The sequence below is a fragment of the Idiotropiscis lumnitzeri genome, chromosome 1 (assembly GCF_059441095.1).
Source record: "Idiotropiscis lumnitzeri isolate Australia: NSW breed Sydney's pygmy pipehorse chromosome 1, RoL_Ilum_1.0, whole genome shotgun sequence".
Lineage (NCBI taxonomy): Eukaryota > Metazoa > Chordata > Actinopteri > Syngnathiformes > Syngnathidae > Idiotropiscis > Idiotropiscis lumnitzeri.
Window position 1 is genome coordinate 44,362,869 of NC_142391.1, and position 144,179 is coordinate 44,507,047.

General features: G+C 40.9%; 8 protein-coding genes and 1 non-coding gene across 10 annotated transcripts in view; 3 read left to right on the plus strand and 6 right to left on the minus strand.

Moving 5' to 3' along the window:
- Window positions 1-3,399: 3,399 nt before the first annotated feature.
- On the plus strand, window positions 3,400-30,784 carry LOC148344755 (erlin-2-like). Of its 2 annotated transcripts, none has more exons than XM_088302392.1 (12): window positions 3,400-3,494; window positions 4,355-4,462; window positions 5,701-5,782; window positions 7,910-7,956; window positions 9,343-9,404; window positions 9,487-9,612; window positions 9,884-9,957; window positions 17,164-17,222; window positions 27,428-27,519; window positions 27,597-27,686; window positions 28,094-28,173; window positions 28,449-30,784. In XM_088302392.1, exons 2-12 carry the CDS (start codon window positions 4,356-4,358, stop codon window positions 28,620-28,622), a joined length of 993 nt encoding a protein of 330 aa, XP_088158518.1. In that variant the 5' UTR covers window positions 3,400-3,494; window position 4,355; the 3' UTR covers window positions 28,623-30,784. The 2 variants fall into 2 exon arrangements, with proteins under 2 accessions (XP_088158518.1, XP_088158510.1); XM_088302384.1 differs by having other exon boundaries at window positions 3,486-3,540.
- An 8,933-nt stretch (window positions 30,785-39,717) lies between these two features.
- LOC148344756 (cholesterol 25-hydroxylase-like) lies at window positions 39,718-43,852 on the plus strand. The gene is made up of 2 exons (XM_088306981.1): window positions 39,718-40,285; window positions 42,490-43,852. The coding sequence occupies exons 1-2, from the start codon at window positions 39,846-39,848 to the stop codon at window positions 42,842-42,844; spliced, it is 795 nt and encodes a 264-aa protein (XP_088163107.1). The 5' UTR covers window positions 39,718-39,845; the 3' UTR covers window positions 42,845-43,852.
- Window positions 43,853-46,997: 3,145 nt separating this feature from the next.
- bmp10 (bone morphogenetic protein 10) lies at window positions 46,998-51,096 on the minus strand. Its single transcript, XM_088307003.1, has 2 exons — window positions 50,438-51,096; window positions 46,998-49,665 (listed from the first exon to the last, which is right to left on the minus strand). The coding sequence occupies exons 1-2, from the start codon at window positions 50,850-50,852 to the stop codon at window positions 48,596-48,598; spliced, it is 1,485 nt and encodes a 494-aa protein (XP_088163129.1). The 5' UTR covers window positions 50,853-51,096; the 3' UTR covers window positions 46,998-48,595.
- A 3,618-nt stretch (window positions 51,097-54,714) lies between these two features.
- arhgap25 (Rho GTPase activating protein 25) lies at window positions 54,715-68,724 on the minus strand. Its single transcript, XM_088302405.1, has 11 exons — window positions 68,596-68,724; window positions 62,077-62,285; window positions 61,103-61,190; window positions 60,492-60,602; window positions 59,821-60,025; window positions 58,516-58,648; window positions 58,319-58,392; window positions 58,060-58,181; window positions 57,240-57,394; window positions 56,186-56,706; window positions 54,715-55,167 (listed from the first exon to the last, which is right to left on the minus strand). Exons 1-11 carry the CDS (start codon window positions 68,657-68,659, stop codon window positions 54,966-54,968), a joined length of 1,884 nt encoding a protein of 627 aa, XP_088158531.1. The 5' UTR covers window positions 68,660-68,724; the 3' UTR covers window positions 54,715-54,965.
- Window positions 64,153-64,225, plus strand: trnaa-agc (transfer RNA alanine (anticodon AGC)). Its single transcript has one exon. It is a non-coding gene; the product is annotated as a tRNA-Ala (tRNA).
- A 3,759-nt stretch (window positions 68,725-72,483) lies between the features above and the next one.
- On the minus strand, window positions 72,484-91,524 carry cds2 (CDP-diacylglycerol synthase (phosphatidate cytidylyltransferase) 2). Its single transcript, XM_088302418.1, has 13 exons — window positions 91,330-91,524; window positions 83,094-83,245; window positions 81,706-81,802; window positions 80,402-80,499; window positions 78,372-78,511; window positions 77,753-77,811; window positions 76,729-76,811; window positions 76,503-76,590; window positions 76,330-76,398; window positions 75,430-75,582; window positions 73,228-73,347; window positions 72,974-73,077; window positions 72,484-72,889 (listed from the first exon to the last, which is right to left on the minus strand). The coding sequence occupies exons 1-13, from the start codon at window positions 91,399-91,401 to the stop codon at window positions 72,754-72,756; spliced, it is 1,371 nt and encodes a 456-aa protein (XP_088158544.1). The 5' UTR covers window positions 91,402-91,524; the 3' UTR covers window positions 72,484-72,753.
- Window positions 91,525-103,568: 12,044 nt separating this feature from the next.
- neff1 (neuronal intermediate filament family member 1) lies at window positions 103,569-108,501 on the minus strand. Its single transcript, XM_088302431.1, has 4 exons — window positions 107,568-108,501; window positions 105,940-106,257; window positions 105,662-105,786; window positions 103,569-105,324 (listed from the first exon to the last, which is right to left on the minus strand). The coding sequence occupies exons 1-4, from the start codon at window positions 108,408-108,410 to the stop codon at window positions 104,991-104,993; spliced, it is 1,620 nt and encodes a 539-aa protein (XP_088158557.1). The 5' UTR covers window positions 108,411-108,501; the 3' UTR covers window positions 103,569-104,990.
- A 10,950-nt stretch (window positions 108,502-119,451) lies between these two features.
- Window positions 119,452-138,911, minus strand: mxd1 (MAX dimerization protein 1). Its single transcript, XM_088302444.1, has 6 exons — window positions 137,894-138,911; window positions 137,184-137,283; window positions 125,757-125,786; window positions 123,767-123,881; window positions 123,344-123,503; window positions 119,452-122,739 (listed from the first exon to the last, which is right to left on the minus strand). Exons 1-6 carry the CDS (start codon window positions 137,958-137,960, stop codon window positions 122,543-122,545), a joined length of 669 nt encoding a protein of 222 aa, XP_088158570.1. The 5' UTR covers window positions 137,961-138,911; the 3' UTR covers window positions 119,452-122,542.
- Window positions 138,912-140,930: 2,019 nt separating this feature from the next.
- snrnp27 (small nuclear ribonucleoprotein 27 (U4/U6.U5)) overlaps window positions 140,931-144,179 on the minus strand; it is a 12,898-nt gene continuing 9,649 nt past the window's right edge. The window contains exons 3-6 of the mRNA XM_088302456.1: window positions 144,154-144,179; window positions 143,661-143,740; window positions 141,641-141,705; window positions 140,931-141,287 (exon numbers count right to left, since the gene is read on the minus strand). The exon at window positions 144,154-144,179 is cut by the window's right edge and continues 78 nt beyond it. Of these exons, the coding sequence (XP_088158582.1) occupies window positions 141,233-141,287; window positions 141,641-141,705; window positions 143,661-143,740; window positions 144,154-144,179 (226 nt within the window). The 3' untranslated portion in view covers window positions 140,931-141,232. The remainder of the gene's footprint in view (window positions 141,288-141,640; window positions 141,706-143,660; window positions 143,741-144,153) is intronic.

Below are 144,179 nucleotides of genomic sequence, written 5' to 3' on the forward strand. Positions count from 1 at the left end.
TATACCTACACGACCCTGGGACTGCGGCAATGCAAGAGGGCAGAGTACAAAATAAAAATGCTTCTCCGTCAACAACATGATGACTAATAATGCATCTTTTCATCATCATTGTGTGACACAACACTCACCAATATCACAACACTTATGTAACTGTACAACACTAACGTCAATGTATTTAGTAAGAATTTACCAATTGAGATGAGTGGTATAGTCATTTTCAAAATATACAAGTCTATCCTTAAATACAATAATAGCACATGTGAAATACATGCTGAAATATGCTAGATTTTTTTTTTTTTTTTTTTTATCTTAGCTACGATCTGCAGGGCTCCCACTAATTACGACTACATTTACCGTGATGGATTTTTTTTTTCATGGCCAAGCAGCATTCATTGAAGGTATAGGACCAGCTAAATATGGAGTCAGCAAGAGGCATTTTTTTTAAAGTAATATCCGTGAACCTTTACTGTTAGTCGGCTTGTGTGTACATAATATTATTGTACGCTGCCATGCTTTTTGCACCAGTAGCGCGGGTGTAGTTGCGCTTATTACGTGATTATTGTTTACAAAGTGGAAATGAGTCTATACAATACAGTACATCTTTAGTTGTATAGCACATTTCAGAACAGCTACTGTTGTAACAAAGCGCTAACATAGAGTATAACATAAAACGGCAATAATTCAGTGTCTGATAATGTAATAATCCATCGTATGTATAGACTTTACTATGTAACAGACATACATTATACACTATACATCCCTTTTATAAACAGTATATGGGACAGACAAAAAAAGCAACTTATGTGTGTTCAACAAAGCATCATCCAGAGCTTCCTGCTATCAATGATCAGAGTGAGCCTGAGAAAGAAAGACATAAAAAGCAAACATGGGCAGTGGTACCAACAAAGAAAGAGAAGGGAGTGGGAGGATAAATAGAGAGAGAAAAAGAGCGTGGTGAAAAAACAGGGAAGAAAAGAGAGCAGCAAAGAGCCAGAGCACAAGCAAGTCCTGCATGTGTGTAAGTTCCCAGCCCTGTCAGAGCCCTGTCAGCCTGTGATTTATGGCACCGAGACTGGGAGCAGTCTTCGCTGCCAGCTCAGTATTGTTACAACTGACAGCTAATGAGGCCAGACTGGCTTTCAAGCACAGCACTTAACAGAGGCCTCCATCTTCTCCACTCACCAGTGTTCTCTACACTCTTTTTCTCTCCTCGTTTATTTCTTCTTCCAGGGTGGCTGCAGCGTGCGGAGCTACAACAATGCTTCCAGGGGTCCAAGGAGAAACTTGTCAGGCAGACTTAGATATATGAGCGGCACTGTGTAATTGCCATATTCTCTCTCTATTCTGTGGCCTATTAACCAGAGGCTCAGCACAAAAATAAATGAGGATGAGATCATGATTTAAACAAAGGAACAGATGAACATATTTGTGAAAGACAAAGCTTTTCTACTCTTTGACCTCTCAACTGATTGTTGGGAGAATCATTTTGCAAGGATTTCCTGAACGTTCCATTATTCAGCAGTCCTGGTCTGGACTGCATGGGACCCCTTGCTATAATCACTTGCAGTCTCTGACAGAGCCACCCTCCCTCTCACCATCCTCCCTCAGCCCCTAGTTTCATGTCAGTCGTGATTAATGGCACTAGGGCCCCGGCGCGGCTTACGCTGCCAGTTCCTGCGATGTTCCCTTGATACTTAATGAACTCTGACAAACTTCTTTTCCCTTGCTCTGTTGTTCCCTTTCTCTCCCCCAATCTCTCCAACCTTTTTAAAATGCAAAGCACAGAGCCATGGACACACCTAGTAGTTAGCTGTGCTCCTCTGTGAATTTCTCAAGAGGCCACTGTCTAAAAATAAGGTGGCACTGCCATTTTAAGTCAAGACCCTAGGATTGCAGCTGATAAATACCCAAGATCCATATTCTTATGAAACAAAGAAAAACTACCTTTTCTTATTAGTAAGTCAGAACCTCCCCATTGTTGCAGAGCTGATTCGGGTGTTAGAGTAAACATAATGGCAATAAAAGTATTTAATTAATACATAGGCAAAGCACTGTGCTGTTAATTGTCATTGTTGTGACTCCTTTGGCTGTAGCCACATGACATAACGTTGTCTGGTCTTTGTCGCCATCTGTTGCTTCTAGTGGGTAAAGCATTTGATAAATTAGTAAATTAAGTTTAAACAGCTTCACCTTCAAGCTGGAAGGTTCTGAGAATCTCGGGCAGTTAAAATCTAAATAGAGTACAGATTTGTTATTATTATTATGACTGTGGGATGTTCTTATGGGCTGATATTTGTGCCACTAGAAACTGAATATTTGAATTGAAAGACTGAATATTTGAATTAAAAACTGAATATTTGAATTGAAAACTGAATATTTGAATTGAAAACTGAATTATTGAATTACAAACTGCATTATTGAATAACAACAATTGTATGTTTATTGTTTATTTTAATCAGAATTTTCCATTTACAATTCATGTAATTCAATAATTCGGTTTTCAATTCAATAATTCAGTTTTTAATTCAAATATTCAGTTTTTGATTCAAATATTCAGTCTTCAATTCAAATATTCAGTTTCTAGTTGCACAAATATCAGGCCACAGGCGTGCCTCTAGGATGAGCAATAATTCCAGATACATAGATCTTCTCGTCGGCCAATCTGGCACAAATATCAGCCCATAAAACAGCACCTTCAATTTTAAGACCACTAAGTTTTTCATTAGTATTGACAGCCGCCATTACATGGAATATAAGATGTAAAATACAAGCTACGCCAGGTAAATTTGCGGTGAACTAATCAGCAACCAGCTTTGCGAGTGTCCGATGCTTGGCGCCCTCTCGAGGTCTCTTTCGGTCCTGCAAAAGGACAATCAAAGTAACACATGGTTGTGGATGGCGGCTGGCAATACTCACGATCGTTTACGAACAACCGTCAAAACGAAGGTGCTGATTGGCCAACTAGGAGATCTATGTATCTGGAATCCAAAAACTGAAATATTGAATTGAAAACTGAATTATTGAATTACATGAATTTTAAATGGAAAATTCTGATTAAAATAAACAATAAATATACAATTGTTGTTATTCAATAATCCAGTTTGTAATTCAATAATTCCGTTTTCAATTTAAATATTCAGCTTTCAATTCAAATATTCAGTTTTCAATTCAAATATTCAGTTTTTAATTCAAATATTCAGTCTTCATTTCAAATATTCAGTTTCTAGTGGCACACATATCAGCCCATATGCTTCTCCGTTCTTAATAAGAATGTATATGTGCGAAAAGAAAAACGTATCTATCTATCTATCTATCTATCTATCTATCTATCTATCTATCTATCTATCTATCTATCTATCTATTTGTATTTTCGGGGGATTTGGCCGCTAGAGGTCGGTAGTGCTCCTTTTAGCCGGTTAAATTATGTGCCGAAGAAGTGAGCAGGTGTTTGAGAGCTCTTCTCGTGTTTAGCATTGTTTTCGACCAAATAGAAGGTAAGAACTTTACCGAGATGACACTTCCCCAAGAAATATGCACACCGTAAGAATAAGTGTACTAACTACGTTCTCAATGGCACATATCTTAAAAGCGTTAAATGGCGATGTTTTGCTCCTTCTTAGCGTTAGCAAAGCTCAAGGACCATTCGCTCTGATGGTGATGCAAAAGACAGACTGGCATTATAAGCTCAACAACGTCTTTTAGTGTTTAAAGACAACTTTAACCGTGCAACTCCCGCTGTAGCTCGGATACAAGAATTCTATCAATTGTTTTCTAGTTGTATGTTTGATCGCGAATGTGTAGCTTTTTTAATTGGGTATTTTTCCTGTCGGGGCAAATGTTTACAATTACTCCCTTAGCTAAAACTTTATTAAATGGAGGTTTATTTTAACTTTTTATTTGGACATACTCAAGCAGTCACGCGCAGCCACTAAATCCAGCTGTGGTGCGCTATATTTAGTAACGTTACACAGGTGGATGTAATTACGCCGTTTTTAAAACTACTGACCAATGGGACCTGTCATAATAATGTCCAGAAGGATTCCACATAGTTGTATTTTCAAATATATTTTATCACCAGGGATTTTCACAGTTGAGGCGCAATCCTCTTTGAGGGCGACAAGGTTATTGAGTCCCGGCTAATGGCAGGATAAGCTTTAGCTGAGCGCAGATAAACGGTGAGCATGGAGCCAGCATACGTGCATGCATTAGTTGCTACACGTGTGGCTAAGTGAATGCAGGTCACAAAGTCTACTTTTGGGGGGACAGTGCCTGATTATATTGTCTCTTTATTTTGAACTCCATGGTTGCACTCGCCATTCATTATTACATACTGTCTGTCTATTTTGCTCTGCAGGATGGCACAGTGGAGTGCCATATTCTCATTTATTGTAGCTCTTGCTGGAGCAGCACTTTTAGCTTCTATGCACAAGATTGACGAAGGTCACACTGGAGTGTACTACAGGTGAGTGTGCAGTGCGTTTGAATCTGTCTGTAAACCAGTTAACCTTCTTAGCTGTAAAACAGCCATCTGCTTCAAATAGATTTAACAGACATCTTAAACATATTGTAGGGGTGTCCCCATACAACAATTGTCACTTCCAATCTGATACCAATATATAAAAAATATAAACATGATCAGTAAAGGTGTTCATGTTAATGTTTTTGGGACACAGCTGTCCATGCGCTCTGAAAGAGGGGCAGTTGCGTTGCATGAAGCGGAAGCACCAAAAGGTCCTCCCTAAAGTCCTTTATTTTATTGTCTTGGCTACTCCGTCCCCAAAATGGGCATCCATCTATCCCTGGGACAGTATGACCATCTCTGATAATTACATTGAAATATTCCATTTGATCACATAAATGAAATGAAAATGTTTTGATGGTTCTACTCTGTCTTTTCTATACGACAAATATGTGCTCCGAGCACATTTGACTTTAAACCGACTCAAAATATTAAATATGAAGTGGATAGCGGAGATAGTAATAATTCATCCACTCAGGTTTCTATCACGCGTTTATAATGTTATGTGATCTTTATTTGCAGTCTCAATCAAATGTCGTCATTGAGGAACAGTTGTCCAGTTTCTCCAGTCCAAATATTAGTCCCTACTCCCTAGGGCTGTGTAATTATTTGAAACTCAATTACTATTCCGATTATCACACAATGATAACAAAATTCACATAATCATGAAAAAATTTGAAATAAATGTATTGCTATGAAAATTTTGATCACAAAAGGATTTGTCATGATAACAGTCAACTTGTACATTTATTTTCATGTTTAGGTCTGGCACCAACAAAATAGTTTTGTTTAATAGTCAAAATTCTTCGTTCATTTTGCATTTTTTGTAAAGTTACAAAAAGTTACTCATTGTAACACGGACAAAATGGAGATGTTAAAATAAACATATTTTTAGGATGTGTTATTCATTAAAAAAAGAAAAGATTAGGAAAAAAATCTAATTAAAACTGAAAATGGGAACTGAAAATCTAAAATCGAATCAGGTCCTGAGTCAATTGTTATATCCCTACTTTTGAGGCATATTTTTCCTTGTATATTTGCTTCAAATTCTAAAATTGTTCAGCCTCAAGGACACTGGATTTTGGTGGTTCCTCTGTCCCAATTCTTCACAATTGAAAAACATTAGTTTTGTTTTCTAATCCCTCGCTAGGATTCCTTAAATGATTGTGTTTGCAAAACAGGGGAGGAGCTCTCTTGACCACCACGAGTGGACCTGGTTTTCATCTTATGCTACCATTCATCACCTCCTACAAGTCTGTACAGGTGATCCAAGTATATGTGTGTTTAAAAAATAATCAACTGTATTTGTATTTCACCACACTCAAAGAACAACACTTAAAAAATTAAAACCTCTGACCCAGAGCAAAACTTAAAAATAACCCAATTACCATAGTTTTTTTGTAAGTCCCCCTTTTTCACAGTTTTCCTGGTACGGTAATTTATATTCAAGTGCGACTTCTACATATTTCTCTCTATCCATCTATCTATAGATATGTATCTATATAGATATATAGCTATCTCTCTCTCGATGGATGGATGGATAGAGATCGATCGACCAATCGTACTTGCCTGAGCCAATCAAGGAAGGGTGATTTAGAGTGCGAGTCCCAGCTCAACCTGTCCTTGGTCTTAATTTATGTAAAATAAATTTCCACAAAAATGCTACTTATCGTCCAGAGCAACTATTATGTATTTGTTCTTCTTCATGATGCATTTTTGATTGGTGTTACTTATAACACAAAGTGACTTATAGCCTGAAAAATACTCTGTTATTGTTATTTTAAACATTAGCAGGATTTAATTTTTTTTTGCCCATGTCGCTCCATCTACTTCAACCCCAGTGATAGGCGAGTCCACCACAGAATCTTCAGGCTCTGCTTCCTCAATGGAAGCCGTGTGGGTGGAATTGAGGTCTTTGAAGTATTGATGCAAAAACAAATTTGATGATCAAACTGCGGCCTGGGGTGACTTGGTACCAAATGCACAGATGGAGGGAGGCTCTTCTGTTTGATCGTAGTGTGCGTTATGGATAATCAATGATGAGCTCAGAAGTCCAGTAACAGAAGACAATTCAGGTTCAGATGGGGAGGGGCGTTCCTCTCCATCACGTCATTTGTTCACATCAAATGTATTTTCTATTGATATGTCTGTTGCGATACATACTGATATTGATTTATCGCCTGGCCATAGTGTTTAATTTGGCGGATAACCCTAAACACAATCATCAATGACTGAATGGACTAATAGCATTTTAAATATTTGATGACTATGTGAATCGTCCTATTTCTGTGTCACATGAAACTGTTTTCTCATTAGTGTACAGTTGACTGCTATGAAATATGATTTTTATTTTTTATTTTTAAGACTGAAAGTCTTGCAACAATGAAGACACTTTATTCTTCTTAGTAACAGCACAAAAATGATCAAAATCAGATGTAGTTAAGCAGTCGTGATATGCAATACCGAGTTGTAAACAGGGTGTTTAACCTCTTTGAGTTGCAGGTTCGTTACGTGTTACAAATATACGCAGTGTTGTCTCTTTTCCATTGGCAAAAGTGGATACTGTGAGGTCCTACTTGTTGTAACTGTTCAGTTGGTTGACTGGTCTAACGGATGTGTCATTGCTTATTAACGTATTAACAAATTTAGCAGTACAACAATAAAGGCTATATACATGGGTTGAAATTACACACATACAAGTGTCCGCTCCATATCGTGACATTGCTTTATTATACTCCACAGCTTTCACTTTGCAACCTCCCTTTGTTTTCTTGCTACAATCTATTTTCTCAAGATTTAGAATTGCATTTTTATTGTGGCCAACAGACATCTAATAAGAAGTGGAGCTGTGCTGTTGAAGGGAGGTCTTGAGATATCGCAGGCCATATGAGATTGAACTTGACTTACATTTTTTTGTGTTCTGCATGTTCCAACCTACTTACTCTGTTTTATTATGGTCATCTTGTGTTCAAGAAACACACAAACTTTATTTTCAGTCAGTTTTTTGTTGTTGTCACATTTATAATGCCAATAAAATGTGCATATATCTTCATGCCAGGCTGTGTCAAAACAGTGACTGTTGCTTTCAACACACTGCCTTACGCAGGTTTTAAACGTCGCTAAAAGTGGTGTTGGGCTGAGTATTAAATCTATGGGCGGGAATTAATCTTGTGAAAGAGCATGTTGGTGGATGTTGTATATCCACTCACAGGGAGGGAGGGGGGGTAATTCATTTTAAACCCAGATTAATGACATTCATGCCCATGATCAATTCACGTAAACTTCCATCCACAGCTGTCTGAAACATTGTTTCCCAAATGTGGTTAATAATTTAGTTAATTTGTGCAGATATGTCAGAAAATAACGCAATGTGTTGTTCTTGTCCTGTAGACGACACTGCAGACGGATGAGGTGAAAAATGTTCCCTGTGGCACTAGGTAGGGATGCTGTTTGGTTTTAAGTGTTATCCTTTGAGGCCCCTTCATGTGTTCCTCCAGTGTTGCACGACAACAATGTAGTCGAGATTATGGCTGTGCAATTAATCAAAATTCAGTTAGGATTTTTGCACTCAGTGATTACAAAATTGGTATGATCATAAAAAAAAGATTATATTAGAAATTGTTAAAATAGTACTCATTTTACAATGAGTATTACTATAGTGTGCATACCTGAGTTTGAAATGTGAGCGTTCTATTGAAGTTGTTTATTGCTACAGTTTTATGCCAATTTATGTCTAGCAAATAAACTCCAATGCACTGTTTCTTTCTACAAGGAAACCATACTCAAATGCCGGCTGCTGTCAGACTTTTTAGCAAGAACATTGGGTCTGGCCTACAAACGGGAGGGCATTAGTGCAATTGTGCAGTCCTAGGATGCAATATACACTACTACTGTACTTTCAGCCAATGGTGTACTTAAATATTGACCATTGATGTATTTTGTTTACCATTACAGTATTCTTATTACAGTACTTTTATCGCTGCAGTATTTCTACCATTGCAGGACGTTCACTATTACAGTACTTTTATAATTGCAGTACTTTTATCATTGCAGTATTTCCTATCATTGCAGTACTTTTACTATTACAGTACTTTTATCATTGCAGTATTTTTCTATCGTTGCAGTACTTTTACTATTATAGTACTTTTATCATTGCAGTATATTTTATCATTGCAGTACTTTTTACCATTACAGTACTTTTATCATTGCAGTATTTTCTATTATTGCAGTACTTTTCTATCATTGCCGTACTCTTACCATTACAGTACTTTTATCATTGCAATATTTTTATCATTACAGTATTTTCAGTCATTCAGTAGTTTTTATCATTACAGCGTTTCCCCCCTCTGTATAATGGACAGGCATTAGGAGTTTTCCTTACACTTATATACATTTATACTGTGTATATTTGCATGCTTTTTATGAATGTCTGCTGCTGTTATACATTAACGGCTACATAACGCCGCCGACTCTGTGTGATCTATATCTTTGCTGCTGTAACACCTCAAATTTCCCCATTGTGGGACTAATAAAGGACATCTTTATCTTTTACATTTGCATACCTTTTAAAATAAATATATACATTTTAAGATAAAATAAATTTGATTTGTTTGAACGTTGTTTCCATTTAGGAATTTTTTGTACCCCAAAACATAATCGTTTGACTAATCGTAATTTCAATTATTACTAAAATAATTGTGATTTATATTTTTGTCATACTCGAGCAGCCCTAGTTGCGATGCTTTAAAATATTTCATTAAAATGCACTGGCATCATTTTCAGAAGAAAGTTTCCCTCCGTAAAATCAATAAAAACTCTTTCAGTGGTGGAGTAATGATCTACTTTGATCGCATAGAGGTCGTCAACTATTTGGTTCCCTCAGCAGGTAAGCAAAAAAACAACAACAATTTGATCCTTCAGAACAGCAGCATGTTGTGTTAATGTTAAGTTTATCCCTCCCTCTACAGTGTTTGACATTGTGAAGAATTTCACCGCCGATTATGACAAAGCCTTAATATTCAACAAGGTTCACCATGAACTCAACCAGTTCTGCAGTGTTCATTCTCTGCAGGAGGTCTACATCGGCCTGTTTGGTAGGTACACTACGACTCCTATAACAACTAATGCTTTAATAGAACATGTCATTAGAACAAAAGTACCATGACTGCACCAAAATCTCATAATTGCTGGACAGTGTAAAACGACACATTTGTGCAAACGTCCTCTATCTCAAGATAAGCTGCAAAGGGGGACCAACTCCAAGCTGTTGTTGTTGTTGTTGTTGTAGTGGGGGTTGTGGTAGCGTGGTACTAGTTTGTCTGTGAAGTTGTATTCTCATCTGCAAACCCACATTCTCCCCTTCAGACCAAATCGACGAAAACCTGAAACTAACATTGCAAGATGATCTAACAAGCATGGCACCGGGTCTCATCATACAGGTACAGTGAAAATGGTCATCATAAAATCATGATGAACCAAACACACGTAATGTTTTAGTTTTTGTTTGTGATAATTCATTTAACTGTGCATTCTAACAATCTGCGCTGCAGATTGGAATATGTTGCTGAATTTACCTTACTGGGGATTTCAAATTTCAGGCAAATGCTTTGTTGGGATTATTGTTTTAATTTTCCATAATATGATCCTGAAAATGTTGATGGAAGTAAAGCCTTAACTGGATCCCCACAAATTATTTTTAAATGTGTCTATTGTGTAACACGTTGTTGGCTGCCAGGATGGCCGAGTGGTCTAAGGCGCCGCGTTCAGGACCCAGTCTCCCCAGGAGGCCTGGGTTTGAATCTCGAATTTCCCCATTGTGGGACTAATAAAGGGCATCTTATCTTAATGCAATAAAAGCTGCATCTCGCACAACTCATTGTAATGAAAGGTAAGGCCAATGTAATAACATCATTGTATCTTTTGGCGTTTGTACAAGTCCAGAGGCATTAGGAAGTGCAATTATTCTTTCCGCCGCTCTTCTTCATTATATAATACTGTGATTTTAAGACACGACAGCTTGATCAACACACTAGGCAGTGTCCGAACATGATGTTATAATCTTTCCCTTCGACAAGATGTACCAGGGCTACACAATGTCACCTTATTAAAACAATACAAATTGTTTTATAAAAAGACAAGAAAGTCATATTTAACCAAATTAGGTTGAATGGCCTATTCGCAAAATTAATATTCCACTTGTTGTATTTTGGGACGCTATGATCAACGAGCTTAGTTAGCACAGTTCTCTAGGACAGTGGTCCAGTGGCTATTTCTTTTTTTTTTTTGCACTATAGATCACTTTTGCGTCAGCACATATTTTGATGGACTGTCTTTGTGACGACCTTTCTATTTGTTTTTTCAGACCAATATTGCGATTGCGATTTAATTAGCAATTTTTAAGGCAATGAAATGCATTAAAATGCTACAATTGTGAGTCAGTTTAGTTTCAGTCCAGTAATTTGATCAAGAATTGTAACAATGCAATACACTAATGTCAATATTTGATAAAAGTTCAGGGTGCTCTTTTCCGGTGAATGTGCTAAGGGGTGAGCTTTATATTATGCTTCTGATCCAAATAACTTGCCAATAAAAAAAAACAATACATTGGTGTTCAGGGCATGGTGAGATTATTATATCCTGTAGTTGCATATCCAGAATAATATCACAGAATGGACAATAACATGTCTTTTTTTTTTTTTGGCAGCATCATTAAAATCAAACAAGACAATGCAAATCATAAATAACTGAATGTAAACAATTTGTTCAAGTATCAAGTGTAATTGTTTAACATTGCACACTGTTGTGCACTTAACAAACCTTTAAAACTCACAAATGAAAATAGTCATGACAAAACGATCACTCATGTGTAAACAGTACAAAACTTTGAAGCCTAAATATTGCCTACTTTTTGCCTTTACACACTAGATGAACTGGATCAAGTACTAATGTGATAATGAGAATTCTTCTCTTACACGCTTTTTAAAAACACTTTACTGTATTGCGCAAATTTTTGGGACAAGAAAAAAATTGCTTATGCAAGATTTGGGAAGTCAGAAAATAAAGTGTAAAAAGGAGTGCAATATGTAATAGTACAAAACGCTTAACTGTTTTTTGGGGTCCTAGAAAAAGCAGCATAGCCACCATTGCTGGTTTTAGACATGGACGTTCACTAGTTACAATGTTTCCCATTGCTGCTGAAAAGACGCTCTGAGGGGGAGCTTTAGCTGATACACACTAATATGAGTTTTTCGGTGCAAGCTTTTTTTAGAAGGCGTGATTAACGTGAATGCTGCTGTTAACGATGTTTACTTAGCACATGAATGGTCACTAGTTGATGCCCAAACTTCATCATTTTTTTTTTCGAACCTGTTTCACAGGCTTCATACTGAAGTTGGTGAAGTTGAAATAAGTTGGTCGTGTTGCCTCTGAATCTGGCGCTTTTCTTTTGATGCGGGTCATTTTTGTCGAATCCAACGTACGTCCAAATAATAGACACAAGCTTTTCCCGCTCCTCCTGCTTTTCTTAGCGCAGTGATTCTCAAATAGTGGGTGCGATGCTGAGGGGGGCGCGTGGGACCCTGGGGAACATGGTTTTTTTCCCGCCGTAGTATGGCTGAACGATGCATCGTTTTGGGTCAGTAAAAGGCGATCCCAGACAACACGAGTTTGAGCTCGTCAAAGCTGTTTGTGCCCCTACTTCACGCAGTACTGATTTAAAAAAAAAAAAAAAGCGTCGCCCTGTTGCTCGTTGTCCCGGAAGTAATTTCTTTCGCTGCTACTTAAATGCTCTGCGCCACGCTATCCTGTGCCGCAGCCGAACGGTCTTTGCTTGAACTATATGTAAGTCCGCGCACAGCAGCAGCAACAAGCTACGTGATGGCAAATAAACGACTCCACAAACAAGTCGCGTTCTAAACGAGGAGGCGAGCAAGGAGGCGCTAAGCGTGTTAATCGCTAAAATGAATTGCTTTGACGTACGCTCGGCAATTTTAACAGCTATGAACAGAACCATAACGTATCTAAACATAAAATAAGACAACGGCTATGTTAGCAATTTAGCAGACGCTCTCAGGCTGGAACACGGAAATGGCTGACGTCATCACAAGAGGTTTGACGTCAAACGTATTGTAAATATTAAAAAAAATGTAGAGTAAACATTAAAACTGTTGCTTTATGTTATATATATAGAATTTTTGTTTAAAATCCCCCTGGCTCGTTTTGTCTTTTCTATATTATGGACGTATTAATAACTGTTTGGTTTGTTCATGTTAATAAAGTTTAAAAAAACAAAACAAAAACGTATAGTCAATATTTATAATCTCATCAATATTTGCACAACCGTACTGAGTTTCGAGATCTCACATTAATCGTTCTCAAAATATTTTTTATCAATTTAGCTTTGGTAAGGGATATTTTATTGACAATCTAACATCAATATACAAAGAATAGGTACATTAGTATGAAACGTAAAAAAATTGGTGGTGGGGGGGTCACGAATTGTTTTGTTCTTGGTAGGGGGGGCGTGACAGGAAATAATTGAGATGCACTGCCCTAGTGGCAGGAGTTACTTCTTCCATTACATCCGCTTCGGTACACGGCAATCAGAGAAAAACCCGAGGTGTACGTGAGCGTGTTATTGTCATGCTGAGCTGACTGTAGGCACCGGAGCGCAGACTAATGTGTATACACCAACAATACTAATTGTCTAGCGCCAGTAAGAACTGAGCATTGACAATTCTGGTTGGCTAATTCATCTATCACTCAAATGCCAAAGGTGGGGGGAGATTAGATAATTGCCTTAGGTCAAACCTCGGTGTAGATTTCAATTTATCGTGCAGCCCTACTTGCCTGACCTATTCTTAGTGTGCAAAAGCGCTTTGACAGACTTGAGCAGGAGTGCAGTAATAAATATTACGTGTTTGTGTTTTAATCTGTGTTCTAATTTCCCGCTAACTTGTATTACACCTTATGGAATGTGCTTTGTTAAAGCTCCAGCTGTTGTGAAATGCACTATATGAATAAAGTTGTATTGTATTGTAACCAGTCCTCATGCGCATTGGCGCACCTCTGCCTGTAGAAGGGGGTATTAAAGTGTTAAGACACTAGGGCAAGGTAATTAACTCATTTACTCCCTTGAACGTATAAATACGTCTTTTAAAGCAATGGCGCCCTCTACCAAAGACGTATAAATACGTTTTTTGTTTTTTTTGCGTCATAGTGTACATAAGGGTCTGATGCAACCTCTGACTGAGAATCAGCCTTGTCCGCATTGTGAATCATGTAAAAATCACCCAGCAGGGGGCAGAGGTGCAGAAAATTCGCCTTGAATCTGCGCCAGAGGTACAAATGTGGGGGCGGGATCCTGGGGTAGACTTATAAGCGTGGAGAGCAGCGTGGGTAGCAGCAGCACTAGCAGCAGTCGCATTAGTAGCGTTAGCAATGAAATCCTCCAAGCAAATGACGATCGAGGAATGTTTTTTTGTAAAAAAAAAGCTTCCTAAATGCATCAAGGCTTTGGAGACGCTTTGGTTGAGAGGATGACGCTTCATCGTCGTCACAACAAAGAGGCGTCTAAAGAGGCTGCGCGTGCCTTGCGGCCTGCATCGCCTGCCTTCGGACAATAGCCAAAGCAGCCGAGAGTCCTCACCAGATCCCCCCCGAACGAGGAGGTAAGCGCTCACAAGTTACCATTGAACATGTGGTTTTAGCCCTAATGCTTTTATTGTACATATCATGCATCTTGCGGACAGAAAATGTCGCGTCAATGTGCAGTTAGACGCGAGCTTGCTCGCTGACTTCCTCGTCCGGCCGCCTCTATTGCACAATTACACGCGAGCATAACTCCTCCCGAACAGGGAAATAAACGCTCGCAAGTTACAATTGAACACGCGGTTAGCCCTTATATCCACTTATTTTACATATCATGCATCTTGCGGAAGAAAATGTCGCGTCAGTGTGCAGTTAGACGCGAGCTTGCTCGCTGACTTCCTCGTCCGGCCGCCTCTATTGCACAATTACACGCGAGCATAAGTCCTCGCCGACGAGGAAGTAAACGCTCGCAAGTTACAATTGAACATGTGTTTAGCCATCATGCATCTATTGTACATATCACGCATCTTGCGCGCAGAATATGTCGTGTAAATGTGTAGTTAGACGCGAGCATAGGAAGTGAGCGAGCGAATGTGCGCTTCCAAGCAAGCATAACTCCTCCCGAACAGGGAAATAAACGCTCGCAAGTTACAATTGAACATGTGGTTAGCCCTTATATCCACTTATTTTACATATCATGCATCTTGCGGGAAGAATATGTTGCGTGAATGTGTAGTTAGACGCGAGCATAGCTCAACTCCGACTAGGAAGTATGCGAGCGAATGTGCACTTCAAGCAAGCGTGACTCCTCCCCGACGAGGAAGCAATACTGAATGGTGTAGTAATCATACAAACTTTCTACAATTCACAGATTGTGCATCCCGCGGCAAGAAGGTTCCTCCTCGTCTTGTTGGTGCAAAGAAAGGTAAATTATAATATGAAACTTCACACGCCAGCAATAAAATGCAGCAATAAATATATATTTCCAATTGTTTATATTTACAGGTTGTGCATCAGGAAGCAGTGGTTCCGGATGGCGTCACACACACTGGATGGCAACCGAGGAAAATCGAAAAAATGTTGTGTGCCCTTGCATCAAGGCAACTGTTTTATTTTATATCACACAAAAAAAAAAGTATGTATGACACTGATGTATTTCATTTTTGTACATAGTTCAACAGTTCAGTCGTTTTCTGTTATGTGCAAATAAATTTATTTTGTTATCAAAAACATATTTTTTGTGCTTTTTTTTGGTATTTTATAGAAGGCATGCATTATTTAGATGTTAGAGGTGTCATAAAAGCCATAAATAATAGTGTCAAAGTTCAAATTATGGTCGAAATGCATCAAAAAGCTCATTTTCTCAGTTTTTTCCCCAGGGATTGGAGTTTTCATGAAATTTAGCTATTTTCAAATGGCGATTGCTCAAGAATGGAAAAAGATAGAAACAAACCTTTTTTTTCTGTTGAAAGAAGAGAGTCATCTTTCTTTTGGTGTGCTCCATGTCTATATAGCATTAGAATACAATATTCTGTGGGCCTTGCAATATTAGTCAAAACCCAGGAAAACGCTGGGATTGAGCGGGTTGCTCCAGTGAAAATGGCTGGTATTTAATGAGTTAATTGAAATTTAATCTGGGTTTTGGCTTCTCAGGAATCATGATCAATAAAATATTATCAAAAGAAAAACAACTGTGCAAAATGAGGCGGCGTGTTTGGAAGTTTCCCACTTTGTGAAAACCCTCTGAATGTACTCTCTAATCCTCGTTGCACACTTGAGTACAATGACAATAAAGGGATTTCTAATTCTAATTCTAATTCTACCGTGTTGCTTGTGCAGCAACCATTGGATGTTTATGTGACTCACGGTGGTGAGTGTGCGTTAAGCTGTTTTATGATACCCCAGTTGCGGATTACTGTCAAACTAAAAACACGGCTAAAGAATTAAATAAATTGAATAGGTTGTTTTAGATGCAGTACGTTGCCAATTAATGTTAAAGTCAGTGTAAAATCCCATTGACATGCTAATGGAAAATTACTATCCACGTCGAGGTAATATTTCAAATAATAATGGTCTATGCTGTATTAGGCTGAACCGGGCGAAAACGTTTTTGTTTTCCCTCAGAGATGTTCTGCTTTGAACGTTGTAACATTACGACAACAATATTGAGGCAATTTAATATTGACATTATCGTTTCATCCGCACACTAGCTGCAACAACACATAACTGGCAATGAATCAACCTCAACCTATAGAATTGTTATTGCATTGTTGTTGGGAAAGCCAACTCTTCTGTGGGAAATTTTGTTTTTGTGGTCCGAGGACATCGATGACAAGATAAAAACTAATGGTTCACAACTTCTGTTGTATACTATGTTGAGGAACCTTACTCGATGGCCTGGGGTTCTTGTTAGAATTTAAAAAAAAAAAAGCGAAAATTAAATGTTTCACCAGAATATTTTATGTCACTCATAATATTCAAGAGAACTAAGATGCCTACTGCAAACCCATTAATTTGACACAATAAGTGATGGAAAGTTGACCACAATTCTTTGATAAAATAATGTTTGACCATCTTTTGAACCCCTCACATGTTTCATATCAGCTTAGTACAACATTGTTTATGGTGTCACTGTCACTGAATGACCTGAAGGCATTTACGGTTGGCTTTCCCAATCTCTGCAAAGTCCTTCACTGTCCCCACAGGATCTGTCACCAGCAGTGTTATTTATTTATTTTATTTTGGGGGAAGAGAAGTAGGGGTTTAATAAAGAACCCCATAGATAAACACACATTTCATTGCTAAGTGTTCCACTTTCCCTTGGTTTTATTACTCTGGGCATGACGTTTCCTATATATAACCAGAACCGGTTGGAAAAACAATTTCTGCACTTTCTGGGAAACCAGTAATCTTGTCACTTTGAGGATGTTGAGCGTTTACATCTGGCCTGCTGGACACTTTGCTTATTATTCTTGTGGTAAACACTTTTTGGGCAACATTGTTGCTTCAAGAGCTAACCCATCTTTTCTGTCTGGTTTTATATCTGTGCCCCACAGTCAGTGCGTGTCACAAAGCCCAACATCCCAGAGAGCATCCGCAAAAACTACGAGCTCATGTAAGTTTTCTTTTTTTCCGTGTGTAAACAAGGAGCCTGGTTCCCCACATTTCTATTGTTTGTTCAAGTCAGTTTTCCGGATCTTAGTTTCACTTCAAGAATGCTCACCCTAATCCGCCGCGGTGAATGCAATGTCATTTTCAACTTTGTGACTTGCTATGGTTAGTGAGTGTTCGGGTCCCTCTCACTCCTCTTTGTCTAAAACTTGACAAGCAATAAATGTAATTAAATAGATTTTAGTTACTTCAATTTTAATTAATAACCATTGGTTTAATTGAGTAGATTCGAACAAAAATCTAAAGTTGAAATATTTTGGGTTAATTAATAATACACAATGAATCCAAATCAACTTCATGTGGAATAACTAAAATTTACTCCAAAAAAGGTAATTCAGATATACCAAATATTTGAGAGTTTTAGATTTTGATTTACTAATTAACCTGGTGGAATTAATTTATATATACAAATTATCTCTCTATCTCGTTGCACACTTGAGTACAATGACAATAAAGGGATTTCTGATTTTGGATGAAATTGATTTTATATTTACTCAATATCTGGATTATATTGATTTAGAATTACAAATTAATTGGGCAAAATTAATTTACAGAAACTAATTATCTTGAAGAATTTGATTGGATTTACTAACATATTTTCTGGACTAAGGTGCACCTGTACATAAGCCGCAGCCACTCTTTTTGGCAAAAAAAAAACCTTATACAAGACACACCAGACTATAAGCCGTAGTTTTCTATGTTGAAAAAAATTTGTTTACTCAATGTTCAGAACAAATTTGAACTGTTAATGCACATAAAGCTACATAAACAGATTGTTAAAACAGTGCTTTTTAACACAGCAACAACTTTGCTCATTAAAACAGAAAAGACCCCAAGAGAAAAAGAAAATCAAGATTGATTTAGTGTATTTTCCGAACTATAGGACGCACCTACCGACGAAAGAAAAATCCACAGACAAGCCGCTTCTTTGTATTGGCCGCATTGTTCAAAATCTAGGAAAAGTAGCGGCTTACAGTTGGAAAAATATGGTAATTATCTGTATAATGATTCTGATTTACTGATTAATTAGATTCAATTATGTATCCTCATCTTCATGAAAGTGAGTTCCATTTGCTAAATTATTGCTCTATTATTAAGGGATTTCACGATACTGGTGACTGTCCAGAGTATAAAACATAAACTTCAAATGAGTATGACTAATATTCTGAACAAGACTTGAATATTTAACTGTAGAACAGAATTTGTGCAATAGTGTGGAGCCACTATTTTGCTGTAGAGGTTGTTCACTTTTTGGGCAAAGCTTTGAACAGTTGAGGAGTTTCGAAAGCTTCCAATGTGTATTTGAGCTATTTGAGATAGGAAATGCTCAGTGCACATCTGAAAGCAATGAGCATGGCACAAGTTCTTGAAATTTTATCCAGACCAGGCAGGACTTTTGTTCCATTTACTGCGACGCCGATGTCCTCTGTACCTTATGACTGATTTTTCTGTTTGCTGAAGATTTTTAGCCTTTGTCGCTCAAGGTCCTTTGCCACAGTCGTCAACTGCACCCTAAAATCAGATCATTATATATTTTAGGCTTTACACACTACACAGTTAAAGATGGTCCAAAAAAGACAAATGGACAGATATTCATGTATTTCAACTTATATCATACTCTTTAAAGAGCTGATCAGCTCATTCCCAGAGGTACAAAATCAGACACCGGGTGACAATATCTTTGGGCATGATGACAGAAGGGTTAGAATTTGGAGAAAACATAAAAAGTAATAAATTAGGCCGTGCCACACAACCAAACAAAAAAATTCACGAACGTTTTGTCTCAGACGAAGCAAATGACTGGAAGCAATATGAGTCAGCTGTAGTGTACAATTACACGAAATATATAATTCTAACACACAACATACAAACAAAACATTTTTTCCCATTCCTGCTATAACTCTTGCAGTCCACCAGTTGGGCACTCCTGTATTCAAATGTTTTTACGACCGTGAAAATCCCACATCGTAATCATAATTAAATTTAGCCCGACTTTAATCGGCGTGAGTTGAAATCAAAACAATAGTTGCTTGTTGGGACACTCCTGCCATGCAAACATTCTCCAACTATATAGACACTCTGTAAGGTGAAAGTAACATAACCTATTACAGAGATTGGAGGTGCGTATATCAAATGCAGTACAACAATGTAGTGTACACTTTATATGTACAATAGATGCCTGTGGTCTTGCCTTTTGCACCTCGAAAATAAATTAATAAGGGTCAATAATTATTTGGATGGTGATCATGTTTTCTCAAACTCACATGGTCATCCCTGTTTCATATGCATGTGCTAATTTGCTAGTCTTAATTGTGACCAAAATTTTATATACAATCCATTAATTATCACTCAAACATATAACCCGAATAATTTGTTACAGTGCTCTGTTATCAACCAGCCCGAAGATAGTTGGGATAGGCTCCAGCACCCCCCGCCACCCTTGTGAGGAGAAGCAGTACAGATAATGGATGGATGGATGCTCTATTACATTGCTTAATTCCAAAATTTTTATTCTGGTTTTACCTATAGAAGGAATTGCCAATAACTTATCAAGCCTTTCCATTGACCTTAATTAGAGGAAAATAGTAAATAGCAAAAACTTAAACATTCTGGCACATGAGAATGCATGAAAAATATCAGTTGATTCATCATATGTTAGTGGGTGGTCCCAACAGAAAACAATAGACGCAATATCAAATCAGATCAGGGAATTTCACAATCAGAAATCCCTTTATTGTCATTGCACTTAAGTGTGCAACGAGATTAGAGAGCTCCTCTCTTCAGTGCAATACAACAATAATTTAATTAAATATACAAATTAGATAAATAAAAGAATAAATAATGAAATGCAAAATAATACGAAATTGGATAAATAAAAACACATTACGTTGCTGTTCTGCAAGGTAGGGGTGTGCGTGTGTGGGTGTGTGTGTGTGTGTGTGTGAGAGAGAGTTCAAAATGGAGATGGCTCTCGGGAAGAAACAGTTTTTTAGTCTATTAGTCTTTGATTTGATGCACCTGTAGTGCCTGCCAGAGGGCAAAAGGTCGAACAGGTGCGAGTTCGAGTGAGTATAGTCTTTGACGATATTGAGAGCTCTGCTGAGGCACCGGGTGGTGTAGATGTCCGACAGGGAGGGGAGAGGGCATCCAATAATCCTTTGCGCTGTTTTGACCGTCCTCTGGAGCCTCACTCTGTCCGCCTCAGTGCAGCCGCTGTACCAGGTGGAGACACAGTACGTCAGCAGGCTCTCGAATGACGAGTGGTAGAAGGCCAGCAGCAGCTTCCTGTCCAGGTTGAATTTCCTGAGGACTCTCAGGAAGTGCAGACGCTGGTGGACCTTCTTTACCACTGCTGTGGTGTTGTGTGTCCAAGAAAGGTCATCGGAGATCTGTACTGCCAGGAAGTTGAATGTGTGGTACCTCTTATCCATGCGAGGGTCGCGGCTATGTTGGATATTATAAGCTAAAACCTGAAGTGCCGTACATCGAAACTTTACTTAACTCTCAGAACAACGTTAGCTCCCTCATTCGCCTTAAAGTGTTAGCGTACTTGTTAAGGTGGTTGAGATGTGGAGGTTACTCGACTCGTGTTGTGTATATTAAACTTAATTTAATAATTTATGACCAGTAAATATGTATGTTGTAACACAAAACAATGTTCAACTGCTGGAGTAATGTTATGTAAGTGTTGGCCGTGAAAAGTCTTACCTGAGCAAAATCGTTGACGAAAACGTCAATGGCGGACGGTCACCGGACTGTGCACAGCACATCCAAAAACGTCTTCTGGTGGGCGCTGGACGGAAGTGGACAGCGATTAATACCAAAGATCCCATTGAGCAACATTTATTCATTTTTCAACAATGCTGATATTACTGAGAAACTATCATTACATTTTACTCATTGATTTTCATCTTGTTTTATTGAAACACAAATTAATTAAACCAAATTGATAAATGATTTAAATTTGATAACACCAAAATATGATACCAAACTACGCACAATCAATTTTTCCATGGTATGGGTTACTAGATTTTTGGGGGTAAATATTAATTCAGCCCAGTCATGCTTTTTACAGTGTAGGCCACCACACGAAATGAACAACACGGTTGCCATACATCCTAGAAAATAATTGGCTGGTTTTCCAGGCATGGAAAATGAGAGGAAAAATAGTAAAATGACCTTAAAAATTTTTTCTTCCCTGTGATTCTCTCTGCCTTGTGGGTGAATGCAAACGGCTTGTACACACTTGTCTGTTTTCAGGTGCCTTCAGTGGGCGACATAGAGCTGAAGTGCTTTTGGTCTCAGGGTGTGAGGGGATCCAGGAGAATTTTCTGTGCTCTTGTCTTGGTTCTTGAAGTGTGTTTGGAGAATACGGCTGACGTTGTCACATGTAGGACATTACTCGCCAAAGTGCCCTGCAGCTACTTAAAGGGTAATTCAACCAAAAAATTTATTTACAATAAAATGTTGTACGTGCCTTCACGAGTCTAAACATGGCATTCTGGTTGGTATTGCATTTCTGGAATATGAGTTAAGCAGAAAATTCTACCTGTGTTTATAGCCATCACAGGGCTGTCGACTGAAAATTACATCATAGTTGTTCAGGGCTCAGCTTCAGAAAACATGAGCTTAAGAAAGTGACGAAATGGCCATTCCCTGAGATGTCATTGATGTAAGAACCTAATTGATTTTGGTTACTATCAAGGAAACCTTGGAAAATGGTTACATATCAGCACTTAATATATACAATACAAGACAACTCTAAGTTGAAGCTTTTTCACCACCCACAACACAACCATGCTGTGCTGAAAGTTCACAGTGAGAAGCAAGGTTCGACAAGTGACAACAGCCCATTAACGGAGGCGACACCATACGAGAGAACGTCTCAGAGGTGGGCGCGATAGCCTAGCACATAGCTAAAGATAAAGCTCCTCTAGTTACAGTGGAGCGCACAGGATTTAAACGCTTCATGAAAGCCGTATTTCCCGATATGGACTACATCGGCCCGGGAGCTTAGATATGTCAAGCATTTTGCATCTACATCCGACTTGTGGTCGGGTCGCAACATGGATCCCTGATTGAGCCTGACTGTGCATTACATAGATGACAAGTGGCGAAGGGCACCAGAGTACTCGAGACGGCACATTTTCCCCGATGATGCACACCTATTTGTCTTGCATTGACATTTTCTTTCATTTTATTTAGCATTTTTTTATTTGCCATTATACATCATGAGAGCATCAATCTATTTGCAGAAAAAGATTTTGCAAGAGGTACCCTTTTTCTTTGTGACATTGTTCAAGTCATGCAAAGCAAGCTATTTGGAATGTTTATACAAATGATTTTTGTACTTTTATTTTTCATTGAAAGTAATGTGTACCAGTTGGTCACTAAAAAAAAAAACAGTCAGTATGCATTTCCTGCATTTATTTTGATTTTAGTCCACGGGGGGAATTTATCGTGCATTTATTGTTATCGAGGTAAAATTGCTCAATTTCTCGTGATATTGATTTGAGGTCATATCGCCCAGCCCTATACTGGGGATTTAAAATGAACAAGAAACTGAAGTTTTTCACAATTGACAATGACCATCTTCACTGTGTTCCACGCTATATTTAATGCTTTGTAAATTCTGTTGTACCTTTCTCCCGACATGATGACATGACATCATTCTACTTTATAATCCCTGGCTGACCATAGTTTATTCCGCCCTGTAATTATCTTTATGCTTACGTTCACCTCCATGGGGAAAACTGGCAAGTACTTTGGAAAATGAACAAGTCAAAACAAGTCAAGATTTTCCAACTAGATTTGAGTGGGCATGTTTTGTTAAACGCAATCACCGTAGGTGATCAGTTCGTTGCAGAAGGAAGACGTATGAGATGTCCATAAAGGTAAAATGTGGTTGGGTCATTTCCATCTCCTGTGTAACACACAGGGTTAGTCAGCTCATTGTTTTATTTGTACAATCATTAATGACTCCCAGGTCATTGAAGAAGGGTTTAGGAAGTTGAAAGCTGTTTGTACAGTTGCATGGGTATATAAAAAAAGATGTATTGTACCCATGTTAATCAGTGACCGCATAATAAGTGGAGTATTTTGGCTTTTGTCTCAACAATTGAATATAATTTTGGTGTGCTGTTATGGTGCCGCAAGTGTGCAGAGGTGTATGGCATCTTTGCGTCAGCCATATTCTCAGTGACAGTGTAATAAATCATTTATTATTATAATTATTACTTCATGTTAAATTAGTAAGTGTGCAACGATGTTTGATTGCTATTTAAAGACCAAGTGTGTAGTAAGTTTCGAAAATGCCAAATTCAATCTATTTGTGTCACAAGTAAAGTAATTACACATATTACAAATAGAAGGTGAAAGAAAAAAAATATTTGCTATGTTTGTGATTCTGCCGAGCCACAAACCTGGAAGTGTGACGTCATTCCAAGACTATGGCAGAGCTATTCTATTCGTTAGACCACGCATGTATGAGCCCAAATGCTCTTGAGACCGAAAATATTGTGTGGCTGTCAACTCAGCCTCCGATCGGACGATTCGCACAAGCAGGACATTTTCACGGAAGACCGGACATGGAGTGGAAACTAGACTCATAGAGACTAGAAGACGATATAGAGGCCGGGTTTATTTGTTTTCCGTTATTGTTTTAAATTCTATGCTCTGCTGTGCTGTAATTGACGCACGGTGAGATGAGGTCCCGGCACGGTTGATGATTGGTTAGCACGATGGCCTCACAGTGAGAGACAGCATCGGGCGTGGGTTCGATCCTGGCTCCGGCCATCCTGTGGGGCGTTTGCATGTTGTCCCCGTGCTTGCGTGGGTTTCCTCCAGGTACTCCAGTTTCCTCCCACATTCCAAGAACATGCATGGCAGGTCAATTGAACACTCTAATTTGCCCCTAGGTATGAGTGTGAGCGCGGATGGTTGTTCGTCTCTGTGTGCCCTGCAATTGGCTGGCAACCAGTTCAGAGTGTCCCCTGCCTACTGCCCGAAGATAGCTGGGATAGGCTCCAGCACCCCCCCGCGACCCTAGTGAGGAGAAGCGGTACAGAAGATGGATGGATGGAGATGAGGTCCATTTTTTCTGCTTGTACTGAGACCACACATTATGTAGTGGGTTGGTTTCCTACGTTGTCATTGGTAAGGTTTTTAAGATGTATATACAAACTTGCTGTTCAACTCTCTGCTGAACTCGCTCGTTCTCGGCGGCTCCTTGTTCTCACACACACACACACACACACAGGGTCCTCATTCAGCGCACGCCGCATACATGCATCACAGCCGTCAGTCAAACACAAGGTGTCACAATACAGGCAACACACCACATGTTTTTCAACCCTTCTACCTTTTTGCTAGCCCTTTATCATAACCAAGGCGGTTGAGAAAACTGAGATCTTGAATGCTCTTTTTCCCCGAACAGAATTGGTTCTATTTTTTTCTTTTGGCCACTCAAACAGATGCTTCCCAGAGTGCAAACATTGCATCGCCACACAGCACCGAGGCATCCATCCATCCATCCATTAGTTGTACCGCTTCTCCTCAAAAGGATCACGGTGGTCCTGGAGCCTATCCCAGCTATTTTCGGGCAGTAGGCGGGGTACACCCTGAACCGGTTGCCTGCCAATCGCAGGGCACACATAGACGAACAACCATCCGCGCTCACTCTCATACCGAGGGGCAATTTAGAGTGTCCAATCAACCTGCCATGCATGTTTTTGGAATGTGGGAGGAAATCGTAGTACCTGGAGGAAACCCACACAGGCACGGGAGAACATGCAAACTCCACACAGGAAGGCCGGAGCCGGGATCGAACACACGACCTCTGCACTGTGAAGCCATCGTGCTGACCAGTTCGCCAAATAACGCAACAGTGGCAGCTCACCGGACAATCAACAATGCAGTACAAAAGAGACTGGCGACTCGTTCTGTGAATGTCATATCCAAAGAATACTCGCGATTGCGGAACAAAAGCATTTTTATTGTTAGGGCTTTGCAATGGTTCGAACTATGAATCTAGGATGTTTGCGTAAAAAAAAAAAAAAAATGTTTTTTTCTTTTATTTTTTTTTATCTATTTTTTTTTTAACTAAAAAAGTTTTGTTTGTTTTTTCAAGGTGGAATTCTGCCTGACACTGATGTTTCAGATATGTGTAAATTTTGCCGTTTTGTTGTACTTCTCACTGGTTATGCAGCCAAGTGTTTGAATTATTTACATTTTTTAAATTGCCTGGCACTCAGATGTTGCTCTGTAATCCAGAAGTTGACGGGAGCTCACTTTTATATGAACATCAAGTTTAAAAGTTCAATAATAAAACGGCAAACCCAGACAAATGAAATGTAAAAATATTATTCTCTTGAAGGTAAAGAAAAAAATGCATTGCTCCTTCTGCCAGGTGTGTTTCATCGGACCTGTAATACAAGCCATAATAAAATTGTCAGCAACTGCAAGCAAGCACATGCAAAGCCTGCAAACTGTCATAAACCAGGAATTTAATTATTTGTTACATTATAATTTTGCAGTTATGTAGCAGTGACGTGTTTTAATGTATGATTGCATATGTCTATTTGTATGTGTTATAGGCATGAGTGGAGAAACACACAGTTCGAGAAGAACAGTGAGGGATTATTCAGGCCTTGTTCAGTATCAAATTGGGACAGCAGTTATACGCCCACTTAAAAGTATATGTCTAGCCGAGATAGCCCATTTTTCACAAACACTTTTATCCATTCATTCTGGAGAAATTGGGAAATAAGTGACGACTTAATATAATGCCTTCTTTTAATGAGGAATATTGCTACGGCCCCCTCTGCTCTCCCCGTGTTTCGGCAAGTCCGCAAAGGGACCGCAGTAAAGAGCCTGCTGGCTGCCCGCTGTTAGCCGCTGTCTGCCTCCTGAGAGTTGACACGACTTTAGCGTCTATAAATGTCCAAACTATAACCATTCGGGGTTTGTGTGCACATTCTTGCTCTTGTCCGCTTCAGCCTGTGTAAGTGGAGAAGTGATCGGCACAGTAATTTTGATTTTCTGGAGGTGATCACATGAGCTCACATTCAATGTCAATAAATCCAAACTATTGTGCCGAACGCTTTTATACTTTCACAGGTTGAAGTGGACAAGAATAGTAATGTGCATTTTTATTCTGGAGGTGATCGGTCGCCGTTTTAGACAATAGAACTGACAAAACAAGCAATACTACAATGCTTGCCTCCCGGCTGTGACGTAGACACTGAAACCGGGGAAAAAATATGTTGAGCTCCAAAAGGGCGTATGCCAATTTGTTGTAAATCTCATCACAATTAAAAACCCTTAAATCACTACAGAGTCTTTTTGGGGGTGATTTTACCACTGATGTCATTTTATATAAGTGATAATGCTCATCAAAGTGTCCCTTTTAATTTGCGCAGTTTTTCCTTTCCATTGTTAGATTTTTAGATGAAGATTTTTACGGTTGTCAATAGTGTCCGGAGTAGTCCTTGATGTGCACTACTTGTAAGAAGTTATGGATATACAATACAATACAATTTTATTCATATAGCTTGAATATAGGGTGAAATTTCAGGATATACCTGAAATGCGCCATAACCTTTACAGGTAAACTTAATTTGACCTTCTCTAAACTTTTGAATACGCTTGTCCAGCTCTCTAATATTTTGGGACTTTTAGCACAAATTGCTGTTCTCTAAAAATGACCCAAATAGCGAAAGTCTCAGCGAGTATTTGACCGGATTTGACTAATATATGTTTTGGTACAATTAGAATTGGTATCTTTATCATGCTGATCACATTTTGACCTTGCAAGACCCAAATGGAAACCTAACACTTGAGCAACAATGCCTCACCATCAGCATGTTCTCAGAGGGAAGTGGCCACTTATCTTAGAGTGTCACAGAGTCTCATCACCAGATCATAACAAAGAATGGAACAATCACAGAAAGGCCTAGAAGTAATGATTCTGGCTCAAACACCTGGAAATGTTTTGGTCCGACCTGTGGAAGCTGAACATTTATCATGATTATTATAGATAGTCATATTTAATGTGGGTGATGACAGCCTCAGCAGACACAATCTAGCATTGGCACTTGGGCTTGAGGAATTTGTAGCCTCAGTGTTTAAGCTTTGTGCGTTTCCACATAGGGAGAGCGAGAAGACAAAGCTGCTGATCTCCCAACAGACACAGAAGGTTGTGGAGAAAGAGGCAGAGACTGAAAGGATCAAAGCTGTGATTGGTAAAAAGGGGTTATTTCAAACACAAATAATGAATTAATCGTCATTTTAATTTTTTTTTCATGGTTTTATCTTTCAGAGGCTGAAAAAGTGGCCCAAGTGGCAGAAATCAAGTTTGGGCAAAAAGTCATGGAAAAGGAAACTGAGAAAAAGATCTCAAGAATTGAAGGTTTGTTCCCTGGGCTCAGATTTTGATTATGAATTATTTGTAATATATAGGGGTTTTTTTTGTTTGTTTTTTTCACAACTGTAGGAATTTGGCAAGTCCCAGCAGGAGCTGCTTACCTGAGATAAATGTAATGACTAATATCAGCCAAATGTATGAGGGAGAGCCATTGCTAGAGTCCGGGTACTGTTTCCCTGACAAAATTCTTTCCCTATCTTGGCAAGTGTACAATTTCTTTGAAAGATGTGATCTGTTTCGAATCCTCCTGAATAAAGAACAACAAACACTTAGGATGAGGAGGAACATGAACACAGTCCAAGCTTATGAATTCCTTGATGTCACTTAGCTGCAACGTAGCTCGGGCAACACAACTTTCTACTTTAACGACTTAATTTTGGTGTGGTTCTTAGATGAGGCCTTCCTGGCACGGCAGAAAACCAAAGCAGATGCCGAGTTTTACACTACACTGAAAGCAGCAGAGGCCAACAAGGTGAGAGAAAAAGACGCTAAGCCGCACAATAACGCATCTTGAGGTGAGCAAGTCTCTTGGCGAAGTGAGCGAGTTTGTCGCACCACCGCCAAGGGCTACAGAAAGGGTGGCTACTTGGAGCTGCGGAGGAAGGCGGTCCTCTTGTCCAACTGGTTGATTCAGTACACACCAGAGTTTAGTTTCGATATTCCCACCCAAGTAAACAAACCACATCAAGGGCAAAGGAAAACTTAAGTTAACAGGTTGAAATTTTCATTGCGTTTCCTCTCTTGCAGCTGAAGTTAACACCTGAATATCTGCAGCTAATGAAGTACAAGGCCATCGCCGCCAACAGCAAAATCTACTTTGGGAACGACATACCGCAGATGTTCATGGACTCTGCTGGCAGCTCACTCAAGGCCTCTGTAGCCATGGATCTTGTGGGAGAGCAGATTTTGGACATGGATTAGCAAAGGAGGGACCTAGATGACGGCCCACTGATGTGGACTCGATGCTGGGAGTCAATGACCATAAACTGTGGCAGTGTCACCCTCCAGCCTCGAGACACTCTGCTGATCAGAATTTCTCAGAATCATTGCTTTAAAAAAAAAAAAAACTGTCACTTTGGCTAGGTATGCAAAATATCAGGATAGGACACTTTCAGGGCGGTCTGAAATCTTCCATGTCATCATTGTTTCTGCAAAGGTTTAAGAGGTGGAGAAAACAAAAGTTCATTTATAAACATGAAGTGCAGACAGTTGATTTAGCAAGCAAAGAACACAGCGTGTGTGGCTCTGCTGCAAGTAATTATGAATACTTGCAATATATTCCACTTCATGTAACCCCGTCCAAACGTATGTTACTTATTCCTGGCAGTTTTTAAATGGCAAGTCAACCCAAAACCTTTCTTTACAAGAATCTGTTCTATGCCCTCGGCAACTGTGATGTCATTTTCAGTCAGCAGAAAGTGTCGAATGGCTGCTCCCTGACTTGACTTTAAACACAAGTGGATTTTGCTGCCTAGCTCATATTCCAAAAACACGATATTAATTAGAATGACTGTAATACAGAGTAGTGGAGCCGCATAGAACACATTGTTTGAGTTGTCTTCCCCTTTAATGCTTTTTCATAAAATGACAAATTAGGTAATGGGTTATGTAATGTATGCAATCAAGTTCCATGTAAACTTAAGATATTGTAAATGCAAACTTTCAAATGCAATACATTTTTTCATTTTCTCCTCTTATTTATTCGTAATAAATACTGGCTCCAATTTTAAGTATTCCCCAAATGACTGCACGATTTTCATTCCGCAAAGAAATGACACTGATTTCATGTGTCAAGTATCTGACCTCAGTTGCATTAAACCGCTAGTAGCATCACTCATGCCTCATGAAGTAGACTACAACCAATGCATGTCATCTTTAAATTCTTGAGACTTGAACTTGACTAACTGGCTTCACACTACAAACTTGGACCAAAATATCACATTGGACTCTGGGTTTTGCATCTTTTGTTCTTATTCTTGTAGCTTGTTTTACATTGCAGTGGGTGCATATAGTGCACTGTGTGGAAACCTTATCTTTCGTGTATGTGTTTGTCCACATACAGGCCACTCAGGATTTTTGCTTGAGCCCCTATTGTTGATGCTTTACATATCTTTTATACAGACGCAAGGGTTCTGACACTGGCTGTCATAGAGAGTTTGTTGCATCCAAACAAAATATTTTGATGATGAAACATGACTTGGAATGCTAAGGCTTTAACTTGAATCTTGGAGTTATGTTGATGGAATGATGTATGTGTGTTTGTGGGTGCTTGTTTTATTGTGAATGGCAAATTTTGATCAGGGTGAAAGTTCAACATAAGTGCATGTGTGTTTCAGTTCGACAAATATTTCAATATGTGGAAATATGTTATGTAGTTGTGTGCAGAAGTACAGTATTTGGGAAATTACAAAGTTTTATATACCTTCTTTAAACTCCACCACAATGCTCGGGATAAAATTTAAGTGTAAAATTTCCTGAAGTCTGACATTTACCATTTTTGAATAACTGTCATTTCATTGAGATTATCAATAGTCAACTTTTTGTGAGTATACGGTCCAAATATTGCTTGACTATCAGCATTTGGACAAAGAGACATTAACCGCAGTCTTTTTTTTTTTTAATCTTCTTGAAAAACCATTTGCACTCTTGGCTACCTGAAGTCTGGAACCGGGCCCATCACCAGACCTGGGAAACTCAGGTCCTCTTTAAGGATGTTTTACTAGGCCTTCACTGCAACTACCTTCACTTTTCTTGTTCTTTTTTTTTTTGGTATGCGTGTGTGTAGGAGGGTAGGGGGTTTGGAGGTGCACTTCTGCCTTCACTTTCATGTTCAGTAAGTGAAAATCATGTTCTAAATGAGATGAGATCAGTCAGAATCAGATTTGAACATTCCATGTCATTAAGATTTTTCCAGTATGTTTCTGGCAATTTTCTACGTGTGTTGTTATCATTCATTTTGAAGTATTGGCTGACTGTGAGCAGAGAGTGTACGACCATACAACTCCCTATTTGTTTTTCTTCTATAAGTAGTCACATGATCAATAAAATCCCAGCAAGCCCATTCAATAAACCACCTCTTGTGAGTCACGTGTCCACCTATTATTGATCCCCTGAAAATGAATGTACTCTGCATAAAATGGCTAGCACAATCAACTGTTTTTCACTATTCCAAATTCAACATATTCCAAAACTTGATGCCATACGGACTTTTACTTTTCGCATCCCAAAAATTCTGTTTTCCTACAATATCATTCCCAATATTTCATGCCATCCACATCTTTAAGTACTATTCCATATCTTTTGATATTATTCCACATTTTTCTCCATATGTATTATTTCCACCTATAGCATTCCACATCATTCACGATCATTCTACCTTTTAATATAATTCCATTCATTACACAACATATTGCACGTTTCACCAATTTCATTCAACACATTTCCATATTATTTTTATCCAGCATTCAAGCATTTGCACGCAATTCCTAAAGATATTGCATTTTCTAGTTTAACGTTAACTCATTCTCTGAAATCTGTGCTTGTTTTTCTTTCTTCAAACCAGTCATGGAATCTAAATGAAAAATCATAAAAGCGCTGTCATTGTCCAAATACTCCTGAACATCACTGAAGCTTCGGGATCAGGGTATAGATTCACCTTTGATATGAGATGTGTTTTAAGGTACTTTTATAACCGGAAAGTTGATATGATTTGATTTGCTGTTCATATCGAGTATCGCAGTGAGCGGGTGTAGCTGTTGCTCTAACTCATTGTACTGTCTTGTTGCCTCTGCTCTCTGGTTGTGATCCAAATTGTCTTAAAGAGGCATGCCGTTTGTATTTACTGACTGACAGAATTGGCAAGCGAAAAAAAAGTAAAAATATTCTATGACAATAAAACACTGGATTTCATTTGAACTTCTGTATTGTTCCGAGTGAATTGCTGTGTGATTGACCATCACAAAATGATGTAGTGTGCCAAAATCTGGAGACACATGCATGTTAATGTTTCAAATATAACCATTTACAAACAGTGATGATAGATAAAGTGTTTTTTTTTCATCTTTGGTGATGTGGTGCCACAAGGTTGATCGCACATACTTATTGCGCCAAAAGTTTTGATCGGAGCAAAAAAAGTTCAAAGAAAAAACTGAACATGGTTAAAACTCGAATATTGGTAGTATTCGGGTTTTTAAAAGCCTTGTAAACGCGCGCAATAACCGGAATAGTCCTTTACCATGGTTTTAAAAATTAAAGTGTCAAGACAGGGACTACAGACTACTTATCCATTCAAAATAATTGTAAATACAACGCAAATCATCTCGAAATGACGAAGAATTTTAGGGGCCAATGAAAATGTTTCAAATAATGTATCCCTTCATAAGGGATGTAAAGGATGAAGCATGTATATGCAAAATTGTTCTATTTGAAGATAAAATATATACAGCATGACAAGATTTTTAAAGTGCAATTTATAGCAGCCTGGCAGAGTTCCCAGAAGGTGCTTGATGAGTGCCTGAATTTGAGGGGGGAACAAATTGCCTGGCATACCTTAAATAGAACCTGTTTCACAAAGTGCTGCGAAAGTCCTTAAATTTCAAATGAATTTAACCAACTACTGTAGTTCAAATTCACAAACAAAAAAGTCCGCTCAGTCAGTCTACTTGGACACAACATTACTCATTGTTCCAACTGGAAGTCGTTTGGGGCTCATCCAACCACACACAGCAGGAGTGGGATGAAAATTCTCAACTGATTTCTGCCAGTGTGGATTAAACTTTGGTATCTGGAAACGGTATCACCTTCTTCATTAATGTTAGCTTCAGATGCTTCTTCTTTATCCGGATCTTGTTCTTTGTTCTCTATTTCTGCCTTGCTGTATAAGTCCACCCTCACAACTCCCGTAGTGTTATGGGCTCTGTCGCATTTAGCCTTTTAAAATGACTATTGGGCTTCGTTGTACTTTTTTCAAATGATTTTTCCTCTCTTTTGCTAAACTCTCAAATGAGATCACTGCTATTTGTTTTGCTCTACTACACCCCAGTTTATCCCATCCTTCTTTTCAGAGGACACCATTGTTTCAGCACATTGTTGTGTTAAAATGGATACGCCGCCACAGCATTACAAGCACAACATGAAAATATATGCTGTAATATGCCCTTCAAATTCACTACTCGGGCAGGTGCCCCTAATTGCAATTTACAACTCGCAGTGTTCCATTTGCACATAAAACATGGGCACCGATGATCCCAGGGCCCGCTTCAACCTCTAGAAATATCTTACAACACTTAGCCTTTCAATGGCTGTCTTAAAAAAGAATGAGGAAATGCGCAGCTTACGTGAAGTTTCTGTCATGTGTTTTCTTTATTAAGTCACCAAGATACAAAAACATCATTCATTACAGGTTTGTTGAGCTTGTTTGTAGGTCATTATCTATTTGACTTTAATCTATGAACGTTAGCTTAACCACCACTCTGCTGTGGAGTCAACCTTTGCGCGGGAGCCTTGTGCTATGATTTTGCAAAGTCTGTCCGTGTAGCCATCTATTTTCTACACTGCATATCCTCATGAGGGTTGCGTGCGGGCATGCTGGATTTTTCCAAAACAACTTTGAAATCTGACCAAACCCGGTTGTAGGGGCCACTTGAAAAGCACAGGCCGCATAACGACGCAGAACTTTCTAGCCAACCTCCTGGGCTTGTCGATGGGCCGTGGGCATGGCGACACCTGCGGCTTCATGAACGGGCTGCCAGCAGTGGCAGACGCAAATGTACTCGACTGCATAAACGGCAGCAGACGTCCACGACACGGAACCCCATGTCTGGACGGTTACCAACTATTTTTTTTTTTCCCGGTAGCCTCATCTGTTTAGCGGCCAAAAGCTAGTTGTTGCCTTGAGCAGTGTTGTTCAAAGTAACATGCAGCAATCTAGTAATGCGGGAGCTACTGCGGGAATCAAGCATTAATGCCTGGCTGCCTTCTGATACTCAGCAAAATGTCCGAAAAAACTACGACCAATCACCATTAAAATTCATATGCACGTTCCTATTCTTGTCCATTTATCCATCCAAGAACATTGGGTCAAGTCTACAAACAAGCGGGCATTAGTGCAAATCTGCAGTCCTAGGATGTAATACACACTACTATTGTACTTTAAGCCAATGGTGTTCCTACTTATATTGACCGATGCTGTATTTTGTTTACCATTGCAGTGCTCTTAGCATTGCAGTACATTTAGCATTGCAGCATTTTTATTTATTCCCCTCTGTACCATGGCTAGACATTAGGAGTGTTTTCTTACTCTTGTATATGTTGTGGGATGTAAGTGCATATATACATGGGGATTTATGTATGTACGTATATACTGTGTATATTCGCATAGTTTTGCTTTTTCTGAAAGTCTGTTGCTGATGTTATGCATTAACAGCTACATTCCGCCACCGCCTCTGTGTGATCTATATCTTTGCTGCTGTAACACTGCAAATTTCCCCATTGTGGGACTAATAAAGGGCACCTTATCTTATCTTAGCAATTGTCTGTACCGCTTCTCCTCACAAGGGTTGGGGAGGGTGCTGGAGCCTATCCCAGCTATCTTCAGGCATTAGGCGGGGGACACTCTGAACTGGTTTGTTTTTGTTTGTATTTGTATTTGTATTTGTTTTTTTTATTTTTGAAAGTATACAGGGACAGTGCATATTAATCAAACAGTTTCCTGTAAATATGCCAGATTATAGCCAATGGCTAATTTGCATCCGTTGTCCCTGTAATCGGCCTGCCGTGCATGTTTTTAGAATGTGGGAGGAAAGCGGAGTACCCGGAGGAAACCCACGCAGGCACGGGGAGAACAGGCAAACTCAACACAGGATGGCCGGAGCCGGGATTGAACCCACGCCCGATGCTGTCTCTCACTGTGAGGCCATCGTGCTAACCAGTCGGCCACCGTTGCCAGCCGATTGCAGGGCACACATTGACAAACAACCATTCGCGCTCAAACTCGTACCCAGGGGCATTTTAGAGTGTCCAATCCACCTGCCATGCATGTTTTTGGAATGTGGGAGGAAACCGGAGTACCCAGAGGAAACTCACGCAGGCACGGGGAGAACATGCAAACTCCACATGGGAAGGTCGGAGGCGGGATTGAACCCACAACCGCTGCTGTCTCTCACTGAGGCCATTGTGCTAACCAGTCGGGCCACTGTGCCGCCCTTAAATATTCTAACTCGGTTAAATATTTTAACTTGTTGAACTCAGTTTGATTTACTTCAAATATAATTTGCATACTTTGCAAATATTGTAGCATAGTAGCTGTACATCTTTGGCATTTCATCTCAGAAGAAAAACACCGTGCTCAAGATGCCCTGGGTGTTGCAAACCAGCACTGCTGGAGTGTGATGCTTTTGTGGGCAGTTTTGAGAAATGTGTCTGAAAAATGCCTGTAAAGACGTCTGCGTTTAGATGGTATTCAAAGAATCAAAGAACACTATTAAAACAGTTATGAATTAAATATACTTTATATTTGGTGATTTTGCATTAATTCCAAGATATTATTCACATAAATATCTGTTACAAGCTTCACAAAAAGTAGTAGTTGAAAAATTTGATTAATTGCAATTAATCAAGGATTTTTTTGTGATTAATTAGTTAAAAATGTAATCACCTGACAGCCAATGTTTCCTCTAAACTGCGCGCGTAAGCAATTGCGCACTGCTCACACCCTTTCAGCGCACATGGCGACGCTGGCGCGCGCACCACGACCGCACATTACATTTCTACACGCATTCCTTCATTTCCACCGCAGTAAATCTGCATTCAGGAGAACAAACTATTCCCACTTTACTTCAAATTTCAGTAACACAACCGAGGGAGCACATTCAGTTGTTCAACTATAGTTTGAAGCGCACACAGACTCGCTCTCACCACTGACGTGCCGCTGCATATGACACCCTGAGAAGCTCCTTTCAGGAAGTCCAAATATGGGCATTGTTTACAACCCCTTTAAATGAGGCTGTTCCGCGTGTTTCAGAGGTCATGTGACTTAGAATTGTTTTGTTTTATTAGATGGCATGATTTTTGTTATTTATGAGTGGATAATTTGGGACCATATCGAAACAGATTCTATTCAGACTTCATAAATTATGCTTAAAATGATGGTTATTTTTTTCAAGTAGGGCTGATTTTATCACAAATCTCTATTCAAGGATTTGTTCAATTTTCATATGCAAACTTTATTCGTGACAGATTCTACTAGGGAGGTTGAATTTTAATGCTGAAATATTTTTTACACATAGATCTATTTTATAATTGTCAACATCCTGTGTGCCCTTTAAAAATTATCCATAAAAATAAAATAAAAACACACATATTAACGATGTGAGACGCTCACTGCTTTTGAATAAGTCACCTTACTGTAACTTCGGGTGTGTGCTCGTTTCCGCAAGTGCTCTGAATGGGTAAGGCAGTTTTATATATTTAGCACTTGGCACATTTCAAACGCGCATGCTTCACACAAACACAACAATTGAAGACATTCAGAAGCAAAGCAGAGAAAACAAAAGTATAAAAAATTACCAGAACATACATTGACACCATTTAAACACATAAACAGAAAATTTTGTATACATTTCAAAGAAATGTGGGTTACTAAAATGTCTAAAAGGAAACATGATTTAAAATTGACCTTAATCAAAGACGTGAGTAAATGTTTAACCTGGATTTAAAACCATTTACTCTCATGGCTGACTTTACTTTAGTCGGCATCTTATTCCATTTGTGTGCAGCATGACAGCTAAATGCAACTTCACCGTATTTACTTTGAACTCTGGACTCCACGAACTGACCTGAGTCTGTGGACCTCAGAGACCTACCAGCATTTCTTTAATGTAATCAGGACCCAAAACTTGCTCTGATTTATAGACTTGTAGCAGAAATTTTCAAATAAGATAAGATAAGATGTCCTTAATTAGTCCCACAATGGGGAAATTTGAATCTATTCCATAGCTGACTGGGTGCCTGTGTAAACCCTTTAGGACTGGAGTAATATGTTGTGATCTCTTTGTTGTGGTAAGAACCTGCGCTGCTGTTTTTTGATGCTCTTTTGCGGGAGTCCAGTAACTAGACCGTGACAATAATCAAGTCTACTCAAGAGAAAAGCATGGATAAGTTTGTCCTGGTCTGCTTGGTGCATGAACCCTTCAGTCTGGACATGTTTTTTAGCTGGTAAAATACTGCTTTAGTAATTCATTTGAAATGATTGCTGAAAATATGCTCTGAGTCTAACAGCACTCAAAGATGACTGACTTGGTTTGGTTAAAGGCAGTGAATCAAAGTGTTTTCTAACAGGTGCTTTCTTTATCGCACAAACCATTGTTGTTGTTGATTTGCTCTAAACCAGTGCTTCTCAAGTATTTTTTGTCACCCCCCCCCCCCACCAAGAAGAAAACAATTTGCGCCCCCCGCCACCATTTTTATTTTTTTTACATTTCATACCAATGTACATTTTCTTTGTATATTGATGTTAGATTATGTCAATAAAATGTCCCTGAGCAAAGCTAAATTGGTAAGAAATATAAAATTGACATCTATTATTGCAAGGATCTTGAAACTCAGTACTCTGTAGTAGGGCTGGGCGATATGACCTCAAATCAATATCGCGGTAAATTGAGCAATTTTACCTCGTTAACGATAAATGAACGATAAATTCCCCCGTGGACCAAAATCAAAATAAATGCAGGAAATGCATATTAACTGCTTTTTTTATTGACCAACTTGTACACATTACTTTCAATGAAAAATAAAAGTACAAAAATCATTTGTATAAACATTCCAAATACCGACAGGGGCAAAATTATGTCGGTCATTGTAATACATTTCGGTAACGGTAAATTTTCGGTTTATCGCCCAGCCTTACTCTGTAGTGCAAAAATTGATGAGATGATGAATATTTACTTTAAGTTTGACATTGAACCTCTTCATCGTGATGACATCATCCGTTTCCGTGTTCCGGTCCGAGAGCGTCTTTTAAATTGCTAACGTAGCCGTCGTCTTATTTTATGTTTCCATACGTAATGGTTGGAATACAAAATTTCTGTTCATAGCTGCTGGCTCTCCGCCCAAACGTGGTTTGAGTCAGACTTCTGTTTAAAGTCGAGCGTACCCCGAAGCACTTATTACTCAGTAATTCATTTTAGCAATTAGCACGCGTACCGCCTCCTCGTTTAAAACGCTACTTGTTAGTGGGGTCGTTTATTTGTCATCGCGCAGCTCGTTGCTGCAGCTGTGCATGTACTTAGATATAGTACAAATAAAGCTCATACTGCTGCAGCGCGAGATAGCCTGATAGCTAGTATTCAAGTAGCGGCGAAAGAAATTACTTCCGGGACAACAAGCGACAGGGTGACGCTTTTTTTTTTTTCTTTTTTTTAAATTTATTATTTTTTTAATCAGTTCTGTGTGACCTGCTGCGTGAACACAGGGCACAAACAGCAGCTTTGGCGATCTCAAAATCATGCTGTCTGAGATTGCAATTTCGGTCACAAAACCATACATCATTCAGCCGTACTTCAAAGGGAAAAAAGCATCTTCCTCAGGTTAACACGCGCTCCCCTCAGCATCGCACCGCGCCCCACTAGGAGGGGCACGCCCCACTATTTGAGAAGCACTCCTCTAAACAGTGACACATTGTTCAATCTGGCCGCATAACTGTAATGGCCAACATTGGCATTTTGAAGTATTTGACCCCATACAGACTAAACAGAATGTGGTCTAAGGACTGACTCTTGAGGGACCCACATGGCATGGCCGTACAATCAGATTTGAAACTTCTAATGGTCACCAAGCAACTCCTTTCCAGTGAATAGGACCTGAACCATTTTAAGATCCAAATTTACAACTTGTTCAGGGGAAGTCAATTCAAAAATGTTCTTCACAACAATATGTTAATTGAATGCCCCACTTGTCCGAACACATTATTCTGATTAACATTGTGGAATATGAACTAACCCTCATGTTGTTAATTTAGAGTGTTTTTCAATTTTCATATCTGAACCGCTTATCCTTCCGAAGGTTGAAACACTTTTCCTTTAAATGTGTGGCAGAGTTTATACTAAGCATAACTATATCTATCTATCTATATATATATCTAAATATATATATATATATATATATATATAGAATATATATATATAGAATATATATATATATATATAATATATATATATATAATATATATATATATATATATATATATATAGAATATATATATAGAATATATATATATATATAGAATATATATATATATATATAATATATATATATATATATAATATATATATATATATATAATATATATATATATATATATAATATATATATATATATATATATATATATAATATATATATATATATATAATATATATATATATATATATATATATAATATATATATATATATAATATATATATATATATAATATATATATATATATAATATATATATATATATAATATATATATATATAATATATATATATATATATATAATATATATATTATATATATATATATATTATATATATATATATATATATATATTATATATATATATATATATATATATTATATATATATATATATATATTATATATATATATATATATATATATATATATATATATATATATATATATATATATATATATATATATATATATATTATATATATTATTAGTTATTTAGGTTTTCATTACATAAAAGCAGTGTATATGGTGACAGGCCTTTTGCCTTTGCAAAGACTTCCTTACTTAATTCACCAGATGTGCTTGAGTCACATCATTCTAAACATCTGTCCGAGAGCTGCAGAAAACATTTTTATGGATCTTTTTAGTCGTGTGTGGCAGTGTGGTGCCCCTCCTCTAACGGCGTGGGTTGGAACGAATGGGAGTGGCTTGGCAACATCACTCTCCTTCCAGTAGAAACTGATGTTGGGAAACAGAAACACAGTGTACTTAAAGGAACTCACTCATCCTGGGCACAGATTGGAGGTGTGGTTTAGGCTGACTATTGTGACAACCGTTCACTTGTGAAAGTGACTCCAAGTATTAATAAGGAGGTCACTGATAAGAATGTAGATACACATCACGAGCCCGTGATGAGCGCACCTTTCACGCAACGTGGAGAGCCGTGCGGGCCAATGCTCCAAAGCCTTTGGGAATACGTGAGGAGTGAACACGAGGGTGTCCTACTCTCCCCTTACCTTCCCGCCTTGTGCGCTTTCCTTACCCACGTCGCGTTTTGCGCACCTTTCCTGGTGCTGGACCTCCTGGCCGGAGTCAGTCAGCGGGTGCGCGCGTGGAAGATCACCGCAGACCAGCCGCCGCCGCCCTTGCGCGCGTGGTTGAAGTGTCTGTGGAAGATCGCGGTACAATATCTGACCGTCGTGCTCCCCGCCAGCGCGCTCCTCCGGACAGCGAGGAGTCCCCCTCAACTCAGCGAGCGGTCTCCAACCAGCTGGCAACTTTTTGTGGACGTCTTTGCCTGTTTTCTTCTTTTCGATGCGCTTTTTTTCTTTTGGCACCTCTGCATGCACAGGTGAGCAAAATCAAACGAGACAGACTGTCTTACATGTGCGTACATGGTCACTCGAAGCGGCCGCTCATTAAGTCGCGAGTAAGACCTACTTTATACGTGTCAAAAAGTATTTACAATACAACTATTTTTATATAGCGCATTTCACGAATTGAAAACAATCTATATAATTAGTAGCTGTATTTCTGAAACTGAAATTTGAAGGCTGTTTTAAAGCAGCCCATGTGGAAAATAATTGCAACATTTAGCTTCAGTGTTAAAAACACTGACGTGTAGTTTTGAGTCACCTTTCTCCACATTTACGGCGATATTCTTATGTTAAATATATTTTCAAATAAATACTGAATACAATGTTCCATGCTGCACATGGTGCTGAAAAATGGAAAGTCCCCTGAGTCATCCTGATGATGATCTGTGCTGTGATTTATTGATAAAGGTTGTGGTTCTTCATTCTTTATTTTATTGCTTTGGCTTTGCATTTCTTTTTTCTTTTCCTGATGTTGTTGTGCTACCCAAATAGAGATACAAAAGCAATACAGCAGAACAGAAGAGGAGGACGGAGTCTGTGGCCAGCCGCTATTTTTGTAGTAACCAACTAAGCCGTTAATATTTACTAAAAAACAAAACAAAGAAAACTGCTGGGATGAAAAGCAAATGTCTTCTTGTCCAACATTTTTATTGTAATATCCCCCAGTTATTTCATGACTTCCTCAGCCGGGACCTTGGCATGACTGTCCATGACATCCTCAAAACATCGTCTTTGTCTTCCCCTTCGTCAAATCAAAAAGAACGGCGACGAAACGCCTTGGGACGCTTAACCAAGGCTAACGAGGTTGTTACCACTGTTAGCCAAACAATGGATTTGCAAGGAGATTCGTTGTTCAAAATTTCATTTCGATAAGAAGAATTTGCAATAAGGAAAACTATACGCGGACAGTACGTAATGTTTTACAAGGCCTGACAAACCCAACATTTACCACCCTTGCAAACCTTCACTGCTCATTGAGATACGGTCTTAAGTGGGACACAGTCATTCAGTGGAACTAAATTCACATCATTTGAAACTCCTATTAGAAAGAAAAAAAATGAAAAGTGGGGTGTGCAATATTATTTAGCCCCTTTACTGTGAGTGCAGCCAACTCACTCCAGAAGTTCCCGGAGGATTTTTTAATGATCCAATGTTGACCTAAATTACTCATTTTAATAAATATAGTACACCTGTGTGTAATCTAGAAAAAAGTATAAAGGCACCTGTTCTGTGATCGTCCCAGAGATCTGTTAAACGAATATTGGGGAGCAAATAGAATCACGAAGACCAAGTGATACACCAGGTAGGTCCATGATCATGTTGTGGAGCAGTTTAAAGCAGGATGAGAATTTAAAAATAATTCACAAGTTTAAACATCTCATGGGGCACTGTTTGATCAATCAAGTTGAAATAGTGTAAATAATATCTGCCAAGACCCGGTCAGCCCAAAACAAGGAAAGCTCTGATTAGAGATGCAGCCAAGAGGCCCATGATCACTCTGGAGAGGATGAAATGCAGAGATCCGCAGCTAACGTGAGGCAATCTGTCCATATAAGTCACACACACAAATCTAGCCATCATGGAAGAATGGAAAGCCATTTCTCAAATACAACCATAAAAAGTTCCACTTGAAGTTTGGCAATTGACCTGGGAGACACAAAAACGTGACTGAAGGTGCTCTGGTCAGGTGAAACTAAAATGTAACTTTTGGGCAAAATGCAAAACGTTATGTTTGGCATAAAAGCAATACTGCACGTCTGCCTGAACACACCATCGTGGTCTGGGGCTGCTTTTCTTCAGCAGGGGCGGGGAAGATTGATAAAATTGATGGCAAAATGGATGGAGCCGAATTCAAAACCTAATGGAGTCTGCAAGAGACAAAAAGCACAATCTACTAATCGATAGTTTAAAACTAAAAATATCCAGGTGTTAGAATGGTCAAGTCAAATTAAAATTTTAATCTTTGTGTTCAAAGACCGAAATGTGGCAAAAGTTCGAAAGCCATTGTATTTCATGAAACGATATTTAATTAAAACACGTTTATGACTGTGGTCTATGGTTTATCGAGGCGCAGACCTCTCCTCACAGTGCTGGAAGGAATGTGTCAGCACAATGGAAGCATATTTTGTGTTGACTGTGATTTCTGACCAACATTTCTTTTTCTTTGCTTTCTGTTCAGGTTCCCATGGCTATACCGCAACTTCCACCAACAGCACCACCAGCACCAGGCCCCCTTTGCCCTGCAGGCCCAAGATGCCAGCACCCCCGAGTTGCTCTCCCTGCTGCTGCTAGCACAGATCAGTGCCTGCTTGATGACCTGTCACCCCCTCAGTGAAGTCCTCTTCCACATTCTCAACACCTGGCTGGCAGTGGACGACCACTGTGGCTACAACTTGCCATGGGCTCTGCACAGACTGCTGCCTTTTTTAGGCGGAGCCCCTCACCACCACACCCATCATCGTCGGCATAATGTTAACTTTGCACCCTATTTCACCCATTGGGACCACCTCTTTGGGACATACAGCAAGGGCTGAGGGTGTATTGTTAGTTGCTACATGTGGAACCGTGCTCTAGTACGTCCTTGCTGCCAAGTAGACATTTTAACTCTTTAAAGCCAGTGGACCATCCAAATGATTGTGAGAGCTATATATATATTTATTTATGTCTTGCAAGTATCGTCCAAAATGTAAAATGTTGATTTGAAGTATTTATTGTACAATGTTACCGTCCAAATTCTGTGTACATTTTATTATATAAACTGTCATTGTTTAAAGTAAGCGTTCCCTTTTTCCACCACAGCTGTTTCCACTTTCTGATGCACTTGATAAGCCTGTGGAAGCATGAGAGCAGAACATACACTCAAGCTCACGTTTCTATTTTTCTGCCTCAGTTTAAGACCTTTGTGCCCCTACGGTCTTCTGTGTTTGCCTTGAGATGGACCCGCAGGGAACAGATTATAAAACCGAAAGCATATGTGCAAGAGATGAGAAATCCCCTGTCATGTCCGAGTTTTATTTTCTTTTTTATTCATTTTATTTTTTTCAGAGAAAGTCTGTCACCCACATACTCTAAAACACAAAACAATAATCTGTTTTCAAAAGGTTGTTCATGGAACCATGCCAGGTGTTATAATGCACATGTTTTTTTTGTGGAATATGATGTGACACTTAAGCAATTATTGCCATATCCAAAAAGTGAGTCAATGAGTGAGTCTATTTTCACAAGTTGCATAACAGTGTCAACATCTGTAATCCATTTCTGACTTGTTCAGTAGACTCTCCAGCATTTCACAACACAAATTGTTCAAAGATGTCTGAACGTGTCGCGCTCAGCCAGCATGTCAGTGTTTGCTTAGGGAAAGGAGGAGAAAGCAAGACAAGAGTGCTGGGTGGTGGTGTTAGTGGGAGATGGGTTGATAAAAACGTGACCCAAAGCGGAAACGATCATTACAGGCCCAACGTCAGAGTCAGGGCGAGTCGTGTAGTTGCGCCCCACATGTTCAAGGCGAGATACACGTCGGCAGCCAGCCGCCCACTTCATGATGTCACGGGGGCATTATGGGATGTCGGCCACCGTCGGTACATTGTGAACTCCTCCCTTTGTTTACTCGCTGTAAGGTACACACCTAGCTGGATCACGTAGGCTGAATCCTCCTCAAAAGCCAGCACAAAATTGAAAATATTTCAGCAGTTATGTCAAACAAGAAAGAGAAAAGGCACAGAGCACTTGCCAGTATTTGTTATCATTTGGATAAATAAAAAACATTTCTCAAATCATCATATTTCCTGAAAGTTGGCTCTTTACTGACAAAGGCCAGATTCTATTTCACCCCTTTCTATAAATATTCAATTAGTGAGCTTTTTATAGTTCGGACTGCCTTGTTAAAGGTCACTGCCTTATTCTCTGCTACTATATATACTTAGATGCTACTGCAATGTCATTGTGCAGAGAGGCCAGGTACAACTTGAAGTTTTTGCTTTCTGGGATTTTTATGCACTGATGACAATGTGTTGTTCTTCCAGTGGCTGTGGATGACATCAGCGCAACATGACTCAACTCATATATCTTAATATGATGACATGGGGTCATTATCGAATACTCGCTGTGTCATCACATTTCTGTCTCAGAGATCATTTTTGTTGTAATTAGGTCACATTATTTATTTATTTTTGAACAGTATGTGGACTGATCGTTGTAAACAAATTCTGCAAAACGGACAATCAAGACCTAATGTCAGGGAAAGACAGTAGCTCACCTGTCTCAAACAGGTGCACACAATATGTTGTTCTCTGATTAGTCTATGATTGTGATGGTAATTCCAAGATGATAACAAGAAAGCACTTTTTTGACACACTTGCGGCATAAATATGATACAGAATTGAATCCCATCCACAAAGGATCGATTACATTGTAACTGCTGTTGCCCACTGCATCTAAAACCACTGGCACAAGTAATAGTTGTCATCATCATTTTTTAACCATGATTGGAACAGAAGTTTAGGTCTATTACACAGGTGTCCTCCTACATGCTTTTGATGATTCCCTCCTCCAACACAACTGATTCAAATGATCAGCTCTGCAGGAGCCTATTGACTATCCTCACCATTTGAATCAGGTGTGTCGGAAGAGGGAAACATCTATAACATGCAGAAATGCAGCCATCGACGACCACAACAGCGGCTTAGAATGCAATGGATGTCTACGAAAATTACAGGCTTGTTAGTACAAGCATACTTGCTTACATTAGATCTTGGATTTCAATCGCGAGTGTGTGTGTGAGGACACATTGCATCTCAAAATGTCTTTGTTTTTCAAGGATGAGGAAGTTAAGAAGATACCTGATGATGGATTGCATTTCAAAGCACAATTTCCAATTCTTGTCTGCACCAGTTAAGCTCTTTCACTATGTGCTGTTGGAAGTTTCACTCGATATTTCATCATACGTTTTCAATGAGAGGCGGCTGTGGACTGCAGACAGCCCATTAAGCCCCTTCGTTTATTGTGTTGACATAATAAAACACACAATGCCAATATGTGCAAAACATTGACTCTCCATACCCTAAAGTTAAGTTACCAGAACACACAGCTGACATTTCCACTTTGGAACCAGTCATCTGGTTTAGTAATGTGGATGTGATTTTTTTTTTTTTTTTTTTTCGGGGGGGTGGGGTTTGCTCTGTTGAACATGATTTGATTTCTAATCTCCAATCACAATGGAATGTCCACTCAGCATCAGCACACATTGAACATCAATCATCTTTCATTAGGTATGGGTCAAAAGGGATTTCAAAAACTTTGTGTTCTGTTATACATTACAGAGAACTTTTTTATAGTCTGGTTTTATACGCTGCAGCTGCAACCGCTCCTTATTGTACCACCTCATTTCATCACAATTCCTTGAGATGATCAGAAATTCCACTCTTTTGAAGGTTCAACTTCAAGACAGAAAGTTTATGTCACATAAGGCTTGCAAACAGATGGTCTGAATCTGGATGGTCTGGAAAATACAGTTGAAGTTTAAAAGCAGAACAGTTAGACCTGGACCAAAAACACACCTATAGGTTACAACACAAAATCCTTTGCCTATTTTTTTGTTTCATGAAATTAGAAATTACATGAACATTAAATGAAATTTATACCCATAGAATGTTAATATCAAGCACAATACATATGAATGTGCATGACGCTTTATAAATATTTAATTGTAAAGCACATTTCTACAGTCTATATCCTGAGGACAGAAAATGCAACAGTTTATGCAATGGCCTATACATTAAAAGCATTAATGTACATCGTGATTGACTGCATTGGATTTAACTAATAGTAAACTATACTTCCATCCATCCATTATCTGTGCCGCTTCCCCTCACTAGGGTAGCGGGGGGTGTTGGAGCCTATCGCTGATATCTTCAGGCAGTGGCTGGGGGGACACCCTGAACTGGTTGCCAGTCAATTGCAGGGCACACAGAGACAAACAACCATCCGCGCTCACACTTATACCTAGGGGTAATTGAGATTGTCCAATCAACCTGCCATGCATGTTTTTGGAATGTGTGAGGAAACCTACGCAGGCACGGGGAGAACATGCAAACTCCACACAGGAACGACCTCTGCAATGTGAGGCCTTCGTGCTAACCAGTCAGCCAACCGTGCCGCCTAAACAATACATGTACATCTTTATTTTTTGGTGTTTGCAGGCTAAAGTGACAAGTCAATGTAGCTATGTAGTTTGTGGGTAGCTATGTGTCTGACTTCTCTCATTTACAACAACACTACTACTGATTTATGACCAAGGCAAACTTCTGTTATTTTAAAAAGTATCTTTTGGCTTACCCTCAGTGTATGCATCATTTGTGTGTTCTTGTCACTCCATACAATTTACATTCTGCTGCAGCACAGAGGGAGAGCACCGTGTAGAGGCAGACGTATGCCTCTGTGGAACTGTGTGTGGGCCTTCTTACTGTCACTCTGACCGTGAACACTATTTCTACTGTCTGGAATTTCCCGCTAATTTACATTACACCATATGGAAAGCGCTTTGTTACAGCTCCAGCTGGTGTGAAATGAGCAATATAAATAAAGTTGTATTGTATTGTATAATTAAAGGTCCAAATATTCTTTACTATCACAAAATGATTTCAGAGACTGAATTGGATCACATCCTTTATTTACAAACTTAATGTGCGTTGGGACATGAAAAGAGCGAGACAATATTGCAATCTGTTGTCAGGATCTAACAATTTGACACAGAGTCATCATCATTCAAATGATTTAATCGGTCGTTCAGACTTATGAACAATTTTTCCATCACAGCATCAGTGTGAGCAGCACACTATCCATTTTCGTCATTAACAGTCCCTCTAATCACTTTCCCATGCTTCTTTGTTTGGAAGCTATGAGTGAACTCTGACCTATGTGCTGATACCATTGGATGAAGGAAGCAATGGAGAAGAAGCAGGCCAAACAATTCTTAAGCATGAATTTGTGAATTTGTTAATTTTGTTATGAGCTCCAAATTTCTTGTTTCATATTTATATATATATATATATATATATATATACAAAAAATATAAAAATAAAATTTGTCAAATTTGCTATTTTTACCAATACAAATGGTGTTTATGTCCCTGGCCCTTTGCCATGTTCTTTGGTCATTTTCAGCTGAAATATACCTAACTAAAAAATACATTTTAATTCTTACGGTAACTATAGATATCTGTTTCACTTAAAAAAATAACAATAAATTAGAACAATAAATAGTAGTGTATTTATTACAAGCAGCAGAGGTATCAAAAGCCTTAAAACAAAAGAATTTTTTTTTCTTTTGGGTTTTATTCGAGACCTTAGCTATTTTTTTACCCTGACTTTGGCCCACATTTGATAAATCTCGCCCTCAGAAAGGCAATTTAACATAAAAGTGATGGATGACCACAAATGAGGAGCAGGAGGAGGCAGGTCAGCAAGGTGAGACAGTTAACATAATGAGTTGCCTCGGAATGTGGTCAACCCCTGCCCCTTGTTTTGTCTCAATCCTTCATACTGTCACCTCAAACATCGCCCGGAATGTCGTCCATGTTTGATCTGCGGAATACATGTTTCTCAACCTCAAACACCTTGGTATCACTGCAGCTTGTGTGTGTGTGCGCGTGTGCGTGTGTGTTGGGGGGGCGGGGGGCATTAGTGGAGAAGAGGAATGTGAAGTGGGAAACTGGGTTGGGATAGATAACCCTGCCATTTGGACCCTTGCATGGTGCCTACGTATCAGGAGCCTGCAGGAGGCGAGCCTGGAGAGTTCAAGTCTTGTCAGGTTGCCTCCAGGAGGTCATTTCACTGTGGCAGGGAGCATGAAGTGCTGATTAGTGTTTGCATCAAGTGGGGAGGGTGGAGATAAGTGGAGAGGAAAACACATGTCAGGGAGTTGGAGCAGGAGGGGAAAACTCTGGCCCGCTAGTTCCCACAAACATCACATACACTGCAGAATCTGCTTAGTTAGATCCTTTAGGAACTTGTTGTAACTTTGAGTCACGCTGGCAGAAAAGACACATGAACGGCACTCTTGCAGCGTGACCTGATCTCACTGTGTTGACAGCTACCGTTCATGACTCAAGCCCTCTAAGAAGATATCGTCTTTTCTGTCTCGACGGACAAAGTCCAGCCACACAGGACTTTATAAAAAGTGATTAGATGCACTTCCGGTCCTATTGAGTAGAGTCCAATGATTGTTGCTGCTCTTGGAAACAACCATTTAGCTTTTTGATCACTTCATGTCTCTCCTCCAGAGTCCAGCTATCGACAGCCACACTCAGCCACAGCCATGCCTTCATACTTGTGCTTATAGGTGACCACGCCTGTGTCGTCCAGGTACAGAAGCGAGATGGGATCCAGCTTGGTGGGCACGCAACATGCTCGTGCTGTTTTCTGAGGACTGTTAATGTTGACCAGCGTTTGGACGATGGCGTGTTTCGTGGGCGTGACGTCCTTTGTTAGAGGGAATGAGCAAATCCCAGAGCACTCGTAGGCATTGTAACTGGTGGGTGCCAGGATCCAACTGTCCCAGCCAATATCCTTGAACTCGACATGCAGAGGTTGTCGCCTGCAGTGGTTTCCCTTGGCATTCCGACGGATGCGTGAGCTTGTGTCGTAGATAAGATTGGAGCGCATTTGGAGCAGGTCGGCTTCTTCTGGCTCTGACTCGCCATTGCTGTCGTACCCGTTCCTCTCGAGATCACCCCACAAGTCATTCTCCAAATCATTTCGGAGGATTACGTTGGAGGTTTCGTGCTCAATCATCTCTTCCAGATCATGCTTGTCATCTCGATGGTCGCTGCTTTCATCATCCGAGAATACGATCAACAGGGGCTTATGTTTTTCCTTGATGTTTGTGTCAATCTTGAGCTCCCCTTCGGTATTCCCGATTTTACTTTGGTCTGTGACACGTTGCGTGTCAACTTCTCCGGTCATGCTGTCAATGTGCACTTCCAAACGATGTGTGGTGCCGTGCTCAGATTTACGCCACCTCTGAACGGAAGCAGTGAGGTTGAACGCTTCCCAGCCATTGTCAGTGCCATAAACTTGTCTTGAAGCCAACTCCACCAGCTCCATATGCTCCTTATTACCCCCAAAGTCATGTGCGCTCGCAAAATTCTCGTCTGTACTGTTGTCATCTCCGTCATGACGCACCAATTCGTAAATAGTGACTTTGCGGTCCACGCCGGCAAACAGGTGGCGGTCGGTCTGAACGAGCGTGTAGAGGCGGAGCTCGGCTGCAGTGATGTGTTCATGATGTGGGACTGACACATTGAAGAGGAGTGGGTGGCGCCTGACTCCCCCAACACTGACAGTGCTTGAAGAGGAATCTGAAGAATAGACAAAACAAACATGCAGAAACAATTACATATCAGCATTAATGAAAATATAATGGTCATCAATTTTCCATCATTTAAATGAAGTGTTTGGGAATCAAATCTAATGTCGACTATTATGGACTAAGAACCAGTCCCCAATAAGTGATTTACTCTTCCCCCACTGAAGTTTTTATTTTTTTATTATTTTTTATTAAATACATAATGAATAGACAGCACCCCCAAATTTGACAAAAATGGGGGGCAGTAAGGAGAGTCACAAGATCTTGTATACTGCATAGTTAATTTCCCCATTATTTGTTCTCCTGTGCCTCTTCTACTCTCATGCAAATGTCACCTTCTCAATTTTACAGATTTCAAACACAGCTTCCTTCCATTGAACTTGGTTATCGAGGGCTTACTATGAAACCTCATCAATATTATGGAATTGTATTTAGTTGCCTGATGATTCAAGAAATTCTTCCAAGCAATTATTAAGGAAAAATCACTGTTGTGAAAATATTAAGTTATTAAAAAAAAAAAACTTTAATGGGAAATCCTTTTATGTAATGTGTAATCCTCTAGAAATTGTTTTCATGAACATTTTAGCATCTAAATGAATTTTGAGGGCTTATCTAAATATGGTTTATAAACCATTTGGATGCTAAACTGAACTGAATGTTAAAATAAGATGAGATAAGATAACTTTTATTAATCCTACAATATAGAAATGGAAATATGTGTAAATGAAGTACAATTTGAATTTAAATGACAAAGCTTCCTTTACCTTCATTGTTGAAGCTGCGGATGATGCTGGCACTCGGCGCAGAAGTGCGGTCGTTGGCAAAGCGGTTGTAGAGCTCCATCATGTACTCCGGCGGCTCCTCTCGTATGCTTCCAGGTGGCAGTGGAGGTGGACCCAAGCCAGACAGGTTGAATGCCTGCAAAAACTGCTCTTTCAGGCTCTCCAGCACTCCCGGCATAATCAGATTGTTGTCTTGCTCCAACTGGGACGTGTCCGCCGCCCTTCCCAGTCCCAGTCCGTCTTCCTGCCCCAGAGTGGGACGAAGCCTCTGGTCGCCGTTGGAAATTGGGCTGCTCTCGGCACAAAGAGGCCCTCGGAGCAACAATATAGAAAATAGCAAGAGCAAATTCTCAGTGCTGCAAATGGTTCCCAGAAGAGAAACCCAAATGCTCGCCATGGAGAAAAAAAAAGTCAATTAGTTTGTCGCTGTCACGGTCAATAAAAGTGGTGTTGACCTTTGCTGTGACAAGTGGGCTTTTCCACGGTGCCTGCAGTAATTCTTATGCAGCCGTTGGCACAGCATTTATTATTCTCATTCGCAGCTATTGGGCTCCAGGTCCAGTGGCAGCCTGACAGAGACCTGCTATGGTCCACCTTGTCATCTCTGTTGTGTTGGACCCTTTCTGTGCTTTACGCTCCCTTCCCAGCCTTTTCGCTCAGTCTCTTATCTACGATATGGTGGGCTCTGCTTTGCTCTGTGTTTGTGTGTTCCTGTGTGAGTGTGTGTATGCGTGCCCTCCACTTTGTGTGATGCTGCGCTTGTGTTATCTCACAACTTCCTTAATGAGGATTTTGTAAACACTGTCCTGTAGCCTCTTCCTTGTGGAAGCGCTATTTTGTTTGGGTGGGTGCACCAGAGTTGATTTGTTTCATTTGTTTATTTGGTTTGTAAATGGCAGAGTTCTGTTCGCCGTTGTTGATGCGCCATTGACCCGTTCTTTTTGTCAAAGTACGCCAGTCATTTGAGACCTTTGCATATTAGAGGACAGCTAAACACTTATCCAAACGAAATTGAAATGTAATGAGCTGTGCGGCCTAATGACCCAGAACTCTTTCCACATTTCCTCATACGTACTATTGCACATTGTACTGTCAATGAAGTCAGAAATAGGATATTAATGTAATTTCAATATTTCATGAGGGACAATCCTTCATTGTTGAACTTGAATGGTCACCGTGTACATGGCATGGCTCACTGTGCCGTCACCAAGCTGCTTCCTGCTGTGATAACAAAATGGCCTCCCTGGCATAGGAAAGAACATTCCTGCTCTCCACCTGAACTCGTGACTGTCGCTCTCATTCCTGAGCTTCTTCGCGTGACCCGGAGATACACTCGGTGCGTCACCCAGATGGGAAGCAATGAGCTATTCCCTCGCGTGCCACTCATCTGCCATGGTAACACTTGACAGACGTGCTTTTATCTGCTGCACAGTAAAACTGCTGTCGCAACTGACATCACACCTTCCTGATGACACATTTAAGGGTTGATAGTAGCTTAGTGCACACACACACACATACACGCACGCACGCACTGATGTCATTTTTACTTGCAAACCTATTATATACGTGCCAATGTTAAGATCATCCGAGTGTCCCTTTAACTTCAATCAAATATTTAAATAAAATTTACCCCATCACCAAAATGTAGCTCATGGTTTAGAAATGATCTGTACTTGGGACATTCAATGTCATTTGCATAAGGAGTGCTTGTTATACCCAGGAAGTCACCCATTGGTGTATGAATGGGTACACGTGACATAGGTCAAAATGAGGCTTTGTGAAGTGCATTGGGGATCATATGGTGGCGATAAAGTGCACTCTGTTTACCACTTGTAACCCAGACTGTACTCAAATGCATGCTTTGAACTACGTGGACATTCCCATAATTATCCAGATACTCCCATTAATCCTATCCTATATCTTATACTTATATTAGTCCTATTATGTTGCAACTCTACTTAGACAATGACCATATGTTCTTTAGTTTGACCCTCATGCTATGATTATGATCCTAAATGCCACCACATTTGGAATCATGGAATATTTAAAGATGTACTGTAACCACACAGAGTGTAATTTACATTCACAATGTGTTCGCTTGCTGGCTAGGATTGCTATTGACTTTGCCATCTTGCACTTTGTTCACTTTATCTTCATAGGACTTTATCTTGTGTTTTGTCCCTGGCAGGATATTGCTTCATTGTTTTGCGTTTTCTTAAAAAAATCGGAGCCTTTTCACACTCAGTTCGAACGCTTGGTGTCTGATATTTATATATATATATATATATATATATATATATATATATAGAGAGAGAGAGAGAGAGGGAGAGAGAGAGAGAGATAGAGATAGATAGATAGATAGTTAGATATAGATATAGATATAGATATAGATATAGATATAGATATAGATATAGATATAGATATAGATATAGATAGATAGATAGATGTGGATATATATAGATCAGGCGTGGGCAAACTACGACTTGGGGGCCACATGCGGTCCGTTAAACGCCCAAGTGTACAATCCATTTTCACTTGTAATGGCTTGGTAATGTTGTAGTGGTTTGTGCTCATAATGGCAGCACACCTTAAAAATATAGAAACAAATGAGGACGCTGTAGACTTGTTTTTTGTGTGTGAATGTTTATTAAATTAATGATGTAATGATAATAAGTGGAGATACGTCGTTTTTCTGATGTGACTGACTTAAAAATAAAATTCGACAGTTTTGAAGTGGCAATACAATTTAATGCTTCATTACAAAAAAATGAGACATGGAACTCATGTTTAACACAATTGAGATAGCATGTTGGTGTGGTGATGCGCACCGTTCGAGAAGACAGCCCCAGTGTTTGTTGAGGACTTTATCTGAAATTGCGGCCCACTCATTCTCACACCGAAGCTGGCAGCTGCAAGCGTTGTGGGACAACGCATGCGACTTCTTGGGAGGCAACCCCGCGACATGAAGAGGCAAGCTGGCAGGACAGCAAGGAGCTAATTTTGTTGTGCTAACGCCTTTTAATGGCCTGAAGCTAATTGTTGCTATGAGCCATGCTGTTATCTGTGGAGGGTCGTGGGGGGACAAAGATCCATGCAAGCCTGCTGGCTGCTGTCACCTGCGTCTGCCTCCTGAGAGCTGACACGACTTTAGCGTATCTAACTGTCCGAAATGTAAATAGTCGGCGTTCTTGCACGCATTGTTCTTTTTGTACGCTTCAAGTGGAGAAGTGATCGGCACAGTATCTCTGATTTTGTGGAGGTGATTACATGAGCCCACGTTTGATGTCAATAAATCCAAACTATTGTGTGGAACACTTCTATACTTTAACAAGTTGAAGTGGACAAGAGTAGTAATGTGTATTTGCATTTTGGTGGCAATCGGTCAACAATTTAGACAACAGAACTGACAAAGCGAGCAATATTACCTTGCTTGCCTCCCTGTTGTGACATAGACGCTGAGACAGGAAAAAATAACGAGCCAAGCTCCAAAAGGGGCGTGACAATTTCTCGTAAATCTCATAAAAATTTTTTTTTCATTTTTACATATAAACATATATAAGTGCCAATGTTAAGTCCCTTTAATAGTAGCGGTCCTGTGCCCAATATTTTTCGCAACACAGACGCTTTTCACATATTTTCACGGACCGTCGAAAACAAGACCAAGATGACTGTCCCGTCGGCGGTGGCCCTGTGTTTGACTACCGTTGCCAAGACGGCCACCATAATTTCATACTATGCAACATGCTGCGACTAATACCGTACATGGACGTTGATGCCTTAGTAGTCTTTTATTCTGAAGTTAACACAAGGAAAGAGTTGCTGTGGTTGTTAATGCACAGGTGTGTGGCAGCGATATGCTTGGAATCCAAATCCCGAGACAATCGAATCAGGCACCAGTGACTATTTTCAGAATGCATGCGCACTTGCGCACTACTTATGTGCACCCCTGACTAGATGGCAAAATATATTACGGTTTTGTATTCTATATTGCAATAGGGACAAGAGTAGATGTTCCACTTTCATGCGTATCATTTTGGTAAGTCCTTAGGTGTGTTTCTGTGACGCAATTTCTTATTTTGCAATCTGCAATGATTTCCTCCTGAAATGTTTAGCAGCCATTACCCGGTAATGCAAAAAGTAGTACGTCGCCTCTCTCGACCCTTTCCTGTCATTTTAAATTCCCAGAAGCCATGTCAGCTGTCTGTGTTGTGCTACAGTGACACATGGAGCAATCAGTCATGCTAAATGCAAACCTAGAATTATGTTGGAAAGGTTTAATGAGGGATCTATTTGAGGTACTCATTTATCCATGTAGATGATTAACTGGGGGAAGACATCTATGAGAGAAAATATGAGAGAAAGAAGAGAAATTATCAGGGTGCCTCTTTGTTAACATCTACTTGACAGATGGCTCTCAAAGGAGCCACCAAAAACTACTCATATGGACTCAGCATCCAAGAAGAAATGCTCCAAAGGACACCAACAATAAACCAAAAACATTTCCCAATTGTTAAGTGGGAGTTTGTTGCTTTCGACTGAGAAACTGCTGAATGTCCCGTTGTAGTTCTTCATTTCTTCTCTGAGTTTCATCTCGGGTGCGCTCCGCATTTTTTAGGCATATTTCCAAAGCTGCCACATGGCGGCGCTCCGCCTCCAGAGTATTTTGAAGCTCAAAGACAGTGGCCCTCAGCTCCTTCATCTCCAGCTGCAACCTGCAAGGCACAATGGGATAGTGGGTCCAAAAAACAACAAATGTTCATGTATATTTAGGTCACAAAGCATTTATTTATTACTACTTCTATCAGATAAAACCCATCCATTTATCTGTACTTTAGAGCGCTTGTCCTCATTAGGGTCACAGGTGACTTACTTTCTAAATTTACGTTGGGCAAGGGCACACATTGGACCGGTCGCCACAAGACAAAAAGTTAGGCATATTTAGCTTTCGAGTGAAATTTCAGAACGAATCGAAAATATTCCTTCAGTCTCTAAACTTTTCAATGCAAGTCCAACTGATAAATACTTTAGTAGTCTTTGCAAATTTTGATGTTCTATATAAAAAATCTGAAAGGAAAACTTCATAACAGGTCCATGAAAAAAGTCCAGTTCTACACCTTTCTGTGACACTTCCAGTCTTTCTTGTTGTAACCTGCTGATGATTGTTTGTGACACTCTAAGATCAAAGGATCCTGTTTGAAACCTTGCAAAGGCGAATTCTTATTGCCGTCTTGGTCTTCTGATGTCAAAATGTGAACCGCATGATGGAAGAGGCTTGTTTAAATACCAACGGGAATGTATTGGTCCATTCATGGAGCAATCAAAATCACCTGTTGTAAATGTTGCCATTCCGCGCCGTGTGAAAGAACAGCAGATTGCGCGAAAAGTACTGAATCACTGAACATTCAAAAGATTAAATGCCAAATTAAGTTTCTGTGTAAAGGTTAAATTGTGTTTTAGGTGGATCCTGAAATTCATTTTTGTGTGGAGTGATGTCATATTGAAGACAAACACCCACTTACCATCTCATTCACATCTACAGGCTGTACAAATTAGATTCTGACATGCATGTTTTCGGTGAAAATCGAATTAGCATGTGGCAAATTCCAGCCGAGTTGAGACTTGAGTCTGGAACCTCTCAACTGTAACCGTAAGCCTAATCACAAGTTCACTGTGCTCCCTTTATATGAAATAATAAGATTGCCTAAAACCAAATGCAATGTTAGTCCAAACCTGTCAAGAGATTGCTCGTTGTCTCTCTCCTGTTCGGTCCTGTTGTTGACCTCCTGGCTCCCTACTAAGGGCTCAACACCCTCTTGGGCCCGAACAGACTGCGAGCCACTGTCAGTTTTTTGGGTGCTAGAAGTAGTGGAAGTCTTGTTATCGGTTCCGTCTTGCACTCTGAACTTCACGTCTTCCTGCTTGATGCTTGTCAGTGTGCCTTTTAAAAAAGAGCCTGAACTGCGGAGATCCAGGATTGTAAAGATGTCCTCTGACAACGTCCCACTCTTATCTTCCACCAGCTCCTGGATGCGACTCCAGCGGTTGAGGGCACCAGCCTTTGCTGCCATCCCCGTGAGGGGGCAGTTGAAGGTGGGCAGCGTTTGGGTACGTTTGCGGGGGCTCGCAGACCAGATGTCAGAAGAAGACATTGAATCTTGTAGGACATCTGGAGTGCTGCCGTTTTCTCTCAGGGGACCTGGACTGTCATTTTTCTCCACATCGGTAGACTCAGAGAAAGAAGAATCACCCATCTGGAACAGAAATTAATTAATTAATTAGGAAAAGTAATGTTTGTGTATGTTTCCTTTATATTGGACTGAAGCATTTAAATTTCTAATTGGACAAAAAAAGTACAAAGACTGGAATCAGTGCAGCCGAGACAAAACGCTTAGACTCTTGGGAGTAATGAATACAATTTTACGGAACAAGACTGTATTATAATCTGTTCCCTAATGGTGTTAATAGCACATTTGCTTGACTTTGGTGCAAGCAATGTGCGTTCAGTTCTCACTCAGCGACAGTGAGAATGGTTGACCACCCTGTGACTGACTGGTGACCCATTCAGTGTGTCGACTGACTTTTGCATAAAGACAGGTGGGAGAGGCTCCAGAATCCTGCGCCACTGAAAAGGATAAGCATTTTTAAATGGATGGATGAAATTTAGCTTGCAAAAATAGCAGTTGTTTCATGACTTTGTGTTTTTCAAGCATTAGGTTTACTTTTGATCACAGTCATTCCTTGACCTGCATTCAGAGAGGGGAAAAAGGGCTGCGTATTGTCATACCTCAGAAGACTCCCAGCCCACAAAGTTGCGAGGAGAGTTCTTCTGGTTGTCGGCCTTGTTCGAAGGAGGCGAGGGAGGCACGTCGTTACATAAAGGGAACAAAGTCTTGTGTTGTCGGATCATCACTGTCATCAACTTCTGGATGTGTGGAGTTGCTGACAACAAAACAAACCTTGATCATTGGTGGATGCTTTCCTCTGACTGAATGACAGCTATAAGTATCCAGGAATAGACTTTTTGTTCAACAACAGAATACTGGAACAATGAAATCAAAACAAAATGGATCCCCTCTAAAATGGGATAGCTCATCTAAAGTGGTAAATTCAAATGAATAAATGTGTAAAAAAAAAAATCATCACAATTCTGCCTATACAAAAAGAAAAATGCTTGACGTTTTGATTGACACTGTCATGTGTTCATTGAGAAGTAGGCTACAGTATGTTTTTCATTATGTTTTTTATCTGAAGAGGTACAGAAGTGCATTGAGCATATTTTGTCCCACTAATTTAGCCAGCCATGGTAATCCAAATGACAGGAATAGCCTGCTTTGATAATCCTTATGTATGGAAGTCGCTGCAATTAGACTGCACAGCTGGACTTCATGTTATGGTTTTCCAACATATTTGGAAGAAAATGCTTGACATGTCTTATAGTTTGTCACCTGCTAAGATCCACTTTTAACATCACACTATACGGTAATCATTAGCTAAGATTGCATCTTCTCACTGAGCCTGATATCTGCCACGCTTTCTCTCAAAGTCAGCTGGGATAGTCTCCAGCTCAGCTGTGAACCTCTTAAGTAAAAGCACGATGTTGGTACCCTTCATTACTGAGATGGGGTCTTCTAACTGTGGTTTGAGCAGGTTGATCCCCATCACTGTGGCCAGGTTCTCCACGTTCATCTTGTTAACTTTGGATTTCAGCTGAACCTCAAATAAGAACCTGTGGAACAAACGGGTTTGTGGTGGAATTTGCTGCATGAATTGTAATTGTACTTTAAAGTGTTAACACGGACGGGTATTGGGCATAAATATAGAGTATGCCGTTTTTATCTCATATTCCGCAATGCTTCAGCTTACCGGCAGACATAACTTAGGAGATTGTAGTTGATTCTAGGGAGGAGCCCAATCTGTTTCTCTAAATTTTTGTGACCCTGAAAAGAAGCACAAAGATTTTGTCACAGGAGGGCACACACGCTGGACATTTTCAGACACACAAGAACACAAAGTGGAAGCAAATCTGCAGAAGTGCAGACTTGACTCGAGGTAAAACATACTTCTTCATTGCCAGAGTCCAGCATGCTGGTGCAGTCCAAAAAGTCTTGGTACTGTGTCCATGGCACCACAGGTTCTGGCAGCTCTCGCAAGTACAACTTGAGCAGTGATGCCACCGTGTGGACATCTGTGTCACTGTGACAAAAATGACAACTTCACTTCACTCACTGTTAACTACAATATGCACACTTGCACAATGAAATCAAATCTCTTTGCTGAAGGGCTGCATCAAGCATATGTAGTAAATTAATTGTGATTATTCACATTTTTGAACTACCATTTTTTTGTGAAGCTTGTAACAGATATTTACTTGCATAATATCTTGTCATTAATGTAAAATCACCAAATATTAAGTATATTTAAACTATTTAACAGCTCTCTTTGATCCTTTAACAGCTCTCTTTGATCCTTGAATGCGATCTAAACTGAGTCATCTTTACAGGCATGTTTCCTCAAAACAATTCTCAAAACGTATACGGAACGGTAGTTCTGCCCACAAGCCCACACGCACAATTGGTTTGCAAGGCCCAGTGTTAAATTGAGCACAGTGTTTTGTTGTGAGATGATGTGCTCAAGATGTACGGATTATATTGTACAGTATTTGAATTTGGCTTTGCAAAGTAAGCAAACTATTTTTGAAGTAAATAAAAAAGGGTTGACTGAGTTAAAAATACTTAGCTGCCTTAACACTTTTTAGGATTAATCGACGGAGTTAACGTTTTAACTTTGACAGCATGGTGAAAAACAAATCCATACAATGAATCTGACTCCTTTATCTTTTAGCCAAAATCTTGAGGGTTTGACGTACCCATTGCAGTGGCCAGTGATGACTTTACATTTACCATTCAGTGTGTCACACTTGACCACACACAGACAGCCTAAATGTACTGAAATAAGCTGTGTGGAAAAACAAATCTTATCATATTGTGTAACACATGCACGCATCCTCTTGCATGCTCAGCCAGAACAGGATGTGGTGTTATCTGCCACTCAAGTTTCTCTGCAGGTCTGTCATAGTTCACTGCTTTTCTTATACAAGAGAGCTGTTGGTTTGATTTAGTCTTTTACCCCCTGGTTGGTAAAGTTAATGTGACATGTGATCTTCAGAGTGAGGAAATGATCCCTCTTTTACCAACTTGTCAAATTAGTCTTCTGGCTCTTTTTTTTTTGTGTGATTAGCAAATTATCTCAAAGCCAGTCAAAATAAGTCAGATGCACAAGTCACAGAAATCTTATGAGGATTTTGTGTGTTGGACCCGCCCGAATGAGGACAAATGGATGGAGATATAACAGAGGACGTGAGTGACCTGGGGAAGGATGGCCTTTCTCCTGCATCGAAAGCGTCTCGGAATTGTTTGACAGCATTGTCTTGACCAGGGAGGCGGAAGATGCCCTCCTCATTTAGACCTTGTTCTCTGATATATTCCACACACTTCTGGACCAGGATTGGTACCATCTGGGACCCAAAACGTTGCTCATACAGTATTGTTTCCCTCAGACTTTTTCCAAACACTACAGGGGCACAGACAGAAGATATTTAAAATCAATCATGTCTCTCTGACTTTCTCTCTCGCCCTCTCTCTCTCTCTCTCTCTCTCTCTCTCTCACTGTCTAACACTCGCTCTTCTCTTTCCTGCTCTGCTCCCTCCCTCCGTTTCTCAAATTGTCTCTCTCGCTCTCTCTGTCCTTCATACCTCTCTCCCTCTCTCTCATTCTCTCTAACTTTCTTTCTCTCTTTGACACTCTCTCTCACTCTCTGTCTCTCTCTCTCTCGCTCAAGAAGATATTGTGACATATTACCTTATATATTCCTATATTCCTTAGTATAGTGGCTTGTACTGTTTTACAAAAAAAAAAAATTAACTATGAATTACAACTGTAACTGTAAAAAAGGTGAATAAATAACTGTGACAAGCATTGAGCTATTGCTGAATCATTTTTTTAACTGGACTGTTTAAGGTATTTGATGTTACGGAACCTCCACTGGGAACACCAATGACTCTCCGCAGGGTTCGGACCCACTCATCCATATCAGTTTGGGAGTTGGCCATGAACACATGAGGGCATCGCTCTTTATCCGCACTTGTACCTGCCGGAAATAAACATTTAATGAATATTAGATACAATAACAAGTTAAATAAATTGATCTAGCTGTTCATATGTCTGTTTGGAATTAGTTGCTCAACCCTTTTATACACAAAGTATATTATTACTATATCATTATTAGTATATCATGCTTACATCATGCAAAATAGGAAGTTAAAGTCAACTATAGGAATTTTATTGTGGATATGACTTGGGTGGAGGTACTAACTTCCTAGTATTTCTTTCATACTCAACTTTGTAAATAGAGAGCACTTTAAAAAAACATTGCTGCATAGAAACCAACGTGCTGTACAGCAAAATTACTCATTACTAAAGATCACTAAAACAATAACTTAATAACATAAAAACAGTAAAACACAACAAAACACAAAAACAAGACAGTTTTATGGTGAGTCAAAAGCCAAAGAATAAAAATGCATTTAAGACAAATTTTAATGATGGCCCATCTAAAGATGGGGGCTTGCCTAACAATACAAATCTTACCTGGTATGATTTCGAAGATGTACTTGCCAGGCTCATCTGAGTTTGAGGAAAGTTCATTAACCTTGCTGAACTGAAGCTGGATAAAGCCCTAAAAAACAAAATGCTGTAAAAACACAGGGCCATGGACAAACTTTCAGTGAATATACTGACTCAAGACACAAGCCAAACTACAGGAGAATCGTAATAAAGAAGAAGAATGTAGAAAAGTTGTGAAATGCTCTATATAAATAAAGTTGTATTGTATTGTATACCCTGAATGGTCATACAACCATATATATATATATATATATATATATATATATATAAAGAGAGAGAGAGAGAGAGAGAGAGCAGTTTTGATTGGGTCGGAGAGCCTTAATTTGAAACTTTCCCGACCCAATCAGCTGTTTTAGGACGCAGCTCTGACGAAGGCTGAAGTGACAGCCAAACTGTCAGTGTGGTAGAGTTTTTTGCTCTCCACCAGAAAAAAAATGTTGTTTGAGTAAAAGAAATCTATTGAAAAAGAAGACAAGATGAACGCTATATATTGTACGATTCTTCCATTCTCTAACAGTCTAGTCTCCACTCCATGTCCGGTCGTTCAGGCACAATATTGTTGGCCTCCTGAGCATGTGGTTCATACATGTATGGTCCAAGGAACGTAAATCCAACAAGCTCTTCTTCCTCCAACTCTTCAAATACCTGCATCCCCTCAGATACGTTTGATATTTCGCTTTCCGAGTCAATTTCTGACTGGCTTAATACACTTTCTAATGTTGCGCCCACAATTCCTAGTTTGTCGCTCGACAGAATCTCCCTTCGGAAAAACTTTTATTTTGTCCGATATACCAATTTTTTTTTCTTTCATACATTATTATTTATATTACGTATAATTGTTTTACTTGTGATGCAAAAAGATTTGATTTGCCATTTTCAGGACTTAACTCACGCTAGGTCTTTAAATAGATTTATTTTTTTTAAAAAGCATCTCTTACCAGGGTGGGCGTTTCGCGATCATCTTTGTGGTAGGTCAGAGTGTTGCCCCTTAGCACAAAGTATCGCTGGTGCCAGTTCTTTACAAGAGACCTTTGTTGTTTCTTGAGCCAGCCAGCCTTCAAAGGCCTCTCCATGGACTTGGAAGTGACTTGTGAGCCCGGATTCAGACCCGAGCTACCCTCACTGGATAATATGCTCTTAGAGCGCGCTGGAACAAAGGAAACAGATGAAGAATGGCAAAACGAACAATTTTCATTTTACAGAAAAAGTAACCGAAACTTCTACACAAGTCGACTGCTGCAGTGCTCTTCCTCTTTTTGCTGTGAATGTGCATCAGCATCAAAGGGTGGAGAGGCCCATTTCTGCTCTATGCTTATACATTCAGGGTGAATAGAAACGGCTTCTTTGTGCTGACCAAGATCCTGTTGGGCATTCTGCACAGAGCGGTTGTGGTTTGGGTTAAGGTTTGGTAGCAATAGCATTGTATTTAGCAAAGACACAAAAAAAGGTCAGCCATGAAGTACTGTGCACTAGCAAAAAGGGGCACACTATGAACCCAATTCTGAAGGTTGAGTTATACTGTCAAACATTCTTGGCGTGATGAAAGAAGTGAGGTCAAAGGCTACTAGGTGTCGACATAGTAGGATAGAATAGATGGTCCAGGATCAGTTAATCAGTTGTGTTTTAATTTGCTCGTCTTGTGATGTAAAAATAGAGAAGGAGAGAAGAAGTAGGAACTCGCTGGAGTACACAGGAAGTTGCTGTACCACTACCCACTGGCCTCCGCCTGCAAGCTCAAATATTCTTTGGTCTCATTTCCAAAAGCATCACCTTCCTACGATTAGATACCATGCGCACTGTCACACCACAAATTGATATTCATGGTTCAGTCAACCACCACAAACACACACCACAAATTTTAAAAAGTGGGTGTACTTCTGATTTATTAGACTGGCATTCATGAAGGAAATCTAGACCACAAACATCTGAGTGATGTCACCATAATGGAGCATGCAGTACTTTGTGGCTCAGCATTTTAAAAACCAGTTTCTTTTTTCTTGTAGTCGGCAATGTGACACGGCTTCATTTGGAGGTATTCAAGTCCAAGTTCATCTTACTGACTGTGGCCCGCTAAATCAACTCATGAGCACCTACCTCATGTTTTAATTTGCTCTTTACTTTAATAACAGTATTAGCTATTTATATATTTATTAATTTACAATTTAATATTCATGTGTGCTCGCAGTCGTAACAGACCTCGGGGAAGCCATAACTACAATGTGGCCTGTGACAAAAATGAGTCTGACATCTGTGTAACATGAGGAGCAGAATTTGGAACCAGTAGCAGGCAAGACATGCACGTGGAAAAGTAAAAGTCTTTATATGCAAAAATATATAATAACAGAGCAGGGCTGCATGCAGAAGGCATGAAGGAAAGCTTGACATTCTGACAACACGTCACGGAGCCATTTGATCTTAAATACTGCCAAACACCATGCCATGTCCAATCTTACATGACAAAATAAAGGTGACAAAATAAAATGACTACAGCACCTCACAACATCAAGTACTCAACCCAAAACAAAGTAACAACCTAGCCAACCAACTAAGCCCTAGAGGGAATGTGAGGGAACTCCCAGTAGAATTCCCACAGGAGGGAAGGGTCCAGAATGAGGAATATTGAGACCCGGAAACGTTCCTCTGGACCATTTGGAAGGAGAGCTGAGGGGGCTAGAGGAGAGCAGCTTCAGGAGGAAGGCATGAGAAGGGAGAGCGTTTCCGGCAGGCATCCTGAATGGTGTCTGTAAATAGCCATTTGGGAGTCCAAACTTGACAGGCTGGAGGGAGCTTCTCTTATTGGAGTGCTTATCAAATAGTGGGGCAGTGCAACGCTGGGGGGGGACGTGTGATGCTGGGGAATGTGCTTTTCCCCCCCGCTGTACTACAATAAAGTGTAATTGCACATCCACTCCAATAGTTGGCAGTGGCGGTCTCATGGCCTATTGTGTGCAGCGAGTAGGTTTTCTTCTTGCTGGGGGTTGTAACAGAAAATTATTGAGAAGCACTGCCTTTACGGGGAATTAGCTCAAATGGTAGAGCGCTCGCTTAGCATGCGAGAGGTAGCGGGATCGATGCCCGCATTCTCCAATAAAAACTTTATGGCCGAGTGGTCTAAGGCGCCGCGTTCAGGACCCAGTCTCCCCAGGAGGCCTGGGTTCGAATCTCGAATTTCCCCATTGTGGGACTAATAAAGGGAATTATTATTGGGACTTACTGGTCGGGGTCAGTCCAGAGATTGGATTCTGCAGTTGCATGGGGACTCTTGGGTCAGAGTGGGCATTGAGTGATAAAATACCATATGTTTCCACAAAAAATGCAAAGACGCTGTCCCAACCCGCCAGTAACATTCCTCTTTGGAGATGCATGTTCTGCAAAGTTACATTGATTCTTCTCCGACGGCAGCAGCCTTGTCAATAGAGAAACGCTCTGGTGACATTCTCTGATTCTAGTGTCAATCTAAATCACTAAGGCGATTCCATTCGAGAGACTCTCTCTCTTCATCTACTCTCAGAGGCTGAAATCCTGAATTCAATGGCATAGTCCGCAGCTGACTGAGACCCCTGATGCCTCTTTTCGAATGACTGATTAATAAAGGGCTGATCAAAGATTCTACACATCTCCGCAGAAAAAGAGGCAAACAACATTTTTGACTTTGACGCCCACAAGGAAATGTCCCACCTCTCTTCTCTTTCACGCAGCACGTAAATAACATAGGTCAATTTAGCGCTCAAAGACGGGAACAGTTCAGGAGGAATCGGCCACAAGTTCCCACCTCCCCGGAAGATTGTTCGTGGGACGCAATGCTGGGTTCCCAGAGACGATCACTCCCTAATTCAAGGTTGATGATGGGTTGGAGCAGATGGTGGTGTCTGCGGCAAAGTGCTGCAGATTGGTTGGATGGCCATCATGTTGATGGAGGTGGAAAGGTTCTGAATAGATTTCATAATCTCTCCCAGGAGTTGCTCATAATGTCTGCCGAGCAGTGCTCCCTGAGCGTGGACTGCTTGGGAAATTGTGTCTGAGTCTGTTGGGTCCATGACAGACCTGGTAAGAACGTACTGTCACGTGTGGAGCAGAATTTGGACCCAGAAGCAGACAGAATACGGAAGTGGAAATGTAAAGTCTTAATACGAAGTCACAACAGAGAACAGGGCTGGATGAAGAAGGCATCATGCCACGACCAATTCTATATAACAAAATCCATCCATCATTCATCCATAATCCGATCAGCTTCTCCTCACGAGGGTCACGGGTGTGTTGGGAGCCAATCACAGCTGTCTTCAGGAAGTAGGCGGGGTACACCCTGAACTGGTTCCCAGCCAATCACACGGCACTCAGAGAAGAACATCCTTCCGCGCTAACAATCACACCTAGGGACAATTTAGTGTGTGCAATCAACCTACCATACATATTTTGGGAATGTGGAAACCGGAGTACCCGGAGGAAAGCCATGCAGGCACGGGAAGAAGATGCAAACTCCACACAGGAAGGCCAAAGCCCAGAATTGAACCCCCACCTCTTAACCCTGAGGCAGTCGTGCTTACCAGTCATTCACCTTGCTTCCCATATATAACAAAATAAAGGTAAGAAAATAAAAGGACCACCGCCAGGCACAAGCAGTAACAACAACCTGTCCTAAAACAATTACATGAATACAATATCACAGTTAGCTAATTTTTTTTTTAGAATTGTGACAAAGGACTTCAGAGTCAGACAGTCATGGTTTACGTCAGGGATGAGCAACTCGTGGCCCATACTCTGAGTGGCCCCTTGATGTACTACAACGTGAGTAGGCCTAATGTTTTTTTGCAAATTTGGAATCCTGCTCCTCAGTTTCAAAGCTATCCATAACCTTGCCCCTCCATACCTAGCTGACCTCATCCATATTCCGACACCTGTCCGTTCTCTCCGTTCTTCCTCCTCTCTCCTCCTCACTGTCCCCCCTGCTCGCCTTGTCACCATGGGAAGCAGAGCCTTCAGTCGCTCTGCTCCCCAGCTCTGGAACACACTCCCCGCTGACCTCCGTAACGCAGACTCATTAACACATTTCAAATCCAACCTCAAAACACATCTGTTTAAACAAGCTTATTCACTCTGACCATAAATTAATTTTCCATTTGTTTTATTTTATCTTATTTTATTTGATGTTGTTTTTAACATTGTATTTATATTTTTAACTGCATGTTGTAAGGTGTCCTTGAGTGCTCAGAAAGGCGCCCACAAATAAAATGTATTATTATTATTATTATTAATGATAAGCAGGACGAACGTACAACCTCAATAATACTTTTTTTTATGTTAATGGTGTTTCAACGTTACAAACATCCCATTAACATGAAAATTAAAAAGAAATATGGCAAAACTGGACATGCATGCTTTTCACAGGAGAGCAACAATATAAAACTTGTTAGGATTTAAAGAAGTTAACACAACGATGACAAAGTCGAATAAACTGGTAAATGTAAATATTAGATTAACTTCTTTCCAATCAGTCAATGTTGATAATTATTGATTTGTTATTATTTTTCTTTTTCCCTTTAACTATTTTGTGTAAACTGTAATATAGTGTAATGAAGTTTCACCGCCACCAATATTGTTAATTAAAATTAGCCAACATTTAACATTCATTCAATGTGTAGTGAACTAATAATCTATTATGGTGCATGCATTAGCGTTGACCAACCACCTTAGGACTGCTTTTTCGTTTTAGCAATCTCATTGTTGCCATACTCCATTCATATTTCACTGCCTTATTTTGACTTAGGAGTGGAATGCAGAGCGTCGGACACGGCTAACACTGGCGCTAGCACTGGCGCTAGCACTGGCGCTAGCACATCACGATAGGGAACCCCTTTACTTGTACACCACGTCTCCATTCTGAGTTGTTTAATCGATCGTGTTAATGGTCATAATATCGTATTGTACCAAATCGACTGGTCATTTATTTGAACAAAGTTACGCAACTCTCTCGTTCTGTGACGCATGCCCGCCTGTTGGTTTCGCTGCTTCTTCTTTGTTGGTGTAAATGACCCTTCTTCATGTTTGGAGGCCACTGCGCGCTGCCTAAAACGCACTCAATGCGGCAGTCGTGGTATGCGTTCTTAATTTTTTTTTTTTATATTGAAAAGTTTATCGAAGGCATTTTCTATGGATGTTGATCACTTGACTATCATGATACATATTGATATGCAAATACCGTCCCAGCTCTACTTAGTGCTCAACATTAAGCCATCTTATTCACTTGACATGAATAAATCCTGCTAGGGAAAACACAAAACAAAACCTCAATGCTAAATGTGTGCCTGTGTGCGTGTGTTTGTGTGTGTGCCTGCGTGCGTGTGCATTGGTGTCCATGTGGCGGGGCTTTTAACTTCCGCCGGCCCAACTGAAGCTCCTGTCACCGTAGGTAAAACTGTCTAGAACCGCCACTGCTGTTACAGCAGTTAGTCAAGCATGAAGGCATATTTAGTTTACCCAATTTTACATCCTGATTTAATGAATGAATTAATCAAGTGGACACACACCTTTAATCACATAAACCCTTCTCTCACAGAGCGGTAAATATCTACGAAGCAAATGTTTTTTTCGTCACAATTTGTTTAAGGTTGCAAAAATGTATGTAAGACATTCAGAGTTTTACTTGTCACATAGAAATTTTGAACATGTTGAAAAAATATTTAGAGTTACAGTCAAAATTTATAAAATATTCTCTAATTCAGTGTTTTTCATTATTTTAAAATTCCCAAATTGTACATCATGAAGAAATATCAATGGAAATAAATGTTAATCAAAAACAGAATACGTTTTATAATTTAGATTCTTCAACTTGTGCACCTTTTGAAAAGATAACAACTTTTCATATCCTGGTATTTTCTCAGGCAGCTTCATGATGTGGATGATGCTCCTAATAATCTGAAAAGACTTTCAGTTGGTTGGTCGAAAGTGTTTCCAAACTTGTGACTGGCCCAATCGGAATCTTCCAAAAGGCACAACAGATGGTTCAACAGGATGCGACTTCCTGTGATTGTGCTAGATTCTCATCCATCCAAGTCAGCACGGAGATGTCACAGCATGTGTGCAAACCTACTTCATCACAATGTTGCAATTAAATATGCCTCAGGGAACAAGGTGTGTTATTGCTGTCATCCCACTAACGCAGGTAAATCCAGTTTTAGTCGGCCAGACTGTTACTTACACATGTGATAAAGAAATACAGTAAATGTGATAACATTTGGATCTATGAGCAAAAATGCAGTCCTATCTCCAATACAAATGTAATGTATTTGACCAACCTGGTGGACTTTCAGATCAACATCCAAAACAACTATCAAATGCTTTTTATACGCCTCCTTGACTGAAGATGAAGACAATTAGTTGTAAGCATTGGCAAACTTTCAAATGCTATTGAAATATGATCTGTCCTACTGTCCATGAAGGCAGCAAGGCCATGCGCTTACCAATGCGAGCTGTTTCAGTTTTGAAGGTGCTGAAATCCCAGTTGCGAGGTAGTTTCAAAGACATACTGTAGTCCTCAATTTATAGCACAGGTCAGTGTTTACGCACGCACACAGTCATAGAAGGCAGATATCGCAAATCATACTTCCTGCTTCCTGTGTTCTTTTTTTGTCACCATTTCAAAAACTAATGTTTCCTCAGACTGTTTCCATGTTCCGACCTGCAGTTTATAAAATTCTTTCGAGGTGATTCCTGAAAACGCCCAGTTGTTTTTAAATGACAAATGATGATTCCATATCATGAATTCTGTGTAAATATGCTGGTCATCTTGTGGTTTGACTCCTATAGTGATGTTTCTGCACACAAAGGAAGATAAACCACATGGGCAATACCTTTTTTTTTTAGTTTATTTTTCAACAAAGCATTTACATTTTAACGTCAAGAGTACATTTGTTTCTATAGACAAATATACATCACAAAGCACTCCACTGTCTAAGAATAATAGAACTCATACTGATTTATAGGAAAACCACAAAATACAATTTCCTCGAAGGCGAGCGAACTATATGTCGTTACAATAATGCACCGCTTTAATACATTCTTAAAAAGGTCTTGCTTGACAGAATTGTGATTATTATGGTCCACAATGACCTTCTTAGTACCATAGGAATGATTTATTCTCTTTGAAACTAGTTGGTTCACTGTTTAGTCTGCCTCTGTGTTGAGAATAGGAAATCAAATATATTTTTAAATTGTCATTGTTTGGTCAAATGTTTCTTCTCAAATCAGCTGAGAGAGTTCTGCCTCCCTTTAGTGGCCGCTTCTAAAAATACTGGGCTTAGGAAAACATCAAAGGAACACAAAAAAAAAATAAGTCCTGATAAAAGGACACAACAGCAGTATCGGTGGAGCTTCTAACCGCATTGCAACGTGAGCACACAGGAGCCAAGTCAACAAGCACTTCATTGCAAGAAAGCAAGCATTTCTCTGTTATTGCAAGTCTTTCCTAAATTACAGCAAAGCTTTAAAAATCTCTTTAGTCTATACAAAATATTAAAGCACACCCAAAGTAGCTCTAAAATATTAAATGTATAATATATCTCTGAGGTGAGTTGATTTGGTCAAATAAATATTTTATGAACGTACACTTACAGCTATGTGGTTGACCGATGGAAAATATGAATGACATCTTTCATTAACTTAATGCTTGCTAGTTACAGTGTATCATAACAAAAAAAATCACTTGCCTGAATTCAAAGAATGTATTTGGGGAGGGAGGTTTAGAGGACATCACATTGGGGGTTTTATTTAGTTATTTATTTTGTCTGGGTTATATTCTGAAAAGGTTGACTGCACAGCACAATAATGAGCTGGTCATTGACCGACATAAGGAAAACAACAGGAGCAAAAAGTGACCTGGATGTCCCTGCTACATTTCTGTGTGGTTTGAACTGAATACAACATTGTCGAGATTCAACATAAGTCTACCTCAGCAAGTTTGCTTTGAGTGGGATGATTATGTAAAAAATGTTTCTTATTACAATATATAGAGAGCAAATGGATGCGCACAAACATAATATAGCAAGTATAATGTGAAAAAGAGTTAGAAATGTTTAACTTCAGCTTCACGGATGGATATGACCCTGATGAAAATTGTCTGTCAATTGCCGCACTGCCACTAATTGATCCTTTGACTTGGAATGTTGTCATGGAAGACAACACACCTCATCACCAAATCCCTACCGCCAATGTAAACATGTCAACTCCACATGAACCTTAACCCACACCTATAAACTGCACCTTACTAAATATATATTTGTATATATTATAAACTAGGATAAACACTTGGGGAATACTTTGTAAGAAAAAAAAATTTTGGCGGGCAGAATTTGATGACATGAATACCATACTTGTTTTTCAGCATTGAAGGATAAGTTATAATGTGTCCAATAACCACAATGGTATTTTTGAGTTATTTGCCACAATCTTTTTCATTGGTCAAGTCTCAGAAAGATAGAAAGTATAAAAGTAATTTCATAATTCCTGATTACAAAATACAAAAATAATGGGAGTGGCATCAGGGACACCAGCATCTAAAACTGGCTGAATACTTAAAACTGCAAAATAATACTCAATTTTATCATACAACATAACACCTTTACTGGCAGCATATATTGAATCGGCAATGAGCCATGACTGCTGTGTAATGCACCAATTAATTGTTTAGGAAAACTTTCACTACGATCAAGTTCTCAATATCAAACAGGCAAAACTAGCCTATGGCAGTGATGAAAGTATTCAAAACATTCCCTTTAAATATTGTGAGGAATCATCAGAATTACACCTGGCAGTCAATATATCACAATCTAATAATATCCAATACGCCTGACTTCACAGATAAAATGATCAGCACAAAATCTTAAATGTGTAACAAAAACAAGATGTTTGTGTTCATATACGGTAGTTGATATAGAGTTTGTCAGTAACAACACGTGTGGTGAGAGGTCCCACTGCATTGATCTAAAAAAGTAACTTTCATTTTTCCACACGACAATACATAATGCATGATGTGGTTAAGGTCGTGAAATGATGAATGGCAGTGAAAAGACCATTAAATATACACATGACAGACAAGTATGATCATCGGTCTAAATAACAGAAACTCCTAGACATACAAACTCCAATTTCAATTAAATTGGAACATTGTGAGGAAACAAAAACAAATACATTGATTTCCAAATCATTTTCAACCCCTAATCAACTGAATACACTACAAAGACAAGATAGTTAATACTAAAACTGATTTTTTTTTGTTGTTGATTTTTTTAAGTTGACGGGTGCAACAAGATAAAACATGGGAAACAAAAGATTGTGATAGTTTACGAATACCATTATATTTAAAAAAAAAAAAAACATTTCGCAAGTTCACAGGCTAAAGGGAAACAAGTGAGAGTCATGACTGGGTGTCAAAGAAGTATTGACTACAGATGCAAAATGGAAAAGTGTGCTGTGGTCTGACGAGTCCACATTTGACATTTTTGGGGGAAATCTTGGACGTCTTAGAGGAAAAGTGGCATCCGGATTTTTAAAAGTGCAAAGTTCAAAATCCAGCGTTTGTGAGGGTCTGGGGTGAGTTACTGTCCATGGCACGGGCAACTTGGACATGTGTGAAGTCAGCATTAAAGCTGAATGATAACATACAGGATTCATATTTGGCACATGTGTTACAACAGCATGGCTTAAAACAAAGTAAAAGAGTAAGTCGAAGTACGAAACTGGCCTGCCTGCAGTCCAGACCTGTCTCCCAAACATCTGGTACATTATGAAGCGCAAAATATGACAACGAAGACACCGGACTGTTGCACAACAGAAAATCTACATCAAGCAAGAATAGGAATGAATTACAACTACTGTACAAAGTAGCTTAAACAATGAATGTCCTCAGTCCCTAAACGCTGAGTGTTGTCAAAAAGAAAGGTGATACGACACAATGGTAAACGTGCTCGTGTCCCAGCTTTTTTGGAAAGTTTGATGAGTGAATATTTTCAAAAAATAAATTATGAGACCAATGATAAATACTGTGACTTTGTAGTGTATTCAGTTGAATATAAGTAGAAAAGGATTTGCAAGTCTTTGTGTAATGTTATTTGTTTTGCACAATGTCCCCGCTTCATTGGATTTGAGGTTTGTAGTTGAACAATCGCTGATATGATAAAAAGAAAGGCAAAAAAAAGAAAAATGTATAAATATTAACAATCGCAACAAAAAAAACAATAAGGGAGGGTAACAATACAGTGAGTGGCACATTTGAAAGCAGCGCATTAAAAAAAATCATGCACAATAAAATACCAACACACAATAAAGGTAAATAGAGAATATTGTGTACTTCTTTGTTCAACACACAGTGGGAAATGACTGAAAGGCTTCGATGGAGATATGCACAGTACTTGAACCTAGAAATACTTGTGTCACGTGATTCACATCTAGTATGGAAGCACGTAACTCAGACCTAAATGAAATGGAATGACCCGGAGGGTGACTTCTTTTGTTGATATTCCTTTTTTATGCTCACAAAAAAAAAAAAAAGCACTGTGAGTTTCCCACGGCAGGAGCGCACAGAGCCTCCCTTCACCCCAAGTCGACATAGGCTGTGGACCGCTCTAAGCGGCCGCCTCCTCCAAGGCGGGCAGCAAGCCCTTCTCCGTGAGGTGAGCCTTCAGAGAATTGAAGATGTAGAGCTGCTGGTCGGCGCGGAGGGCCAGGAGCTGCTGGATCACCTTGCTAGGGTTGGGGCCCCTGAGAGGACGTATAATCATGCCAATCACAACCAACCACTTTGTCAAAGCACATGTGCGTCAACCAACATTTTGTTGTGTTTACCTGATAAAACTAGCAATGTAGACATTTACAAATGTAGCCATGAGGTACTGGCAGTCAAATCGGTCCATTATTCCACCGTGTCCTGGAATGGTGTTGGCAAAATCCTGGAAAAAGAGACATTTAATATTGCACTTTGTCACTGTACAATAGTGTACAAATATAAGTTGCATGTACAACTTAAATATCAGAAGGATATTTGATGAACATATCGAGAGCAAAGCCTGAGCCCAGGGCATGCAAAAGTAGTGGCATACCTTTATCTTAAAGGCCCTCTTAAAGCCGCTGGCAAAGAAGCCACCAAATGGTCCGACAATGGAGGCAAATGAGGACAGAGCGATGCTGTGGATCTGGAAAGGATAGAGACGAACTGTGGTCTGCAGACACAAGAAGGACAAGATTATTTGGAGACAGTCAGTGACACCACACCTCCACACACAGTTAGTTCCGTGACTAACTCCATGTGCTTGTTTAGCAAATCAATTACTCTCATTGAGATTACTTGATTCATTAGTAATTCCTTCCAGACTCTAAAACCCATCATTTTTGTTACGTTTTTAAAAATAGACATTTTCTTTTAATGTAACTGTAGAACGTGAAGAAATAAACTGGCTTTATTAAGTTAAATTGCTTTAGTATTATTGTAGTATCCATGTTGATGTGTGCCTTTAAGGGGCGTGGTCAAAAGAGTGAAATCAGAAGCTGGAGTTTGGTTAGCTTGAGCATGGCACAAACAAACATTTGCCAATTCCTGAAAGATTGTTTATTTGTTACAGACCCCACGCAACAATAAAAAAATAAAAGATTCTTTTCCAGCCCCTTGAAACAAATCCTTCTAGACAGAAATCTTGCGTGATCCAACAAGACATATGTTGCACTGATATTTCCTCGAGTGTTTCTGAAGCGACTTGTGTCTTGGCGAGAGAGTCTTGATGTGATCAAAAACGATTTGCTATAGAAAATACTATTGAGGTCTGGGGAACCCACTTTTTTCTCATTTTTTTTTTAAACTCCCACCGCCCCCCAAAAAAATACACGACATAGCAGTCGTGATCCTTCTGCGCACACAATAAGATTTTTGGTCGATTATTAACCCTGTAACCTGACCCCAGAATGAGCAGCAGAGAATGGATGGAAGTAATCCAGTATTTAAAATTGTCGTCGCGGACTAGTTTCGGATGCTATTAACAGAACAAATTCACTCTTTACACATCACAACGCACAGTTAATCTTCTAATATGAAAGATACTGTGATATCTGTCATCCTTGGGCAAAAAAGGGCAAAATCAAGACAAAAAGGTCTATCTTTGCACGTGTACTAGGTCTTAGTTGGGTTAGTCTGCGTGTGAGCATCTCGGCCTGAAGTGAATTTACAGCAGCTGCTTGTGAGCGTTCTCATTAGGGCTGCACAATATATCGAAAAAATATCGGCGTCACAATAATTCCCCGTGCAAAATGTGTGTCTCAGTCATGTGCAATAAGTTTCATATGGAACTGTATGCTTTTATTTGACTTTGACCAATCAGATGCAACCGTAATTGCACATCGCCATCCAATAGGAGAATAATAGCTATGACTAAGAATATCCATCCATGCATCCATCATCTGAGCCACTTCTCCTCACCAGGGTCGTGGGCGTGCTGGAGCCTATCCCAGCTGTTCTCGGGCAGTACACCCTGAACTGGTTGCCAGCCAATTGCAGGACACACAAAAACAAACAACAATCTGCGCTCACAATCACACGTTAAGGCAATTTAGAGCATCCAATCAACGTACCATGCATGTCTTTGCAATGTAGGAGGAAACTAGAGTGGAGAAAACCCACGCAGGCACGGAGAGAAAATGTAAACTCCACAAAGGAAGTCCGGAACGAGAATCGTACACTGCTCCTCTTTACTGCGAGGCGGATGTGCTAACTCGTCAGCCACTGTGCTGCCGTTACTAAGAATAAATAAATTTAATATATAATTTAGAAGTAGCTAAGAATACATTGAGAATGCTTCTTTTGCCACATGAAAAATGTCTTTCTTTCATTAGAAAATAAAATTGTCATTTCTTCCCAACGCTAAATCTCAATGATATCAATATCGCAATATTCAACACCAATATCGCATATATATCCAACCCTAGTTCTCATTTTCTGTGTGCTTCACATCTTGCTCTCTTCAAAAAATTCAAATACATCGGCTCTCCTTGCCCACATGTGATAATATGACAGTGCCTTTTAATTGCTTCATGTTTTTCCTCACTCGAGTTGAGCAGCAACGTACCTGATGATAGCTTAGAACTCAAATTTAGGCTCGCAACACAATGCGGCAACTGTGGCTAAAGTTAAATTGTGGCAGGATTTTACTTTCTGGACATGGATTTGACACTTCCGTAGAGCTGTGCAAACACTGGCACAGACACTTCCCCTCAATTGCTCATCCAAGTTTCAATGTAATACGTTTTGGACTCACCCATCCAGTGACAGACTCTAGGATGCTGGGAAGGGTGTAGTCCTGAAGCTGGAAAATTTCAGGCGGCTCGCAGTCCACTTGGAAACTGTTGGAATCATTGTTGAACTCAACTGGACATACAAAATAGCGATAGCCTGACATCACGTAGGACAGCTGTGAGGAAAATCAAGGTTTCAGGTTACTATGTTGTGACTTATCATCGCAAAAACAAAAAGCAATACATAGTGAACCCATGTTTTTGCCAAGCTATAGTTTAGATCATGCACCACCAACGTGGTGTGCACAGGCACAAGATAGCCCCCGGCAACCATACAAGCAACCACTGGCCCGTTCCAAAAATACCAGACCAGCGATGGGACATATTTTCTAGAAATGTTGTACATGTGATTATTTCAAAAGTGTGAACTTGGGGGGGGGGGGGGGGGGGTTGCATATTGATATTTATCTGTCTTCTTATGATTGTGAAAAAAAAAAATATCAAAAGTGTATACATAACTGGTAGCCCTTTGCCCCAATCAGTAGCCAAGAAGCAGTTCTCAGTTTCAAAAAGGTTTGTGATGCCTTAGCTGATTTAAAAGAGCAGACATTGTCACACTGACCCATGAAGACAATTTGATGCGTGGTGTAATCAGTGCAATAGTGATTATTGCTTGATTATTGTTTTCAAGGCCAAATCTCAATTTTTATTTATTTATTTATTTTTTTTAATTCAAGCCATATTGCACCGCCTCTGATACTACAAAGGAAGCTGTCATGCTATCTTAGATGGTTGATGTAAATGAGCCAGTGTTCAATAGAAATTACTGATGGATGCTACTTGTTTGCCTTCACACAAAGACACCCAAACGAATTAGACAAGTATTTCCAGTGCTCTAAAAGACGATAGAAAAAAAAAATCACCATGATGCCAAACAAAATGGTAGCGAAGAATCCACCTATGAATCCCTCCCACGTCTTCTTTGGCGACAGCTGTTGAGGACGCAGAACAAGTATGTAGAACAGCTTGCACAAAACATCAATTAGCATAATACATGAAAGAAGTGATTTGCAGTGTGCCTGTTAAGTCAACTCACCTTAATGAGAGGGGTGCGGCCGAAGAAGAAACCAAACATATAGGCCATAATGTCATTACAGATCACACAGGAAATTGGCACAATGAACCTATAGAATGAAGAAGAATGACAATAAACCATGTTCAAAAGTAAACAGCATTGCTTCTGTGATTGTGATTCCGCATGCTGTTACATTTTCTGCTACTTTTAACATAACTCGTCGAGCGGCGGCAGACTGTTTACATACCAGATCATCCCTTCAAACAGGTTATGAATGATGAGGTGAGACTGCGTCACCACAATCAACAGAGTCACGTGAGTCCACCCAAACTGATGGAAAAAGAAAGATGAAGAGGTTTTGGACACACACTGCTTTGCCGGAATGCACCCTCGCCAGCTCTAACTACTGATACAGGCAAAATGTGCATAATGGTTTTTAAAGAGAAGTATTAACCCTAACCCTTAACCGTAACTTAACCCCATTGTAGCAGGTACATGTTGGCTCTATGATATGCCCAAATCATTATCCAAATACTGCACTTCAACTCCCAATAGATAGTTTGTTCTGATGTATTGCCTTCAACGGAGCAGTATTTTTCAGTTTTTATTTTGAGTAAATTCTACATTGAACTTTCTATAAGAAATGAATCCGCTTCTGTTTCAGGTCTCTAAACCAACAATTTTCAAAGTGTGGTACGTGAAAAAAAATTATTGAGTACGGTTGCAAGAGTTGAGCCGATTGCTCATAAATTCGGTAATGTCCAACTGTAACAGCGTGTGATTTGTGATTGGATATGTAAATTAAGGGGTGTGTTAAGAGTGAATGTTGGATCGACGTCGGATGACGGTCGCGGGGAGTCCAATACTAATGTTTGATAGAATCATTCTGAACAGCTATTTCAATGTTTTAACTACTGTTTGAGTGAGATACAAACTACTTCATGTTAGTGTGAACCGAAGCAAATTGAAAAACTATTGTATAAAACATTTAGTAGGAAACAAAAACATGAATAACACTTGAGGAAATTCCTAGAGAGAAGAAACTTAAAAGTTCGACATGAACTTTCTCAAGAAATGCTGGAAATAACTGAACAGTGTTGTTGAGTAGAAGCACGTTGTCTGGCTTATTTTCAGTTGAGATGACAACCTGCCAACGATTTCTAGGGCAACAAATTCCCCACGCCTCCAGAAAATGATTCCCACTAGCAGGCCTCGTTAATAACCCAGCGTCCCTCAAGGCAGAGGCTAAGAAGAGTGTGGATGCTACTTACCATATAGAACTGAAGGCGGTAGTGCTTCTTCACCAAACTCAGCACAAACATGCAGAAACCTGAAATGTGAACACGCTCGTCAATGCACTGCTCATTTGAGGCAGATCAATTAAGTTAGAATACAGCTCAAGCTCATCTTGCCAACTGCCCAATTGTAGTCTGACTTTCTCTAAAATGTTGATATGCCGGAGAGTGTCTATTAATAGTCTGACGACTGAGGAGACGGCGCCCTTGCAGATCAGCAATAAATTGGAAATACAAATCATGTTTTTTATCAGCTCTTATTAAAATTGTCTTGCTTCTAAGGATTTTTTTTCTTAGCCTCAAAACCTTTATGGATAAAGAGAAAACAAACCAAGATTGTGCAGTTTATCTCCAAAGTAAAACAGGGGCTATTTTGGACATTCTCTCAAATGAGGAAAAAATCAAACGTACTACACCTTTTACAACTAAAAAGCTATTTTGAATAAAAGAATGGTAAATTAGTATAGTAAAAAACCTACACATGTCTGCTTGTAGGTCTGTATGGCTGGTTGGGCTCCACAACCATAACAATGAAACGGATTTCTCAAATATCTTTAAAAAGTACTATAGATGGTGTGTGTGTCATGTGTTACACCTGTGAGGTAGAGGGCAAAGGAGATAAAGCGGTGGTATTTGCTGAGGATGCGAAGCGGCTCTTCCCTTTGCACCAGCGTGAAGAAGTAATCTGTGACGGTCTCACCATAGAAGAAGTAATTGACGCAGAGCAGGAAGTACCTGTCAGGAAGAATGTTGACACAATAATTTCACATGCTTTGTGACAGCAACAGGCGTTGAGTATGTCCAGAAAAAGAAACAGCAAAAAATCACGCTGATGGAAAAACTATGGGCCCCGGGTGGGGAACCAGAAGAAAGTTGTCATCAAAAAAACCATCACAACTTTGCTACAGTACAATTCCTTTGCAAGTAAGGTGTCTTGAGAATGTATTTAAACCCTTTGAATTGTTTCACATTTTGCCACATTATAACCACAAAGTTTTTTTGTTAGGATTTTATTTGAATTGGAGATGGATTTTATTTTCCGACCGCACTCATTCGGGTGCAGGTCCTCGTGAGAATAACAAAAGCCGCCCAGATAGCTGACTTCTATTTCTTGAATTCCAGAAAATTTTCATAGTTTTGTAGAATTAGTGCAACTCTGCATAGTGTAAAGTTTTGGTTCCATTTTAAAATGCCCCAAACAATTACAATTACTACAAATTTTAAGGCTATAGTGTTGCCTTCAATTTAAGATGCAACATCTTTTATGAACATCTCAGAAATGCTGGTACGAGCTGCAAAGTTTAATCCAAGTTTAATGTTGTATCATTTTATTAATTTGTACATACTGTATTTTCTGGACTATAAGCCGCAACTTTTTTCCTAGATTTTGAACTGTGCGGCTAATACAGCGGTGCGGCTTATCTGTGGATTTTTCTTTCACTCGTGGGGGCACTCTGTAGTTCAGAAAATACGCTAAATAAATCTCTTTTTTTTTTTCTCTTGCGTCTGTTCTGTTTTAATTAGCAAAGTTGCTGCCGTGTTAAAAGGCACTGTTTTAACAATCTGTTTATGTACCTTTATGTGCATTCACAGTCCAAAATCGTTCTATACATGCAGTAAACAACAATTTATTTTCAACACAGAAAACTGTGGCTTATACCCTGGTGCGGCTTGTATATCTTTTTTTTCCTCTCCATATAAAAAAAAAAAAAAGAGTCGCTGCGGCTTATATATAAGTGTGTCCGGAAAATACAGTACACCTAAAATAATTTAATCAGTAAACTAATTATAGTTATTTAAGAGCAGCTGCTTCCTAGTGCGACATGCCACAATTTACAGATCGACTAATTGCGATTACTGTTGGTGATTCGTCGACGAGCAACATAATCATTTGTAGCAGCCCTAGTCTCATCTAACCAAAAGCTCCTTCCTCCAAGTCTGTCTTATGCCTTTCTTTAAAGAATGTCTTTGTTTTTGCCACAATTCCATAAATGCCAGATCTGTGGAGTGCACGACACGTACTCAACTCAATTTATATAGAGCACTTTAAAGGGGTATACATTTCAATAATTCCTAATGATGGTAGGTGGCTTCTCAAGGCAACTGATTGACCTGGATTGTATTTAGGAGTATTGAGTACAGGGGTATGAATATAAATACACACCACACTTTTCAGTTTTAAACTTGCTTAAAGTTTGTAAATCGTATATAATTTTGGTTCCATTTCACTATTAGGTGCTATTTTGTGTTGGTCTCTCACATGAAATCTCAACAAATTACATTCTAGTTTATTTGGTCAGAAACTGTGAAAAGGGTCAAGGAGTATGAATATGCTTTCAAGGCACTACAAGTAGTTCCCATTAGTCATGACATGACAAGGACTAATGTCATATTGTCTATTATGCTAAGGATGAACATGACAGGGAATACAAATATGAAGTACTATAGTACACTACTGCAGCAGTCCCTTAATTCTAGATTCACTTAAAATCCTACTCTATATATTTCAAACAGTTCAGACAACAAACCTCAGTAAATCTGCAACACAATATGAGACAATATGATTAAATAAAAGTTTCATTTTCATGATGCAAAACATTTCATTTTGTATGTGTAGGTCCTCACCAACTCAGTGTCCTGAACCATGGCAGATGATATGAGTGGTAAACGCTGTAACCAATGGTGATGATTTCTTGGAAGCATTTGATCTGAACACACAGGACCTATGCAAGGAAACCGGCAATTAAAAGAGAAGAACAGGGCAACCCATATTATTAAAGCATTATAAATTGCTTGTTTGACTTTAAGTGCAAAATCTGATAGAGACATTAAAATGGAATTGGGAACTAAACCTGCAGTGTAGATCCAACCAGTCATCTGTAAGCATGTCAAATCTTACGTATGTCAATGCTTTAAAGCTTTAGATGTAAAGTACAAAACAAAATGGGCAAAGGAGGTTTTTGTGAACTAATAAACCATTTGAAGCATTCGGTTCAAAATGGGTTGAAGCTTCAACGCTTCAGTGATGACATCTGGTGGTGAAAAACTGGAACTGCAGACAAATGCGATAGAGGCTTTTAGACAATAAACATTAGTATGTATACATACACGCACGGAAAAATTGATTGTAATGGATACCTAGTTCTTTAAACTAAAAAGATGTTTTTGTGTATCGTGGCAGCTTTTGAGTATTGTATTGGATCAAGCAAATTGGTCATGCCTTGTTGTCAAGCTAAGAAATGTTGTGAATGTCATTTCATTATTTTTTCCTGAAGCCTTAAGTAAACAAAAAGTGTGAAACAATGTTATGCTAAGAAACCACGACTCATATATTCAGACACTTAAGTATACACATTTCGACATACACAAAGTAACAAAATCTATGGCATAGGTAAAGTATATGCATTTGAAGATTTTTATTTAAGAATATTATTTTTTCTACAGTCTTTGGATTTAGACGGTTTCTTTTTAGGGTTTACAAGAGTTCATTTAGAGAATGACACAGTTATTGCTTCGGACGTCACAGGTCACATTTTTTTCTCAAGATTGAACAAAGCGTCGGAACAGTGTTCCGAGGCAATTTGATTTCCGGATTTAAAATGAGCGCCGAAGCCTTGGTTTCAGAGTGCCCATCACTACTGCAGACCTCCACTAAGGATGAACTGTTTAAAAAAGTGTGAATTAGAAAAAATAAATAAATAAAAAAAATGGAGCAAGTGATTTTGACCTGTAGCCACTCATTGAGCCAAATCACAGACAACATTCAAAAATGTGTTGTTGTTTTTTTTTGTAACACTGTGAACTACATCTGTCTTTCATTTCCTGATATGATTGAGAAAGGGTTGTTAAAACAATATGCCAAAGACTACGGCATACAATATAGCTTCCATGATGTTATTGCCATGCCACCTGCTGCCAGCCATACTCACAATCATCATAAGCACCATGGGGCCTAGGTAGATGATGATGAAGAAGAAGGAAATCATGGCAAGTGTAAGGATCCCTCGAACCCACCAGTTCTTCCATCTAAAAAAGATGAAAACCTTTAGACTTTGCTTCCTGAAGTAAGCTTGGAAGAGATGAAAACCATCCCACTGTGTGTGGCTTGGACAGGGATGGAAGGGTCACTTTAAACATGTATTCCGATATACTCACTACCTGCTAAAAAAATGAAGCTAGTAATGTAATCCAATCACCATCATATAAATGATATATGATTACTTGTAATTACTTTTGGATTACTCCAAAACAAATACACTAAAAAAGACGCCGCAAAATGTACAGAATTTATATTCACATATTTGTCGGGTCTGTTCTGTCTCATGAATGTTTAATTTACATGGTTGTGGCTTACACATGAAAAAAAAATGAAACGTAATTTCACAGACAGCCACGAGAGGGCACTCACGACTTCTGCAACGATATTCCCCACTCTTCAAAACGATAACTGAGAACGACTGAACACCAATGCCCCTCAGGAGCATCATATTCTACAGACTACAGGGCTGCAATTAGTGAGATTTGCAGCTGAAAACCATAATCGAGCAGCAGAGAGACAGACTGGGGTGAATGAGAAACTTATTGAGTACTGGCGAAAAGCAGAGGCTACTCTTAACTGCGATGAAGACAACAAACCAAACTAAAAACCTGAAAATAGATGGCCACAGCTAGAGGAACGAGTTCGCCAGTGGCTGCTTGGCCAACATGCTGCGGGAGAACCTATGGTACGCTTCCACGCTCAGGTAGGTGCCAAGGCAATGAATATTAAGGACTTTGCGGGAGGATCTTCTTGGTTGTGCAAATTTCTCTGCTACACCTTTAAGAGACATCGTCTTCTTCACGAGTGGCCCCCAGAAGACATGCGCTGTATAGTACAAGTGGTCCGTTTGTAGCGAGAGCGGCAGTTGTGATATGCCATTCTTCACACTTATGGTGCCATCTCATGTTGTGCGTAATTGACGTCAGTAGAACAACTATGTAAATATGCTCATAATTGTTCTTTAATGTTCATTTCTGTGCGTAGTTACACTGATGTTGGTGCCTGTTTTCTGCCTTGGTTAAGTTTTGCTGCCTTTCCCCTGTCGCCATTATTCATGAAGCTGAGACTTCGATTTATTGGGTGGTCTTTGGCGCGCCCTTGTGGACGTTAACTACAATAGTTACATTTTCGGGAAATACCAGCCTCATTTAGAGCACGTCTACAACAATAGCAAAATTTGTGTGGCACTAGTAGAATGATTTTGTAAAATAAATTACCAGCAAAAAAAGTTGCGACTCGTGTATGTTTTTTTTGTTCAAGCACATGCATTTAATTCACCTTGAGGAGAGTCCGGACAAGGCTTTATTTAAAACCTCGGGTGTATCATCAGGCGGCACTGGCACCTCTGGGACCCCTGAGTCCACTTTGTCCACTTTGGGTTCGCTGTCTTCTCCACCATCTTTCTCCAACCTCAGCTCACTGTCTGAACCCTAAAATACAAACATACATGGTCACAATTAAATAGTATCATAACTAGATGCCTGCTGTAACTCTAATTTCTTATTACTGTTTCACTAAATTCTGAGTTGATGGACAAACGAAGGGAGTCTAGCAGCATTGCCCCAATGTAACTGCTTTGCAGTCCTAAAAAATATATAGTACAACTCCAATTCCAAGAAAGTTGGCACATTCTCTAAATAGAAACAGAATACAATTAATTGCAGATCATGTTCAACCTACATTTAATGGAATACTCTACAAACACAATATATTTAATTTAATATAAAGATTCATGCCCGCCTGCTGCACGCTGTCAGCCACCATCTGCCTCTTGAGAGTTGACACGACTTTAGTGTAGCTATATGTCTGAAATACAACCAGTCGCGGTTTGTGTGCTTAAGCTGTTCAACAGTCTGGGGTCTCCGTTGTCGTATTTTATGCTTCATAATGTACCACACATTTCAATAGGAGACAGTCCTGGACTGCTGACATACCAGCCTAGTACCCGCACCCGTTTACTACGAAGCCACACTTTTGTACATTGCAGAATGTAGTTGGCATTGTCTTGCTGAAATCAGCAGGGGCCTCCATAAAAAAGAAATTTCTTGTACGATAGCATGTTTCTCCAAAACCTGTACAATTCAGGATTAATGGTGCTTTCACAGTTAGAAGTTACCCATGCCATTGGCACCAACACAGGCCCATAACATCACAATGGCTTTTCAACTTTGCGTCCACAAAAGTCCAGATGTTTTAATTTTCCTCTTCGGCCTAGAGGACACAGCGTCCACGATTTCCAAAAACAATTTGAATCAGACCACAGAACACTTTTGCACATTGCATCAGTCCATCTTAGATGATCTTGAGCCCAGAGAAGCCAGTGGCGTTTCTGGTTTGTGTGTGTTTTTTATAGATGGCTTTTGTTTTGCACAATAAAGTGTTAAGTTGCTCTTGCATATGTAGTGCCGAACTACCGTATTTTCGTGACCATGGGGCGCCCCTTAGAGTCTCTAAAAAATAAAACCACACCACTCACATCTCTCTAACCTGATAAATCTGATAATCTCCCAGAATGCCTCAGTGTGATAATCTCCCAGAATGCCTCAGCACTGTTTTTGCATTGTTTTTATTTCTTTTGGTGATAGGAATGGCATGAGAGATGCATGTTTGGTGTTAATTGTAATTCTTTGTTTCATTATAGGGCTGGGCTATATGACCTAAAATCAATGTCGTGATAAATTGAGCAATTTTACCTCGATAGCGATAAATGCACGATAAATTCCCCCCGTGGACCAAAATAAAAATAAATGCAGGAAATGCATATTAACTGCTTTTTTTTTATTGACCAACTGGTACACATTACTTTCAATGAAAAATAAAAGTACAAAAATCATTTGTATAAACATTCCAAATAGCTTGCTTTGCATGACTTGAACAATGTCACAAAGAACAGGAGAAAATGGGTACCTCTCACAAAATCTTTTTCTGCAAATAGATTGCACCGAGATGCCTAATGCCATTTGCAAAGGCCTATATTCGTGTAAAGGTATCTCGTAAACAATATAAATCATGCCATGTGCAAAGGAGGTAGTTGCCTGTAAACAAAATGCTAAATAAAATGAAAAAAATGTCAATGGAATGCCAGTGCCAAATAAACAAGTGTGCTTCATCAGGAAAATGTGCCGTCTCGAGTACTCTGGTGCGCAGTCGCCACTTGTCGTCTATGTAATGCACATTCAGGCTCAAACAGGGATCCATGTTGCGACTCGACCACAAGTCGGATGTGGACGCAAAATGCTTGACATGTCTACGCCCCCGTCCCGATGTTGTCCATATCGGGTATTGCGGTTTGCGACAAATATTTTCGTACCTCTTGTAGGCTACTTTCATGAGGCGTTTAAATCCTGTGCGCTCCACTGTAACTAGAGGAGCTCTATCTTCAGCTATGTGCCAGGCTATCGCGTCGACCTCTGAGATGCTCTCTCGTGTGGTGTCGCCTCCGTTATGGGCTGTTGTCACTTGTCGAACCTTGCTTCTCACTTTGAAATTTTTGCACAAGCTCCAAGTCAACAGCATGGTTGTGTTGTGGGTGGTGAAAAGTAAAGGTTGGACGCGCTGTTTTGGGTGCTTACGGCGCACTTTGTAGTTCATGTTCTTTTTCTCAAACATCGTCTTTATGGAACCCAAAACATTTCCAAACGACAGATGTCCAATTTCTTTTCGGGACAAGCGCGACAGGAACAATTTCAACTAACGTTACTTTGTCTTCAGCCGTGTCAGCCGCTTCTGGATTTGAATCGCCAGCTACGAACGCGTCTTCTGTTTACTTTCTTGGTCAGATGGGTGGAGTCACGACGGAACCGTCTTAAAGGGGCATGAACATTGCCGCAGACAGAAAAGACTTTTCTTTTTCTTTTTTTTTTTTAGACACCGAATTTACCTACATGGGCAAAATGATGTCGGTCATTGTAATACATTTCGGTAACAGTAAATTTTCGGTTTATCGCACAGCCCTATTTCATTATTTGCTTGTATGATGTTCAGAGATATTTATGGGTTTGATTTGAAACCATGACTCTTGGGAGTGTGGTGACCAGTGACATCCCTCCCCTGCCATAGTCAATTAGATGTGTTGCCATGACACCCAGGACCGGTCTGAGCTGAAGTGCTGCTACTGACAGCCATCAGCTTGCGCGAGCTAGCATGCGCGAGCTAGCATGCGCGAGCTAGCATGCGCGAGCTAGCATGCGCGAGCTAGCATGCGCGAGCTAGCATGCGCGAGCTAGCATGCGCGAGCTAGCATGCGCGAGCTAGCATGCGCGAGCTAGCATGCGCGAGCTAGCATGCGCGAGCTAGCATGCGCGAGCTAGCATGCGCGAGCTAGCATGCGCGAGCTAGCATGCGCGAGCTAGCATGCGCGAGCTAGCATGCGCGAGCTAGCATGCGCGAGCTAGCATGCGCGAGCTAGCATGCGCGAGCTAGCATGCACCTCGTAGTGCGCGAGCTAGCATGCGCGAGCTAGCATGCACCTCGTAGTGCGGCGCGCCCAGTCTAAGTATTAAATACAGAAATAGCATCCTCAACTGGTGCTGCGCCCTTTGATACAGTGCGTGTAAAAATACGGTATATTAAAAGGGACACTTGGATGAGCTTAACATTGGCACTTATTTAATAGGTTGCGTGTGAAATGAAATTGTTTTCCCAAGTGAGATTCTGCCGAACAACAAACCCGGAAAAGTGATGCCATTCCAAAGCAACTATTGCAGAGCTCAACATAAAAAGTGTATTAATTCCGAAAACCACGCATGGCAGGTTGATTGGATACTCTAAAATTACCCCTAGGTATGAGTGTGAGCACGGATGGTTGTTCATCTATGTGTGTCCTGCGATTGGCTGGCAATCAGTTCAGGGTGTACCCCACCAACTGTCTGAAGATAGCAGGGATAGGCTCCGCACCCTGAGGAGAAGCGGTAAAGATAATGGATGGATGTATTCTTTCAACGAAAATGGGGTTGTAATATTTCCTCCCAAAAAACATGTTGCTTGGGTATATAGCCAAATTTTGGCTATAATGATGCAACAAAAACAAGACTTGACTTCCTGTAACTAGAGGCTTTCTGTGAAAGACTTAGTTGAAAACTTCCCAGTCAAACTGTTATGGCATTTTTCCTTGAGCAGAGGGGGGTGTGATTGTGTTCCACAAATTCAGTCTAACACCAGTTGCAACAAAATCGAATCACAACAATAAATGTATAATCAACTAATTTCACAAATACACAATTGCCATTCATTGATTGTTATCATATACTGTATGTTTTTGAATAACACACTGAATTCTAAATCAGACAACCAGAGATGTTAGCATGTCATACAACTATTATTTATGTTAAGATGTGATTGATTTAAAAAAAAAAAAAAAGTTTTACAATTTACATTTTGGCAAAGATTTTAAGCTTTTATTTGCTTTACGGGGCCATATAAAATAATTCGGTGGGTCGGATCTTGCGCAAAGGCCTTGATCCTGACACCCACACTCTAAAGTTTCATCGTAGATAGTAAATCATAAATGATGGGTGTTGTCTGTGCTGTTGTAAGTACTGCACATTGGGTATTTTCATCTGTTTTGGGAAAATAAAATGGAACTGTCTACCTGCATCAGTGAGCTTGAACAAGCTGCTCACTCGAGGAAAGCCTTCTAAACTCACTGATCATCCTGGTTCTGTTGAACAGTCATGTGTGAAACACAGTAACACAGAAAAAGCAAACTGTTCACACCTTGACTGACCCTTCTGCTGCGGTGACCAAATTAGGCTTGAAGTCGACCCCCAAACAGCGGATGGTCGACTGACAGTATGCTGGACAACTAGCAACATAAAAGGCAAGACTCACCTCGCAAATGTCACAACCCAACACCCATTCAGATGACATATTTTTCGAAGAAATTCTGTAATAATAGTAATGTCTCCTTTGGAAAATCCCCAAAATTTGATTAAGATAATAATAAATCCTCACAATATGGAGAAATACACACACACGCGCACGCACACATACACACAAGCAATGATAGTACATCTGGTGGTTCCCATGGAGACGATATTCTTTCAGGATGCTTGAGTTAAAAATTGCCCACCATCTCACAAAAACACATCCCAGTACTCCCACTTCATTATTCCTTTTAAACAGCAAGGAAGTTGGAGCTCCTGTTTTTAAAATGTCAGATTATTAAAAAAAAATAATAATTCTTTACTGACGCAATCTCTTACTGTATGGGCCTTCTTTAACAAGATGTCACCAAGGTGAGAAGGCAAAGAAAGAAATTAGTGGATTTTCAGTACATCATAACAATCAATCAATACAGTGTCATGTAAATACTGCATGACCCCTAATGGATGTACTGTGCATCCGGAAAGTTTTGCAGCCCTTCACTTTTCCCACAACTGTTATGTTTCAGCTTCAGTCCAAAATTTTGCATTTTTTTCAATATACACAACACATCCCATATATAGAGCTGGAGGATTGAGCAGGACTCTCCAAACGCAGACACGGGAAAAAAGGTGGTGATACAAAGATATTTATTATAATGTATATATAATACCAATCTATCGGCGGAAAGAACGTAAAGCGCTGGTGGAACACTCGCACCAGGAAAAGGGAATAACTATAGAACGAAAAACGCTTGCAAAAGGCAAGGAATGACTAACGAAGATTGCTTACCACGGAAGGATAAGAGTAGACCAATCATCGACAGAAAAAGAGAACAGAAAACGAGCCGAGCTGTAGCTGATAACGAAATGAAAGAAAAACGCGACAACAAGAAACACTTGAACAAGATAACGATCGACCAAGAACCCGATAGTCACTCTGGAGGAGCTCCTTCTTTGGAGAGAGGAGAACCTTCCAGAAGGGAAACAATCTCTGCAACACTCCACCAATCAGGCCTGTATGGTAGATTGGCCAGACGGAAGACACTCCTTAGTAAAAGGCACATGGCAGCCCGTCTGAAGTTTGCCAAAAGGCACCTGAACTTTTGCACAGTTGCACTGGTAAGACCTACTTTTTCAGTTGGTTGCACCACACAGGATTTGGTCGCACACTTGGGGACGTACGGCATTTTCCATTGGTATTATACTATCATACTATTGGCATTGTATGATGTTGGAATGATTGACAGTGACTGAAGATCTTGTTTGCAACAAGCAGTGGCTGACAAAACAGGTAAATTATTTTAGACAATTTAAAAAGAAGAAATTATCTTTCCATTGCTTGCTTGTTTTTTTTCATATGGAGTGCCCTCCTTAATGGCTGTGTTACCGTGAAATATGTTAACTTGGAGCTAGCGGCTGCCTCTGGCTGCCATGTGTCTGACCTCCATTTGGTTTGGCTTTGGGCATAGTGTTTTGGATGCTGTCTCCGCAAGTGATTATGCAGGTTTCTTGGGTTGCCATCAGATATCCAAATGGAGTCTCAGAAAACCTTTGTTTGCATCTTGTAAAATTGTATATTTGAATCAATTTAGATTTGCTAAGGGACAATGATTTTATTGACATAATCTAACATTTACGTACAAAAAATGTACATTCAGACGGATAGTAAAACATTTGGGATTTAAAAAATGCATTTAATATACACAATTACATATTAATACAAAATTATACTCTAATTTATATATTTGTCTGTATTATTGTTGTATTGAACTGGAGAGGGGAGCCCTCTAATCTCGTTGCACACTTGAGTACAATGACAATAAAGGGATTTCTAATAATTCTAATTACGCGAATACTTGACGGCAAGTACTTTTACAAATTTTCACTGTTGCGACCATCACTGTTTATTGACTGCTTCAAAACGTATTCGCTGGACAGAGACTTCCTGGATGAAAACCTGGTCCAAGGTCCACAGAACCTCAGACTGGGTGTAGGTTTACCTTCCAACAGGACACTGACCCTAAGCACACAGCCAAGACAACAAAGGAGTGGCTTCAGTACAACTCTGTACATGTCCTTGAGTGGCCCAGCCAGAGCCCAGACTTGAATCACAACATCTTTGGAGAGATCTGAAAATGGCTATGCACGGTCGCTCGACATTCAAACTGATGAAACCTGAGAGATGCTGCAAAGAGGAATGGGCAAAATTGTCTGAAGATAAGTGTGCCGAGAATGTGGCATCAAATTGAAAAAGAATTGAGGCTGTAATTACTGCCAAAGGTGCGTCAACAAAGTATTGAAAAAAGGATTTGTAAAGTTTAAGTATTCACAGCTACTTGTGTACATGTGATGTCTTTTAAAAAATGTGAAACATAAAATGAAACATTTTTTTCCACATTGTCATTATGGGGTCTTGTGTTTTAGTCTATTTTGGGATGAGGCTGGAAAATGTGGGAAAGGGTGAACGCTGTTAATACAAGATGGATGCACTAGTACTATCACTGATGACATGAGAGCAATCCGATGTGAATGAACTCCGTAGTTGTTGAAAATCCACAAGTCATGATTCAGAATGTCATTGAAATATCAGGGGAAAATAAAAATGACAAAATTCTAGCAAATAAGTGTGGCATAAACGTAAGTTAGATTGCAAACAAATCTGTGGCTTTATCGCTTAAACTTTTCATGTCTCATGACACAAACCATGGTATGTCAACATGTGGACTGTACTTCTGACTGCTGATTGTCCTGGCTGCTATTTTATAGCTATTTTCTAAAAATGGAAAGAGATGAAATGGGCAGGCAAGAAGAGAGAGTGTTGACAGCACTTGTGTATTTCGACAGACTCACGTCATACCTATATAATTTTTGTCATTTGTAATTGTTGTCCAATGTTGCAGAACTATTTGTTTGTTCAATGAAAAAGGCATACCCTTGGCTTAGCATTCAAACAAATATTTGACAGCACAGCATGTAAACAAATGGTAATTTGTTTTTGGATAGGTCGTAACTTATGATGAGTTCCAGACGCATTAGACATTGTTGCAAAAGCTTTTAACAATCACAGGGAGCGCATCCATCACTGGGCCACGCCCCCTCCAGTATCCACCCCTCATTTAACAACAACAAAACCCATTTCCTTCCTGTGTGTACATGAACACTTGCTACTCGAAAGTGTCACAGCAGCAGCCAAATGAAGGTTGCAAGGCAAACCCTATTAGCCCCCTCTAGGCAGCTAGTAACTGCCGACGCAAAATTAAAAACGCACCCAATTAAAGATTATTTCCAACTTTAACCTAAGTATATGGATGATAGGGAACAGCTGACGTACATGCAAAACAGACCGCGCACAGTTTTACTGTGCGCCTATTCTCGGTCGCTCAGGAAGTGGTGGATATTTTAATTCATATTTTGTTTGACTTTAGAATTTGCTGTTGTTTGTTGTGTGCTCGATATCGGTTTATTAAAAACATACAAATGAAAAAAGCAACCGAAGATAACTATGCTTTTACCACAACATTTAATGGATTCCCCAATAAGGCATGATTATCGACACTAAAAGCGAGCATCGTCCGAAATGAATTAGCTAGGTGGCTAACTGGCGTAAGCATCACATTGAAAAGGCAACAGCGGGTTCAAGCTAACGTTACCTTGTCCTCGGACGGCTGGTGTTGTAACGTGGCCTCTGTGTCGTTGGCTCCACGGTGCCTCAGCTCTGTCATATTAGCAAACCACGGCCAAACGATAACAGCAAAGGTCCTGTGGTTCCGTGACACTTGGTTATCCTCTGGCTAAAATTCGGCACGTCTTTAGTTTACACGAAAACCCCGCCGAGTTAAGTGGGAGTGAAATGGAACATAACTTCCGCTTTTCAAAATAAATCTTCGATATTTGTTGTTATTTTACTCTTCATATCGTGCATTGTAGTGAATTTTTAGAATAAACAATATTACCACATTATTCGCTGAGACCACAATTTTTGCATTTTTTTATTAAAAAAATAAATAATTAAATAAAATGTTATATATATATATATATATATCCATCCATCCATCCCGCTTCGCCTCACAAGGGTCGCGGGGGGGGGTGCTGGAGCCTATCCCAGCTATCTTTGGGCAGTAGGCAGGGGACACCCTGAACTGGTTGCCAGCCAATTGCAGGGCACACAGAGACAAACAACCATCCACGCTCACACTCATACCTAGGGGCAATTTAGAGTGTTCAATCGGCCTGCCATGCATGTTTTTGGAAAGTGGGAGGAAACCGGAGTACCCGGAGGAAACCCACGCAAGCATGGGGAGAACATGCAAACTCCACACAGGATGGCCGGAGCCGGGATCAAACCCACACCCGATGCTGTCTCTCACTGTGAGGCCATCGTGCTAACCAGTCGGTCACCATGCCGCCACACACACAGACATATACATACATACATACATACAAACATACATACATACATACATACAGATATATATATATATATATATATATATATGTACATATATATATATATATATATATATATATATATGTGCTGTCAAGTGATTACTTTTTTAAACTAATTAATCACAAATAAATCAATTTTTAATTGTGATTAATCACATTTTTCAAATACTATTTTTTGCGAAGCTTATAACAGATATTTACTTGAATAATATCTTGGAATTTATGCAAAATTATCAAATATGAAGTATATTTAATTCAAAGACTGTTCTAATAGCTTTCTTGGATTCTTGAATACGATCTAAATGGAGACATCTTTACAGACTTTTGTTTTCAAAACATTTCTCGAAACTGCCCACAAGCGCCACACTCCAGCAGTGTTGGTTTGCAAGGCCCAGTGGTAACTTAAACACAGTGTTGTGTTCTGAGACGTGCTAAATACAGCTAATATGGCACAGTATTTGCAAAGTATGCAAATTATTTTCGAAGTAAATCAAACTGAGTTAACTGAGTTAAAATATTTAACTGAGTTAAAATTTTTGGGATTAATCACTTGAGTTAACGCTTTAATTTTGAGAGCCCTAATATACATATATATATATATATATATATATATATATATATATATATATATATATATATATATATATAGACGAGCAGCAGCATTTTGCACCAGTTGGAAGCGCTTGAGGGAGGACTAGCTGACTCCAATGAAAAGTGAATCACAGTAATCTAGCCTAGATGTACTATAAACACAATCAATATTGTGAGGCTTTTTGAAAAATAGTATGTTAATGTTGTAATGTTAGGATGACGGACTTTGATGTGCTGTGTGCTCACAGAGCACATCAAAGTCAGTCTTATCACAGCCCCCTGTATGCAGCAACTGTGTATTTTGCGGAGGCAAACTGGCTGCCTAGGTGTGGAGCGGTCCGCGAGAGCGATGAAATGGCCTATTCGTCACATTTTTGCAACGTGCCGCAGAGGTATGAACCACGCTTGAGTGATAGCGAGCCGTGCACACACTTCCCATTGAAAATCAGTCAGTTTGGAACGGTACTTGGATTTCATGTTTTTATCAAAGGCCCGATAATCCCACTCCTCAAGTCCGTCCTACGGTGGACGAGAAAGCACCCCCTGGCCGGCCGACCAGCGTGATGTAAAGGGCAGCCGGTTGCCTCAGCCCCACCACCATCACACCAACCAGCAGCCGCACCACGCCAATGGCGGGGCCCCCCAGCATTGTGCCGGTGTTTGGGTGGACTGCTCCTCTGTTCTACGGGTCATTCTCCAGCACAGGAGAAACCACGGCGCATGCCCGAGCACATTGCCCACTTCTTCACTTCTTCAGGAACGATATCGAGCTGCTGCAGACCTAGCTGATTATCTGATCATTTGAATCAAGGTGTGTTGCAGCAGGGAGAGATGGAAAACAGACAGGGAACCGGCCCTCGAGGAACAGGATTGAGGACCCATGATGGAGATAGATAGATAGATAGATAGTGATTGAGTTTTTTTGGGGTGGTGGGGGCAATAGCCTGGTTATTTATTAGGGGGAAAAAATGTCTTCCACTGTAATTTTCACTTTTACCACAAAGTGGCAGCAAAAGCTCACTGAGTGCTGCAATGGAGCGTTTGTGTTGACGTTTTAGCAGTCAGCAGTTATAAATACTTAATAACTCGTTAAAACAGAAATCAACAGGAGGGGGTCGGATGCTGCAGATACACCTTTTCCATATTATCTGATATCTCAAAGCAGGGTACCTACTTTGTTTGTAGACTGTAGAATAGTTCTCCAGGAATTGGGCGACAATATGTAATATAGTTGGTCTGGGAGCATCAAGTTGGTCAATTTATATTGAAAAATTCCTAAATTGGATAGATTACACAGAACTTGAGTTGCGAATTCTCTTTCTAATCTAAAATGAAAAAAAATAGTATATTTATAGTATTAATATTTCTTTGCGATTGGCTGGCAACCAGTTGAGGGTGTCCCCCCGCCTACTGCACGAAGATAGCTGGGATAGGCTCCAGCACCCCCCGCGACCCTAGTGAGGAGAAGCGGCACAGATAATGGATGGATGGATATTTAAAAGTTGTAAAAAAAAAAACCTTTCAATCAAGCCATTCAATAGCAAGATATAGAGACACACACACACACACACGCACGCACACGCCCCCTACACACACACACACGCACACGCACACGCACACACAATGATTATGACTGCAGTGGGTATAACTGTGGCACCTCATCTTACTGCAGTGTGACGTGGTGGAAATTGTGCAGAATACAGACTGCAAACTCATACTCACTGTTTTCTGTGCACCCCAGACTAGTGCTATCCTACTTCTGCACAATGGATTACAAAATCAACACATTATTGGGCAAGGGCTCTAGAGCAGCTCCTCCAGTTCTGCAGAGCTATGGGACATCTGCAATGCAGAAGTCTATATATAGCAGTGGAAGTAGAGGGCGAGAAAGAGTGAGACGGACAGACAGAAGGATGGAGAGGTGTTACGGGAGAGATAAGCAATGACACAAAGTAAATAAAATAGTTAGCCATGTATATATTTACTTTTTTTTTATCAAGTAAATCGGAAATTTCAAAATCTTTATTGAAGAATTATCTTGAGATAGGCACCCAAATGTGAATTTATAAGTCATCACATAATACTGCAAGGTCACTTGTGACACTGGTCAGTATAAATAGATGTTTCAGTCACCTAAAATAATAAGAACATATAATCAATCAACATTATAGGAGGCTTGTTATTAAACTGTAATGTCTGGCATATAGAGTATGGTTTCACCCCAAAGAGTCTCAAGAGAACATTGAGGAGGAGGATTGCAAATGCACCCCCAGCAACAACAAATCTGCTGACTGAAGGACACAAAACGGCACCAGTCCGGCAGATCAAGGGCGATTCGTCAGCATGTCATTGATCGGACCTCTGAATTTGCATTAAATCTGCTCCCTGACACTGTCCATGTCAGTATCTTCACATCACAGGCATAAGTGCATCCTTACTCTCAATGTGTCACGATTGAACATGCATCGACATGGAAAGGCCTAAACGCCATCTCAAATGGCATGATTACTTACATTTGTAAATTTATATCATAAATTGTGATGAAAACTAAAAGCTACACTAAAGCAAAAAGTGTCTACCATTGCTCACTTAAGGCCGTCCGGTTTGTGCAGAAGTCATTTTTGATAACACCTGGACTTGTGCTTTTTTCATAATGCATATTCACCCATCATATCTGGAAAACACCGACAGCATGTAAGCTGTGAATAACTCGGACACGCCAATGAAACATGCGTGATTTAGTGACTGCAGAGGCCGTTTAGAAATCTGGAATGTGCTTAAAATACATGAAAAAGATAAAAGTATTCTTTAAATTTGAAAATGTTGGACATGACATATGGACACTCAAGGGAGAAGCTACATGGTGGCCAGGGGTGACCCTGGCCACTAGCCTGGCAATCAAACCACTTTTTTTCTGCACAAAAGAAATCTGGACAGCCCGCCCTAAGCTTTAGCTCAGCCTTGGTCCAAAACGATTAAAAAAAAAAAAAAATCAAATTTGTTTGTTTCCAGTGATGTATTCTGTAACGACTAATCACGGTTCATCTGTTTTCCGAAGCTGAGCCATGTTTGTTAGCTGAGCCCTGAGCAACTGTGATGTCATTTTTAGTTGTCAGCTAGTGAAAAAATGGCCGCTTCCCGAGATGTACAAAAACTGGTGGATTTTGCTGCTTAAGTCATATTCTACTAGCGTAATATTAATCTGAGTGCCGTGTTTCAACTAGTGGGGCTGCATTGAACATATTGTAAAAAAGATTTTGGAATTGACTTCACCTGTAAAGAATCTGTCTTAAATAAAGAACATTCTAGTTTATGTCAATTAGAATGATTACTTTGTACTATCACACTACAGCAAACAGGCAATTTGGCCGAGTAGTCAATGCTTACCACACCCTCTACGCAAACAAACACACAAGGATACACACAGACTCACTATGGCTGTGATTAAGTTATCACTGGCGGTGTTGGTGGCAGCTGCAACTGCAATCCGTCTGAGCTAGGCTCATTTCTCAGTTCAGGGAGAAAGCAGTGAGGCAGGTGCTCAGATGAGGTGACGCTAACACCCAGTAGCTATCGTGCTGTTCAGCCCATAAACAAAGATGCATCGATTGCTGCCTCAGGGTTACACAGGCAGGCAGGCCCCCACTCTGCGGCAATAGTTTAGCTATCACCACTGTGTGTAAAAGGACATAAGGACATGTAACATTCAACAATTAATGCTATATTTATGTAGCAATAATCGCAAGCTGGTCCCTTTTACAAGCGTCAAGAAAGTTTGTTCATCATCCTCAACAGTGACACTGGTATGTCTAAAAGGAAACAGAAGGAGGTATATTACCTTGCCCAATCACAAGCTCGTCACACTCCAAAGCCATCATGTTTATGCTGAACTCTGGACTCCACTAACTGACCTGCGTCTGCAGACCTCGGAGTCCTACTGGGTTTATATTCAATCGGGATTTATTTAATCTATTCAGGACCCAAACGATTAACTAAATTATAGACCAGTAAAATAATTTTCAAATCTATTCTAATTGGGAGCCGATGTAAAGCCTTTAAGACTGGAGTAAAAGGTTCTGATCTCTTTGTTCTGGTCAGAACTCGAGCTGAAACATTCTGAATGACCTGCAATTATTTGATGCTCTTTTGAAGGAGTCCAGTAAGAAGACGGTTACAATAATCAAGTCTACTGGAGATAAAAGCAAGGATACGTTTCTCCTGGCCAGCTTGTAGCGTGCAACGCTTCAACCTGGATATGCTTTTCAGTTGGTAAGAGGCTAGTAAGTGACATTGTCCCGTCATTGGCAAGCTATTTTTAGAACAAACCAGTGGGTGTCAGGTTTGCTCGCCGGACGGCGAGGAGGAGGTGGACCCAGAAAGCGAGGAAGCAGGGAAACGGATAAACTTAAAGGGAATTTATTCAATGAAACAAACAAGGACAAACAACGTGGCGTGGACAAACTAAACGTGACTAAATAGAACGAAAGAAGACAAGTGACGAGGATCGTGACATAACACAAGGGACCGTGGGCTTGAGCATGGGGCATGAGCATGGAGCATGGAGCAGGAGCGTGAGCAGGAGCTTGGGCTTGAGCGAGGGCATGAGCGAGGGCATGAGCGAGGGCATGAGCGAGGGCATGAGCGAGGGCATGAGCGAGGGCATGAGCGAGGGCATGAGCGAGGGCATGAGCGAGAAGGAGGGTGGTCGTCAAAAAGTCCATAAAAGGGCGTAGCAGGAGAAATGTTCAGACGCTGAGCTGTCGGCCAGGGGTGGATAAATAGTCCGGTAATTAGGGGGAGCAGATGGGAATTAGGTGCGTGATGGTTGACAGGGAACAGGTGCGTGGCTGGTGGAGACGGAGTGCTGAGGGGAAACGCCCCTACTCAGCTGACAAACATAAACAACGTGCACATGGCAGGGAGGTGACGAAAACAATAACAAAAAACACTGACCTGACCGACACGGGTCATGACAGTACCCCCCCCCCCCCCTCAAGGGACGGATTCCAGACGTCCCAAACAACACAAATACACAGTCCAAGAACGAGGGTGGGCGGGAGGGGTCGGGAGGTGGGACCACCACCCGAGTTCGAGACCGGTCTGGCGGATGTCCGGGAGGCCAGACCAGCGAGTCCCGTCGTGGCCATTCGGGCGGACGTCCGGGAGGCGGAACCAGGGACCGCGAGCGAGACCGGTCTGGCGGATGTCCTGGAGGCCAGACCAGCGAGTCCCGTCGAGGCCATTCAGGCGGACGTCCGGGAGGCCAGATCCATGAGTCCACCCGTGGCCATTCAGGCAGACGTCCGGGCGCACCCGGGACAGGAACGTGGAGCGGGGGCTGGTCGTCGAACCCCGCCGAGACAGGAACGTGGAGCGGCGGCTGGTCGTCGAGTCCCGCCGAGACAGGAACGTGGAGCGGCGGCTGGTCGTCGAGTCCCGCCGAGACAGGAACGTGGAGCGGCGGCTGGTCGTCGAGCGTCGCCGAGACAGGGACGTGGAGCGGCGGCTGGTCGTCGAGCGTCGCCGAGACAGGGACGTGGAGCGGCGGCTGGTCGTCGAGCGTCGCCGAGACAGGGACGTGGAGCGGCGGCTGGTCGTCGAGCCCCGCCGAGACAGGGACGTGGAGCAGCGGCTGGTCGTCGAGCCCCGCTGAGATAGGGACGTGGAGCGGCGGCTGGTCGTCGAGCCCCGCCGAGACAGGGACGTGGAGCGGCGGCTGGTCGTCGAGCCCCGCCGAGACAGGAACGTGGAGCGGCGGCTGGTCGTCGAGCCCCGCCGAGACAGGAACGTGGAGCGGCGGCTGGTCGTCGAGCCCCGCCGAGACAGGAACGTGGAACGGCGGCTGGTCGTCGAACCCCGCCGAGACAGGAACGTGGAGCGGCGGCGGGGGCTGGTCGTCGAACCCCGCCGAGACAGGAACGTGGAGCGGGGGCTGGTCGTTGAACCCCGCCGAGACAGGGATGTGGAGCGGCGGCTGGTCGTTGAGCGTCGCCGAGACAGGGACGTGGAGCGGCGGCTGGTCGTCGAGCCCCGCCGAGACAGGAACGTGGAGCGGCGGCTGGTCGTCGAGCCCCGCCGAGACAGGAACGTGGAGCGGCGGCGGGGGCTGGTCGTCGAATCCCGCCGAGACAGGAACGTGGAGCGGGGGCTGGTCGTCGAACCCCGCCGAGACAGGAACGTGGAGCGGCGGCGGGGGCTGGTCGTCGAATCCCGCCGAGACAGGAACGTGGAGCGGGGGCTGGTCGTCGAACCCCGCCGAGACAGGAACGTGGAGCGGCGGCTTGTCGTCGAACCCCGCCGAGTCAGGAACGTGGAGCGGCGGCTGGTTGTTGAGTCCCGCCGAGACAGGGATGTGGAGCGGCGGCTGGTCGTCGAGCGTCGCCGAGACAGGGACGTGGAGCGGCGGCTGGTCGTCGAGCCCCGCCGAGACAGGAACGTGGAGCGGCGGCTGGTCGTCGAGCCCCGCCGAGACAGGAACGTGGAGCGGCGGCTGGTCGTCGAGCCCCGCCGAGACAGGAACGTGGAGCGGCGGCTGGTCGTCGAGCCCCGCCGAGACAGGAACGTGGAGCGGCGGCTGGTCGTCGTGCCCCGCCGCGACAGGAACGTGGAGCGGCGGCCGGTCGTCGTGCCCCGCCGAGACAGGAACGTGGAGCGGAGGCCGGTCGTCGAGCCCCGCCGAGTCAGGAACGTGGAGCGGCGGCCGGTCGTCGAAACCCGCCGAGACAGGAACGTGGAGCGGTGGCCGGTCGTCGAGCCCCGCCGAGACAGGAACGTGGAGCGGCGGCCGGTCGTCGAGCCCCGCCGAGACAGGAACGTGGAGCGGCGGCCGGTCGTCGAGCCCCGCCGAGACAGGAACGTGGGACGGGCGCAGAGCGTGCGCCGTCGGGTCGAGGACTTGAGACGGACGCAGGGCGTGCTCCACCGAAACGTGGACTTGGGGCGGACGCACGACGTGCTCCGTCGGAATGTGGACTTGAGACGGACGCACGGCGTGCTCCGCTGGAACGTGAACTTGAGGCGGACGCCCGACGTGCTCCGCCGAGACGTGAACTTGGGGCGGACGCAGGGAGTGCTCCGCCTGAACGTGGACTTGACCTTGAGACGGACGCAGGGCGTGCTCCGCCGGGACATGAGCTTGAGGCGGACGCAGGACGTTCTCCGCCGGGACCTGAACTTGGGACGGACGCAGGGAGTGCTCCGCCTGAACGTGGACTTGACCTTGAGACGGACGCAGGGCGTGCTCCGCCGGGACATGAGCTTGAGGCGGACGCAGGACGTTCTCCGCCGGGACCTGAACTTGGGACGGACGCAGGGAGTGCTCCGCCGGAACGTGAACTTGGGGCGGACGCGGGACGTACGCCGCCGGGACGTGAACTTGGGACGGACGCAGGGCGTGCTCCGCCTGAAATTGAACTTGGGACGGATGCGGGATGTGCTCCGCCTGAACGAGAACTTGGGCCGGACGCACAACGTGCTCCGCCGGAACGTGAACTTGGGACGGACGCACGACGTGCTCCGCCGGAACGTGAACTTGGGACGGACGCACGACGTGCTCCGCCGGAACGTGAACTTGGGACGGACGCACGACGTGCTCCGCCGGAACGTGAACTTGGGACGGACGCACGACGTGCTCCGCCGGAACGTGAACTTGGGACCGACGCACGACGTGCTCCGCCGGAACGTGAACTTGGGACGGACGCACAACGTGCTCCGCCTGAACGAGGACTTGGGACGGACGCAGGGTCTGCTCCGCCTGAACGTGGACTTGGGGCGGACGCGGGACATGCGCCGCCGGAACAGGGACTTGAAGTGCCGGAACGGGACTCAGCAGCTGGCGAGGAGCCGGAACGGGACTCAGCAGCTGGCGGGGCGCCGGGACGGGGCTCGGCAGCTGGCGGGGAGCCGGGACGGGGCTCAGCAGCTGGCGGGGAGCCGGGACGGGGCTCAGCAGCTGGCGGGGAGCCGGGACGGGGCTCAGCAGCTGGCGGGGAGCCTGGACGGGACACTGCAGCTGGCGGGGAGCCGGGACGGGGCTCAGCAGCTGGCGTGGAGCCGGGACGGGGCTCGGCAGCTGGCGGGGAGCCGGAACGGGGCTCAGCAGCTGGCGAGGAGCCGGAATGGGGCTTAGCAGCTGGCGAGGAGCCGGGACGGGGCTCAGCAGCTGGCGGGGAGCCGGGACGGGGCTCAGCAGCTGGCGGGGAGCCGGGACGGGACGCTGCAGCTGGCGAGGAGCCGGGACGGGACACTGCAGCTGGCGAGGAGCCGGGACGGGACGCTGCAGCTGGCGAGGAGGCGGCGTGGTCTGCAGCAGCTGACGTGGAGGCGGCGTGGTCTGCGGCAGCTGACATGGAGGCGGCGTGGGTTGCTGCAGCTGACGAGTAGCCGGGACGGGACGCTGCAGCTGGCGAGGAGGCGGCGTGGTCTGCAGCCGCTGACGTGGAGGCGGCGTGGTCTGCAGCAGCTGACGTGGAGGCGGCGTGGTCTGCAGCAGCTGACGTGGAGGCGGCGTGGTCTGCAGCAGCTGACATGGAGGCGGCGTGGGTTGCTGCAGCTGACGTGGAGGCGACGAGGGTTGCTGCAGCGGACGTGGAGGCGGTATGGTCTGTGCCGCTGACGGGGAGGCGCGAGGGACCGAGACTAGGGGTGCTGGTGAACGTGAGCTATGACGCGCAAGGGGGACGTGACCAGGTGCTGAAACCGATGGGGGACGAGGTGTACGTGAACTGTGAGACGCAACGGGAACGTGACCAGGTGCAGAATTTGACGGGGGAAGAGGTGAACGACGTGGCTGTGACTTGCGCGACTCGGGGAGTGAAGCGCGCGTGGTACCGTGGGGAGTAGCCGAACCCCCACTGAGGCGCCATCGTTGGCCGCCACGTGGGGGTGCCCGGAAGGCCAACCGGGTGCCCCGGTAAGGGCTCGCGGTGGCAGAAGGGGAGAAAGGGTCAACCCGAAGGGGTGCCCAGAAATCATCGTCCGAGGGAGAGTCATTAGTGAATTCCGACTCTGAGTCGTCGTCTGAATCCGAGTCGAGTTGCACGGGAGGAGGCATGACGGAGGGGTACGCATTAACGTGATCGTGAAACAAAAAGGGTGAAACCGATGTGGAACGAAAAATGGAACCTACATGGAGGAAACGGGGTTGGTCGGCAGGCGGAGGGGAGTAGTCCGAGCGACGACGATGGCGACGCCGCCAAGAGCTTCCCGCTGGGTCCGGATGTGGTCGGAACATTCTGTCAGGTTTGCTCGCCGGACGGCGAGGAGGAGGTGGACCCAGAAAGCGAGGAAGCAGGGAAACGGATAAACATAAAGGGAATTTATTCAATGAAACAAACAAGGACAAACAACGTGGCGTGGACAAACTAAACGTGACTAAATAGAACGAAAGAAGACAAGTGACGAGGATCGTGACATAACACAAGGGACCGTGGGCTTGAGCATGGGGCATGAGCATGGAGCATGGAGCAGGAGCGTGAGCAGGAGCTTGGGCTTGAGCGAGGGCATGAGCGAGGGCATGAGCGAGGGCATGAGCGAGGGCATGAGCGAGGGCATGAGCGAGAAGGAGGGTGGTCGTCAAAAAGTCCATAAAAGGGCGTAGCAGGAGAAATGTTCCGACGCTGAGCTGTCGGCCAGGGGTGGATAAATAGTCCGGTAATTAGGGGGAGCAGATGGGAATCAGGTGCGTGATGGTTGACAGGGAATAGGTGCGTGGCTGGTGGAGACGGAGTGCTGAGGGGAAACGCCCCTACTCAGCTGACAAACATAAACAACGTGCACATGGCAGGGAGGTGACGAAAACAATAACAAAAAACACTGACCTGACCGACACGGGTCATGACAGTGGGCTACTCATTTTGTCCTTGGGGCTAACTTGTACCCGCCAACACCATGTTTTAAAAATATATATATTTTTCATACAAAGCAAATTCGTCAGAAGAGCAAAAAGGCATCCATGTAATTACTGTATGGTGGAGTTTGCACAGTATTTCATTTATCAACCTCCCTTCCTCCATCCCAGTCTCCTCTTCCTCCTGCTCTGTGCATAACTGCTCACTGCTACCCTCTCTCCTCATAGAAAAGGAGTCAGTACGGTCATTACTTCAAACTGAATATACAGTTTTTCCATCTTAGACAGACAATTTTTGAATGCCGGAAAATTGTGGAAATTAGGCAGTCACAAATAATGATGCATTTACCATGCATCATTATTGGAGCAGCATCAAAAAATTATATAAAAAAGGATGTGGATGGATATTTTACTTCTCCAAATCTGTTGCATCAACGTCATTAGTGCTCCCTTGGAAGCTGTTCCTCCATGCTGTTGCTGTCCCTGTTTTTCCCCAAGATCTCAATCAGTCAATCAATCTGAATCTCAACCATTTACTTCACCTAGAGTTTTTTTGTATTGTGTCATTATCTGTGGAGCTTTAAAAACTAACAAGCCTATTGTGACAAAGTAAGGAGTTGAAACTACAGCTATCTGGGAGTAAAAGTAACAAGTCATGAGAAATATAAATACTCTATTAAAAGAACAGATATCCTCAAATTCTTTTCAGGTACAGTAGCACGTATTTGTATTTTCTTACTTCCCTCCACTTCCCTGAAACAAAATTTAGACCATTGTTTGCATGGTGAGAATATATAGTGGTCTTCAAAAAGTTCCAAGTTCCAGGGGACATTTTTGTACTTGAGATGGTGACGTAAGTCAGATCAGGTATGCACTGAATACATGCAAATTTTTATGGATATCTTTGGACATCAAATTACTCCTTGTAATGCCTACAAATTATTATATTGTTTATTGTTTGTTAGAGTTCTAGAGAGGCTTGTAACAAAAGAGAAAAAGGCATAGTACATGTTTGGATAATAAATGGCTTTATTTGGCTTTGAGAGAAATATCACTGCATGAGCCAGCAGCAAGTACAGTCACAGTTATGTACTAAGCAGATCAACTGGGAAAGTGTCCATTCTCCTCTGCTACCCCAGCATTCTGTACGACAGCAGGTGAGAACGTGTTGTATTTTATAGTTTCAGTTATGGTTAAGGCAAGTTTAAATTGAACACACAGCAAGCAAATCATGAATTCCAACCATAGGTAGAGCATTCAAGCTCTGAGAGTCATGCCATGCATTTGTGCCTATCATTTCATTCATTTGTCAAGGAGAACACGGGGCATGATGAACGGTGGCTAACACTCCTAAGAGTAGTGTAAAACAACACAAAAAAAGAAGGAGGTGAAAATAGCCCTTGTACGCACCATAGAACCATGAACCATCTGCCACTTGCAGTCCAAGTGGAGGGCTGTCAGTGTCACTGTCAGCTGCCTGCCACTCAGCCATGCTCACAATGCTACATTCAACAAAAGTACGGCCATGTGTGTTTGAGAAAATATTGACAATTCTAACATAAATAAGGGAAGAACAGAAAGGAAGCAGGTAAACGAATCAAAGGAGGATACTTGACGTCAAGATAAATATAGACACACAGTTTGTGTTTCAGTCGGTTTCATTTTCGAATATGCACACAGAGATACTGTAGGTCAGCATTACCAATTTCTTGACTCAAGCAAATAAAAACGCTTAGGCAACACACTAGCATGTATATGTAATTTACAAGTTGCAATTATTGCTGCATTTTGACCTTGCGATTCCAAAACAAAATGAGTGGCTATGGATGGTTGACGGAAGAACGTGACAAGGACGGGACACAGATGACAGGGATGAAGCTCATTCAACACACAAGGTTGGAATCAAATGGAAGAAATTCATTCCGCTTTACAAGCTGATGTTACGATGTGAGCTGGCTGTGCTATGATTAAAAAAAATAAAATAAAAAAATGTTCACCAACTTTTATCTGTCAAAATCTAATAGCACCGAAAAAGTTGGACTGGTTGTGTGTGTCATGCTTTGTGCATTTGTTTTTCAGTGTGTGCTAGCATGTGCTGTTGTTACTTCGAGAGTTTGATTATTGTTATTGGTCGTCATTGGCACATTAGTTGCTTTCATAGAGAAAAATTATCTCCGTTTGAAGTATCTCAAAGCTCTTTACGGCATCATTCTACCTTACCAAGTGTAGATGGATCCAACTCATGTGCTGATTCCTTCCTACCTAAAGTTTTCATCTTTGACATGAACACCTTGCAAAAAGACTAAACGGACAGAACAATAGACTGCTGCGTGTGCGTTTGTGTGTAATTGGTCACTACATCTTATAAGCGGGAACAATGACAAAAAATGCTGATGATGATAAAGATGATGAAACTACACAAGCAGTTTAGTTCTTGCTGGTCTTCTCAGAAGGTTTCTCCTTCTTCTCCTTCTCATCCTTCCCTTTTGGCTTCTCCTCCTCCTCCTCCTCCTCCTCCTCCTCAGCATCACCTCCCTCCTGGTCATCTCCCTCATCTTCATCCTCTCCCTCCTCATTCTCCTCATCCTCGTCCTCCTTGTCCTCTTCTTCTCCTTCCTCTTCCTCTTCCTCCGGCTTGGACTTCCTGTAGGTTCCAAGGGAGTACGTGCGGGTCGACATGTAGGAGAAGCCGGGGTAACCGGACTGCACCATGGCACCGCCGACAGAGCTGAGACGACATTCCTCCCCTTCCAGCAGTTTCCTACACACGCAATAAGTTACATCACCGCTTGGATTACAACTGTTTTAACAAAAGGCAAACCTAAAACATCTCAACTCAGCTGGCCAAGACAGACGCTCACTCCACAGTGCCATAGTGTCGCGCTAACTAACAATGTTGCCCTAAATGTCAGCAATTTTTCTTTTAGAGTTTTTCCAACAAAGTCCCAAAACTGCAAAGTTGTGTTTTTTACAGTGCACTCTACATCTAGATAAGTTGACCATTAGACCTCCTTTCTCCGCATTGCTACGAACTAAATTGATCGTTTTACGACGACGCTGCAACTAACAATTGTGGGGGTATTTGGAATGTTGCAAACCTGTAAGCAGCTATTTCAATGTCAAGTGCCATTTTGACATTGAGCAGATCCTGGTATTCCCGCAGGTGACGGGACATTTCTCCTTTGGTGCTGCGAAGTGCAGCCTCCAGCTGCTGAATGGTATCCTATAAACAAATACAAAGAACATGTGGTCAAGTTAAACATCTAAGGGGGCGGGTGTCGAGATAGCAGCTGAGACTTGCATTCAACTGGGCTGGGTAATGTGAGTAATTGGGCATATAAGAATCTGACTCTTTGCTTCCTCTCTTATCACCTACCTGCATCTCTCCGATTTCATTGTTATGGCGATCCTCCATCTCAGCAATCTGCCGCTCTAGGGCCTCATTATGGCCCCTGAGGGCCTCAATCTCAAGGGTGCGGGCCTGCACCTGCCTGCGGTACTCGGTCAGCTCCTCCTTGGAGTGCTTGATGGCATCCTGGTTGCGAGCAGCGGCCTCAGTCACCGTTGCAAACTTGGAACGGTACCATTCCTCTGCCTGGGCCTGGTTCCTGCACGACAGGTTCTCATACTGGGCCCTGATGTCCTTCAATGCTGCCGCCAGGTCCGGTTTGCTCATGTCCATCTCCACTGACACCTGGACAGAAATGGGTTCAAGGGTTCTACCATTAAGTTTTCAAAGTCATTTTAGATTCAGGTTTTAGAATTGAAATTTTGCAGCATGTAAGTGGTGTAATTGATTGTGCTTGTGTTGCATTGGTTCATCAAGATGCACCGAACTGGCAAGTGAGTGTGTATTTGATCCATGTGCCCATGAGCTGAGTTGTTGGTGGGTGGATAGCTGGAGGTCTGAATTGAATGAGTAACTGCTGACTCAAGCTTCTGCTGTGCAGTCAATAGCTTACATGGCAGAAAAATTGCATGCAGGGAAGCGGCAACACCCTGGAGCAATCCACCTGGCAACCATGTCTCACTATATTGATTTCACAATATTTTACATGTAGTCATCAAAGACTTGATTTTTTTTCTTGTTTTAATACTTGATTATCCAATAAGAGAGTGGAAAGAATGGATTAGAAGTGGGAGTATTTTTTATGTTATGAATATGTTATTGTTGCAAAACTTAGTTGTGTATGTTTATTACTGAGCGGCAGTTAAAATAGCTTTTTTTATTTAGAAAGTGAGACATGCAAGTCAGGGGACTGCCTTGACTACGGCGCCTTGGGGAGACCACACCCTCAGATTATGCGCTATTTCTGCGCATTTTCAACCCTTCCTCCCCATTCGCTCTCCCCTTCCCTCTTCTCAAATGATGATCATGTGTTCCCTTACAACTATTAATACAATCACGAGTTAAAAATGACTTTTCGTATTGCTCGATAATGTTAAATTCACTTCTCTGTATGACGCAGTGCAATATATATATATATATATATACGCGCACACACACCTCCACACACGCGGGGGGGGTGTGTTAGATAGATAGATAGATTGATAGATAGATTGATAGATAGATAGATAGATAGATAGATAGATAGATAGATAGATAGATAGATAGATAGATAGATAGATAGATAGATAGATAGATAGATAGATAGATAGATAGATAGATAGATAGATAGATAAAAGATGTCACCGTTCATAACTGCATGCTGCGAAAGAGTGGGACCACGCGTGGATCTGAATTAGTGAACTGCAGTGGCCACCAAAAATTGGCTTGGGTGCGCATGACTTCAGAGAGAATTCAGTCAAATTGCGCAAAACTAATATAAACTAGGGGCGTGATTCTATTTACATTCCAGTAATGGCGTTGCAATATTAGGTAATCCGTACAATATTACAATACAATATGCAGCAGTGATGTTATGACACAGAATTAGGCCGAGCTCAAAAAGTTTGCAAACTCTAATAAACAGAAGTGTGTGACGCACGTTAGGCGACGCTTACCTGCGTTGCCTGCAGGGATGACTGCATCTCCTGCAGCTCCTCCTCGTGAACTTTCCTGAGGAAGGCGATCTCATCCAACAGCGACTCCACTTTCTTCTCGAGCTCCAGGCGCGCCAAGGTGGCGTCGTCCACGTCCTTGCGGTAGCCCTTCAAGGTGTTCTCCGCCTCCTCCCGCAGCCTGGTCTCCTCGTCGAGCTTCTCCCGTAGGCGCTCCAGAGCTTCGTTCATCTGCACGCAGTCCAGGTGCATCTGGCTCTTCTCGTGGGTCAGCTCCTCAACGCGCGCGCGGAGTTCGCGGATCTCCTGCTCGTAGAGCTCGTGGAGGCGCGACGGCTCGCTGTTGCGTTGCCGCAGCAATGTCACCTCCGCCTCTAGAACTTTGTTCTGCTGCTCCAGGTTGTGCACTTTCTCAATGAAGGACACAAAGCGATCGTTGAGCCCCTGCAATTGTTCCTTTTCGTTCGTTCGGATGATTTTAAGCTCGTTGGTAACCGCCGTGGAGTGGCTCAAGTCCATCAAGGAGTCCTGCATGGAGGATGAGAAAACGCGAACGGGTGCGGCGGTCCTGCGGTAGTTGCTGGGGGAGATCACGGAGGGGGAGCCGTAGGTGCGGCTACGGTACCCCGAGGATTGCACGCGGGACGGGCTGCTGCTGCTGCTGCTGCCCATCCCGACACGGCCGGCCCGCGGGGCATCGCCGAAGATCTTCCGATAGGAACTGCTACTATACATATCACTGGAGTAGCTCATGTTTTTCCTATTCACTTGCTGGTGTGTGCTGAGCCGTAAAGGTTGAGCCCGGGAGAGTGTGAGACACAACGTGAGCTCAAGCGCGGTTTGCATGCAGTGGTCGAGTTCCACGCAGGTACTTTTATAGGGAGGGGCGCCTGCGCATCATCTGACGCAGAAACAACAGTCGCTGAGATGGATGGTTGCAGGGGGCTGCGGTTGGGAGGGGACCTGATACCCCATGCAGAATAGATCCACCGTGGCCCTCTGAGAGAATAATTCACTCATTCAGCGCCTCTTTGGTGCCGTGTCACTCAAGGATCGACATGCAACTCGAATAAATAAAACGCCTTTTTCAACTTGTATTTTTTCAGCGTGATGACGAGTCATTACAAGCAGGTGGTGATTAAGAAAAAAATTCAATCTCTTATTACCACTAGGACACTTGACATTCCTGGAGTTCCATGGTCCTTTTTTCTGCTGTCCATGCAGAACTCGGATCGATATGGGCCCGCACCTGGGTGTGTTTTGATACTGCAGTCTGCCCCCACCCCTTCCTATCTCCACTTCTGCAATGAGGCGAACACTTTTATGTTATGATATGCCTTCACACTCCCCTGGAATGTTTAAGAGTGGAAGTAGTGTACGACCAAGCACTTGTTTGTTACTTAATAATTACTTATTACTTGATTAGTGATTGTCAACTAACATGTTATCTCTCAGCATTGTACCATATAAGTTCAGCAAGTCTAAGCCTAAAAAAGTTATTCTTTATTGTAACCCCAAGGTCGTAGATCCAGTCATCATGTGACATTGAGGTGATGTCTTGGTCATTCTCTGGCCTTGGTCCTGATCCAAGTTGGTCTGGAGATGGGACCACACCCCTGCACACACGCCTGCAGCCTCACCACCGCAATACAATGAAAATGAACAAAGTTCAAAGTCACTGCAAACATCCATCCATCCATTATCTGTACCGCTTCTCTCCGCTCGGGTCGCCGGACACTGCAAACAACCTTTGAAAAACCTTTCCAATTCGCCTTCAAACTAACTTGTCTCCGGCCGTTTTATTACCCATCCTACACATTTTATCCACCAGGAGGTACCAAAGTCTTGTTGGTCTATCATTGTCCAGTAATGTGGCCGTTGATATAAAGTGGATCAATAATAAATGTGCAATAATAGGCATTTGGTTTATAGGTTTGTTTGGTTTATATGCATTAGGTCTATAATAGAACGGTAGGCCAACTAAAGCAATGGTAATAACAACCAGGGATAGTATGCAGTGTTGCACCTCTTTGCAGTGAGGGGTGGTGACACAAGTGCCAGCTGAAGAGGTGGGGTGGCGTGTGGGCTGACAGTGACTCAGCAGCATGTGAAAAGTAGCTGGTGGATTACAAGCACATCCTCCGTAGTCTGTATGCATTTACGAACGGACATGGTAAAGAGAAACCACAATTATTGGATTCATTCAGTTTGAATATAAACAAACCAGAAGTAATGAAATGACTAAACCCAGAAAATAGGTGAGTCGTGATGTTTGCAAGTTGAGCCCTCAGGCACTGTAATTTTCAGCTGACAAATAAGTGGGTGTACAAGGCAAACTAGCAGCTCTCTGAGGTAGACAAAAACGGGTGGATTTTTCAGTTTAATTCATATCACACAAACACATTATTTACCTGGACGAATTGACAAATGGTAAGCTCGATGGCCTTACAGTTCAGAGGTGCAGGGTTCGCCCTTGCTGTGTGGAGTTTGCATGTTCTCCCCGTGCCTGTGTGGGTTTCCTCCCACATTCCAAAAACATGCATGGTAGCTTGAAATTCTCACTAGGTATGAGTGTGAGCGCGGATGGTTGAACGTCTTTGGGTGCCCTGAGATTGGTATTGTAATCTTGCTTGGTTTGTCATGTTTTGTTGTGTCTGAAACAGTTTCCAATCACCACCAAAATTCTGATGTGCATTACTCCTCTATTTCACTTCAACCTCTAAAAATATGAAAGCAATCTGCAGAACATTTTTATTTCGTTGACATGAAATGTGAGAAAAACACTATCATCTCCACAAAATAAAAAATATTCTAATGATCATTATTTATTTTTACAGGTTGAAGTGGGCAAGAGAAGGAATGTGCATATTAATTTAGTTTTTTGGACATTAAGCCACGCTAAAGTTTTGTCGACTTTTAGGAGGCACCTCCGCAGCCAGGCATGCATCCCCCCAGCAGCCAAACAGTAGCAGATGCAGTGGTGTTAAAAGTAACAACATTGCTCAAGGCAGCAATTAGCTTTCGGCCGCTAAACAGACAAGCTTTAGCTGAATAAAATCAGTTTCTGGCCATCCAGATATGGGGTTCTGTATCATGAACACATGCCGCCCATCATGTAGTCGAGTATATTCGCGTCTGCCACCGCTTGCAGTCTGTTCAGATGTGACTATATTCTTTGTTGGCGCTTCAACTGCAGAAAGTTGATTTGGTGGTTTAGCAATGAACCTGACAACTAACATTGTTTTAACTACTACAAAGTCAGTAACACAGAATGAATAGGGGTCATCAACTTGCTTTAATAACATATATTGGTTGAAATAGGTTCAAGCCTTTTTTAAGACAACGTAGAAACGGTAATGTTGAAGAAAGATTCTTTGAAAGATTATAGTCAAAGTGAAATTTTATTTCTTTCATAAAAAAAGGTGCATGTATAAGGAATATGTAGTGGCGGATGATTTGTTTCTCTGGATCCTCTTATTCGATGCTTGTTTGCACTAAACACATTCTTGTTTATTGTTGTAGTACTAATCGCAAACAAGTGCTGGGCCTATAAAATAAAACTTCAAATTTGCTTCACGAATCAGTAGTTGTAATTTTAGTCTCCTCTGCATGGCACTGTTGGTTTAGATAACGAGTTATAGTCAATAGCAATTCAGCGTACTGTGATTTTACGACTAGTAGGCTCACTTCTAAGTCCCAAATTTACCCCTAAACAAACGACGCAACTCGTGATGAGCTACACCTTGTGTATAGACAGGGGCCGTCAATTTATACACGACTAATTTTCTTGACTGTCGGGTTTAATACCCTACAGATATTTCAGAGTGTGTATTAACTTGCCCTGCTGGCAAGAGCCCATGACTGCATTCCACCGAATTGACCGTGACAAATAGATTATCCATCCATCCATTTTCTGTACCGCTTCTCCTCACTAGGGTCGAGGCGCGTGCTGGAGCCTATCCCAGCGATCTTCAGGCAGTAGGCGGGGGACACCCTGAACTGGTGGCCAGCCAATTGCAGGGCACACAGAGACGAACAACCATCCACGCTCACACTCATACCTATAGGGGCAATTTAGAGTGTTCAAGTAATAAATACAGAAATGGCACCCCAACTGACAATGTGCGCTGTAAGCCCGTCTTATTGGCCGTGAAAATATGGTACTTCCGGACCAGGTCATCTCGAGGAATCATAAAAATACAACAACTGGTTCATTACAGTAAATTAGAACCTTCTGCTTTCTCATCACTATTGCAAACCTAATGAAAAAAGGTATTTTGTTGTGTTTTGTTTTGGTGGTTTTTTTTTTTGGGGGGGGGGGTACAAATACACACTCAATAATGTCTTGGCCTCTGTTGGAATGGTCTTGATTTGTCTCAGTCCCAGGTCATGGGTCTTCCGTGTTAGTCTGATAATAGTGTCATGATTTGTATTTGTTATTTTTGGTTTAGTATTTGGTTTCATGTTTTGGCCTTGTATATGTGTCTTGTCTCGTCTTGTCTATTGTGTCCACCTGTGCTCGTTTACCCAAGCCCTAGTGTCAACCCCGACACAACTGTCATGATTTGTATTTGTTATTTTTGGTTTAGTATTTGGTTTCATGTTTTGGCCTTGTATATGTGTCTTGTCTCGTCTTGTCTATTGTGTCCACCTGTGCTCGTTTACCCAAGCCCTAGTGTCAACCCCGACAGAATGAACCAACCAATCCGGTCCTTCCAACCCTCCATGTCTTGTCCAGGTGCTCCTCGTTGTCTCGTCAATTTGTGTGTATTTAGTTCCCTGGTTGCTTTCAGTTCTTGTTGGTTCATTGTGTCGGGGTTGACACTAGGGCTTGGGTAAACGAGCACAGGTGGACACAATAGACAAGACGAGACAAGACACATATACAAGGCCAAAACATGAAACCAAATACTAAACCAAAAATAACAAATACAAATCATGACAAATAGATGAATAAGACAGAGGTGACACCTTGGACACAAACTGGTTTATTTGATAAGCTTTTGCAGACAGTATATATCTACTGTCAAATAAACCATGAACATCATCTAAGAATGACTAAGAGCAAAACATTGGACTATTCAGAATTGACTTTCCACGAGCCCTGAGCTAAAACCTATTGAACATTTGTTGAAAGAGCTGAAATATGCCGTCTGGAGAAGCCACCCTTCAAACCTAAGACAACTGAATCAGTTTGCTCATGAAGAGTTAGCCAAAAATTCATGCTGAGAGCTGCAGAAGTCGCATTAAACGTTTAAAAAATTTATTTGCAGTAACTGCCTCAATAGTTTTTTTTTTTTACACAAAAATCATTTAAGGGACAACCAGCCTATTTGATTATATATATATATTTATATATATATATAATATATACGTGTGTGCGTGTGTGTGTGTGTGTATATTACTCTTACCATGATGATTACTGTTCATAAACCAAGGGGTGCCAACAATTAAGTCTGACAATTGTGACAAGCAGTCACAGAGGTGTTATACAGCCACGAACAACAAGATGGCGCTCTCCTACCAGCAGACACTCATGGCGCTGTCCCAGCCTTCTAAAAATGGCGGACTGAAGGCAAACAACGGCTCTCCTACAAATTGATAATAATCAGATGAACACGTGCATTGTCCGATAAAACTTAAGCGAATGACTCACGGCATGATAGTTGATAAAATGAGATCAGCAGAGTATTTGCTTTTGTATTCATGGTGTGATGGATATCAGAATGTGAGGCTACGGTTTTGCGTTTTTTTTTCTCAACTGAATGAACTTAATCAATTGAATTTTAATTGATACTACCGCTAAAGTTACTCAGTTGTCTTACTTTGGCATTCAGCCATCACAGAATGTTTACAATAATCAGCAAAAACGTGAGATAGAGTAAGTACAGGTCACTTCACTTTCACTAACAAAATGATAGAGGTCACTGATAGTGTAGTGGTACACTCGCCCGAGTTGTGTACGGGCAGTGTGGGTTCAGTTCCCACTCAGTGGCGGTGTCTATGTCTGCCCTGTGACTGGCTGGCGACTAGTTCAGGGTTGTGGTGAGCCTTTTGCCCGTAGTCAGCTGGGAGAGGCTCCAGCACCCTCCCGCGACCTTGTACAGGATAAGCGGTGTGGATAATGACACATGACACACAACATGATAAATACATGCTATTCAATTTGGCATTGCAAAGATAATAATGCTCTGTTTAGATTGACACATATCAATACATTGATTATTGATCAGATTTCTCTCCGGGTACTTTGGCTTCCTCCCACTGTTCAAACATTTTTGTACAGTTAAATGAAGACTGTAAATTGCACATAGGTGAGAATGTGTGTAATAATGGTTACATTATTTATGTGCCCACTGCTGAGCGATTACTATCCTGCATCTTACCCAAAGTCAGCTGGGATCAGCTGTAGCTCACCCACAAATCTAATGAGGCCGAACACTGAGGAAAATGGATCACAGTAGTAGTGTACAACTATCCTGCATCAGTCAGTGCTTGCAATGTGTATGTTTAATGATATCCAAAAATTCGAAGCACGATCATGTTTTTGATAGTCAGTTTGCTATTTAGGCAGGAGCGGAGCTCCCTGGCGGTAACCCCTTGTCACTCCCTGGCCACCCCCACATTTACCTCAGGCCAAATTTAGATACCTGTAGATTTTCTGCCATTTTCACGTTTATGCAGACATGCAGTCTTCTGAGACCCTTTGACACTCAACCACAAGTTACTTACATTAACTGCATATTAAAAGAATACATATTCAATTCATTTGAATGCAAACTCTAAAAGAATCTGGCTTTAGCACAGAGCAATTGATTCTTACAGTCAATATCAATTAAAACATTTTTTAAAAATCATTACTTTTGCACCATAGCAATAAAACATTGCAGAGAAGTCATTGTTCATCATACCATCTACAGTCATGGTTTAATGAAGTAAAATACACATATCCATCATGCACATACACTCAGAATACAAGCAGGAACAAACTTTAGTAAAAAACAACTTTTAGAACAGTGGAATCACCAGATCCCTTTTACTGGGTCACATGTCCCAGTATTAATAAGCTGTGCTCCTATATCAGGTATGGACTGATCATCGGACTGGCCAATACGGCCAGAGTGGGAAGAAAAGAAATTGCTGTTTTGTTGTTAATATGTCGCAGCCGACATTAGTGTCTCCCTAGATTAATTGGTTTGCGACCTGTTCTCGACCGATGCTGCCTTCCCCTTCCCTCCCTTTCCCTCCCCTGCTTGTTGTGTTTCCATCGGCACTGGAAGGTGGGCCCCACCTCTGACTGATTGCTAATATTGGTCTATATCAAGAACACAACTCTCAAAAGTCATTGCAATGAAACATTGGGCATCGGGGCAACTCTCTACTCGAAAGCTTGTTGAAAAGATGTCCAAAATCGACAGTATCAAGCAAACCTATTAATCAAGATATGCAAAATATGAAGAAAAAAAACTGTAAGGATGAAGGAAAGAACAAAGAGATGGAGGTAAGTGTTTTATATGTTACAGAGGAAAATTATGTATACTACTATTGCAGTGGGTGGGGTTCGGTGTGTGCGCGTGCGTGCGTGTGTGTAAGGAGATATAGCAGGGCAGTGGTCTCCAACCTTTTTTCATTCATAGACCGGTTCATTGTTCGGCTGATATTTCATGGACTGGCAACCATCCGTTACATTCCTGCTATAGTGATACAGAGTTGGGGCACAAATGTACCACTGCATTTACATATATCTCTGCAACCTAGTACAGAGTACTCAGCAGACCAGTACCAGTTTGAGGTAGGCTATGAGAACAGCAAAGAAAACGTCATTATCTTTTAAATTAAGATCAGCAAAATGTTGCTTTCAGTCTTGTTCTTGCTTGATTGTGAGTGGGATGGGCATTTGGTGATGGGATACGTGGGCATTTGATTATATGCAACACTGATTGTGCACGGTATGATAACACACGCTTAGCCACTCTTTGCGGAGGTGTTTTTTTTCCATTCTGGCCACCGCACTCAAAGATTTCTGGCAACCCCCTTGGATTTAGGCCCGGGTGGCTTTGCTGTCCATGCACTTGTCAGATGAGCCATTTGCTCTCCAGCAGCGCAGCTACGATGGAACAGCCTTCTCATTGTTGGTTTGATAGGCCAGGTGTTGTAGTGAACAGATTTTTCTCTTCTTCTTTTTTTTTTAATGCTTTGAACGTCATCTCCCTTGTCTTTGTTCAGCCTTGGATGCACTGAGCTCTTGTGATGTGCACTTCTCACTCTATTCCCCTGGGATCTCATTTGCTCATATGCAGTTGATCCCTCCATCTGTTAGCAGTGACAACAATGATGCACACAACGTGTCTACATAAACACACGCATGCTTGTTTATTCTAGGGCCAATTGCACAATCAAATTTGATATAATACAAAAGTGTCACTATTCAGTTACAGTATTCAGTTGAAAGGCACACTTAGAAAAAAATCACTGCTTTTCTAGCCTATATCTAGTTTACGAAAAATATTGTATAGGATGTAATGTGGAATGCTACTAAAAATACTGCAGTACTACTAAAAATGAGTACATGCCTACATTATTTGTAGCTTGTTTTATTGTCTCTCTCGTCACGAGTCAAAAAGTCCGCTGGGATAAGATGCAGCATACCTGGGAGCGTAATGAAAACAACAGTTGTAGAAAATGGACCTGGACTGATCTCCAGGATTCATACTGCACCAAGGTTATTATAGTTAATGAAAACTAATGAAACAACAAAAACTGAAAAAAACATTTCCTTGCCATTGGCTGGCAACCAGTTCAGGGTGTACCCCGCCTACAGCCCGTATCGGCTGGGAAATGCTCCAGCATGCCCAAACAAACTGAAGCTACATTTTATGTTTATGCAAGTGACTACAACTATATATAATGTTCTTAATTTTCATCTTTGTCAGTTAATATCAAACATGACTTTTCGGGTTTCATTTTAAATCTATATCAGTATTGCTTTAAATCCGTAGCTACAGAAGGAAGGTCAGTGGTTTGTTCATTCTAGTTTACTTCAAAAAGCAAATAAAGTGCATTTTTAAATTTGTTCCGTAAACTAATGAAGACTAGCACATTTTCTCCAAATACTAATTAAATAAAAATACTAACAGACTAACTAAACAGACTAACTCATTATTCAGACATGGATATTGTGGATGAATTCTAATTATCACATTCGGACAGGCAGGATTTTAAGCCAGAAGCAGACAGGAGACGCGAGTGACAAAGTCTTTATACACAAAAATTCAAAGTAAAAACCAAAGAGCTGAATTCAGACATGGAAGAAAGCTGACATCCTCATTCGAGGATGGATGAAAGGTACTCGGCGGGTCAATCTGGTGGGCGTCCCAGGGGCCACACAGAAGGTGAGGGCAGGTCTTGCGGCGCCATGGCAAAGTCAGAGGGCAGCCGCAGTGCTTGCACTGCCAGAGGAGAGTCAGTGGTTGGCCGCGGGGCCATACACACACACACACGCCCCGCCCCCACACACACACACCTACACGTACGCACACACATATACATATATAAATATATATATATAAATATACATATATATATATATATATAAATATACATATATATATAAATATACATATATATATAAATATACATATATATATATATACATATATATATAAATATACATATATATATATATATACATATATATATACATATATATATATAAATATACATATATATATATATATACATATATATATACATATATATATACATATACATATATATATATATATACATATATATATACATATATATATATAAATATACATATATATATATATATACATATATATATACATATATATATACATATATATATATATATATATATATATATATATATAAATATACATATATATATATAAATATATATATATATAAATATACATATATATATACATATATATATTTATAAATATACATATATATATATATATACATATATATATAAATATACATATATATATACATATATATATAAATATACATATATATATATACATATATATATAAATATACATATATATATATATATATACATATATATACATATATATATATAAATATACATATATATATATATACATATACATATATATACATATATATATAAATATACATATATAAATATACATATATATATACATACATATATATATACATATACATACATATATATACATACATATATATATATATACATACATATATATATACATACATATACATACATACATATATATATACATATACATACATACATATATATATATATATCTTGCAAATTGTCTTCACTGGTAACAACACTGAGATATGAAATATCGCAAGATTTTTTTGGTACCATTCCCCCTGTAAAATAGTTGACCAATTTACTGACTTTTGATTTCGAAATTAGTTTTCCAATTTGTTGCGCTTATGTGATAATACAAGGCAATCACACATTCATACGTGGGCTCTCAGTCTTAACAGCATTTTGAAGGAATTCATAACGACAACGTTGCCTGTGCCAAAACCTCTGATAAAGACAAATAACCAGTCGCATTTTCCTGAAGCGGAGTTAACAAAGGCCTCAACACACCAAGCCGGCATCGGAAAGTCTGTACACGCCATCTAGTTAGTGTTGCGCGCCATGACGGCTGACGGTGGATTGGTGTGTAGAGGCCTTTCCAAGCAAGTTTTTGGAATGTGGAACTACAAAAGCCTGGAGCCAAGATTTGAGCCTTGAACTGTGTGGCAGATGTGCTTAAAACTAGGATCCCAACCCAAATGTCTTTAAAAGACAAATTGATAAATTAATAAAGAAGTGTTGATTGCATACAAACCGTGACAGTAAAAGAAATGCCAACAGGCAAACATAATCATGAGATCAATTTTGTCATGGTTGTGAGGACACTTAGCACGTAGAGGAAGTGATTATGTGCACGCCACTGCGGACCATGGACTCACTCAGTCAAACCCAGGGCTCTCGAACTGTTACATAAATTGATATCTGAGTGCAAGGCAAACAGGGTTTCTTCCAACTGGTGTGTGCGTGCCTAAATGCATGTGTGTTTGCAGGTGTGTATGCTATTGGATGGCCACATGACGTGCTTATTTGGCAACAAAAGACACTGAGAGAGGCCAAGTTTGTCCCTTACTCTTGCACACAAGAGACCGACACAAACACACCTCTAAATAAATATACAACTTGCATAACTTTGTCTATGACAGTTACTTAACACATACCGGTGGATTTTGTCACCATACTGATCTGTTTCAGAGTCTGTTTGTGAATGACTTCCTTTTCAGCCAACTAACAAAAGCTATCAAGAGATAAAACTTGACTAAACTGTATTTTAGTGCAGCTGTAAATGATGGATGTGAAAAAACAAAAACTAAATTTAATTCACACTTACTAACAATGTAGGCCAAGAAGTTGGCTCCGGAGCTTTCACGACTAAAAAGGAAGTCATTTTCTTATATGGCGGCCACCTCACTGAGCATTTCGACCGCTCCTGAAGGGGGGAAAAAAAAAAGCATCCTTTCAACACGCCCATCCCCCCCATCGTCCTTTGCGCTGGCTTTGTGTGTACAGTAGTCAGATGGCCGTGATCGTGCAAACCTTGGATTTGCCAAGTAGATAATTCTGAAAACACTGGTGAGAACCAGCTTGCCATGTCTTTCGTGTGTTGTACAAAAACCTCCTCATCACTGCTCATCCCAACCCATCGCTTCGAAGGGATTATTCATTACATGCGCAGCAAAAAAAACATTGGTATTGTTTTTTTAAGCCCTTAGAACTCAGGAAAGTATTGTCTGTGTCATGAAACATTCAAGACAGGGTCAAGGTACCAGGTAGATAACCAAGGGTTTCAAATTGATTTATTATGCTCTCTGGCAAATATAAATTGCAGCCGCAGATTGTAAATTGTTTCAGTTGTCCAATTCTTAAAAATGAAGTGCATGAAATGTGCACTTTTAGGTTGATTCAGAACATACAGAAGAAATGAGCTACCATAGAAGAAAGGCAGCATCAGGTGACAAGATATTTATGGCATAATGATGAAATGTCTGCGTGTGTGTGTTTGCTGTGTTAATGCATGACAGCACGCCTCAAAATAATTAGTCTTACGGTTCAACAGATCATACTCAAACATGTACATTTTTGTTGGGTTTTTACATTATATGTCAGTTTAAGGCAATACTAGCCACAACATTTGCACAAATCAAATAACTTACAAACATGAACACGTGATCCATCAGGGCTGAAACCTTTAGCTTAAATAACTGGTTGTTCTTTAGGCAGATGTTGAAAGCACCAGGTTCTGAAACTCTCCATCCACCACATACCTGCCTGGCCTGAACCACATATGCCAGTGGCGTGTGCGTGTGTTTGGGGGGTGGGGGGACTCGGGGTCAGGCTCACACATGCAGATTGGCAGAAGACGAGGCCATGGATGGAGAAACAGAGGAGAAATGAAATGCTTAGGTTAGCACGTGAATCTTTCTTCAAGCAGACAAGTTTACCTTTTATCATTATACAACGAAACAAATCAAGAGTTTTTCTATTTTCTAAAACTGCCATTACTCTATCCCTTTCAATAACTCTCTGAAGACAGTGATAAAATAACAACACTTGGCCAATGGATTATTTTCATCTCAATAAAACTTGTGCAGTTCCACTATGGCTAATGGCTGCTTGTGGGCCCCAGTTTTCAGTTTAACAATAATAAATACATATCAGGATAGACCCGTCAGATTCAAATGTTGAAACTTCACCAAAATAATATGGTCCCTTCTCAAGACTTTTTTATTTCTTAAGTTGTTCCTTGACTTCCTGTGCGGTTAAGATCAGAGGAAGTCGTTAATATTTGACAACTGTGGGCATGTGAATCCCTTTGAGACTCTTGTGATTGAGCGCTCTATAAATAAATTTGACTTGAAATAAAGCATTCGTGATGACCATTGCAAATCCAGATTTGGAGGACAGTTTGTCGTGACTTTATCGAGATGCACACAATCAATTGTCCAGTGGCGACACACACACACACACACTACATGCACAAACTCCACTTTTCAACACGTCCCTGAACATCCTCTTCACAACATCACCACACAGTTCTCTGTTTGAAGCCTAAAGTTGACAAAAGAAAAAAAAAGCAGCATCCCACACTCAGAAAACTTCTATTTTTGTGATTTTGTCCCCCCTATAGATTCATTTTTGTGTACCTGTGGTGAGGGTCAGAAGGGTGGACGCTGTTGGCACTAAGTGGACATGCTGGCTGCAGGATGGAGGACATCTACATTCAAAACATACTGCAATCCTCACCATGCACGTCTGCCTGACCAAATAAGATGAAATATCCCAGGACTTTTTTTGTTACACCTGGAAGGAGCCACACAACTGCTATTGCCGCCACCGCCACCCTAACCCAGGCCACCAACTTTTCTGTTTTATTATTTTTATATCGACTTTTTCATCTAGTATTGAAGAAGAACGAAGCACCATCAACCACATGGAAACATTTTATCTTCGACGAGATCTGTGCCAAACTTTCCGACGGACACAAAGCCTTGAGGCACAAGAGACATTTCTAAGTATTCTATGGATTGACTAGGCTGTGCAAACAAACTACACGTGAAAATCTCAATAAAACTTCACGAGAAGAACAGAGGCTATGTAGAACTAAATATATATTTATATTCATCTCTAGCAGTATCAGATCTAATAAATACTTCTGATAAACATCTCTAAACTATTTACATTACTGTAGATATACATTTCTTTAAAAACAATAAATAGCTATCAAGGCAAGACAAAGGAGAGGGTCTTTCAGGCATTAACACAGAATTGAGTCCTCTTTTGGTTGGTACTCACAGTAAAACAGACATTCAATTTTAGGGTGACTTTTCTTTTTGAAAGCTGATGGCAGGAAAATCTAACAAAAGAAAAAGAATGCTTTTAGCCTTCAATTGCCTATCTCTCTACATCGTGGAATGTTCTTCAGCTTCTCGACTGCGCTCAGTAGGTCGACTTTTCCGTCCCAGGTAAGACCTGGTCAAGAAGTAGTGGATAATAGTGCCCCAGCCCCTGCCAAAACATTCCGCAAACAGGCCAGGTGGCTGGTCGTAGAAACTGACGGGTGACCACTGCCACTGCCAGATTCAGGCAAAAATAGACACACGGACACACGTACATACATATGAAAAACACAGTCGTCTGAGACTGGCAGAAAGCATCGACCCAAAACGCCAGGAGTGTACCAAATATGTCAGGGTGATGATGCCTTGTAAGTGAGACTCATATTGCTCTTCGATCGTCTGACCTTCAAAACGTTTTTAAACACCTTTTCGATGGCTTCTGAAATACGAAAGGGAGGGGTAGTTCTATTTTTTAAGCAATGTTGACATGTTTATGTTTACAGAAAAACAGATGACTGACCGTGGTGAGCTGGGCAGATACAAAGGCCCACTGGTAGCACAACTTATTGGAGCACCATCTTACTGGGCATCAAGAAGCAATGATGGAGTGTGTGTTTTTGTCTGTGAAATCTCGTAAATGCTTTCCATACCTCTTGAGACATAAAAAAGGAGGCAGTGGGATATTGTAAAGTAACATTCTCTGGCTGAAAGTTGCATTTGCGATGGACGGAGGGACAAGAGGACCAACTCATTTGATTAGTGCAGAGTGTGTAACACCAAATGACCGTTACACAATGACAGGCCGGCTGTGGGTGGGTTTCTCCCAGGCGCTCGGTCAGGATGAGAAGTCACTATGGGGCACAAAATCTGCAGAGGCCTGGCTGGATGAGAGGCCTCACAAATGGGTTAGTCCCGGTTGGGATGGGGAGGAGGAGTTGAGGTGGGAATATGACCAGGGTGTGGCAAAACATTCTTGGAACGGGATTGGTGAAGTGGGGTGGGGATGAACCAGAGACCAGTGATGTTTATAGGCTGCAGGCCGGCGGCTTGGCCCTCTCCTGAGTGACCTGCAGGCGTCGCAGGCTGGCACTGGCGTAGCCCTCATCACTACAGCTGCTGCGCAGGCTTCCCCGCTCGTCCCCTGAGTCACTCACGCTGCTGGTGCTCCACTCCAGATCACCCAGCAGGTAGTCCGTTCCCTCCACATCCACATCCAGGTCCTCTGTGGGCAACAGGGAAGAAATTGAGAGTCATTAGAAGGACCGCTAAAAACATATACAGGCTGTGGCCGTTCAAGGCAAAGTCAAATCACTCAACGTGAAGGTGCGAGTTGCCAACTTTTGGTGAAATCTGCTTCACGACAATAATAATTATAAGACCTGAGATGGCAACCACAAGATGCCTAGATAGACAACTAACCATCAGAGGAAAGCTGGTTTCAAAATTAAAATGAAGGAGAAAAGCATTTTTTGGAACATATTTAATACCAATAGAAAAACAGCCATGCTAGATACCAGGCATTTAATACCAACCAGAATAGCCAGAAGGACATCCTGGCATTTTCAACTCACGTTATTGGCCAAACACGATGAAGGAACATCAATGCTTGTAAAAAAAAAATAATAATAAATAAAAATAAAAATGTGGCATGGAACTCATAAGAATAGTCTTAAATTCAATTCAAAGGTTGAGAGGAAGTGTGGGTGAAAAGTTTAACTTAACCCTGTAGGTGCAAAAGTGTTTTTAATAAAATAAGTAATCGTTCAAGCAAGAATTTTGCACCCGTCAAAGAAAAAATAAATGAAAGAATTGCACGCATAAGTGACCTTGGTCAGAGTCGGATTTGTCAGAGGACACGGTGGAGCCAGTGCTGTCCATGCGGATTCTCTCCACACCGAGCTGCTCCAGACGCCTTTGCAGATGTCTCTGCTCTCTCTGTAACTGTTCTAAGGTGTGCTGGGCTCTTCTGTCACTTTCCTCCAACTTCTGCATAGTGAACGAGAGGAAAGAAAAAATATTATAAATGCACCAAAATCAGTACTGTATGGTACAGTATGGTATCGTGCACTTCATGATTTACTAATCAGAACTATGCATTGCGCCAAACTGGACGTACCGTTTGGTGGAAATATGCCTACAGTCCTTCATTTTAATGATTTAACTCGATGTAATGATGCCGCATTATGATCTGAAACACTTGAAGAGCAGATAAGCAATCTTTTAAATGAGCGAAACATGACCACAAGCACCTTGATGTGATCTTTGGCCTTCATCAGCAAGCTCAGGGTTGTGTGCCTGTTGGCATCTGGACCCAAAGGAACCAGAGATTTCAGTCGCTCTAAACACAGTCGTAGGTGTGCCCGCCTGAAGGCAGAAGGGAAAAAAATTGAAGGCAGAGTTACACAGGATCTGATTTTTGCATGTTGAGGAATGAGAAAAAACAAAAAAAAAGTACTATTTAGTACTAATATTTCTTTAGACTATAGTTGATTGTTCAACTTAGATTAAATTAGAATTTTGTTGGGCAGAACAATTAACTAGCGCAAAGATCTGACTAAGTAACGTCGACTACGTAAATTAATTATCGGCAATTTGGCTCATCGCCGTGATTAGTTGACTAATCTTGGCAGCCCTATTTCGAACCCGGCAGTACCAATCTATCATCAGACATACAATATCTGCACTAGTCAGTTGATTAATCTGCCCATCTGTTCTATGACATGTATTTCAAACAAATGATAGTTCTGGTAGTTGCCAAGGTCTGGTGGGTGTTTGAGACTGACTGACCCGGCTGTTATGCAACACACACCTCCGTCTGCGGCCTCACAAAAACTGTGTGCGTGCCAGTGTGCATGTGTGAGCCTTAGTGGGTGGGAGACTTTTTCAAAGAGTTTACAGTACTGTGGAAAAGTATTTTCTGCATCTCAAGCCTGGATGAGCTGATATACTAAATGTAATGGCAATATGCAATTTGAGTGTAGTTAAAGTTAACTATGCACTAAGCGATCTTAACATTAAGCACAATTGCACAATCTGAGCATCGTCTGGTCTTGGCTCAACTAGTTAGACATAATAAATAATGATTAAGAAAGCACATACAAAGTAGTACAGACAGTGTTGTATGAATGAAACCGGCAGTCTGTTTAACATCTGATCTCCAAAGTCCACCATGCAAAAAAAAAAAAAAAAAAGCCTGCCTTGTGACATAACATGGTGTGGCCAATGTCTGTTAACAACACTGTCCGAGCTACTGAAAAAGAAGAGTAGATGTTTCAGAGACAGGTTATTCGGGTTTAAGTGTCAAAAGGCCATCGTGTCAATGGCTGAAAATACGAAAAACACAGACAAAAGCTAGAGATCTGTGCCGTAGCATCTCTGTGAAAACAGAACTGCCCCCTTGCAACACAAAAGTATTTGTCTTCCATCAGCTAAAGGCTAGCTAAAAACTACAACTAGGTCAGCGTGGCGCATGCCAGAAAATAAATCATGCTTTTGTCGTTTGACACCTCGCAGTAACTCTCATGATTAGTTGGGAGAAACTGGCGTTTTCAAAAAAAAAAAAAAAAAAAAAAAAAGAGATGTGGATGTGGTTGCTAAGCCATTTAAACACACACATGGAAGCATGTTGCTAATTAAAGTATATTCAGATGACTAATTAAAGTTGAATATACAGTATGAACTTTTTTTCATGTTTAAAAATTAACAAGATGCCAAGTTACCCGAATAGGCGTAATTTAGATTCAGTCAATGATTGAGAAATCGAACTGTAGCGTGGACTTGATTATTGATCAATTGTATCTTGATACAAATGAAGCAACTACTTGGCTGCAACCAGCACTGGTGTTGTTCAGCTCAAATACTCATGGACTAAAGAAGAACTTCATGTCAGCTAAGACTACTTTTACAGAAGGTTCAGTGTGCATACAAATGATACAATAGAGCATATGAGCTTTCATTACTGCAATTATGCCTTGTGACTATGAATTTTTGTTTTATTCAGATTTGTCGTCCAGTCATAAGAAAATGGAGCTTTTAAAGTATATAAAAATGTTTGGAAATGTAAGAAACCAGTAATCACTGATTGACAGTCCAAGGTTTCGGCGCGTCTTTAAAGAGATTGCATTGGACAGATACGGGCGAAGAAATTGGATGTTCTTATGGGTGGAGGAACAGCACATTGTTCAATGTGTACAATCCAGGATTACACAAGGTAATTGAAATAGATGAACGCTTACATACCTGTTCTTCTCCATTTCATTGTGAGTAGACCTGTGGAGAGAAAGGAAAACATGAGCAACCAAACATAACAGGGTAACCCCCTTTGTGTGTAATTACTGCAGTCTAACTGCATGCTGTGGAGGAGAGTGAGAAAAAAACTATGTGGGAGGTTGTGGCAGTCAGAGTAGGCTGATGTGAGTACCAAGGAAAATGCACAAAGGAATTTTGTAAAGCCTAGAGTTGATTCGGTGAAGAAAACGTCTGCTTTTTAAAGACCGTAATTGAACATGTGAGGAGGTGGGCAAACAGCAAAAATAGTAAATGTAAAAAGAAACATTAAGCAAGACTATGCCCCTTAATGTTGCCTGAGTGTGTGTGTGTGTGCGTGCGTTGGGTAGCACAAATAAAGCACAAGGTGCAATTATGTACTTTAAAGGGGATTACAAAACTGAACATATTCAAATCAATAGATGTGCATTAGTGACTCTGGTAAATATTATTTGTGATAATTTGCTTGAGCTATTCAAAAAGTGTGGTGGTGGTCTGAGAGAAGGAAGGAGATATTTCTGCATTCTCAATTCACACCACCACCTCGAGCAGACCCCCTGATCCCTTGTCCAAAATTAGACTCTGCTCCCCCCACTCAGGGGACTCAAATTTGTACTTGCACATGTACTGTGTAAACACAATGTTTTTGTCACCTTTACAATCTAAGACTCAACGTAGCCCGAGGGAGGCCGTCTGTCCCACCACCTGAGGTCAAGTGAAGGACCTTTGAAGTGGAACTAAATGTTCATAGCGTGCATGCACGCAGCACTGGGGGTATCATCTTTAGGTGCGCTCACTGCACTGGCACCCTCCAACTGAAAATTAATTCCAACAGCCGCTTGTGACATAACAGTGCTGGCACAAGAATTGTAGGCCTCATTCAGACTTGATTTCATTGACTGACTCATCCCTCCATTCCAGTAACTCTGCTCTAGATATTTCTTTGTAAATATAATTTGAGGACTGACGTTTTTTTAGTGGGAGCAATTGTTGGCCTCTTCCAAAATTTACCTCAATTAATAATTTTCTTGTGAAGTCCAACTCCAAGGTATGCACAAATTCGAATTGAGATTCAAGTCGAAACACATGGAGAAAATTGTTGTTGCTTCTCTGTCAAAATTAAAAACAAAAAAACTAAATATCACAAAAACCTGATGCGCTACAAAAAAGTAAAGACACGTCTGGTAACAGCATCAGAAATATGTTTAGGGACATAGAAACGCCATCTCTGCTAAAAAAAAAAAAAAAAAAGGATTGTGTTGTTGAAAATGTTAAAATTGATGATTGGTTTTTTTTTCCTGCAGTGACTTGGGAGTTGTTTGAGACTTGAAGGATACAACTTCAGACTTAATTGTGAATTGCACATAAGTGATTCACTCCCACATCTGGCCATGGGTGTCCTGGAGACTATAACTACAGCTGGGTTTAAAAAAAAAAAAAAAATGTAAATTAAATTAATCAATCATAAATCAATGTCCTAATATGTCTTATTCCCATAAATTCAGGTGACTTATTACGTTACGCGAGAGTAGCTTATTAAGACAACATGGGGGAAGCAGTTAAAGTTTGGGGGTTTTTAAAAAATACAAATACACCATTGAATTGAAACTTTGTAAAAGAGTCACAGGAATTTGAATGTCATCAATTTACTTTTTTGCCTGCTCTGTGGTTGGAATTAATTTCAATTATTATTTATTGTTTTGAACAGGTCATGTTCAATAAAGCATACATGATTACTGGAACTGTATTTGGTTCGATTCCTAATATAGTTATTCAAATTTTAATTAATGCACCAAGTTACAGCATTGCTTCTTCTGAGAACATCTTCCAAATGAAAGTAAAATTGGCATTGCATGAAATCCTTTACTGAATCGCAAATCTAATCTTGTAAATCAAATCAGTTTGGCAAATCTGAATCAAAACCTAGCCCTACCTGTAACTAACCAATGAAATAGGCCCAGACAAAAACAATAGTACCAACAGAACGATTTGATAACAGAGACAAATCAAACTAAGGTGTGTGGAATGTCGGAAAACACCAATGTCCCTACTATGAAAAATGGGAGGAAGATCAGTTATGTTCTGGGGCATCTTAGCTACATCGATACCAGGGATCAGTCATTAAAAATGGGAGGGGTCCAGTTTCAAGGATTTCTAAGGGCAAAGCTGTGAACCTCAAACTTTTTTGATGAATGTCAGTGACACGCAAGAGGCGGAGTGTGTCCAGGAGTGGTCGCTGGCCAATCACACGCCACAAAGAGAACCAAGCATGAACAGCAATGAAAATTTTGCATATTCATATATTGCCATAATATGCATGTTTATGGCATGTGGGAGAAAACCGAAGCACCGGAGTGAACCCAATTAGGCATGGGCAGAACATGCAAATTCCACACAGGAACACCAAACCTCAGATTTGAACCCGCAACCGCTAAACTGTGAAGTTGCTGGCTCATGTGCCATTGCATAACCAACCTTTCAAACTAATTTTTGTTCCATGAACTAAGTAATTTTGCCTGTACTATAAAATCTAATTATTTTGATCCTCCTAAAAGACACCAAAGCATTAATATGAAAAAAAGTATTTCCCAAAACTCAGAAATACTACGTGCTTTTTTTAACATACATCTCAAGTTTTAAAATGGTTATCATTTAAAAAAACAAAACGCCAATAACTCCCACAAGCATAAATGATTCAGGCTTACATTTCAGTAGAAACTGTATTTTGATGCCTGCGACTCAAAAAGAAGAAAGGCTGGGAAATAACTTGAAGCAAGCAACACAAGTATCCCAACATTCAAGTAAATTGGAACAGGTAGCACAAATCAAGTGAAAACAAAAACAAATTTAGCCTTCAAGTAAGATCTCGCCAGCTACACGATTGACACGCATTTCTAAAACAAAACCTTATGTTTAGTGCATAAACAACCATGCCACTCAGGGCAACTATTCAGGGCTTTGTTGGCTTAGCAGATGCATCGAACAACTGTACTGGGCTCTCCGTTTATCTATCTTTCGAGTTTGTTAGGAAAGTTCCCGTTTTTTAATAGAAGCCGCGGTATCGCAACATATAGGTAACAATGTTTGAGTCAGCTTCCAGAAGAATAGAAAAACTTCCATTCTTAAAAACACACATTTCTGAGTCAATCACGCACAGAGTACTTTATCTTAATTTAATGTCAAATGACCATCGGACAGCATGAGACTTCGAATCGGTCTGAACTAGGACCACGGTCCGGCATTTGAAGATGGACTGTCTGGACTGTGCTTTTAAAATTGGATTACAAGTAAATGAAGTTACACACTGTTGACTTTTTACAATTGCGCATACACCCTTTGCAAAGGGATTGTGTACTTAAGGGTAAGTAAAACAGTTTACAGCTTAATCAGCAACACAATAAAATGTTTTTGGGCTTCCAACTTGGGATGGAACGACATATCATCATTGTATCAAAATCAAAATAGTTAAGATTTTAACATCAAAATTTGGATAATTTCAATAATCTTGTCACACAGTGAACCTGCCTTTCAACATAGGCAAACTTTCCTCATGATTATCGCTCATGTCCTTTGTCTGTAACAATGGGTGTTTTCGTTGAGTGCCACTATCTTTTTGTGGACTAAAAAAAAATACAAAATTTAAAAAAAAAAAAAGCTATCACTGGGAATCCACATCACATCCCCGTGTAATATTACATTAATGCATACACACTAATTGTCATGTGCAAGTGACTGGTTATTTCTTTTCCCAAGCGACACAACACGTCTATTCAAATTGTGAACCATTTAGCTTTATTAGGGTTGTGCATGGACAAATTGATACGGAACAACACACACATGATGTAGTTAACACATGTAAATAAGCCAACACAACAAACACTTTTGTTGTAGTATAAAACTATTATTTAGCATGAAAACAACTGCAGTAAATTTACTGCTGAATGTTAATGTTAGTAAGTTCTTAAAAAAAAAAAATACACTTCCCATATCCTTTAGGATTCGTATTGTGCTTTTTTTTTTGGTTAAAAAATGCTTAGCTTACACTAAACCCATACTCATATAATTATTGTGATATCTAGAAAAAAATATTGGCAGATGCAATTGTGACCATAAAGCACAGCTCTGCTTTCAACCAGTGTGCTGTGGCAAATTAGTGTTCTGAGATCATCTGATCATTTCAGGGCAAATTATCCAATGTTAACGCTTTTGTTAATTTATCCATGCCAACTATGTATGGCAGGCGTGGGCAAACTATGGCCCGGGGGCCACAGGCGGCCTTGTTAAATGTTTTAATCCGGCCCGCCGAACTTGAAAAGAATTAAATGAATAAACCTAACAGCCAGAACAATAAAATGCTCTTCCACAAGATGACAGAAGTGAAATGTGTGCCTTGGCTCATTAAAGATTGGGAAACACTGTTCTTAGGTATACATAAATATGAGAGTTGTTCATTTGACCAAGGAAGCCGAGTGGACAGGGCTGTCACTCACAGAGATTCTTCACACTACCTGCCCAGTGGAAAAGCTTGTCTATGTCTCCAGATCTCTTACATATCCTGCCAGCGTTGCCACAGTTACCATCGAAAGGGAACTTACTTAGCGGATTACTTGATTGCAAAAAGTAACTACATTAGATTACAAGTTAGGGTAATTAAATAATTAAATTCAGTAGATACACACAATCCTGTTTAACAAAAATCACACAACGTTTTGCAGCTTAATTGGAAGCGGGGGGAAGGGATGGGGTGGGGGAATTTTGGGCGTAAATATATAAAATTATATGTAAAAACGGCGGGTGTATTACCGGGTCGGTCCCAGCCACCAGCCTATAACAATGCTTAGTTTATGTGCACTTGACTGTGAACTGGACTGAGCACTTTGGTTTTTTTTAAAGAAAGAAATCAGCGTAATGTTGTAATAGTCTGATGGCCAAAATGATGAATGAACTTCTCAGGGTTGCTAGCTAGCATGCAAAGAAGTCCATTTACCTGCTCCACAAGGACACAATTCTCATAATGCGATGCAGTTGCATACAATAGAGTGTACTGTATGTACAAGTGGGAGGTGGGGGAGGACTCTCTCCCTCCATCTATGTAATAAAGAAGCTGATGCTCACCCTGTCAAGAGTGGGAACCTAGTAGGGAGGACACAGAGAGGTGGGGGAGGTAAGGGGAGAGGTTAACAGAGAGAAAGCGAGAGAGAGGAAAAAAAGAGACGCATGACAAGGGATGGGAAAGGCACTATAACTGACACATGCACATGCACATGCACATGCACTCTCCCATCCCCCACCACTCACACATCTACCCCTCGGAAAAACAACAGGCAATGGAGGAGCCTCGACTAACACAGGAATTCTTAATGAATTCACTTACTCTGCTGCACATTTCATGACATTAGTAATTTTAATAGCATTGCCAATCCCCTCAAGAAATCAGAATGTCATGTTCAGGTTTAAAAAATAATAATATAAGGCACATTTAATGATCAATAATCAGCGGCTTGGATCACTGAATGAATGAATGAACACATCTGAAATAGTCACTGTTAGAAGATGCTGTGAAGATTAGAGCTCATGACTGGAAAGCACAACAAACTTATAATACATCATCACTCATCTTTGGCACTATGACGTGCACGTTTGAGACATTTCAACCATGTCCAGTAACTCTAGTTTTCTCCACACTTGGTTCTTTATTGAATGGAAGACAGCCAAAGACTTCTCTTCAGCCAGAAGCAAATCACAGTAAAATGTCCCAAAATTATACAGTAGTGGCAGCAATTAATAAAACAAAGTCAAATGGAGACCACCAAAGTGAATTAATGTTGGTCGCATGATATTTCTGTCATCAACTTTTGATCATCCTGGTGAATATGCAAATACACTGACTACATATAAGATATTACAAAATATATATTGCATCAATCAGTGAGTGAGTGACAGCTTTGCGCTGACCGTTTGATTTTAGTATAATTATAACCAAATACCTAATAACAGAGGTGTGCATACCGTTAGACTGACGGACGCCTGTTTTGCAGACGATTGACGATGGACGGGAAACTAATGAAAAAGCACTGACAGAAGTGGGTTTTCGTCCGTCAGTGTAATCGCTGCTCACCGGGTCAAGTACTGAGAGACCTCTCATTCTATCACAGACGGACACCCGTTTTGCTGTCTACTGACAGAAACGCGACCGGCCTGTCTTGAGTGTTTGTTTGCAGGGGGTTTCTTTGAGAGGATGGCTTTGACTATATATGCGTGAGCGCTATATTAATCAAGTTGTATTGTACTGTATTGTATCTCAACGGGGATTGTGATTGGCTGAGGAGGCGGAACCAGAAGACATCGCTTTCACTTTGCTATGACAGCACAAATCTACAATGTTTGTTTGAGTCTATTTTATTTATTTGCATTAAAACTTTTAAGGGTTGTGTTTTTCTGTTAAAAAAATATTGATATTCAAGACTATCTCTGACTGTTTGATTGCGGTGCATTGACTAGATACTTTTGCACTTCCTTTACAGTATGTGGCAGTATTGACAGGCAACCTTAACACGCGACTACCATCCAATATACTCCAAGTTTTGTTCCATTTTCAGATCGTTATTATCACATGCCTACACTTGCGCACATCCATTTTGGTGATAATGGGTTATTTGTTCCAGACATATAGTTGTGATAGAAGTCACACTGGAGGCTCACATGCTGACTGCATTGTCAGCAATTGCGCTGTTAATGTTTCTTACATTTTTTCCCCTTAAAGTCAGAAATGAACAGTCTAGTGTACAGCACACATCCCGTCACAGGGCTAACACAAAGCGGTTCACAATGTCCAATACGGCTGCATACAGGGTATGTCATTGTTTTGATACTTAATCGGCTTAAACCTTTTTTCAGGACATCAGATGCCATTGAGGTTTTTACTTTTATTCCTAATACACACTGACTAATCAAATGCTGGAAAATGAATTATGACCAGTCTGTACCAATAAAATTGATGGGAAGATGGATGCAGGCAAATAGAGGGTCATTTTGGAAGAAAACTATTTGGAGTCTATAAAAAACTTGAGACGGACACCGGTAGAGCTGCCAAAAATTAATCTGTTTGGAATCGATGATCCTATTGATTATTCACTTGATTACTTGAAAATTGGTTGTGCAATTTTTTTACATTTATTTTTAAATACAAGTTTTGAGACGTGTATTTTGCTTTGACCAATTTTTGTGGTTATCACAAACAAATTGATTACTTTTTCCCAGCTCGATAGGGAGGTTTACTTTCCAGCAAGACAAAGAACCTAAACATGAACAAAAATCTGCCAATGACCACATGATGAGTGCTGAACAGGAATCCGATCTCATGACAGCATTAAACTGAGATGTGCAGTTGCAACACATATCAGCCCAGAATTCAGTCCACACAATGACTGTACGTTATGTTCGAGCAGTCACGTTGAGGTGATCGAGTCGTCGGGAATGACTACCCGTCGCTGAAATGTCTCCCGCAGTCACCTTGACTGACCCACTTCGCCTTAACAAGTGGTCAGTGGCCCTCAGCCAGGCACTTGTTTGCAGCTGTCACTGCGTGATTCCATCAAGCGCAATAAAGAGACAAGACTCTTCACAAACTAAACAGACACAGACAATAGATTTAGAAAGTCTACACACCCCTTTTCAAACGCCAGGATTTTGTGGTGTCGAAAAATAAATAGGTAAAATGTGGCTGTGTTCACACCCTCTTATCACCGGAGATGTGGCTGTATTCAGAATAGGGCTGCGACAAACGATTATTTTGGTAGCAAACTAATCACCAAGAGTAGACACGATTAGTCGACTAATCGGATCATGTGTAAATTGTGGTATATCGCACGAGGATGCAGCTGCTCTCATACAACCATAATTAGTTTACAGCTTGAATTCTTTAGAGCAGAGGTATTCAATTAAAAGTCACAGAGGTCCACTACGAAAATTCCTTCCAATTAAAAGATCCGAACCAAAGTCCAACTTCCCGAAATGTCTAGCCTATGTTCACATTTTTATATAGTTTCAATATTTAGTCATTTTCAACAGAGCACACTTATATACGAAATATTTAGCAATGTTCCCATTAAACACCTTTGCCAGTCAAACAAATATAAGGCGTTTATTTCACATTCAAGAAAATGTGGCTCCAGGAATTTAAGGGTGCCACTTCCAAAAAAAACAGTAAAATATCTCCTGCAGAAATATATCAAGTGCTAAGCATTGAGTTAACATCTTTTACTTTTTTTTTTTTTTTTTTAAATCAAAGAGTTATCAGCCTAAAAAAACAGAAAGCCTAATTATCCTAGTAAACCAGGTCAACATGTTCAGTACACAATAAAAATGGCTGTCCTCATGAAAAACTAATTCAAAATGAGCTTTGACACCACTTTTTCTTTTGAATATTTTTTTAACTTCTCTTAATGAGAAAAATTAGTTTGTGACTGCCCTGCCAGTGACTTAAATCTGGGTTGCAACGGAGTCAGGTCCATTGGGATTTGGTAGATTATTTCACACATCTGGGCTTTGTGTTTTCCTTTAAATAATGTTTGTGCAACCACATTTAAGCACTCCTTCACAACTTCCCCATCGCTGAATGTTTTTTTATGTTTCCTCAAAATCCATGATACTTTTAGTGAACATTCGTTTTGAATGCCGCTGGGATGTAAACGAAAATGTAAAAATCTGTTGTACTGCACTCGAAGTTCGATGTTTTTGCATGCGCTCACATCAAACGTCAGCGGATAACTGTGCACAAAAGGGCGGTGCTTTGTTTCGAAGTGGCGCTTCGCAATGTTGCGACGGTTTCGGAACATATGATGCACACTGGTTTTGAATGGGCTGCAGCCAGAACGAAACTAAATTTCTCCGTCCATTCATTTCAAACAAGACGCATCGACCTCGCTAACTTTTTAGCAAGGCATACTGTCAGCAGCACTCTTTTCCGGTCTGCTGCGCAATTGGCAGTGGATCGTAAACAAAAGATTTGATTGGCTCAAATCAGTGACGCCTTTTCCGTATTTACTAGAATTGTAGCCCCAACGTTTGCGAATGCGCCCTGAAAAAAATTCATCATAGATTGGCCATGGGTCCGGTCCGAACCATCCCGCGGTCCGCAATTTGGTGATGCCTCCTTTAGAGGAATGTAGAAATTAATAAGAAGATACAACATTCAACATTGACTCAACTTTGCTGCTTGTTTTTTTTTTTTTTTAAATGGAACCAAAACCATACACAATGCAGAGTTGCACTAATACTACAAAACTATCGATGAAGACAAAAATAAATATTTGAAAACAAATTTCAATCTTCTTGGGCACTAAGCCTTATTTTTCCAAATTGTAAGAAGTTGTGAAATACGGTAGTAAATTAGGAAAATGCACTGTGCTAAAGAAGACTAAAATAAACATTTGCATTGGTTTTAAATTTTGTTTTTAATGAACCTTGATACAAAATGTTTTGCTTTTCTTCACTGGTATGTATAATTTAATAGTAGTAAATTGATTTACAAAATCAATGCAGAAGGTAAAAAGATTTTAAAAAATCCTTATTTGAATAATATTCAGAGGAACATACTTTTTTTTTTACAGCAGAACGTAGCATATTACAACAAACTTAATTGTGTTTTATTGTTATGTGATGCCAAAGAGGGCTTGTAGCAAATATGTTCGGTTACTATGAGTACTGGTATTTCCCAGTTAATGAACACATCACTCTGTGACAGAGAGAATGTGAGGTCTTTCTGCTTCGATGTCAAACACGGACAAACAAACACTGTTTAGGTAGTTAATAAACGTGAGTTCACTGACTAATGCCTCCTTAATCCAGAATAGACACTACATTCTGTTAGCGTACCATTAAGTAGGGCTGGGCGATATGGCTGAAAACAATATTGTGACGAATGTATGTCATATCGGTCGATATCGATATATATCGAATTATTCTTCTCATTTTTTTTCTTTACTATTGAGAATAAAAAAGGGAAAAGGGCTGAATTCCAATTTGTTGAATTTTAAAATGTAACATTTAACCTTCAAAATTAACTAGAAAAAAAGTCAAATGCACGCCGGCCTCCCTTGCGACGGAACTACGGGCCGTTTCGTCCAGTGCGTGTTCACAGAGGGTGCTTGTTAACGGCTTAACTGCTACGTACGCCCACCTCGCTTCTCCGGAGCTCTCGTGTGATGGAGCTACGAGCCGATTCGCCTGTGCATGTCCGGGGAGGGTGCTTGTTAGCGGCTTAACTATTAAGCAAGCCTGGCTCTCTCCTCCGTGTGATGGAACTGAGGGATGTTTCCTCAAGTCGGCCTGTAAGTCCACCTTTCCCCACCTGTTTTTATTGTTTGTTTTGAGTCACACTAGCTCAGCGGCGCATGCGTTAAGCCTCAGGTTATGACGAGTTGGGCAGTGATAGGTCGAAGCTGCGCCGTTTTTTTTTTTTTTTTAAGATCGATAATTTATAGATACCATTTTGTATTGATATCAATCACCCAACTATCGTGACACATATCAATATCGAATTATCATCACAGCTCTACCATAAAGAACATCGTTTTTTTTCATAGCCCCAAAATACATGGAAAAAAATCTTTTTCTATGTGTTTCAATAATCGTTAACTAAATGAGGACTTTTGCTATTCACAGTCCGGCCCGGTCTCCATCACCTGTGAGGGAGTCAACTGTATTGTTTGGAGTTGTAATATCATCATTCACCGCTAGATTGCATACATCACTTAGGTGTACTTATACTGCCCTATACTACAAATGTGATGAACAGGACATACATGCTACCTGAATAATAACAAACAAACTGAGTTATTGTACTTAATGTTGGTTTGCTGTTCAGCAGTTTTGTGCTGTCCTTGAATGTTGTTTTTTATGCACAAGAGCCTTTTGCACTAAGTGTTTATTTTTTGACTGTTCAAGTTCTAAATATGTTGTTGAAGGCTGGTAATTTTATACATGCATTGAGCATGAAATATATTGAGTTACTGTGCAGTACACTGATTCAATGAAAAAAAACATGTACATATTTTGGCCATATTAGAAATGCTATTTTTGTCATACATCTGGTTAGGAGTGTGTGATCCGATGTAGCCCCCCGGCCCCCCTCAGTACAGCTGATGATAAATTGTGGCCCCCTACATAATTTGAGTTGCCCGTCCCTGATCTAGATTGTGGCATACATGCTAAGTACTACATGACCAAAATCCCTGTGTCAGAAGGTAAATGCAGTGAATCGATTGAGAACTGTCAAAATACGACCACAATAACTTAATAGGTGGTAATTGAAAAATAATTTGGTGGGGAATGAAAGATTTACTGTGCAGGGGCGTTATGATGGGATGCTTGTTGAAGAATAAAAAAAATAGTTTTTACCTGCTACTTATGTTTTTCTTGCTTTTGCTTTTCCTTTTCAAACTTTCCCTCTCTCGACTGCTGACGAAGGGCGGTATGGAGGCATAGCCATGCTCAGCTTCTGCAAGCACACATAAAGCAACCATTGGGTCAAACAAAATCACAGAGCACAGTATTTTTGTTACCTCTTTAGCATTCATTTAACATATTTTAAACGTGGGTAAAAACACAATTAGAGCATTACACATCACATCTTTATTTATGCTGTATTTTCTCCCCTTAGCCTGGACAATGATGTCATCTTGAACTGGAATAAACCCCACTAGGAAACCACAACAGCAGGAAAGGAGGGGCTATAATAAAAACAATGTCTATGGACATATCAAATTGAATTTTGCAATACTGAATTAGATGTGAAAAATGTGCAGTATGCACCCCAAGAGGGACTTTTAGGATTAAGCTTTTTTATTACAGTAATCGTATACACATGCATGAAATTGCTATAAAGATATTTCGAGGGTGAGCGATACATACTGCAATGCTTTGCAAAATACACGAAGCGATCAAATGCGCGGGTGCTTTATGTAAAATCAATTAAAGCAGAGATGCATGGTATCGTCGTTGTTTTAATACGAGAGGGGCACAAACACGCCACATAAAGGGGGAGGGGTGTCGCTTCACATTTCCAATGCATAAATCCAAAACAAACGAAAATAAAATTGATACTTTACCTCGTTCCCTGCGATCAAGATACTCGGCTGCTTCGATCAGCATCTGCACCATTCCGATCGCTGTCATGTTCAATAACAATCACGGATTTTAAAACAATCCAATGGGTGAACAAACTACGCTTCGTCCACACAGAAGCTTTCTCAAACTGCTCTGCTAGCGGTTATTTGAAGGCAAAGTGTTTAACGCTCCGACTTAGTGTCAACGGGTTGGAGAAAACTTTAAATGTGCCACGAGACAAAGCAAGACACTTGCGTTCTCCCCCTAATGCTGTTCCGAAAATGTCAGCGGATGTGGTTCAGGTAGAGACTAGCTTTTAGCGGCTCTGGCTAACACTTTCAGTAGCAATGGATGCTCGACTCTCATCAGAGACAACTGTCATCCAAATGTAAACCAAGTCAAAGAGATTCACGTATGCGACTGGCGCTTGGGAAAAAAAAATCTAACAATGTTCTGTCAGGAAAACGAGAAGGGACGGGGTTTGAGTCAGTCTGACAATTTGCTAAATTAGCGATGAAAGTTAGTCACGAGTTCCACCATATGAGCCAGTCTGTCCTCTCGTCCAAAACACAAACTATTGGCCTGGTTGAGGGAGTTTACAGTGAAGAAAAACAAGCTCGGTCGCTCTAAAAGTTCGCCTGCCGATGTCACTTCATATGTTGACAGCTAGTTGTTATGCTAGTCAGTCGCGTCAGTGATCACGCGCCACACGTTTTGCTAAACGGTGGAAAGTTACTAATATCGGAGAGCGTTAATCAATCTGGCCTCTGAAAACTGTCTTCCAGTGGCTTCTGTTTTGCAGGATTTGAACAGTTGATTCTTGCATTCTATGGAATATATTTGCTTGTGCTCAGATGTGATTGGTCCTTGCCAATAGCAATCCCAGACTTCTATTGGTAGTCGAATCTGTCATTCATTAGGGCGGCACGACGGCCGACGAAACTAAAGTCAGGCACCGGTCATTTTGGTTCACATGACACGCTGAAATAATTCCCGGATGGAGCCACAATGGAGCTTGTCGGCCTAGAAAACCCTCGTACACACCTATTGGTTCAAGTGATACAGCCGCCAATCATTAGTAGCGATGAGCTCAAATCGTTGACGCCCCATTCGGAAAGTTGACACGCCTCATTCAAGTGCGATGTAGGATTCTGATTGGTTATTGCGGTGTCACTTGTCTTTTGTTGTGATCGGGGATTTGTTAATTGTAAATGTGCCGTCTTTTAATTCGCTAGATATACATTCCGTCTTCTAATTTGCTGTCGCCCTAGCGCAGGCGCAATTCAGGGTTCTCCGTCCGACTCGGGTTTGACAAAAAATGACCTGAAATCCTGAATAATCTTACGGCGTCACCTGCATCCAGCATTTAATCGTGCTTTGAAACTAGGCTATACCTAAAAAAACAAAAAACGCATAGCAACATTTATGAACTAGGTGTTGAACATGTTTTGACAAAACTGAGAAAAAAGAGTGGTAATGTACACTGCTAAAAAAAAAGAACGATAATACAATAAAATAATACAGCCTAGATAACAATTGAGAAAATGTTCCATACGAGGTTGAGGGAATTGATCAGAAAGAGGAGTAGTAATAACAAGTCTTGGTCTGATGGGTGTTTCAAATGTATTGAGAATAAAATTTCAATTTAAAATGATCTCATCCAGATCTGGTTTTGGAATTGTATTCAAAATGAAAGTGAAAACATAGAATACCGGTTGTTCCAAAATCAGTGGAGATTCATCAGGACAAGTCAAAATGAGGCTAAAAAGTGTGTGTATGACCTCCCAACAGCGCATGGGAATGCTCCTGAGGAGATGGTGAATAGTTTCCTCTCAGACCTGGATTAAAGCATCAGTCAGGTCTTGGACAGTCTTTGGTGAACCATGGTGTTGATGTGTGGAATGAGACATGATCTCCCAATTATGCTCAATTAGATTAAGGTCCGTGGAATGGTCAGGTCAGTCCATAGCAGGGTTCTTCAAGTCGGGTCCTCATAAAACCCTATCAAGCCTGTTTTATACATATATAACCCTTTCCCAACAGACCTGATTCCTTCCATCATCACTTCTGTCAGTACATTTCACCGATCCACAGATCATCAGTTCACCCCCCCAAAAATGTCACAGTCCAATCGATGAAAAATATGTAGAATACAACCCAAATCACTAGCACTACTAATCCTGTCTATAAATGTTTGTCACCGTCTTCTACTGACGGACCTACGCAATTTACCAATCTTGGTGTTCTCCGGCAAATGCTAGTCACGCCGCAGTGTTGGTGAGTAAATACAGGACCCATATGTGGATGTCGGGCCTTTGTGGAGTCGGGTTCTGATTTAGCAGAAATATGCACAATGGTGACCAGCTGAAGCACCTTTTGCAAGGTTCCTCCACGTATCTAATTGCACAAAGGAGGTGGTAGTCCTGCTGCAGGGTTGGGCCAGTCCTTTCCACTGACATCTCCTCCATTCTCTGGACACTGTGTTGGGAAACACAGCAGAAGTTCTTGCCACAGCTTGCAGTAATGTGCCATCTTGGATGAGCAGCAGAATTCCGTGGGTGGTAGACACCGCCTCATGGTACCTCCGTCGGTGGGGACTGACAAAATGCAAATGTGACCTAAACATCAGCCAGAAAGGATAAGAGCAGAGAAATGGTTTATGGACCTCAACCACACAACCATTCCTTTATGTGGGTAACGGGTCTTGGTAATTGCCTCTCTTTTCCACCTGTTGCCTCTTCCATTTGCACAACAGCAGGTCAGATGGAATCCCAATCAGCATAGCTCCTGAATTGGATAGGTTGATTTCAGAGAAGAGTGATGGACTAGGAGTTGCATCGTGTTGTTTTGGTGAGCCCTTTATTTTTTTGGAGCATTGTGTATTGAAATATGTACATTTCTTGTCATAAACTTAGTTAATTGATCATTTGCTACATTGACTAAGTACCGTGTAGAGTGCGTGATCAATTTAAGTAGTTGACATTACATCCCACTGCATCCAAATGTTTTAGTTAGAAGGTAACAAATACTGCCTTTGCATTGTCTTGAAAGACTTTTATTTCAATTTCAATTGTTTTACATGACTACACTTATGGGTAAGTCTGGAACCGCACAAGGTTTCATGTAATCTCATGTTCGCCATGAATCATGCAGCTTTAAAATGTGTTGTAATAGAATAGGAAGAGAATTCATGTCTCCCATTAAACAAAAATGTAGATTAAAAAATTCCTGCATCCCACACAACAAAAAGATCACAAAAATAGAAGCAAAAAGAACAAAATATCCATATTTTGTCAAGTATAATAAATGTTATGTTTCAAGAGAATGGCAGCAAAAGAGTTTCATGCGATAAAGTCCAGTGGTCTGTTGAATCCACCCTTTCTGTTCATGTACTGCCTAGAAAATAAATAGAAAAGAAAAAACATTACATCACTGTTACCCTCGCAACACTTGCAGATGACATCATCACGCACCAATAGGGAGGCTAGAACGTCTGCATAGAAACACCTGCAGAGGTGATTGGCTATATTGACAATAGCAGTAATGATGCTTGCTGTGAGGGGACTTAAAACTTGACATTTTAAACCAGCAATCTGACCAACAATAGATGACCAACATGACACCCGGGTGACAAGGCAATAAGACCTGACAGCATGGCACAACGAGCTCTACTCAAACACAAATATTCCTCTTTAATCATTCCCACTTGTGGGGAACAATAGATATCTTCTCTTATATACTTGTCGTACCTGTATTTTCTTTTCATGGTGGTATTGACAGCATATGCGTTGGTTGCTCCTTCACTTTTCTTCCCCTGATTGAAAACAGAACATGTCTTTCACACACTCCCCAAATCATCTCCTCTGAAGTTTGCAAAATTGTCATTAAAATAATGCAGAGGAAAACATGTGTGAGTGAAAAATCATGATACGAACAGGTGGCTGATTGTAGAGATGAAAGAATGAAAGAAAAAAAACTTGCATTACTTCCGGTTTATTTATCTTCTGAGGATGAAAAATTATCTTGAAAAGTGAGCGGCTTCTCTCCATTCAATTTGTCTACAACTCCACTTAATGCACGTCATCTAGCGGCTTATAACGAGTAAAAAAGCAGACGTGCTTTGGAATGTTTCTTTGCAATAGGGAAAGGCCCAGTGAGGATTCAACATAAGAGTCTATTCCCAAGAACAAGAAAGACAAAAGGTGCATTTTTTTATAACAATATAGCAAGAGAAAGGGGTGGGCGAAAAGGACTATTTAAAAAATTTTTTTTTTTTAAAAAGCCACAGAATGCAGGTTTATCACTTCCTCCTCTTTTGCAGTCAATGCGCACTGATTTACCGAATGATGACTTCACCACTTCCTCTTACTTGGTGACCATCGATAGACTAGTGTGTTTTTCCATTTCGAGGCAGTATAAATACTCGATAATGTTAAATTGCACATTGTGCAATTAACATTGACGAGGATCTCGATGATGATATATCTCACCCACCACTAGCAGGAGACCTACTTGAAACATAGATTTATAGCGAAAAGTGATTCCCACGCAACAAGCACTCTCCGCACAATATGCGGCAAGTAGCTTCTCTAATGAAGCTTTCAAATCTGATTTATCAACAAATGTAAGTGCCTTGCGATTGTCATACTTAAAAATAAATAAAACCTAGTCACTCAATACTGGTAAAGAATTGAACCTTCCCAACACTAAGACAGCTTTGTTGTGACCATTCTGATGGTGTTGGCATTGCTAAGAAAGGTACCTAAAAAAAAAAACCCACAAGTGCTTCTTCTTCTTCAACAACCACAAACGCCGCACTCGTCGATGGGCCGAGCTCATCTGAGATGGACTGATGCAAAGAGAAAAAGTATGTTGTGGACTGGCGTGTCTACATTTCAAATCATGGCCACGTTCACAAATCAGCGGCAAATTACAGTAAAGAGGTTGCACTAGTTGGCTGAACTAGTTAAAAAAAAAAAAAATGTTGCATCTACGTCAAGCTGTGGCCCGTACTGTACTCCCGGAAGTATTGGAGGCTACTTGAAAGCTAAGCGCCAAGATAGCTTGCGGCGTAACAGCATGGACTTTATTTGTACTAATGCAAATCCATGCATAGCAGAAGCAACAAGTTGCGTGATGCGGATCATCTCCTCCGTGATGAATAAAGTACCCCACTAATAAGAAGCGTTTTAAGTGAGGAGGTGAACGAGGAGCGTGCTAATCGCTAAAGTGAAATACAGTCGGGAAAGACCCAAAACACATGTGTCGGTGAATTTTAACAGAAGTCTGGCAAGAACCGCGTTAGGGCAGTGAGCCAGCAGCTATGTAGAGAAATGTTGTATTTCAATCAATGCGTATGTCGATATTAAATAAGATGGCTACATTAGAAATTTAGCAGACACTCCCTAACTGGAACATGTCAATGGCTGACGTCATCATGACGATGAGGTCCGATGTCAAACGTGTATTAAATATTTACAATCTCATCAATAAAAATTATATTTTTAATCAATTGAGCCTTGCTAGAGAACTAGTTTTTTTACTGACATATGTTTACAAAGAAAATGTACATTGATCCAAAATGTAAACCATTTTGGGGTTTAAGAAATGCATTTTCATATTAAGAATTACACAAATACAAAATTATACTTGACGGCAAGTAGTTCAGCCTGTTCTTGCCTTACTTGAAACATTTTTAACAACTCGAAAAAGTTATTTATTCAAACCGTAATTTGCCCCTCCTGGTGGTTGCGCATCATACACACTTACCTTAGAAGAGTCAAATGTTGAAAATCCCATTAATTTCATCATCTCAATTTCTTCTTCAGTTTTGCCCTGCATGTCCTCAGCTGTTAAAAAAAGTATTGAAGTGTGTGAATTCCATAACTGATGGATGTTGAAGATGAAATGTCAACACTAACTATGTAACAAAGGAAAGAGTCATGAGCAACTCAATACATAAAACATTCAACAATGGCGACTGGCAGCTCCTGGTTCCGAAGAATACCGGCGATTGCTGAACAAAATAATTTTCGCTGTTAGGGCGTTGCTATGGGTCTAACTATGAATCTAGGACGTTAGAATTAAAAAAAAATCTAACGTGAGTATTCTTAAAGTATATTTATTACTCAAAATACGTTGGGTCAAGCTTACCTCAAACTAGATCTTTAAGTCAGAATCTCATTCAATTTATTTACTATGGGAACATTTGTTTTGTAAGTTAAACAGCAACTTTGGAGGCTACACGGCATATTTTTTATACCTGATATTTGAATGGGTTTTGATGTC

Bases quoted from the DNA above. Each gene is read 5' to 3' on its own strand.
- LOC148344756 (XM_088306981.1), top strand. From the start codon at position 39,846: ATGAGCGCACCTTTCACGCAACGTGGAGAGCCGTGCGGGCCAATGCTC. The intron at 40,286-42,489 runs GTGAGCAAAATC...CTTTCTGTTCAG, and splicing joins TGGCACCTCTGCATGCACAG to GTTCCCATGGCTATACCGCA.
- LOC148344755 (XM_088302384.1), top strand. From the start codon at position 3,512: ATGACACTTCCCCAAGAAATATGCACACC. The intron at 5,783-7,909 runs GTGATCCAAGTA...CTTGTCCTGTAG, and splicing joins CCTCCTACAAGTCTGTACAG to ACGACACTGCAGACGGATGA. The intron at 17,223-27,427 runs GTAAGTTTTCTT...GTTTCCACATAG, and splicing joins CGCAAAAACTACGAGCTCAT to GGAGAGCGAGAAGACAAAGC.
- arhgap25 (XM_088302405.1), bottom strand. From the start codon at position 68,659: ATGTCTTTGAAACTACCTCGCAACTGGGATTTCAGCACCTTCAAAACT. The intron at 58,649-59,820 runs GTCACTCACGTC...TTTTTGTCACAG, and splicing joins GAAAGGCCATCCTTCCCCAG to TGACACAGATGTCCACACGG. The intron at 58,182-58,318 runs GTAAGCTGAAGC...TTTGTTCCACAG, and splicing joins CTCCTAAGTTATGTCTGCCG to GTTCTTATTTGAGGTTCAGC.
- cds2 (XM_088302418.1), bottom strand. From the start codon at position 91,401: ATGACAGAGCTGAGGCACCGTGGAGCCAACGACACAGAGGCCACGTTA. The intron at 83,246-91,329 runs GTAACGTTAGCT...TTTGTATTTTAG, and splicing joins ACCAGCCGTCCGAGGACAAG to GGTTCAGACAGTGAGCTGAG. The intron at 72,890-72,973 runs GTAAACACAACA...ACGTCCTCTCAG, and splicing joins TACATTGCTAGTTTTATCAG to GGGCCCCAACCCTAGCAAGG.
- neff1 (XM_088302431.1), bottom strand. From the start codon at position 108,410: ATGCAAACCGCGCTTGAGCTCACGTTGTGTCTCACACTCTCCCGGGCT. The intron at 106,258-107,567 runs GTAAGCGTCGCC...ATTTCTGTCCAG, and splicing joins CATCCCTGCAGGCAACGCAG to GTGTCAGTGGAGATGGACAT. The intron at 105,787-105,939 runs GTAGGTGATAAG...ATTTGTTTATAG, and splicing joins ATGAAATCGGAGAGATGCAG to GATACCATTCAGCAGCTGGA.
- mxd1 (XM_088302444.1), bottom strand. From the start codon at position 137,960: ATGACAGCGATCGGAATGGTGCAGATGCTGATCGAAGCAGCCGAGTAT. The intron at 123,882-125,756 runs GTATGTAAGCGT...TTCTGCCTTCAG, and splicing joins AATGAAATGGAGAAGAACAG to GCGGGCACACCTACGACTGT. The intron at 122,740-123,343 runs GTCACTTATGCG...TGTTGCCCACAG, and splicing joins CAAATCCGACTCTGACCAAG to AGGACCTGGATGTGGATGTG.
- bmp10 (XM_088307003.1), bottom strand. From the start codon at position 50,852: ATGGCGAGCATTTGGGTTTCTCTTCTGGGAACCATTTGCAGCACTGAG. The intron at 49,666-50,437 runs GTAAAGGAAGCT...TCTATTCTTCAG, and splicing joins CCGCAGCTTCAACAATGAAG to ATTCCTCTTCAAGCACTGTC.